The following is a 144,179-nucleotide window of genomic DNA, read 5'->3' as shown; positions in this document are numbered from 1 at the left end:
GTGAATATTCTGATGAAGATCAGGAGTAGAGGGTCCCTGCCTTCAGCCAGGAGAGTCATTTGGATGGCTTTCACTTCTGCATATTGATTCAATTCACCTTCTACTTCAGTGGTCTCAACAACTTGTCATGTAGGACTCTATACAGCAGCTTTCCATTTCTGAGGTTTTCCTACTACATGACAGGATCCATCAGTAAATAAAGCGTAATGTCTTTCATCTTCAGATAACTCATTTTATGGTCTGCCTCATGGGCACAAACCACTTCCTCAGGTGACACTCCAAAATCTCTGCTTTCTGGCCAGTCCATAATCTCTTCCAGAATTCCTGGGTAATTTGGCTTCCCCAGTCGAGCTTGCTGCGTAATCAGTGCTGCCCACTTACTCCATGTAGCACTAGTTGCATGACGTGGAGAGAGGATGTTGCCTCTGAACATCCAGTGCAGCACAGGCAGTCTGGGTGCCAAGAAGAGAGTGGTTCTGTACCAAAGATTGCTGAGAGAGAAAGGTGGCTAGTACTTCATACAGATTTCTGGATGGTGGCTAATGCCCTGTGGGGGTGGCTACAGTGGTAGAAGATCGATTGATGATGCAGGGGTAAGCCCATCTGGGCTGATACATTGTGGCAAGACATTGCTGTGTGGATAGAAATCATGACTCTGGAGGTATGTCATGTTGATGCTCATGTACCTGAGAGCTGTGTTAATGAAGAACACCAAAATAATGAACAAGTAAACAAGGCTGGCAGAATTAATGTAGCTCAAGTGAATCTGGGACTGGGAGCATAAATGTGAGCTGTTTGTAGCTTGATGGGCCCATTAAACATCAGGTCATCTAGGGAGAGATGCAATGTACAGGTGGGCTCATGACTGAGGGGTAGACCTGACCATGGAAACCATCACACTGGTCATACCTGACTGTGAAACCTGTGCTGCAATCAAGTGAGCCACCACAGTTAAGTCACCCTGCAACAGAGGGTGATGGCTGAGTGTGGCTGTACGGCTAAACGGGCCAAACACAAACCCAGAACAAGTCCTGGCACATCCAAGTGTGGTCCCCCTTTACCCCTCCGTCCTGTAGGGACCTGGGGAACCAGGGAAAAAGACAAACAACCCAGGCACCAGAAAGTCTGGTAAATAAGGGATATATCCTCCCTTTGTCATAAATAGGCAAGTGCACTGCCCATGCTTCACCTAGACTAGGTTGATGTATTTGCCTTATATGGTCACAGCCTGGTGAAATCCCTTTCTGTTGGTTGCCATTGGTCAAATTGATCCTAAGGCTAATGACAAAAGCAAAGCCAAATTGTAAACAAGCTTCCTTGCATTGTCTTGTTTTTCCTTGCCTAAGATCCAGAAAAAGAAGCCATGAGCCTTGCAACTCAGAATCTTTGCCATGCCTCAGTTTACCCTGAAAGATACAAGCCCTTCTTTGTAAGCTGCTCTGACACCATAGTCATCCTCTTCACATGGTAAAAGCCCAGGAGCAGATAGAAGTGTCTTGCTGGGAGGAAGAGGCCAAGAGCCTCTTGCAGCAATAAGTCGCTTCCAGCTCAAGTGCCTGCTTCTCAAACCCAGACCTCGCAGGAAAGTACCAAGAGAAACAGGTTATTGTTGAGAGCCTGAAACATTGGAACAGCCTGAGAATTGTGGGGAGCTTTGAGAGCTGCCTGCCATTATCCTGCAGCCAGCCCAGCCATTGGGACAGTGCGACAGCCCTGCTGGCAACTAGCACCTGAAGATACCCCAAAAGCTGTTCCTGCCTAATATACAGAAACAGCACCCCTCCATTTTGGGTGGAACTCACATTGCTTTGCGTAACCTGGACTATACTGCAGCCCCAGAGAGAATTCCGTAGACATAGTATTGTAAGTATTCTGGCCTGCATTAGGAATAGTGTGGCCAGCAGGAGCAGGGAGGTCATTGTGCCCCTGTACTCTGCATTGGTTAGGCCACACCTTGAGTCCTGTGTCCAGTTCTGGGCCCCTCAGTTTAGGAAGGACATCGAGACACTTGAACGTGTCCAGAGAAGGGCAACGAAGTTGGTGAGGGGTTTGGAACACAGCCCTATGAGGAGAGGCTGAGGGAGTTGGGGTTGCTTAGCCTGGAGAAGAGGAGGCTCAGGGGTGACCTTATTGCTCTCTACAACTGCCTGAAGGGAGGTTGTAGACAGGTGGAGATTGGTCTCTTTTCCCAGGCAGCCAGTACCAGAACAAGAGGACACAGTCTCAGGCTGCACCAGGGGAGGTTTAGGCTGGATGTGAGGAGGAAGTTCTATACAGAGAGAGTGATTGCCCATTGGAATGGGCTGCCAGGGGAGGTGGTGGAGTTGCTGTCATTGGAGGTGTTCAGGAGGAGACTTGATGGGGTTCTTGGTGCCATGGTTTAGTTGTTTAGGTGGGTTGGATTGGTTGATGGATTGGACACAATGATCTTGATGGTCTCTTCCAACCTGGTTTATTCTATTCTATTCTTGCCAGGCTGCACAGATGGGCAAAGTCCAAGGGCATGACATTGAACACATCCAAGTGCCAGGTTCTAGACACTGGCCACAACAACCCCTTGCAGTGCTACAGGCTGGGTGAGAGGCCTTGAGCACAGCCCTATGAGGAGAGGCTGAGGGAGCTGGGATTGTTTAGCCTGGAGAAGAGGAGGCTCAGGGGTGACCTTATTGCTCTCTACAACTACCTGAAAGGTGGTTGTAGCCAGGAAGGGGTTGGTCTCTTCTCCCAGGCAACCAGCACCAGAACAAGGGGACACAGTCTCAAGCTGTACCAGGGGAGGTTTAGACTCGAGGTGAGGAGAAAGTTCTTCACGGAGTGAGTCGTTCGTCATTGGAATGTGCTGCCCAGGGAGGTGGTAGAGTCACTGTCCCTGGAGGTGTTCAAGAGAGGATTGGACGTGGCACTTGGTGCCATGGTCTAGTCATGAGGTCTGTGGTGACAGGTTGGACTCGATGATCCTCGAGGTCTCTTCCAACCTTAGTTATGCTGTGATACTGTGATACTGTGAAGTAGTTGGTTATGTCCTATAAAGCTTCTGTAAAAGGTTCCATTCATTAGGTTTTTAATTGCTGCTGTTTGGCAAGATTCTTGTCGAGTCTCCCCCTGGTGGACAGGCGTCATAACAAGCCATAGACTGTCCCAGTGTTATTTTCCTGGCTTTAGCAGAAGACACTTGGCTGGTAAATTTCAGAGGATCTGCTAACTGCCCTGGTTCTGCCCAAACAGGACCTCTACACACTATGGGAGGAGTTAAGGTCCCTGTAGTGCACATGGGAAAGTGGCTGGGAAAGGCAGTATGGGTTGCTCCTCCCATGGAGATGCAACTTTGTCCCAAGACAAACCCACTTGTGCAATTGTCTTTGCTCAAAGACATGGATGCACTTAGTGGGTAACAAGAAAGGATGGGGAGACTCAGCGTGTGCCTCAAGGAGATTTAACACTGGGGAAAAACAACCTGGGATGTAAATTGCATTTTGCATAAAGTAATATGTTAAGAAACACCCAAACTGATGAGTTTTGTAAGAAACAGTGTTTCACAAGTTCAACAGTGGCCGAAACCAGCTGGTGATAGTACCCTACAGTAGGGTATCATAGAATTATAGAATTGTCAGGGTTGGAAGTGACCTCAAGAATCATATAGTTCCAACTCCTCTGCCATGGGCAGGGACACCTCACACTAGATCAGGTTGTATGAGAATCAAATGAGATTGCAAAATGTATTGAACTATGTGGAATCTGAGCATGACACAAATGGTATGGAATAAGGGACAGAGCTTGTATTGGGTTTGGCTGAGCTGGAGTCAGTTCTCCCCAAAGCATCTTTCTAGTGCAGTAGTTTGCAGTGCTGTAGCTGGGTGTCGATAACACACCAGTGTTTTGGGTACTGCTGAACAAACACCCAGGCTGTGCTTTCCAACATTTCCCCACCCCCAAGAGTATGCTAAGGGGTGGGCAAGATCTAGGGAGGGGACACAGCCAGGCTAGCTCACCCAAACTGGCCAAAAGGGTATTCCATGCCATATGATATCAGCTCAGATGTATACACTAAGTGAATGAAGAAAGTGTGGGGATATTCGTCCATGGCATATGTCCTTCAGAACAACCATTACGCACACAGAGCCCTGCTGCCCAGTACTGAAGATTTTCTGCTGATTGTCTACTGATTGTCTGCAGAGAATAACATCTCTCTTTGGTTTTGATTTCACAAAGGGACTTTGATCTTTGTTTGCACTTAACCTTATTAAAGTGTTTCTACCTTATTGCAGGTCTTCTGTTATATTTTCCCCCCTCCTCTGTCCACCTAAGAAGGGAAGTGATAGAGCAGCTTTGGCAGGCATTTGTCCCCAACCAGGCCAAACCACCACAAGTAGTAAACCACATGAAGTTCAATAAGGGAAAGTGTAGAGTCTTGTACCTGCAGAGGAATAACCCCATGTATCAGTACTGGTTAAGACCTTTCCCGCAGGTCTGTAGAGATGGACCTGGGAGACCTGGTGGATTACAAGTTTACCATGAGCCAACAGCATGCCTTCATGGCCAAAAAGGCTGAGGTACATTAAGAAGAGTGTGGCCAGCAGGACAGAAGAGGTTATCCTCTCCTTTTACTCTGCCCTGGTGAGTCTGCACCTGTAATAGTGTGTCCAGTTCTGAGTTCCCCAGTTCAGAAAGGAGAGAGAATTATCAGAGAGAATGTAATAGAGCGCCATGAGGATAATTAGGGAACTGGAGCATTTCTCTGAGATGGAAAGGTTGGAAGATCTGGGACACTTCAGTCTGCAGGAGACTTTATGTTGAGGGTGACAGAGCACTGGAAGAGGCTGCCCAGAGATATTGTGAAGCATTCACTGGAGACTTTCAAAACCCTCCTGGACACATTACTGTGCAACCCAACCTAGTCAGATCTGGATTAGCAGGGGGGTTAGACCAGGGGTCTCTTCCAACCCATACCATTGTATGATTCCGTTGTATGATTCCGTTGTATGATTCTGTAACTCTATGATTATATGATTCTATAACTGTTATTATTCTATGATTCTATGCAGTACTTTACAACATATAAAAGGTCAACAATGCAGTTAGTATGTAAGAGAAACTTTATCAGAGTGTAGCACTCTTGGGTGAAACTTTGTAATACTGTTCACTTGCTTATTTAGATTGTTGAATCAGTTCTATAGGTTTTCAGGAATATCAGGACAAAATAAAAGGCATACTATAGCAGTTTGGGCTGGGTGCCCTCTGCTGTGTTTGTATGAAGTGTACTTCCTGTGTCCAAAAGTCCAGCCCAGTGGGTGGACACAGGAAACTAGGTATTTCATACCGTAATTTCCTGCACCACTATAAGATCCAGCATGGGGTCTGTCACTCTCTCTTTCTTCCTTCGCCCCTACCCGGTAACTTGAGGGAGATGTCTCCCGGCTTGGGCCTGTCTAGGCCCAAGGCCGGAGGGATGGGCAGTCTCAGATCTGGCCAGCTGAGGCTAGCCTAGCAGCGGAGTGGGAGCGGGGGCAGAAGGAGCCCTGGAGGTCTTGGGTGTACCCTCAGGTAGGGATGGGATATTTCTGGGTCTGCTTTGGGATTTCTTTCGTCACTGCACTTCTGGCTCTCTGTAAACATTCACCGCTTTCCATTTAAACTTTCTATCACTTTTGCAATCCGTTTGTCTGAGTCGTTATTTTTGCCCGTGATGGGTAGGAGTCAGCCTCAACCTGTCACACATACCTACAACAAGCATAACACAGATAGCCAAAGATCAGAAGTCATAATAGGTTACTGATTGCAAGTTACCTACTATTCTCTTAACTAGCATCTCTATGAAAACAATATAGATAGTTCAAGAGCCTATAACCTTCCAGTGTTTGAATCTTGCTGTCTCTATTACACTGCTGACTAATCTTCCCATACCGCCCTCACAACACTGGTTTCAGAAGCCGGATAGCTGGAGGAGCTTTTGGATCCCTGACATCAGTGACTAAGTGCCAAATTTGTCTCATCTCACTTCTCTAAGATCCCAGATAGCCATTATTAAATTAAAATCCTACTTTTACTTGGTCACTTCCAGAGTCACTGAACAGTGGCATAAGCCTACAGAGAACAAATTGTATTGTAGGTTGATTAAGAACAGACCAAATTCTGCATTCTGTAGGGGTTTGATCAGAGACGTCTGGAGGGAATATCAAACTAAGGAGTTACAGCTGCTCCCTTCTGCCTTTGACTGCTTGTTCCTACACTCACACTGCAGGAAGAATCTGGTCTTTTTTTTTTTTTTTTAAGTTTAAAAAGTTCAGTACTACAAACAAACATGACACACCAGCAAGAAATGTGCCTTCAGAACCAGAAGGTTAAAGTTTAGTTTCCTGATCCATCTCACACACAGATGGTGCCAATAATTGATTTATATCAAGGGAGGAAGAAATAATGGGGAAAGGGCATGATTATTTCCATCCCTAATTTGGCCCCTAGAATACTACGTTATGAAATTGCACCTTAAAACTAGCAGAAAATTCAAGAATATATACTATGATAATGTACATTAACAACAGAGATGGTAACAAAATCATTCATTCAGTTTTGAATGCCTTTCTTCCTAGTGTAAGCTCTGCTGATTACAACTCCATGTATTTTTTACAGCAGTAACTATTTGACATCCTTTATAGCAATGGATTCATGTGGGCACTCAGCATTCTAGATCTCATTGATTATTATATCTCTGAGTTTCTATTCTAACGAGATGCTACTCATATAATCTGCTGGGTTGATAGATGAGGAGATGACATTATTGCAACAGGCTGTCCACAGCCCCTTTTCATCATAGTTATAGCTAGAGACTAGCAGGAACCCCTCTGGAAATGAATGTTGGAAATCATAATGGCACTTTGCATGGTGCGATTTTATTTAGGAAAACACGGTTCAAGACATGAAGTAAGGACCTCCTATAAAAAGAAATAAACAACTTAATATGATAGTTTCAATAAGGTTCCTTATAGTATTTAATAAGAAGTCTGATGGCACTTTTACATTCCAGATTTTACCTTCATTTGTTTCAATTTTGTCCAAACATTAATATGAGATGTTAATTTCAAGGAGAAGGATTGCTGCAGTAATTAAATTACCTTTTATTATGTGTAAGCAGAGTAAGTAGCTATTAATACTCAGAAGTATATTGCATGTCTCCCCTCTGCTCTCATTTCCTGTGGAAGTTAATCCTATTAATAAAAAGGGAAAGAAAGAAAGAAAGAAAGAAAGAAAGAAAGAAAGAAAGAAAGAAAGAAAGAAAGAAAGAAAGAAAGAGAGAAAGAGAGAAAGAAAGAAAGAAAGGAAGGAAAGAAAGAAAGGAAGGAAAGAAAGAAAGAAAGAAAATTAAGATCAATTTGGGATGAAGGCTTAGACCTCATAACTAAGGATAAAGTTTTATCCTACCTAAAATCATACAATCATAGAATCAATAAGGCTGGAAAAGACCTCAAAGATCATCAAGTCCAACCTGTCACCACAGACCTCATAATTAGACCATGGCACCAAGTGCCACGTCCAATCCCCTCTTGAACACCTCCAGGGACAGTGACTCCACCACCTCCCTGGGCAGCACATTCCAATGAGAAATGACTCTCTCTGTGAAGAGAGAGAGCCTAAACTTCCCCTGGTGCAGCTTGAGATTGTGTCCCCTTGTTCTGGTGCTGGTTGCTAGAGAGAAGAGACCAACCCCTTCTTGGCCAAAACCACCTTTCAGGTAGTTGTAGAGGGCAATGGGGTCTCCCCTGAGCCTCTTCCTCTCCAGGCTAAGTAACCCCAGCTCCCTCAGCCTCTCCTCACAGGGCTGTGCTCAAGGCCTCTCCTCAGCCTTGTTGCCCTTCTCTGGACATGTTCAAGCATCTTGATGTCCTTCCTAAACTGAGGGGCCCAGAGCTGGACACAGGACTCAAGGTGTGGCCTAACCAATGCAGAGTACAGGGGTACAATGACTTCCCTGCTCCTGCTGGCCACACTATTCCTAATGCAGGCCAGGATGCCATTGGCCTTCTTGGCCACCTGGGCACACTGCTGGCTCATGTTTAGGCAGCTGTCAATCAGCACCCCCAGGTCCTTCTCTGTTTGGGAGCTCTCCAGCCACTCTGACCCCAGCCTGTAGCTCTGCATGGGGTTGCTGTGGCCAAAGTGCAGCACCTGGCACTTGGACTTGTTGAATGCCATCCTGTTGGACTCCGCCCATCTGTCCAGTCGGTCGAGGTCCCTCTGCAGTGCCCTTCTTCCCTCTAACTGACCAACATCTACTCCTAACTTGGTGTCATCTGCAAACTTGTTGATGACTGACTCAATCCCCTCATCCAGATCTTCAATGAAGATATTAAAGAGGATGGGGCCCAGCACTGATCCCTGGGGCACACCACTAATGCCTGGCTGCCAGCTGGCTGTGGCACCATTCACCACCACTCTCTGGGCTCGGCCCTTCAGCCAGTCCCTAACCCAAGCACGGAGTGTTGCTGTCCAAGCCACAAGCTGACAGCTTAGACAGCAGTTTGCTGTGGGGGATGGTGTCAAAGGCCTTGCTGAAGTACAGGTAGACCACTACTTTCATGAGTTGACAAGGGGGAACATGATTGTTCAAGGAAGACAGGGTGTTGTTATAGTTATGATTATGAAAAATAATAAGGAAAGTATTATATTAACAAAATTATTAACTATTTTTTATTAATATGAAAAATTGGCAAAAACACGCAAATAGGTTTGGTGTACTGCTGGATATATGCTTACAATGGGAAAGGGGGGTCATGTCTGGACATACCAGGACTTCCTCTAGGTTTGTATAGTTTCCCTTTGGCCCTACCACCACAGTACTCTATGATATTAGACTAAAATTTCTCTTTCTCTGCTGCTCATTTAATACCCTCTGTCTGATTTTCAAGTGAACTTATGCTCTGAGGAATTCTAAAACTTTTGCCACCATTTTAGCCAATAAACAGTATATTAATTTTATCCCCAAAATACATTGCTCACATCTATTAGAATTTGGTGTTCATTCATGTCAGAGATTTGTCAGTTAGCCCCTTAAATTACACCTGCTAACTATTCAGTTGGTGTTGTAGATTTAACTGCACTTTGACCATATTGAAAATAAGCATTTTATGCATGTAATACAAGTTATCTTAAATGAGGGTACACTGGAGCTGCCAAAATTCATATTCTGGGACAATTTTTGATTATTTGGATTTTGAGCATGACCAAACTGAGCTTTAGATAGTGAAATGTCTCTAGAACTGTCCAGAACTTGGTGCCAAAGGAGTTTTACCTGTTTGTTGACTCGACCTCACAATCAGAAACTTAGAAGTGAAGACCCTTCAGGTTCACAGTGCATTGCTGCATATTCTTCTCATCTTGAAAAAAAATACTTTCAGAGTATGTCAGCCTTCAGCAGACTTCTCAGAGAGCAGGGAAAGCAGTATTCTTGGTTTTGTGGCTTTCCAGCAGGAGTTTGCACAGTGTCTGGCAGAAACAATACATGGGATACAGCAAAAGTCTGTCAACCACTATATCTTTCAAACAAAGCAGTTTGATGCTCAGTAAATTAATGTTTTTCACACAGCTTTGTTTAGTCAGAAAGTGTTCATTTAGCTTCATTCATTCTGAACATTTAATCAGGGAAAGTGAAGATGCTGACTGTAATGGCAGTTTGCAGTACTTAGCCACATTCATCACCTAAGCAACAACTCAATTGTAAAAATAATACTGTCTTTTATGCTGGAATGGTCATTATGCAGTGGAAAAGCAAATATAAGAAGACAGAGAGTGTGGCTGTGAACAAGGCTAGGATATGAAGTGCAGTGTCCAGGGTCAGGATGCAAGTAAAAAGGAAAAAAACCAACCACAAACCAAAACCAAAAGCAAATTATGGGGATATTCTTTAGGAAGGATGTTAGTCTGGCAGAATGTATGGGGGGAAAGGGAAATAGATTAATTCTGATCATGAGAAAAAGTGAGGAGATCTGGTGATGGAAATGTAGGAAGAGAATTATAGAAGCAGAAGAAAGTATAGGAGAAGAATGGGGAAATGAGAAAAACCAGCAAAAGACAGAAAACTCTGTTCTTATGAGGCATAGGCACACCCCAACAGCTGTCTTTGCCAGTAATCACAAATAGATGTCATCTATGTCACGTGTGAATCAAACTAAGCTACTCCACTGATGTCTTCAGACAGCTTTTCTTGAATGGTGCAAGAGTGATGTGAGTTCAACATGTTACACAAGTCATATCTTTCTATTCTGTTGGGTGAGTTTTGATTGCTCCAGTTGCTGCTTACTGAATTGAATACATCATATTTAGCCAACATTGCTTTATCTCACCAAATTATTAAACAAAGATAGGACTTCGGTAATCAGCGATCAGAGTACATATGATAACATTCACTGAGTTAGTCATCACTACTTTTTAATGTGGGCTCTAGTTATTTCTATGCACATGCATGTATTAAGAATTTAAACAGTAACAACAATAATCAAAATCCTCAATGGTGAAAACTTCTCATTGTGCAAAATAGCCAGGTGTATTTAATTGCTATGTATTTCTCCTCTAGTTTCAATCCTCTTGTGAAGACATTGGGGGAATGTTGCTAATTGATTCATATTTGTTTTGTAAGGTTTTTTCAGTTTAACACACCTGTTTGTACATATTTTTATGCATATGTATAATGCTATTAGGGAAGAATATTCATATCCAGTCAAAAGGTACGAAGTCTTTGCCCTTTAGTTTCTGATATTACAGAACAACAACAACAAAAAAACTTATCTATATGAACTGTAGGTCTCAAGAACAGAATAAACAAAGGGTTCAGAGCATTCTATATAGTTCTAGACAGAAGAAGGAAATGAGCAACAAGGAAGACCTTTTGTAATACAACTTGTGAAATAGGAAAAAACCAAAGCCACGCTAACCTTTAGGAAAAGCCATTACTGTGTGTAGATCTATCAGGGAAAACAGTGTTCATAGTGTAACACCTTCTTTGCCTCAATTTTCAATACCAGGATAGATTGTCTTCCAGACAAGTGGCCTCCTGATCTGGCAGATGGAGGCAGGGAGCAGTATAGTCCCCTTTGATCCAGGAGGAAGCAGTTAGAGACCTCCTTAGCCACTTGGACCTCCACAAGTTCATGGGACTGGATGGGATCCATCCCAGAATAGAACAGAATAAAATAGACTAGACTAGACTAGAAGAATAGAATAGAATAGAATAGAATAGAATAGAATAGAATAGAATAGAATAGAATAGAATAGAATAGAATAGAATAGAATAGAATAGGAATAGACCAGGTTGGAAGAGACCTTCAAGATCATCGCATCCAGCCCATCATCCAACACCATCAAATCAACCAAACCATGGCACCAAGCACCCCATCAAGTCTCCTTCTAAACATCTCCAGTGATGGTGACTCCACCACCTCCCCAGGCAGCACATTCCAATGGGCGATCACTCTCTCTATGAAGAATTTCTTCCTAACCTCCAGCCTGAACGTCCCTTGGCACACCTTAGAATAGAATAGAATAGAATAGAATAGAATAGAATAGAATAGAATAGAATAGAATAGAATAGAATAGAATAGAATAGACTAGAATAGAATAGACCAGATTGGAAGAGACCTTTGAGATCATCGCATCCAACCTATCATCTAACACCACCTAATCAACTACACCGTGCAACCAAGCACCCTATCAAGTCTCCTCCTGAACACCTCCAGTGATGGTGACTCCACCAACTTCCCAGGCACCCATCCCAATGGACAATCTCTCTCTCTGTGTAGAACTTCTTCCTAAGATCCAGCCTAAATCGCCCCTGGCACAGACTGAGTCTGTGTCCTCTTGTTCTGGTGCTGGCTGCCTGGGAGAAGAAACCAATATCTGCCTGTCTACAACCTGTGATGGCTTGGCGGCACCTTGAGTACTGTTTCCAGTTCTTGGCTCCTCAGTTTAGGAAGGAGGTTGACTTGCTGGAGCATGTCCAGAGAAGGGCAACAATGTTGGTGATGGGTTTGGAAGACAATCCTTATGAGGAGAGGCTGAGGGAGCTGGGGTTGCTTAGCCTGGAGAGGAGGAGACTCAGGGGTGACCTTATTGCTCTCTACAACTCCCTGAAGGGAGGTTGTTGACAGGCAGAGGTTGGTCTCTTCTCCCAGGCAACCAGTACCTGAACAAGAGGACACAGTCTCAGGTTGTGCATGGGGAGGTTTAGGCTGGAGGTTAGGAGGAAGTTTTACACAGAGAGAGTGATTGCCCATTGGAATGGGCTGCCCGAGGAGGTGATGGAGTCACCATCACTGGAGGCGTTCAGGAGGAGACTTGACAGGATGCTTGGTTGCATGGTTTAGTTGATTAGGTGGTGTTGGATGATAGGTTGGACTCAATGATATTGAAGGTCTCTTCCAACCTGATTTATTCTATTCTATCCTATTCTATTCTATTCTATCCTATCCTATTCTATTCTATTCTATTCTATTCTATTCTATTCTATTCTATTCTATGAGGACACAGTTTCAAGCTGCATCAGGGGAGGTTTAAGCTGGATGTTAGGAAGAAATTCTTCCCAGCAAGAGAGACTGGTCATTGGAATGTGCTGCCCAGGAAGGTGGTGGAGACACCATCACTGGATGTATCTGGGTGAGGCACTTGGTGCCATGGTTTAGCTGATCCAATGGTGTTGAGTGATAGGTTGGACTTGGTGATCTCAGGACTTTTCCAACCTGGTTAATTCTGTATTCTGTATTTCAACAAAAATAAACAACGCCCCTTATAATCATTTATCTAGATGGTCATCTAGACTTTTAGTTTTGAATTCTCACTAGAGAGATGCCTGTAAATCAGACATTGGTACCAGTCTGTCAGCTACAGTCATCTTCATCTTTCCATGCCTGATATCTGCTCACCACTGTTGCGTTCACGCAGGCTGCATTCAGATGTCTACATCTATACAAGGAAGCCTGGATTTGGAAGGCTAGGTAGGTTCATTCCCATCTGGGGCCAGAACTGAAGAGTTAGAAGAGGAAAGTCTGAGGTGTAGAAATCCAAGTGGGAATTAACCTGGTGCAGATGTACTTTTCCGAAATACTTCATGCTAAGCTTTTAGACTCATAGCTAGGGGACAGATGCAGGTGAGTTCATAGGATCCAAGGGATATATTTAAATCTGAGAGCAAATTACCTTTGAGAATAGAAGGAGCTCAGAGGAACCACTTTCAAACACCAGAAGTTAGAGTGCGTAATAATAAACACCAGTGTATTGCACCGTTCACCAGGAACAAGAAATGGATGATGGAGAGAAGGTTAGATGGCCACTTCCAACAAACAAATAGAGACATAAGAAAAAGAAAAAAAATGTATATACAACACACCAGAAGTCAAATACAAGGTTGGACTCAGGTAGCTAACCACGGGAATAAATTATCAAGAGAGAAGCTGGATGGTTTTGTTTGTTTGCTGTTTTCTTCTTGCTGTTGTTTATTCCCTTTAAATCAAATAAAAATTACTGAGTTCTGCATAGAGTGATAATTTAATGTGTGAGTCATTAGTGTCACACTAAAGGTAGTACTAGTCTTTACTTGACCAAGCCAGTGTGTTAATTATACATTTTGAAGCAGAATGGATTAGACAAATGTGGCAATGGGCTCCAAATAAAGCTTTACAACTGCTGCTCCCTTCCACTACATTCTTATATGGAAGCTGGTTTGAAAAAATGTTTTTGTTTAAAGTTAAATTGAATGTAAAAAAAATTGAAGGAAACTAAATTTACTAATTAATGGGAAAAAAATGTTTTTAATGGGGCTATGATATAATAAAATCAAAACTGCATGTATGGTCAGAAGAACATTCCTGGATCTTTTTTTTTTTTTAAATGTAATCATTCAGTTCCTCATGTAACACTGAGGCTGCCTGTAAACAAATCCACTCCTAGATTGGTGCAATTCAAAAGAAAAATTTGCAACAGCTGTTGTGTGAATAGCATCGTTTTGAGATTTGAGTTCCTAAGCTGATTACAGGCGAACATCTGGAAAACTGAATTGAATCCAAATCTACTAAAAATTACTGTGTCTGTTAGTTTGTTGTATTCACTTCAGGAAATGAGCAATTTTATCATAATTTAAAGAATTTCATTTCATGGTTAGTGGCATATACATTGAAAGAATCTCTATTCCTTTGCTATGGAGAAAACAACCTTTATAAAAGGGGAAGCTGCCCCACTTAACATCTCCAGAAATCATGGCAATATCCTTCTAATGCAATCTAGGCAGCCAAACAAAACACCAAACCTCTGCTTACCAGAACAGGAACTTAGTTATGTACAGAGAAACAGATTTTTTTTTTTGGACCTGTAGCCTGTGAACTAAATCACTAAATCCTTCTTATGTAGTTAGGATGAGCAGAGCCCACCCAATGTACATGGAGTTGCTTGATACAAGCAATGTAAACACGTGTCTTATAGATCATGGATGAAAAGCAGAAGAAACTTTTGAGAAAATGAAGGAATTTGTTTTGTTTAAGGACTTTTATCTTAAAAGATATAGACATGTCAATCAGCCATTATTTTCAGCCATTGTAAACCATGTACAAAACTACCTGTCCAGATGTGTTGAATAGCATTATATTTTACATATAATAAGACAGCCAGGCACTTATTACATTCATCAGTGTCACCTATTTGTCTTTTTTACTTCTTTTGTTTTTCTTTTTTTTCCAAAGAAAACAAAAGATGAGGAAAAGGCTGGGGTTCTAAGTACTTCCTTGCCTCAATTTTCAACAAGAAGGCAGGAGGACTTTATGATAACCCTCAGTGCCAGGGAAAATTATGGAGCAGATCATCTTGGGGGCAATCACTGCACACCTGAAGGATGAAGCACTTCCAGAATGGCCAAGGGATCAGGCCCAGCCAGCATGGATTTAGGAAGGGCAGGTCCTGCCTCACCAACCTGATCTCCTATGATAAGGTGACCCGACTGGTGGATGTGGGGAGGCATGTGGTTGTGGTCTACCTGGACCTCAGCAAGGCTTTTGACACTGTTCCCCATAGCAAACTCCTGGCCAAGCTGTCAGCCCCTGGCTTGGACAGCAGCACTCTGAGCTGGGTTAGGAACTGGCTGGAGGGCTGAGCCCAGAGAGTGGTGGTGAATGGTGCCACATCCAGCTGGCAGCCAGTCCATAGTGGTGTGCCCCAGGGATCAGTGCTGGGCCCTATCCTGTTCAATATCTTTATTGATGATCTGGACGAGGGCATTGAGTCCATCATCAGTAAATTTGCGGATGACACCAAGTTGGGAGCAGATGTTGGTGAGTTAGAGGGAAGAAGGGCACTGCAGAGGGACCTCGACCTTATTATTTTTCATAATCATAACTATAACAACACCCTGTCTTCCTTGAACAATCATGTTCCCCCTTGTCAACTCATGAAAGTAGTGGTCTACCTGTACTTCAGCAAGGCCTTTGACACCATCCCCCACAGCAAACTGCTGTCTAAGCTGTCAGCTTGTGGCTTGGACAGCAACACTCCGTGCTGGGTTAGGGACTGGCTGAAGGGCCGAGCCCAGAGAGTGGTGGTGAATGGTGCCACAGCCAGCTGGCAGCCAGGCATTAGTGGTGTGCCCCAGGGATCAGTGCTGGGCCCCATCCTCTTTAATATCTTCATTGAAGATCTGGATGTGGGGATTGAGTCAGTCATCAGCAAGTTTGCAGATGACACCAAGCTGGGAGCAGATGTTGGTCAGTTAGAGGGAAGAAGGGCACTGCAGAGGGACCTCGACCGACTGGACAGATGGGCGGAGTCCAACAGGATGGCATTCAACAAGTCCAAGTGCCAGGTGCTGCACTTTGGCCACAGCAACCCCATGCAGAGCTACAGGCTGGGGTCAGAGTGGCTGGAGAGCTCCCAAACAGAGAAGGACCTGGGGGTGCTGATTGACAGCTGCCTAAACATGAGCCAGCAGTGTGCCCAGGTGGCCAAGAAGGCCAATGGCATCCTGGCCTGCATTAGGAATAGTGTGGCCAGCAGGAGCAGGGAAGTCATTGTACCCCTGTACTCTGCATTGGTTAGGCCACACCTTGAGTCCTGTGTCCAGTTCTGGGCCCCTCAGTTTATGAAAGACTTGCTGGAAGGTGTCCAGAGAAGGGCAACAAGGCTGGGGAGTGGTCTGGAGCACAACCCTGTGAGGAGAGGCTGAGGGAGCTGGGGTTGTTTAGCCTGGAGCAGAGGATGCTCAGAGGAGACCTTACTGCTATCTAAAACTACCTGAAGGGAGGTTGTAGCCAGGTGGGGGTTGGTCTCTTCTCCCAGGCAATCAGCACCAGACAAAGAGGACACAGTCTCAAGCTGTGCCAGGGGAGGCTTAGGCTCAAGGTGAGAAGAAAGTTCTTCACAGAGAGAGTTGTTAGCCATTGAGATGTGCTGCCCAGGGAGGTGGTGCTGTCACCATCCCTGGAGGTGCTCAAGAGGGGATTGGACATGGCACTTGGTGCCATGGTCTGGTAGTCATGAGGTGTTGGGTGACAAGTTGGACTTGGTGATCTTTGAGGTCTTTTCCAACCTTATTGATTCTATGAAAAAAATTAGAAAGAAAAAACAGTGATGCAGAAAATGCCACTTAAGTTACTATGATGGCTAACAATAATTAGAATCTGGGGCAACAAGTTAACTATTTATTATATCACTTATTAATATTTTCTCAATATCCTTATAAATTATATATGGACACTTCAAAATTAAATCTTATAGAAGGCTTAATATGAAGGGGACCTGCCATGGTTGTTGTTGGTAGTATTAGCAGTAGTAGTATTTAGGAATTGTACTTTATTTTTCAGTGAAAATCTGGAAGTTTAAACTCAGGATATTACATTGGTAAGTAAAAAGTTGCAGTCTTGTTTTCTACTTTTTATTTTGTGTTTGAATCCATCAACCTCATCAAAGATACTCAAACAAGATCTGGGGCTGTTAGTGTTCACCGAATCACAGAATTATTGAGGCTGGAACAGACCTCAGAGATTATCAAGTCCAGCCTATGACCTAACACCACCACATTGACCAGATCATGTCACTAAGTGCCACATCCAATCTTTCCTTAAACACCTCCAGGGACAGAGACTCCTCCACCTCCCTGGTCATTCCATTCCAGTGTCTAATTACCCTTTCCATGAGGAAGTCCTTCCTAACTTCCAGCCTAAGCCTCCCCTGGCACAGCTTCAGGCCATGCCTTCTCATCTTGTTGCAGGTTGCCTGGAAGCTTGACCACCACCTTCCTGCAGCTTTCCTTCTGGTACTTGTAGATTGTGATAAGGTTGCCTCTGAGTCTCCTCTTCTTCAGGCCAAACAACCCCAAATCCCTCAACCTCTCCTCATAAGACTTCCCTTGCAGTCCTTTCACCAGCTTCATCACTCTCCTGTGTTCAAAAAGTTTGGTCTGAAAAAACATTCTTCACCCTTGGGGAAGAAGTTCCATTACAGTGGAGCTGCATCAGTGAACTTGCAGAAATGTCAATCAGATCAACTCAATTTTTACATACTTAATTGGTTTCAATAAAATTTTCCAATCAGTGCAACATAATACCTTCAAAAAGATCGCCAGCACAGGAATATGAGCCAAAAATTATGTAGGAGTGCTATTTGCCCAACTAAGAACACATTCTTGACAGAGGCTTAAGGTTGAATCCTTCTTTAGGAGCCATAACAGGACATTTCAGAACCATCTAAATTGTCTAAAGTTTTACATGGGATTGTACAAAGATGCTCCCTCTGTTACATTGTTGTATTTTTAAAGTAAACACACATCCCAAACAGAGGGAAAAAGGTGGGTTTTAAATGACAGTCAGGATCTCATCAGTGTGATCCTTTGAAGGCATACAAAAAAATGGAAATAGTTTTAATTAGAGTGGTTGGGCGAGTAGCATAACAGCTTTATTGGTTTCAGTGGAGAACATATATGGAAATTATTTCATTTAACAATGGGACATATTGTCTCATCTAACATGAAGGGTGAAGAAAGGAATGGAAGGAAAGGAAGGAAGAAAGAGAAGGAGAGAAAGAAAAAGTGAAGAAGGAAAAGGAAAAAGAGAGAAGGAAGAAAAAAAAATAAAATAAAGAAAATAGAAAGAAAGCAAGAAAGAAAGAAAAGGAAAGAGAAGAAAGAAAGAAAGAACGAAGAAAGAAAGAACGAAAGAAAGAAAGAAAGAAAGAAAGAAAGAAAGAAAGAAAGAAAGAAAGAAAGAAAGAAAGAAAGAAAGAAAGAAAAAGAAAGAAAGAAAAAGAGAAGGAAGGAAAGAAAAAATAAGGACAAAGAAAGACAGAGGGAAAGAAAGAAAGTCAGCCCTTGCTATTACAGCTTTAGCTTAGATGACAGAAATAAGATGCTGGCCCCAAGATCTGCATGGAATCATTCAAACAGCTTAATAGCACAGAGGATAAATCATTATTATTATTATGAAACAGGAGACAGAGTTCTTGGGACCTGAAACTGTGCAGTTCAGCTACAACTGCTGTTCAACATTCAGAACTACCAACTTCATTTCCTCCTAGCACATAATAAATAACACATCAACCCAACATAAAAGCATTTTTATAATAGCAGTAAAGGAACTGCAGAGACTGTGATTATCATGAACTAATAACACCCTGCAGAAGATATAGAGCGCAGATTGGAGATGACCTGAAAACAAGGCTATGATTCACATGGCCAGTACTGTATCTGACCAGACATAGTACCATTTTGACTGTGCTACACCTAACTGCTGCCATATTTTTAATATTCTCTCCCCCTGCCACAGTAATTTACACAGAGGGAGTCCATTTATCATTGTGGGTTTCCTCTTTATTCAATGGCTTCTAGCACAAGAGCCCAAATGAATGCCACGTTTTAATTCATGGCACTGTTAGCTCCGTTCATGAACCAGCTCACATTGCCTGTAGTATTTTCACAGCATCACACATCTTGAGGAAACAGAAGGGAAGCTCAGCTGGTCCCTTTTTAGTGATACTCTAGTTTTACAGAGGTGATGACTGTACCCCGTAATGAGAAAGAATTGGTTGCCTGGTGGTTAAAATATACAGCTGCCTAATAGTCAAATTGCTTCATACATTTGCATGTACTTGTGTGACCAGTGCCCCACTCATGCTGCCTTTAAAGTAGATCCTGCTTCACTCTTTTCTTGCACGTGACCTTGCTCTGTTGTTAGAATGGACCCCAACACTTATCGTAGTACTGTTACTTAACTGCACAGGGCAAACTGTTACAGGTACATTCCCCATGAGGTGCTTATGCATGGAGGAATGTCTCACTGGAGACACTTGCACGTGCTCTGAAACTATAAAAAATTCTCCTAACAGCTCCACATCTAGTATCATTGGGAAGGAATGAATAGGAACACATTAAAAAGTTTAATAGAAGTCCATCTCCTAATTATGGCCTCACATAATATCCCTCTGAGAAATTCAGCACATGAAAGTCACCTGAACTACATAATCCTCTCACATCAGGAAAGAAGACAGAAAATTTGTATTTCTAGAGTTGAAGTGTCCTTTAATTGTACTTATCCTGTAAATTACTTGATCTCCTCTATGATGGGTGTTAGATGACCAGAAGATAGCCACAGTGCTTCAGAGCAGTCTTCTATAACAGAAGCACTTAATCTTCATCCAAGGGCTGGTATCCCTATTCCTGGTGAATGCTTCTTGATAGTGCTGTACGGCATGAAAGGACAGGCATCCCTGATTCCAGAGCTTTTATTCTAATAAATCAACTTTTAATAGTATTTTCTCATATTATTTTAACAGCTACTCTTATCTTGGTATTACAAATCTGAAATAATGCTTGGACAGAAGATGGAAGCAGTCATAGGAGCAGGGAGGTCATTCTGCCCCTGTACACTGCACTGGTTAGGCCACACCTCGAGTACTGTGTTCAGTTCTGGGCCCCTCAGTTTAGGAAGGATGTTGACTTGCTGGAACGAGTCCAGAGAAGAGCAACAAAGTTGGTGAGGGGTTTGGAACACAAGCCCTACGAGGAGAGGCGGATGCAGCTGGGGTTGCTTAGCCTGGAGAAGAGGAGACTCAGGGGTGACCTTATCACTCTCTACAGCTACCTGAAGGGAGGTTGTAGACAGACGGATGTTGGTCTCCTCTCTCAGGCAGCCAGTACCAGAACAAGAGGACACAGTCTCAGGCTGCACCAGGGGAGGTTTAGGTTGGATGTTAGGAAAAAGTTCTATACAGAGAGAGTGATTGCCCATTGGAATGGGCTGCCTGGAGAGGTGGTGGAGTTGCTGTCATTGGAGGTTTTCAGGAGAAGACTTGATGGGGTGCTGGGTGCCATGGGTTAGTTGTTTAGATGGTGTTGGATTGGTTGATGGGTTGGACGTGATGATCTTGAAGGTCTCTTCCAACCTGATTTATTCTATGTATATTCTATGTATAGACTAGTACATCTTGATGGAAAGAGACCTGTGCTCTGATCTGCCTCAGCCATCTACAGACTGAAGAATAGACCAATAATCATGTCTTGGTAAGAGCCTCATTAAAGAATTCTTTGGTTTGCTTTGCTTGGCAGTTGAATCAATGTGTCTAGGTTGATCATGAAGAATTTTTTTGCCCTATTTTCTGTCTAAAAGAAAATTAAATAAAAAATCTGGCTTACACATGTTTTTTCCCATTAATGTTGGAAGCTTTATTTTTGAGGAAGAGAGGTGTCTTAAATGACCTAAAGTGCCTGACAACTTCATTTCATAAGTGTTGTGATTTAGGGCATTTTTATCCAATTAAAAAAGAAAAAAAAAAACAAAAAACACCAACCCTCCCTCCCTCCCCCCCCCCAGCAGATAAACTAAGAGAATACTTCTCTTGTACCCAGCAATTTTATACATTGTCTGAAATATTTTACAGTTATCAGTTAGGGCAAGACTTAATATATATATATATCAGAATGATAAAGAACTCTTAGTCCTTTCTGTTGATACTATTACTCATTGTAGGGGCTATTCAACTACCCATTGAAGAGAAATAGCAAATCTCTTACAAAAAGTCAAGAGACATTAGGCAAGGTAGAGCTACAGTAAGGTTGAGACTTGGCTTATACTCAAAAGAAATATGATATAAAGTAAGAAATAAAGAAAAGGGGAGGGAAGTGAAATTATGTAATTCAAAGAGTGAGGTGTAAACCAATCCCAAATTTACAGCAGTGGGAACAGATTGTCAGTCCCTGAGGTAAGGAAGCAAAGGAAGCAACCGTATGCAAATGATCATGATCATTTATGCATATTATCTTTACAATTGGTCATGGGATTTTTGTGGGCCCAGATGCTTTCTGTGAGAAGCAAAACAGCAGGATCTGGGCTAAATTAATATACTAATTTAGTCAGATTTTTTTTTTCCCCATAACATAGATATGTAAGGATCAAGACAAAATAGATCATCGAAAAAATTTATCATGACATTGTTTCCAATAGCAGCTACAGTGGATGCCCAGAAGAGAGTAAGCACAGCCAAGAAGTGTGAAAAAAGGGCATACAAGTTTCCAGCAATGAATGGAATGGAATGGAATGGAATGGAATGGAATAGAATAGAATAGAATAGAATAGAATAGAATAGAATAGAATAGAATAGAATAGAATAGGAATAGAATTAACCAGGTTGGAAAAGACCTTTGAGATCATCAAGTCCAACCTATCACCCAACACCATCTCATCAACTAAACCATGGCACCAAGCACCCCATCCAGTCTTTTCCTAAACACCTCCAGTGATGGTGACTCCGCCACCTCCCTGGGCAGCACATTCCAATGGCCAATCTCTGTTTCTGTGAAGAACTTCTTCCTAACATCCAGCCTAAACCTCCCCTGGTGCAGCTTGAGACTGTGTCTTCAAGCTGGCAACTTCAGACTGGCTGAGGTCTTAAAGTGCAGAATAAAAATATAAAACCAAACCCCATAAAACAATAAGAAATGAGAAAGCCCCAAACCAAAGAACTCAGCAAAACCCAAACATAACCCCTGCAAATAACCTTTTAAATTTCCTATTGGTCTTTTCCTGAATATATTGTACTATGAAAAAATGAATTATTTCCTTCTCTTACTTTCATTACAAATCTCCTGATCCCATAGATCTCTGTTTCATCCACCATAACCATTTATTTTCATTTTCTAGAGGGTGTTTAATGCATTTGGTCATCTCACTATTTCCAGTTCCACTATATCCTTTCTAAGACAGTGTGATCAGAACTGAACAGGTCAATTCATGGCTCCAGGGCTGGTGCCATCAACAGGGCTTTGGATTCTACAATCATGGCTCGGTTTACAAGGCACCAGAGCTGAAAACAACTTATAGGATGCACTTGTCCCAGAGGCAGAAAAGGATCCTGGGGCAGGAATTGGCAGGGCTTATTGATAGGGCTTTAAACTAGATTTGAAGGAGTAAGGGGTTAATAGTCTGTTGGCCTGCGACAAACAGAGGGGCAGCTCACCAGAGGCAGAGTGATGGAGAGCTGGTAAGGGCCCTCAGCGTGCTGCCCTGAGGCAAGCCAGGAATGATGCACCAGGACTCTCTGTGGAAACCGAGGGGAACAGGGCCAGCCCAGTTGAAGTGCTTCTATGTGAATGCACACAGCTTGGGTGACAAACAGGATGAATTAAGGGCACTGTGCTGCTGGGATGCCATGACATAATGGCTGTTACTGACACTTGGTGGGATGATTCCCATGGCTGGAATGTAGGGATAGATGGGTATAAGCTCTTTAGGAAGGATAGGCAGGGAAGGAGAGGAGGAGGTGTTGCCCTCTATGTCAATAACCAGCTGGAATCAGTGGAGATCCACCCGGGGAGGGATAATGAGCTGGTTGAGAGTGTATGGGTTAAAATTAAAGGCAAGACAAGGGAAGGAGATATTACTGTGGGGGTCTCCTACAGGCCACCTGACCAGCAGAACCAAGCAGATGAGGCCCTCCACAGGCAAATAGAAGCGGCTTGCAGGTCACAGGCCCTGGTCCTCATGGGTGATTTCAACCACCCTGACATCTGCTGGAGGGACAACACAGCAAGGCACCAGCAATCCAGGATGTTCCTGGACTGCATAGAAGACAACTTCCTCCTCCAAATGGTAGAGGAACCAACAAGAAAATGTTCTGTGCTGGACCTTGTTCTCACTAACAGGGACTGGCTGGTAACCAATGTGAGGCTCAGAGACAGCCTTGGCTGCAGTGATCATGAAGCAGTTGAATTTAATCTCCTCAGGGCAATCAGAAGGAAGTATTCTAAGCTTACGACCCTAGACTTCAGGTGTGCAGACTTTGATCACTTCAGGGATCTGATAGCCAAAGTGTCGTGGGACAAAGCCCTGGAGGCAAGAGGGACCCAGGACAGCTGGTCAGTATTCAAGGACCACTTCCTCTGTGTCCAGGAGCTATGTATACCAACAAAGAGAAAAGCAGGTTAGAGTGCTAGGAGGCCTGTCTGGATGAGCAAGGAGATTGCTTGGACATGATGATCTTGAAGGTCTCTTCCAACCTGGTTTATTATTATTATTATTATTATTATTATTATTATTATTATTATTATTATTACTTAAAAGAAAACTCTACAGGAAGTGGAGGGAAGGACAGTTAGAACAGGGGGTATATAAGGAAGCTGCCCAAGCAGCAAGAGATGTGGTTAGTAAAGCCAAAGCAGAGTTTGAATTTAATCTAGCCAGGGAGGTTAAAGGGAACACTAAGAACTTCTGTAGGTATATGAATGGGAAGAAGAAGACTAGGGAAGGTGTGGGCCCCCGCAGAAAGGAAACTGGTGAAATGGTCACAAGTTATGAGGAAAAGGCTGAGGTACTCAATAACTTATTTACCTCAGTCTTCACTGCAAGGGCCTCCAGCCACACTCCTGGAGTCATGGAAGACAATGGCAGGGTCTAGGAGGAAGAACTGCCAATCGTAAGTGAAGATCAGGTTCGTGATCACCTGAGAAACCTGAAAGTGTTCAAGTCCATGGGACCCGACAGGTTACACCCGCAGGTACTGAGAGAACTGGCAGATGAGGTTGCTAAACCCCTCTCTATTCTATTCCAAAAGTCCTGGCAGTCTGGGGAAGTCCCCACAGACTGGAGAAGGGAAAACATTACCCCCATTTGCTAAAAGGGTAAGAAGGAGGAACCAGGGAACTCCAGGCCGGTCAGTCTCACCTCTGTGCCCAGAAAGATCATGGAGCAGATCCTCCTGGAGGCACTGCTGACTCAGAAGAATAGTGAAGAGGTGATTTGGAACAGTCAGCATGGCTTCACCAAGGGCACTGTCCCACACCACATCCTGGTCTCCAAACCAGTGACACATGGGTTTGATGGGTGGACCACTAGATAGATAAAGAACTGGCTTGATGGCTGCACTCAAAGAGTGGCTGTCAATGGGTCCATGTCCTAGTGGAGGCCAGGGACAAGCGGAGTCCCTCAGGGATCAGTCCTGGGACCACGCTTGGTCAGCATCTTTGTAGGTGCCATGGACAGTGGCATTGGGCTGTCTGGGGAGGTGGTGGAGTCACCATCGTTGGAGGTGTTCAGGAGGAGACTTGATGGGGTGCTTGGTGCCATGGTTTAGTTGTTTAGGTGGGTTGGATTGGTTGATGGGTTGGACATGATGATCTTGAAGGTCTCTTCCAACCTGGTCTATTCTATTCTATTCTATTCTATTCTATTCTATTCTATTCTATTCTATTCTATTCTACTCTATTCTATTGTGCGCACCCTCAGCAAGTTTGCTGATGACACCAAGCTGTGTGGTGCAGCAGACACACTGGAGGGAAGGGAGGCCATCCAGAGGGACCTGGACTGGCTGGAGAGGTGGGCACAAGCCAACCTCATGAGGTTCAACAAGACCAAGTACTGCATCCAGTTCTGGAGCCCCTCTTACAAGAGGGATATGGAAGTGCTGGAAGGAGTCCAGAGAAGGGTCCACAAGGATGAGCAGAGGGCTGGAGCACCTCTTCTGTGGGGACAGACTGAAGGAGTTGGGGCTGTTCAGTCTGGAGAAGAGAAGGCTCCCAGGTGACCTAATTGTGGCCTTCCAGTATCTGAAGGGGGCTACAAGAAGGCTGGGGAGGGTCTTCTCAGGATCTCAGGTAGTGATAGGACTAGGGGGAATGAAGCTGGGGAGATTCATACTGGACGTGAGAAGGAAATTCTTCACCATAAGAGTGGTGAAGCCCTGGAATGGGTTGTCCAGGGAGGTGGTTGAGGCCCTGTCATTGGAGGTGTTTAAGCCCAGGCTGGACGAGGCTCTGGCCAGCCTGATCTAGTGTGGGGTGTCCCCGCCCATGGCAGGGGGGTTGCAACTAGATGATCCTTGTGGTCCCTTCCAACCCTGACTGATACTATGATACTATGATAAAAACACTGTGTTTGGAAAAGACCATTAAAATCATCAACTTCAGCGTGTTACAAGGAGAACAGACTGACTCCTAACAACCTCCTTTCAGGTAGTTTTATAGAACAATAATATTTCTCCTGAGCCTCCTTGTCTCCAGGCTAAAACCTCCAGTTCCTTCAGCTGCTTCTCATGAGACTTGTACTCTAGACTCCTCACCACCTTTGCAGCCTGTATTGGACATGCTTCAGCACCTCAATGTCATGAAAATCACAAAAACCTAAACAAATCATGTCTGTAACCACTAAGTGCTGTAGTATTTCACTGGATATATCCTCTTGGATTATGTGGCTTTATTCTGCTCTCCATGTCTATCTTTTAGCTCAGGGGGCTGGGTACTCAGAGAACAAGTGGTCTCATTGTTGTAGAGGTCTTCTCCAGTCTTCTGTTGAAGACTGAGGCAGAGAAGACATTCTTTACCTCGTCATGTGTTGCAGTTTGAGCTGGGTGCCCCCTTGGTGTGTTCACTTCCTGTGTCCAGAAGTCCAGCCCGGAGGGATGGACACAGGAAATTGTGTATTTCCTACCATAATTCTTTGCACCACTATAAGATCCAGTGCGGGGTCTAGCACTTTCTCTTTTCTTCCTCCTCCGCCAGCCGGTAACTGGGGGAGATGTCTCCTGGCTTTGGGCCTGGCTAGGCCCAAGGCCATGGGGGGATGGGCAGTCTCAGGCCTGGCCAGCTGAGACTAGCCCAGCAGAGGGAGGGGGAAGAAGGAGCCCTGAGGGTCTCGGGTGTACCCTCAGGTGGGAATGGGATGCCTCTGGGTTTGCTTTGGGTATCTTTCTTTGTCACTGCGCTTTGGGTTTTCTGTAACATTCACTGCTTTCTATTTAAACTTTCATCACTTTTGCAATCCGTTTGTCTGAGTGTCTTATTCCTGCCCGTGGTGGGGAGAGAGGGGGCTGCTTCAACCCAGCACATTCTTGGTAGCAGAGGATGGTTGTTGTGGGGAGGGGGTCTCCCTCTAAACCCACCACATTCTTGGCGAGCCAGCCAGGAGAGGAGTTTGCTATTGTGTGCATTCTGCAGATCGGATTGCAAAAGATAAGAGAGTTTAAATTTAGTTCTGGGCGTCGTTCTGGTTTTCTGGCAGTTGGGGCTCAAAGTGTTGTTGTTGGGGCGATTGTGTGAGTTCTCGTGGATTGCTGGGGGACACTTGGTGCGTGGCCGGTGGCACAGAGCCCCTCCTGCTATTTCAAGCAGGGGTGGCTCTTAACCATCAGAACTGGGGCATCGCTTGAGAATGCGGGACCTGCCCCTCCTCCACCTTTACTCTCTGCAGAGCGGCAGAAGCGGCGGGGGATGAAGTGGGGGAAGGGGCAGCAGCGAGCAGATCAAAGTCAGGTCCGTTCTCGCTGCGGGGTAGGGCCAGCCGCGGTGGAGCGGGCGAGCCCGGCTCCCGATACCCAGGAAGGGCGAACGGGAACTCAGTTCGAAAGCTGTTCTCAAGGGCCCTGGGGACGCGTTTATGGCTTTCTCTGGAGGAACCGTTTGAATGTCCGAGGGGTGGAGGCAATTTTGATTCTGTACCGCGGCGGTAGAGGTGGCTGGAGCCCTGCTGTATGATCGGGTTGCGGCTGAGGGCCGGACCGTGCACTCGGAGCGGCAGCGGGGCCAGCCTTGTTCTCTTCCCCGACGTTTTCGGATGAGTTCCGAAAATGGCGCCTAGCACCTGGCTCCACCTCCCTTCTTCTCAGCAAGTTGTGGAGCAGCCCCTCCCTCTCCCGGGGTGGGGCTGTGTACTTGGAGCTGCCACATCTGCGGTACGCAAACGCCCAGTGGAGGGGCGGTGTACCTGTGGCATGCGTCTGTGGAGCCTCGGGCCGTGGCTGAAAGCGGTCAGCACTGGGCTTGGGATAGGTCCGTGCAGTGGTGAGAGAGGCTCAGCGTGCTGTTTTCCTGGAGGGGTGGAGAAGCAGCAGAGCCTGATTGTTCTGACTGGCTTGCCCCAGGGGTGGAAATATGCCGCTGAGTAGATCGAGATGGGAATAAAGGTTTGGTTGAGAAGTTGTGAGGTTCTTTCCAGGTGACCGGGATGTCCAACGGATCCATGAAGAGCTTGCACCGCAGAAGAGTGAACGCTGCATGGCGGGAGGTTCCATTAGATGAGAGGAGAAGGACTGGAATGGACTGACACTTGAGCCTGAATGAGAGACTGTTTGAGTGGACGCCCAGATGAAGAGATGGACTTCGCTGGACATGTCATCAGGAGATTTCTGATTTGATGATGTGTTTAGGTGCAAGGATTATGGTATGAAATAAGGGGTGGCATGTTGCAGTTTGAGCTGGGTGCCCCCCTGGTGTGTTCACTTCCTGTGTCCAGAAGTCCAGCCCAGAGGGATGGACACAGGAAATTGTGTATTTCCTACCATAATTCTTTGCACCACTATAAGATCCAGTGCGGGGTCTAGCACTTTCTCTTTTCTTCCTCCTCCGCCAGCTGGTAACTGGGGGAGATGTCTCCTGGCTTTGGGCCTGGCTAGGCCCAAGGCCACGGGGGGATGGGCAGTCTCAGGCCTGGCCAGCTGAGACTAGCCCAGCAGAGGGAGGGGGAAGAAGGAGCCCTGAGGGTCTGGGGTGTACCCTCAGGTGGGAATGGGATGCCTCTGGGTTTGCTTTGGGATCTTTCTTTGTCACTGCGCTGCCTCAACCCAGCACATTCTGGAAGAAAAAGAGAAAGTGCTAGACCACGCACTGGATCTTATAGTGATGCAAAGAATTATGGTAGGAAATACACAATTTCCTGTGTCCATCCCTCTGGGCTGGACTTCTGGACACAGGAAGTGAACACACCAGGGGGGGCACCCAGCTCAAACTGCAACACGATGTATGTTAGAAACCTTTTTGATTATCTTTTATAACAACAGGAAGAGCTGCGGTCTCCACCAACACCTGCTGCCACTACTGCCCACTCTTGTGCAGGAGTGCCCATGCCTAGGGAAGCACTGCCCTCTCCTGTCTGCTCTGCAAGACAAGCTGCCAGCAACAGTGTAATGGAGACTGGTGCCCATCCTCCTAGATCTGACTAGCTAAGAGGTGATTGCAAGCATGTAATACTTGTGTCAGAGCAGGAGACAATTAGCATCACCCATAGCTGGGTCTGTTGGAACACACTAGGACTTCTGTTGCCCCAAATTAACAGGGACAATGGAAAGATTAGTCCAGTTGGTCAACAGTGCTTCTTCATCCCAAAATCCCATCAGTTTGTAGAATCATTTTGGTTGGAAGAGACCTTAAAGGTCAGCAAGTCCAACAGTTATCTGACTCTACAAATTCTGCTGCTAACCCATGTCCCTTACAAGACATCTAAGCATCTCTTAAACATTTCCAGGCATGGGGATTCAACCACCCGCCCTGGGCAGTCTGTTCCAGTGGTCCAGTGAAGAGGTTTCTTCCTGGCACAGCTTGAGACTGTGTCCTCTTGTTCTGGTGCTGGTTGCCTGGGAGAAGAGACCAACTCCCACCTGGCTACAACCTCCCTTCAGGAAATTGTAGAAACCAATAAAGTCTCCTCTGAGCCTCCTTTTCTCCAGGCTAAGCAACCCCAGCTCCCTCAGCCTCACTTCACAGGGTGGTGCTCCAAAGCCCTCACCAGATTTCTTGCACTTCTCTGGAAATGTTCCAGTAGCTCAACATCTTTCCTAAACTGAGGGGCCCAGAACTGGACACAGGACTCAAGGTGTGGCATAGCCAGTACTGAGGACAGGGCAGAATGACCTCCCTGCTCCTGCTGGCCACACTGTTCCTGATCCAGGCCAGGATGCCATTGGCCCTCTTGGCTGCCTGGGCACACTGCAGGCTCTGTTCAGCCTACCATCAGCCAGTACCCCCAGGTCCCTCTCTGCCTGGCTGCTCTCCAGCCACTCTTACCCCAGCCTGTAGCTCTGCATGGGGTTGTTGTGGCCAATGTGCAGAACCTGGCACTTGGATTTGTTCAGTCTCATGCCGTTGGACTCTGCCCATCTGTCCAGCCTGTCGAGGTCCCTCTGCAGAGCCTCTCTGCCCTCCAGCAGATCAACTCCTGCCCCCAGCTTGGTGTCGTCAGCAAATTTACTGATGATGGACTCGATGCCCTCATCCAGATCATCAATAAAGATGTTAAAGAGCACAGGGCTCAGTACTGATCCTTGGGGCACACCACTAGTGACTGGCCTCCAGCTGGATGTGGCACCATTCACCACCACACTCTGGGCTCGGCCCTCCAGCCACTTCCTAACCCATGGCAGTGTGCTCCTGTACAAGCCATGGGCTGACAGCTTGGCCAGGAGTTTGTTGTGGGGGCCAGTATCAAAGGCCTTGCTGAGGTCCAGGTAGACTACATCCACAGCCTGCCCTGCATCCACCAGGCGGGTCACCTGATCATAGAAGGAGATCAGGTTGATCAGGCAGGACCTGCCCTTCCTAAATCCATGCTGGCTGGGCCTGATCCCTTGGCCATCCTGGAAGTGCTGTGTGATTGCACTCAAGATGACCTGTTCCCTAATCTTGCCTGGCACTGAGGTCAGGCTGACAGCTCTCTGAAGACATTCTGTCCTGCTAGTAAAAATTGAGGCAAAGAAGGTGTTAAGTACCTCTGCCTTATCCTCATCCTTTGATACAATGTTTCCTGCCGTGTCAACCAAGGAGTGGCGGCTGTCCCTGCCCTCCTCTTGCCATTAATATATTTATTGAAGGAGTTTTTGTTGTCCTTCACAGCAGAGGCCAGTCTAAGCTCTAAATGGGCTTTTGCCTCTCTAATTTTCTTCCTGCATGACCTAACAACATCCTTAAACATTCCATGGGTCACCTCTCCTTCCTTCCAAAGATGATATCTCCTCCTTTTTTTTCCTTAATTCACTCAGAAGGTCATTGCCCTTCCAGGCTGTCTGCCCCAGGGCTCATCTTCTGGCACACTGGCACAGCCTGTTCTGAGCCTTCAAGAGTTCTTTCTTGAAGTAGGTGCATGTCGGTGACAGAGAATGGAGTCAATACGAACGACCAATATGATCTAGTATTGTTCTAGTATTGTTCCTTTATTAAGGGTACTTCTACAGCTTATATAGTCTCGGAGAGCATCGTTGGCATAGTTTCATTGGTTCCCCACCAGTGACCACACATCATACTATTATGGATTATTGGTTAAACTACTAATAGCACGCAAGGTTGTTGATGCAGGTGTGTGTCCTGTTATTCCCAGATAACTATCTGTCTTTATAGCTACCAGTGCCCTGCTTTAGTTACACGCTGCAGGCACAGCACTGTTTTGCTGAACTGCTAGCTACTTCTGCACTTACACTGAGCACGGCCTACCACCATCTCAGGCTCTAAGCTTATACTGCCAGATTGCTCACACCACTTATTGCTACCATTACCACAGGTGCAGACCTCCTGGACCCCTTTGTTTCTAAGGGTACCTTCTGAGTTAGTTCCTTGAGTAACCTGAAGTCTGCCCTCCAGAAGTCCAGAGTAGAGGTTTTGTTGCTGCCCCTCTTAGCTTGATTGCATATTGAACACTCAATTATCTTACTGCCACTGGAGTCCAGACAGCCTCCAACCACCACATCTCCCACCAGCCCTTCTCTGCTTGTAAAAAGATGGTACTTGGAGGTGTTTAAGAAAAGACTGGATGAGGGACTTAGTGCCATGGTCTGTTTGATTAAATAGGATTGGGTGATTGGTTGGACTTGATGCTTTTGGGAACTTAATTAGCAGTGAGGAGGCAGTCCTGAAGTTTCCTAGAGTGTATGTGTGGTGATGAGAGAAAGTTCAGTTCTCCCACACACACAAAGAAACCACAGCTAACTCAGCTGGAGAAGCAGAAATGAATAAGACCTATATTTACAAGCAGGATGAAGTGCAGATGATTATATATACAATATACAATATTTACAATACATACAGAAATATACAGCAAAGAAAGTAATAAAGAACACCTTTCCCTCTTCCAAGCAGAGGGGCTCCCCCCCAACAACTGTACTCCCCCCTTCTCCCCCTTCATCCCTTTTTTCCCAAAAAGAATTAGAGAGAGAAAAGGTAATAGAATAGAATAGAATAGAATAGAATAGAATAGAATAGAATAGAATAGAATAGAATTAACCAGGTTGGACGAGACCTTCAAGATCATCGTGTCCAACATATCATCCAACACCACCTAATCAACTAAACCATGCAACCAAGCATCCTGTCAAGTCGCCTCCAGTGATGGTGACTCCATCACCTCCTCGGGCAGCCCATTCCAATGGGCAATCACTCTCTCTGTGTAAAACTTCCTCCTAATATCCAGCCTAAACCTCCCCATGCGCAGCCTGAGACTGTGTCCTCTTGTTCTGGTACTGGTTGCCTGGGAGAAGAGACCAACCTCTGCCTGTCTAAAACCCCCCTTCAGGTAGTTGTAGAGAGCAATAAGGTCACCCCTGAGTCTCCTCCTCTCCAGGCTAAGCAACCCCAGCTCCCTCAGCATCTCCTCATAGGGTTTGCATTCCAAACCGATCACCATCTTTATTGCCCTTCTCTGGACACGTTCCAGCAAGCTCAACATCTTTCCTAAACTGAGGAGCTCAGAACTGGACACAGTACTCGAGGTGTGGCCTAACCAGTGCAGTGTACAGGGGCAGAATGACCTCCCTGCTCCTGCTGGCCACACTGTTCTTGATGCAGGCCAGGATGCCATTGGGCCTCTTGGCCCCCTGGGCACACTGCAGGCTCATGTTCAGCCTACCATCAACCAGTACTCCCAGGTCCCTCTCCACCTGGCTGCTCTCAGCCACTCTGACCCCAGCCTGTAGATCTGCCTGGGGTTGTTGTGGCCAATGTGCAGAACCTGGCACTTGGATGTGTTCAATCTCATGCCCTTGGACTCTGCCCATCTCTCCAGCCTGTCAAGGTCCCTCTGCAGAGCCTCTCTACCCTCCAGCAGGTCAACTCCTGCCCCCAGCTTGGTGTCATCAGCAAATTTACTGATGGACTGATTTACTGATGCCCTCCTCCAGATCATCATGTTAAAGAGCATGGGGCCCAGTACTGATCCCTGGGGCACACCACTAGTGACTGGCTGCCAGCTGGATGTGGCACCATTCACCACCACTCTCTGGGCTCGGCCCTCCAGCCACTTCCTAACCCATCACAGTGTGCTCCCACCCAAGCTATGGGCTGACAGCTTGGCCAGGAGTATGCTGTGGGGGACAGTGTCAAAGGCCTTGCTGAGGTCCAGGTAGACTACATCCACAGCCTGCCCCACATCCACCAGGCAGTCACGTGATCATAGAAGGAGATCAGGTTGGTCAGACAGGACCTGCCCTTCCTGAATCCATGCTGGCTGGGCAGCCAAGAGCGCCAGTGGCATCCTGGCCTGCACCAGGAACAGTGTGGCCAGCAGGAGCAGGGAGGTCATTCTGCTCCTGTACACTGCACTGGTTAGGCCGCACCTCGAGTACTGTGTCCAGTTCTGGGCCCCTCAGTTTAGGAAGGAGGTTGACTTGCTGGAATGAGTCCAGAGAAGAGCAACGAAGTTGGTGAGGGGTTTGGAACACAAGCCTTACGAGGAGAGGCTGAGGGAGCTGGGGTTGCTTAGCCTGGAGAAGAGGAGACTCAGGGGTGACCTTATTACTCTCTACAACTACCTGAAGGGAGGTTGTAGACAGACGGATGTTGGTCTCTTCTCCCAGGCAGCCAGTACCAGAACAAGAGGACACAGTCTCAGGCTGCGCCAGGGAGGTTTAGGCTTGATGTTAGGGAAAAGTTCTATACAGAGAGAGTGATTGCCCATTGGAATGGGCTGCCTGGGGAGGTGGTGGAGTCTCTGTCATTGGAGGTTTTCAGGAGGAGACTTGATGGGGTGCTTGGTGCCATGGGTTAGTTGTTTAGGTGGTGTTGGATTGGTCGATGAGTTGGACGCAATGATCTTGAAGGTCTCTTCCAACCTGGTTTATTCTATGTATGTATATGTATGTATGATCCCTTGGCCATCCTGTAAGTGCTGTGTGATTGCACTCAAGATGACCTGTTCCATTATCTTGCCTGGCACTGAGGTCAGGCTGACAGGCCTGGAATTCCCTGGCTCATCCAACCAGCCCTTCTTGTGAATGGGTACCACGCTGGCCAGCTTCCAGTCATCTGGGACCTCTCCAGTGAGCCAGGACTGCTGAAAAATGATGGAGAGAGGCTTGGCCAGCTCATCTGCCAGCAATCTCAGCACCCTAGGATGGATCCCATCTGGTCCCATGGACTTGTGGGGATCCAAGCAGCTGAGCAGATCACCAACTACCCCATTCTGGAACAGAGGAAAACTATGCAGCTCCCTAGCTCCTTCTGCCAGCTCTGCAGGCCAGCTGTCTGGAAGTACCTCTGCCTTTTCCTTATCTTTTGCCACTACATTCCCCTCCATGTCCACCAAGGAGTGGAGGTTGTCCTTGCCCTTCCTCTTACTATTAATGTATTTATAGAAGGACTTTTTGTTGCTCTTCACGGCCAGTCTAAGCTCTAAATGTGCTTTTGCCTCCCTAAGTTTCTTCCTACAAGACCTGGCAACATCCTTAAACCTTTCATGGGTTGCCTCACCTTTCTTGCAAAGATGATACACTCTCTTTTTTTTTGCTTAGTTCTTTTAGAAGTTCATTATTAAGGAGGAAATTCTGTCAGGCCAAGGTATATGCAAGAATTAGTTTCTTATCTGTTAGTTGAATGTCAGCATCTGCTTCACAGACAGGATACAGCTGTTGCTCAGAAAGGCTGAAACAGACAGACCAAACTGACTGAGATTCAAACTGAACTAAACATAAAATTTGGAGTTGCATTCTAACAATCTACCAATGAAATTTGTTTAGGCTTATCATTGTTTACATTATATACCAAAAAATTCAGCCAGTATGTTCCAGTAACTGTCCCTTTCATGAAGGCACAGACTAAAACAGTCACAGTATGGACTGTTTGGAGACTGTATGGAGGACAGCTTCCTGATGCAGCTGTTAAGTGAACCTACCAGGGGTCAGGCCCTGCTTGACCTGCTGTTCTCACATAGAGAAGGGCTGGTGGGAGGTGTGATGGTAGGAGGCTGTCTAGGGTGCAGTGACCACAAGATAGTGAAGTTTTCAATATGCAGGGAGATAGGGAGGAGCACCAACAGAACCCTCACTTTGGACTTCCAGAGGGCAAACTTCAACTTCTTCAAGCAACTTATTTGGAAAGTACCCTGGCAGCAGCCCTGAAGAACCAAGGGGTCCAGGATGTTTGGACCTACTTCAAACAGGAGCTCTTGAAGGCACAGGAACTGGCAGTTCCCATGTGCTGAAAGATGTGCTGAGGGGAAGGCTCTGGGCCTGGATGAGCAAGCAGCTCCTGAAGGAAGTAAGGGCAAAAAAGAGGCTGTATCACCTTTGGAATGGGGGGAGGCAACTCCAGTTGTTAGATCATGTAGGAGAAACATTAGAGAGGCAAAAGCCCAGTTAGAACTAAAGCTGAACACTGCTGTGAAAGATAATAAAAGCATTTTTATAAATACATTAATGCTAAAAAGAGGACAAGAACCTCCACTCCTTATTGGACCTGCAGGGGAACACTGTAACTGAAGATGAGGAAAAGGCTGAGGTTACCTTCTTTGCGTCTGTTTTCAACAGTAAGGCAGGAGGACTCCAGGATAACTGGCCTCCTGAGCTGGGTGGTGGCATCAGGGAGCAGTGTAGTAGCACTGAAATCCACGAGGAATTAGTTTGGGACTTGCTGAGCCACTTGGATACTCACAAGTCCACGGGACCGGATAGGATCCATCCTAGGGTGCTGAGAGAGCTGGCAGATGAGTTGGCCAAGCCTCTCTCCATCATTTACCACCAGTCCTGACTCACTGGAGAGGTCCCAGAAGACTGGAAGCTGCCAACATGGTGCCCATCCACTAGCAGGGCCGGCTGGAAGAACTAGGGAATTCCAGGCCTGTCAGCCTGACCTCAGTGCCAGGTAAGATAATGGAAGAGGTCATCTTGAGTGCAATCACACAGCACTTACAGGATGGCCAAGGGATCACACATACATAGAATACAGGATGGCCAAGGGATCAGGCCCAGCCAGCACGGATTTAGGATGGGCAGGTCCTGCCTGACCAACCTGATCTCCTTCTATGATCAGGTGAGTGCCTGGTGGATGTGGGGCAGGCTGTGGATATAGTCTACCTGGACTTCAACAAGGCCTTTGACACTGTCCCCCACAGCAAACTCTCTTGAACATGTCCAGAGAAGGGCAACGAGGATGGTGAGAGGTTTGGAGGACAGCCCTGTGATGAGAGGCTGAGGGAGCTGGGGTTGTTTAGCCTGCAGAAGAGAAGGCTCAGGGAAGACCTTATTGCTGTCTACAACTACCTGAAGGGAGGTTGTAGCCAGGTGTCGGTTGGTCTCTCCTCCCAGGCAACCAGCACCAGACAAAGAGGACACAGTCTCAATCTGTGCCAGGGGAAGTTTAGACTCGAGGTGAGGAGAAAGTTCTTCACAGAGACAGTTGTTATGCATTTGAATGTGCTGCCCAGGGAGGTGGTGGAGTCACTGTCCCTGGAGGTGTTCAAGAGGGGATTAGACGTGGCTCTTGGTGCCATGGTCTAGTAGGCATGAGGTCTTGGGTGACAGGTTGGATTTGATGATCTCTGAGGTCTTTTCCAACCTTGTTGATTCTATGATTCTATGATCTTGAGGTCTCTTTCAACCTGGTTGATTCTTTGATTCTGTTTATTCCTTTATCAGTCTCTGCAACTGGATCCCTTTATCAGTTGTCCCAGGACCCTGAAGTGTCTGTTCATTGCCCTTGGAGTTACTGTCACTACTTCATTACTGCCTATCTGGAAGATTAACAGTGGATAGTGGCCTGAGAGTGTGATGGGTTAACACCCGTCCTGCAAGGTGGGGCTAGGGCTTGCATGTGCTTTGTCATCCCTGCAGGGCTTTTTCCCCCTGGGAAACTGAGTCTGTTCCACTCCCCACTCCCTGCCCAGCTAGGGTATAAAGAGATCCATATTAAGGAAGGAATATTTCTCCTTACATAACTAACCTGGGCTTCAGAAAGGCAGCACATTTAGGTCTGGTCTACATATTGGACCTTCCATCCCTTCAGAACTGAGTCACCTATGACAATGATTTGTCTTTAATTCTTTACTGAAGCAGTTTTAATGCAGGGTGTAGATTGACTAAACCTCAGCAACACTTCCAGTGGTTCACTGGGTGATCCATTATCCTTGTCATCTTTCACTTCCCTTTGCAGACCACTGTTTTGCTAGGGCACCTGGGAAAGTGGGGTATCTACCACCGAGACATACCAGTGTTGCCTATTGCACTGAGTAGGAACTTGTAGCTCTTGCTTGCTATTCGCTAAATTAGGTGAGGAGAGGGCAAGCAGTTCTTCATACCATGACCTCTATCTGCCTGTTAAAATTGCTTCAGGGAGGGCAAGGTGTGACTCCAAGAATTTATCTCTCTCTCACATTCTTTAATGGCCTTCAACCTACTTACTTCTTCCTGGAGCTCCATTGTTAAGTGGAGGAGCTCATCTACCTGAGCACAATTCTCACAGTTGTGCTCACTGTGGCCATCTGACCGACAGGAGTGGGGTGCAGCCCATATCCCAACATCTGTTCGGCAGCCTGTTTGCATTAGAACTCCATCTGGGAAGCTACATTATTAGACCTGGCTGGTGCAGTGCTCAGGGATGCCATGGGATTCTGCCAGGTAGATTGCTCCCTGGTTGAGCTGGCCAAGCTTCAGGACCTTCCCTTGCAAGCCCTTCTTCATGAACTGCTGCACCACACCTTGACTGGCCTCCCATGCCCTGTTTGCTCTCTGCAGAGCATCCAGGTCTTAGCCTGAGAACTACTTTTAAAGGTGTGGATGTGATCAGTGCTGCCTTGTCACAGCCCACACCTTGTCATCCTATCCCATGAGAGCAGCCAGATCCTCTGCTCCCCTGTCATTTTGTTACCAAAGGAAAACTTGAAGAAAACATTCTGTAATCTGAGATCTATCTCTCTGCAGCTGGCCAGGACAGCTCTTAAGCAGCTACTCTCAACAGTGTATATGATTACTAGCTAATGCATGGAAGATGAGGTGACCTCCTTCCCTCACTTGTAAATGCATGTTGAATCCAGACAGACATTGATTGCCTTCGAAAAGCCTCTGAAGCTGTGCTGTTTTCCAACTAGTACAGATCAGGCTGGACTTTACACCTTGATAGGAAATCACTTAAGTAAGGATGAATTTCAAATTTCAGGTTTTTCATGCATTATGGCAGTATGTAGAAGTTCTTATGATGGGGTTAGTTTCATACCAGAGCTGCAGTCTACTGCCAGTTGTCTGAAAGAACTATTCCTGGGCTTCAGGATGCAGATGCTTCATGTGGCTACAAGATCCTACTGATTACATAATTTGCAGGAGGGCCACAGTACTTGGCTTTCAGTGCTGAGGTATCCTCCTCAGTCCCAGTGTAAGCCAAATTTTATAGCTGCAATCAATTTAAAAATTATCATTGATACCCAAGAAGTGTGTTCCTAGATCCTGAATTTCTAAATTTATCTCCACCCACATTATTTCTCACATTACTTTCACATTACTGTGGTTATGTAGAAGATGCACCACATAGGGCTGATTCTTCTTCATTTCCATCTAGATGGGCATTGATAGTCATAAAAAGAACAATTCTCCTATGCTAACAGTCATGTGCTGGTGTGAGAAAAAAGAAGACAAAGCAAACATATACTCTTGGCTGCATCTTGCTCTCCCAGGAGGAAGAATGTATTAGATCTCTACCACATGACGGACAGAGAAATAGCACTGTGTTGACTGAAGCTACTCCTGATTTACACCAGGGAAGAGAGCAAACAGCTGCTTTCAAAGCTGGCAAGGAGGAAAATAAAATATAAACCAGTTGGAGCCGACAACAACAATGCTTTGTTTCTGGTCAGTGTGTAATCAGAGAGAGACTGCTTCAGGGCTGTGTTCTCCCCTTTTGAAGAAAACACACATAGTGTTCATGAGCTGCAACAGATCCCAGCAGGCTAAACAGAGCAGCAGCAGATCCTCTAATTCCCCCCTTTTGTGTTTGCTCATCCATGAGTGTTGATCTTACTCTGGGTTAATTATGTCCATATTTATGCACCCACTGGAAACTCCTTATGTTTAACATGTTCTTTAAATCTGTGAATCTTTTTTTCTGTTCTGTTTGCCCACCTTTGTGTAGTAGACTCTGCTGATTTCTACTTTCTGTCTATGTTACCTCAAGGACTAGTTGAATGACATCTTCTGTGCATTCTTCCAGCACAAAACATTTGCCAAGCACACATAATGTGTATATCAGGCTCATGGCAGCAGGGATATACAGCCCTACAGCTAAGCCAAAAATGATCAGTAAATATATTGAAAACAATTACCAATGAAAAGTGGTTTTGACTAAAATGACAAAAACGAACTGAAGACATTTTCATTTTGGCTAAACATTTCTGTGTTCAGATTAAAAAGTTCTGATTTTGGTAACTTCTGCAAAGTATAGGGTATTTGTAGTGGTGTTTGCTTTTGTGTTTTTTGGTTTTTTTCCCTCCTATTTTTTATTTGTTTAGAAAAAGGGAAAAGTATGCATTTACCTGGGGGTGCTGGTCGACGGTAGACTGAACATGAGCCTGCAGTGTGCCCAGGCAGCTAAGAGGGCCAATGGCATCCTGGCCTGCATCAGGAACAGTGTGGCCAGCAGGAGCAGGGAGGTCATTCTGCCCCTGTACACTGCACTGGTTAGGCCGCACCTCGAGTACTGTGTCCAGTTCTGGGCCCCTCAGTTTAGGAAGGATGTTGACTTGCTGGAACGAGTCCAGAGAAGAGCAACAAAGTTGGTGAGGGGTTTGGAACATAAGCCCTACGAGGAGAGGCTGAGGGAGCTGGGGTTGCTTAGCCTGGAGAAGAGGAGACTCAGGGGTGACCTTATTACTCTCTACAACTACCTGAAGGGAGGTTGTAGACAGACAGATGTTGGTCTCTTCTCCCAGGCAAGCAGTACCAGAACAAGAGGACACAGTCTCAGGCTGCGCCAGGGGAGGTTCAGGCTGGATGTTAGAAAAAAGTTCTATACAGAAAGAGTGATTGCACATTGGAATGGGCTGCCTGGGGAGGTGGTGGAGTCGCCATCACTGGAGGTTTTTAGGAGAAGACTTGACAGGGTGCTTGGTGCTGTGGGTTAGTTGCTTGGGCGGTGTTGGATTGGTGATGGGTTGGACGCGATGATCTTGAAGGTCTCTTCCAACCTGGTTTATTCTATGTATTCTATGTATTCTTATCTCCTGCAGGACCAACAGCCAAAGCATAGACAGAGATATAGGGTCTGAGACAAGATTTCTTAGTCTTATAGGATGTCTTGTGTCATGTGGCTGAGATATAAGTCTATCTTAGTCTCCACTGTGCATTAGCAGTAGAAGAGAAGAAATTGTGTGCTTTTATGTGCTTACCTGCTCTTAAGCCTTGGTAGGTGCTCATCTACTTTCCTTCTTTGAGGTATGAGCAAAGGGATTGTCATTGTCTCCTCTAGCTGGCAAATTACGTAGGAGCATTACTCAGAAGACAAAGGGCAATGTGATACCACAGCTGAGATTAGGAAAATCCTGTGGATGGTTTTATGCCAAGGTGTCAAAAGTATATTGTATTAATTCTCATATTTTGTCAGTTCTAGGTGAATTTACAATGACGTTTTAGAAAGTGGACTCCTAGTTCTTTGTTCCAGAATAAACTGGACAAAAAGTCTCCTGGGCAAGAAAACAAAATTCAGTATTTTGGTCTGTGAGTAGCATCAATTTGACATCATTAAGCTTGGCTTTAGAGCACTGGCTTCAGATAAATTCTTTAATCATGGGCTGGCCCAGGGAAGAACTGAAGCAACTGCTGTCCTCAGCACAGCTTTATCAATGGTCTTTCAGAGTGTTGAAGTTTCTGGTATGAGATGTGCAACCAAAAAGAACCATGGGAAAGGTTGTAACAAATCTAATGGGCAAAAAAAAATCAAATCACAGTAAGCTGCCAGCCATTGTGTGAGGGTAAGGAAAGGAATAATAGAAAGGTTTACATTTCACTGGTGACTGTCAGAAGTGAGAGCTGGCTGAGACACAGAAAGGATTTTACTTAGTTTCTTAATTTACTTGTTAATAATTCATTAGCTATGACAGTGGCAATTAAACCCTTGACTAGTTTTTTATATCCTTTTATCTTTCAGGCTGCAAAGCTGGACTTCAGCTAATCCATTCCTAGAGATCTGTCTAATTTTAATTTCTCTTTACACCTTTCATTCATTGCAGCTCAATTTCCACTTTCAATTACACTCAATTCTTTACAATGTCACTCCCTGGCCACATACTATTATTCCTCTCTTTTCTAATGTGATGCTTTTAGCCCCTTCCTGACATTATCACCCACTTTGGTGCAAGAAACTGGTTCTTGCTCCATCATACTCTTACTTGGGTTTTGACTTTGCCATACAACTTCGACCTGCCTGCTTGTAACTGTGATCTTCTCCACAACATTCTGTACTCTGTGTTTCATATTCTGCACTTCTCACTCTTAGTCTGTCTTTCTTAACACATTGCCTTCCTAGAATCCCTACTTTTCAGCTTAATCAAGTGCTATTTTATTAACCTCTCTTTGGAAGGAAAGACTGATTTTCAATGTCTGCATATGTAGATGGGATTCATATTACCCCTCCTTTACAAAGTTAAAAGAGGGCATTGTAAAATAATGAGATGTATTAGAAATGCAGTGTGCTTGCTGTGCTATAAGAGATGTGTTTTGTAAACCTTATGTGATAATTAGTCCTTAAGTAGTTAGCCCATAACCAATTAACTTAGCAGTATACACAGTATCCTCTCAGAAAAGGATGTCACTGTAATTTGTTAAAAGCACTATTAAAAGAAGTGAAATCACTAAGAATGTGTGTTTCTGAGTGTTATCTGTGAATCTTGGAAATAATATTTGTCTCTCTTTCACACCATTTGTCTATTTGCCTATTTTTCTTTATTTATATGCAGACATGAAAGACAGTTTCAACTCTGTTGTGCACTTTCTGAATCTGTTTATAATCAGAAATACATGAAACTTGTGGCTCTTCTCTTGGCTAGATCACACAGGCAACATCTCGGGTGGTATAGATCAAGCTAACATCAGTGATGCAGACATGTATTTATCTTTACCATTTGAGTGCTGGGCAACAGGCTTTTCTCTGTCACTGAAGAAACAAAATCCACCTTCCCCACTTTCAAGTGAAACCGGACAGTAACAGGTTTAGGAATTGCCTATTCTAATGTTCCAGAACAGGATCTTCCTCTCTGAGTCCCTCTCTGCAGAGGGACCTCGACTGACTGGACAGATGAGTCCAACAGGATGGCATTTAACAAGTCCAAGTGCCAGGTGCTGCATTTTGGCCACGACAACCCCATGCAGAGCTACAGGCTGGGGTCAGAGTGGCTGGAGAGCAGTCAGGCAGAGAGGGACCTGGGGGTGATGATTGACAGCTGCCTAAACATGAGTCAGCAGTGTGCCCAGGTGGCCAAGAAGGCCAATGGCATCCTGGCCTGCATTAGGAGTAGTGTGGCCAGCAGGAGCAGAGAGGTTATTGTGCTCCTGTACTCTGCATTGGTTACTGTGTCTAGTTCTGGGCCCCTCAGTTTAGGAGGGACATTGAGACACTTGAACGCATCCAGAGAAGGGCAACAAGGCTGAGGAGAGGCCTTGAGCACAGCCCTGTGAGGAGAGGCTGAGGGGAGCTGAGAAGCTGAGCCTGGAGAAGAGGAGGCTCAGGGGTGATCTCATTGCTCTCTACAACTACCTGAAACGTGGTTGTAGCCAGGAAGGGGTTGGTCTCTTCTCCCAGGCACCCAGCACCAGAACAAGGGGACACAGTCTCAAGCTGCACCAGGGAAAGTTTAGGCTGGAGGTGAGGAGAAAGTTCTTCACCGGGAGAGTAATTCGTCATTGGAATGTGCTGCCCAGGGAGGTGGTGGATTCACCATCCCTGGAGGTGTTCAAGAGGGGATTGGATGTGGCACTTGGTGCCATGGTCTAGTCATGAGGTCTTGGGTGACAGGTTGGACTCGATGATCCTCGAGGTCTCTTCCAACCTTAGTCATACCGTGATACTGTGTGTATTTATACAGCAGCTACCACTGTGGTATCTAACCCCCCTATTGATTTATTAAAGTGAACTCATAGAGGTCTCTGTGTTTTGTTGTGGTGGGTTTTTTTTCCTTGCTCTGTTATTTTATGTGGTGTTATTGTGGGAAAGCAAGGTCAGTAGAAGAATGTTTTACATTTTGTTCTGAAAGTGCTGAGGTTTACAGTCGCTCTGATATGTTCCAGAAGCAGCTATCACAATGTGGACCAGTAGCCAAGAAATCTCTTGCTTTCATGAGTTTCCTTGTAGCAGATGTTTGTGAGAAGTGGATCTCCCCTGTGTGATTTCACCAATAAGGCAGATAAAATCAAACTGAGATTCTTGGGAACTGAGAAGCAAATCCTTGATTTCATGCAAGTTGTCATCAGTGTCAGTGCAAATGCCAACTTTCAGCAGTCACTTGTTCAGCATATGGGCTGCTGTTCTCTCCATCAGCTGAAGGGTGTGTTTTGGTTGTGTTTTTTAAGCTTGGCAGTCACTTGCCTATCTGCAGTTTGATATAGTCATCAAAGCTAGGAGGCGTGGGGGTTAGTAAGCAGATAGAATAGAACAGAACAGAACAGAACAGAACAGAATAGAATAGAATAGAATAGAATAGAATAGAATAGAAAGAATAGAAAGAATAAACCAGGTTGGAAGAGACCTTCAAAATCATTGTGTCCAACCCCTCAACCAATCCAACCCACCCAAACAACTAACCCATGGCACCAAGCACCCCATCAAGTCTCCTCCTGAACACCTCCACCTCCACCTCCAGTGACTCCACCACCTCCCCAGGCAGCCCATTCCAATGGGCAATCACTCTCTCTGTATAGAACTTCTTCCTCACATCCAACCTAAACCTCCCCTGGCGCAGCCTGAGACTATGGCCTCTTGTTCTGGTACTGGCTGCCTGGGAGATGTATCACCCTCTGTAGATGCAGCCAGAACTGAAGTGCAATACTACGTCTTTTTGAGTCTGAGACGTGCGGGCCACTTTGGGTGCCTAAAGAGAGCACAAGGAAGCACTTTGCCTTTCGAGATACGAGTAATAACACTAATCTTCAACAGAATGGGAACAACACTGTAGAGGAGGCATTGCTTCCACTTTCTCAGAGGAGGCATTGCTTCCACTTTCTCAGCTTTGGCCATTGTAAATTGTTCTTTATTGAACTGCAAATCATTGAGACTAAATAGCTTGAGTGTGCTGTGGGAATGGTAATATTTTAATGAAGTGATCCAAAGAGAAAATTTGCTCAAGTGTTTTTGTTTTTCTTGTCTGTGATAGCTCAAAGTCTTCACAGAGAAGCTGGACAGGATGGAGCTGCAAGCAGCACCCAAGTGGAAGTGTGCTCACACAGGAAAGCATCTGGAAAGAAAGGGACAAATAGTAGTAGCAAAAGGCATGAGATATGGTCAGGTTGTGGTCTTCACAGAATCACAGAGTGTTAGGGACTGGAAAGAGCCTCTGCAGATCATACAGTCCAACCTGCCTGCCAAAGAAGGCTCACCTAGACCAGGATGTATCCAGGCAGGTTTATAGTGTCTAGAGAAGGAGACTCCAAAACCCCCCTTGGCAACCTATTCCAATACTCTGTCACCCTTAAAGGGAAGACTATGTTGTAAAGCCATTGCTGGAGTAGCAAAGGAATGCATTGTTGCTAACCTTAGCTAGTCAAAGTGGCAGCTGGAAATGGGAAAAGCAACTTCACCACAGCAGCCTCAACAGAAGCCAGAGCCAAGACAGCACTCCAGCTCCTACTTTTGCAGTACACTACAATTAGAATATGGTTCTATGGTTTACATGTTTGTATACTGTTCATACAGTGCATATGGTATATAGAATACATAGAATAAACCAGGTTGGAAGAGACTTTCAAGATCATCGTGTCCAACCCATCAACCAATCCAACACCACCCAAACAACTAACCCACAGCACCAAGCACCCCATCAAGTCTCCTCCTGAAAACCTCCAGTGATGGCGACAATATGTAACAATATTTAACAATATGTAACTCACTGTGCAGGACAACCTAATCCACATGGGATAAACCTTACCAAGGGTAATTAGTACTTGAGGCCTATCTTTTCCCATAGGTCAAGGGAGTGGAATTGTACTGAAGGGAGCCCAGAATTATGCCCCAAATATTGCCAAAACTTGTCCCAGCATGTTTTGCTCAACACCCCCTTTCCCCTCCTTTCTGGCATTGGTACTTAGCCCAGAGCTGCATAAACAAAGGGCCAGGTGTCACCAAGCTGGTGTAAACAACACAGTCTGCCTTCTTTGGGCAAAACATCCCTTGTGGGATGCTCATGCTTCTTCCAAGTTTGGGCAAAATTTTAGCCACATGCTTTGCTGTTGACTTGAGGCATTTACCATTTTTGACTATTGTCCAAATCCAAGACTTGAGCATATGAAAAATATTACCCAAAGTAATGAACAAGTTGCTCTTTGCTCTTTTTCTACTAAGCTCCTTGCGCTGTTCTGCTATTGCTCTGTGAATGTGTACCACCTTTGTTTGTAGTCTGGAGAGAAGCCTGCTACCCAGGAAGTGCCAGCGTGCCTCAGTTTACCCAGAAGCCTGCAAAGAGACCTTTGCTTCACTTTGATACAGCTTAGCGTGGTACCACAGTTCTGCCATTAGGAAGAAGCTTCCACTGCACCTTAAAGGGAATGAGGCCCACTGGTAAGCCTACCTAGTCAGGGAGAGAACTTGCCTGAACCCTTCAGCAGTTCTAAGTGTCTGCTTCAGCTACGAGGCAGCAGACCTATAAGCCAAAGTTGTGTGCTGGCCACCACTGTGGGAAGAAACTGCTGCCACTGCTCCATGCCATTCAGAGCACCATCTCTTGTGGTACCACCTGTGAGTACCCTGGATGTTTGGTCATGTTGTAAATGCAATAGTGGTTTGTGATTTGTGTTACAAAATACAATTTCTGGGTGGTAGTGGCAGTTGGCTTGTTTTGAGAACAGGGTAAATGCTCAGACTGTTTTAACTTCAAACAGGAGCCTTATGCCAACTTTCTCAGGACCACAGAATGTTTACCTTATGTGAGTCCTGTGCAGCAGCTGTGTCTGTGTGAGAAGATGCATTCTTCAAAGGGTGCAGGAGAAAGACCTCCCATGCTTCATCTGTGACCCCCTATCACCCAACCTATCACCTCCCTGGACAACCCATTCCAGGGCTTCACCACTCCCATGATGAAGAACTTCCTCCTCACCTTCAGCCTGAATCTCACCACCACCAGCTTCATTCCTTTCCCCCTAGTCCTATCACTACCTGAGATCCTGAAAAGTCCCTCCCCAGTCTTCTTCACAGTATCACAGTTATCACCAAGGTTGGAAGAGACCTGAAAGTTCATCGAGTCCAACCTGTCACCACAGACCCCATGACTAAACCATGGCACCAAGTGCCACATCCAATCCCCTCTTGAACACCTCCAGGGATGGAGACTCCACCACCTCCTTGGGCAGCCCATTCAATGGCAAACAACTCTCTCCGTGAAGAACTTTCTCCTCACCTCGAGCCTAAACTTCCCCTGGTGCAGTTTTAGACTGTGTCCTCTTGTTCTGGTGCTGGTTGTTAGTGAGAAGAGACCAACTCCAGAACTGGACACAGTACTCAAGGTGTGGCCTAACCAATGCAGAGTACAGGGGCACAATGACCTCCCTGCTCCTGCTGGCCACACTATTCCTAATACAAGCCAGGATGCCATTGGCCCTCTTGGCCACCTGGGCACACTGTTGGCTCATGTTTAGGCAGCTGTCAATCAGCACCCCTAGGTCCCTCTCTGTTTGGCAGCTCTCCAGCCACTCTGACCCCAGCCTGTAGCTCTGCATGGAGTTGCTGTGGCCAAAATGCAGCACCCAGCACTTGGATTTGTTGAATGCCATCATGTTGCACTCTGCCCATCGGTCCAGTCAGTCGAGGTCCCTCTGCAGAGCCTTTCTGCCCTCTAACAGATCAACATCTGCTCCCAACTTGCAAATTTGCTGATTACTGACTCAATCCCCTCATCCAGATCCTCGATGAAGATATTAAAGAGCATGGGGCCCAGCACTGATCCCTGGGGGATGCCACTGGTTCCTGGCTGCCAGCTGAATGTGGCACCGTTCACCACCACTTTCTGGGCTCAGCCCTCCAGCCAGTTCCTAACCCAGCTCAGAGTGCTGCTGTCCAAGCCATGGGCTGACAGCTTGGCCAGGAGTTTGCTGTTGTATATTGAACAAAATGCACTAGCTTCCTGAGTGTCAGCTGATACAGCAGTGAATAACATGCTATCTTTTCTCCTTTCATTTCCGTGTTTAATGAACATCTTTCTAGACTTGCTCAGTTTCATTTATTTTGTTTCCCATGGAAATATCTTCAAAAGTATAATTCTTCTTTCTGTTTCCAAGAAGGCATTGTGCCAAATCTACCTCAGTTAATTTAAACAGGGTAACTTATTTAAAGCACTGATCTGTATAAGCAAGTTATTATTGTCTTTGCTGACTATATGAATCCAGAAAAGTGCTTTTGTAATTCACATCTTCATCTGTTGAAAAGTGTGTTCTGTTAGTAGTTTTGCTACTGGATAAACCACTTCAGACTGAAATGTTTTGGTATACTTCATCAAACCTGTACACTAATACGTGTTGGTAATTTTGGAGGAGGTGAGAACTGATGTAAGTGGCAACAAACTGTAATTGTCTGTCTGCACAGAGAAACTTCTTCTTACCTCCAGATTTCAGCATTTGGCTTATATTTCTGGTGAAAATAAATAAGCAATCCTCCTTGCATAAGCATTACTGAGTCTGTACAGTACCATCAGCAGTTTTGTGCCTGAAGAGACCATTTTAGTTTGTGTTTCCTGTAAGTATCTTAAGGGGCTAAAAAAAAGGTAGAAGATTGACCATGAAAACCTTGGACTGGTTGTGCTGCAGGAGCTTCTCCAAAAGTTCAGTGAAGTGAAATATGAAGCCTTAAAATACTCCATCTAGCCTTGGCTTTTCCCACACATTGTTATGTTTGGTTTATGGATAGAAGCGACTCAAACACAGCTGAGGACATAGATGTGTATCTCGTGCTACATTGCATTACACTTTTCCCTCACTTTTGAATGGTATGGAGATTTCAGTTTAAGAGTAAAAATCCTGTTGATATTTCTCATCAGTTATGTTTTCCAGAAATGTTAAAAAGAATATCTATTTTTAACATCACAAATTAGAAGTTGGTTGTGTGTGATTTGGGTGCAGTTGCAAGACAAGTTACTCACTTGGAGGTTGCTTGGAGGTTACTGCTACTTTAACAGTAAATCAATCAATACATCTGTACAAATTCCATTGTAAACTAGGCTAGTCTCCTCCTGGTCACCCAAAAATCTGCATTTGAAGTGATGTTCATCTTACATACTTTCAGGTTTCTACTGTGTCTCTACATCTTAATTAATGGCCATGATTCTCATTCAATCAATGGAAACAGTCAAACAGTACTATGGCTTAGAACTGTATGGTCACTGAACTTTCACCAATGCAGGTGACCTTGTCCTATTTCAGGATGAAACGAGTCATATTCTCTTGACCAGGATGATTAAGGGTTTTGATCAATTGTTTAAATATATATCTATAATGACTGTTGAGACAGCACCACAAGCCGGCAGATACAAAACCTATGGGAGACAGACAACGTACAAGAGAGTCTGATGACCATCTCAGATGTCACTAAACGTCCCCGTTTGTGCTAGGCACCTGTGCGTAGGCCATTGAATCAAGTCATTAGCTAACATGTTGAAAAAGAGTCAAAGCGAATGGGTCTCTTTCTGTTTTGCAATATAATTGAGAAATGAGAGCATTAATTCTTTAATTAAAAAGCAGGTGAACTAGTATACTTGTTTGGAAAGATAAGCATGAAATCCTGATCTCATGGTAGCATAAGGTGAAATTTGGACTGACTTTAGTTCCCAAGAATTCTCAATTCACAGGAAATGTTAATTTCCTGACTGTTCTCACTCATCAGTGCTACACTGACGTTACGAGAACTGTGCAAGTAAGCACTGTGTGAGGATTTGGCCCTGAATTACCCATTTATTGCAAGACAGCAAGTAGAAATAGTACAGACCTCCATTAAAGAGGGACATTTGTTTCATATGAAGTCAGTTAACGGTCATGTCATGAAAACCACTTGAACTTAATAGAAACTAATTGGAAGTAATGGAGAATTACCTGAAAATGTAGCACAAGTAGGTGAAACTAATTGAAGAAAATTGATAGTAACTGGAATTAATAAAAAATGGAAACAAATTTGGCTTAATTGAAATTTATTGAAAATTAATTAAACTCAATAACACAAAACCTATTAAATTTAATAGAATATGATTGATATTAACTTCATGTAATGTTTAATAGTAGCATAGCATTCTGAAAAAGGATTTTTATTAGATATTTTATTCATAGTAACACTATATTTGTAAATAATAATAATAATAATAATAATAATAATAATAATAATAATAATAATAATAATAATAATAAAACAACCAGGTTGGAAGAGACCTTCAAGATCATTGCGTCCAACCCATCAACCAATCCAACCCACCTAAACAACTAACCCATGGCACCAAGCACCCCATCAAGTCTCCTCCTGAACACCTCCAATGATGATGATTCCACCACCTCCCCAGGCAGCACATTCCAATGGGCAATCACTCTCTCTGTATAGAACGTCTTCCTAACATCCAGTCTGAACTTCCCCTGGCACAGCTTGAGACTGTGTCCTCTTGTTCTGGTACTGGATGCCTGGGAGAAGAGACCAACCTTCGCCTGTCTACAACTTCCCTTCAGGGAGTTGTAGAGAGCAATAAGGTCCCCCCTGAGTCTCCTCTTCTCCAGGCTAAGCAACCCCAGCTCCCTCAGCCTCTCCTCATAGGGCTTGTGCTCCAAACCCCTCACCAACTTATTATTAAGAATATATATTAACAAAGCAAAATGATGCAAAGCATAGAAATGTCAGGCTCCATTCAGAAGAGTTATGTGGATGGCACATGATACTGACAACAAAAGTTTCTGACAGGATGTAGCAAGATTAAAAAACCATCATGGATTTTATATCATGGCTGAGATGTTTATTAGAGTTTAATGAGAACTTTCTACCTGTTAAGATGCTGGCTTTGGTTTGACAAATAACTCTTTGACCAGCTATCAAATCTAGCATCTATCTCCTTCATGAGTGTACTGCATGAACATTTATTTGTTGTCCCTAACTCTGAAATATTTTAGGTCTGATGAGCTTCCTTACAGATTTCTTTCTATTACATCTCTAGTGTTTTTATGAACTCATTCATCTCTTGCAAACTTTGTCAGTTGAAATAAATAAATATTTTCCATCATAAGACTAGTAATAACTAGAATTATACTTCCTACAGATATATGTTCTTGCAGTAACTTGCAGAAAGATGATAGATAATGTGGAATACTTCTTACTAAATTGGTGCCGAGATCCCATTATTTCAAGAGTGTAAAGGATGAAGAAACCAGAAAAACTGGCAAGAAATTTTCAAAATAGAACATGTTCTGAAGTATTTATGAAACTAAAAGTCCCTCTTACATTGTATATGCAGACTCAAGCTCTAACTAAGACCAAATATGGAAGCATGCATAGTAGACCAACACCTTTCAGGAAAGCTAATTTGGTTTGGTTTGGTGGGTGGGTTTTTCTGTTTGTTGGTTTGTTGGTTTGTTTGGTTGGGTTTTTTTCCACTTTTAAGTAGGGACTTAGGAAAAATTTTTTCACTGTGAGGGTGACACACCACTGGAATGGGCTTGCCAGAGAGGCCATGGAGTTCACCTTCTCACTCAAGACCAGCTTGGATGCATTCCTGTGTGGCCTACTCTAGGTGATCCTCCTCTGGCAGAGGGGTTGAACTGGATGATCTTTTGAGATCCCTTCCAACTCCAAGTGTTCTGTGATTCTGTGACTTAGTATTCAGTAGAAACCTCAAAGACGATTATATTTTGTAAAGTGGCTCAAAGGTAAATTGTTACAAATGCTCAACACATGCCTGCAAGCGTCAATGTTCTCAAACAAACTTGGTTTTCTTATACACAGGCAGAAATTTGTAACTGTTTGCGTATATCTGCCAATTTGCAGGAAAAAATTAGGTGACAGTAATGGAACTGAACTGTTTTGGCTCATGTGTCATTGTTTGTAGTATCTATGCAACTTGTTAAACCTAGGAGACAAGCAAGATGGGATACAACTTACAAATTAAGACATCAGTGTTTAAGAGACAACAGGTTATTATGAACATGCTTCCAGCATCACTTCCCACTGCAATCATTGGAAATCTAGTCAGTGTATTCAGTGGAACCTAGAGGCATTCCTCTAGACTCTGTTGAATATCTCAGGTATTGATTGGTGATCCTGCTTTAGCACAGGGGTTTGAGTAGATGATTTCTTGAGGTGCCTTCCAGCCCCTAACATTCTATGATCCTGTGATTATGTGCTATGCATAACACCAACTGCAATTGAAATAGACATTACACAGGATCTACACAGGACAGTTGTGGTAACTAGAACATCTTCAAGAGTATTTAGTGCTTATGTTAGAGCTAGTAGATATGCTCATGGCAGTAATGGAAAATTACACACTTAGATAGCATTTAGTCATCTATATGCCAATGTGTTAATGGATGAACTTTAACCAACAAGGTGAACCATACCTAGATTCCAGTTGGATCTGGTACTTAAATCAGAGCAGTGTGGTTTGCACTCACCAGTTATTAAGTGGATTTTTTGACATTTCTTAAAAAGAATTTTGTTTTTGAGAGGATATTTCTTTATGACAAAGTGTAGGCATGCTTTCTGACAAGAAAACCAAATTATAAAATAGGAAGAATTTGGCAAACTGAGGGAGAAATGAAGTATGGTAATGGAAGCAGAGAAAGACTGGAGACATAAGAAGGAAAAATAAATGAAGGAACTAGAAGGAATGAGAACCCGATGAATAAACACCATGCAATCTTTTGTGTATTCTTACACAAAACCCCAGGAATTTTCTGTGGCACCCATATCTGGTCATGTATAACACTGCAGCTCTGATTCGGTGTAAAAATTAGATAAAACTGCCTGCACATTCTGGTTCCTGAAGTGAAAATAGCTTTATTATCACTTATCAAGCAAGATTCCATTGGGGAACAATGAACAAGAGCTACAAAATGCAGATCAGGAACATAACCTGATGCCAAAATCCCATCTATTCTCATGTGTCATTGTGACTATGTTAAGGGCCCAGCTTTGCCTGATTCACAGCAGTAGACAAGCCTCTTTGATTTACTGATTACCTGACTGATGTTTGGAAGACATAAACTGCTAGTTAATACTATGGATTCTGCCTGCCCACTCCAGCCTATTTACCCACTTCTGGCTTCTTGATGAGACACGATTACTTTTGATGAAGCACTTGAGTTTAATTGTAAAATGGAAACATAAACATAAAAACACATAATCATTTTTGGATTACAGAAAACAGCAAGAGACTATTGAGTGGGAAAGGGCATAAAAATTTATTTCCATGTCCTGTGCTTTTGATTTCACCCAGGAACATCTTGGATGGCAGAGGATTGAGGACAATAAAGTGAATCCTCAGAGAATTTAAATTGTTCTATATAACCTGTTCCAGTACTTCACTCCCTGCCTGCCCCACAACCTCTGGCTACCTTAAGATCTGTTGCTTCTTGAAAGTATCAAAACATCATCTTTCTAAGACCAATGAAACAGGTTGGTGTTAGAATAGAATAGAATTAAACAAATTGGAAAAGACCTTCGAGATCATTAAGTCCAACCCACCACCAAACACCATTTAATCAACTAAACCATGGCACCAAGTGCCTCACCCAGGCTCTTCTTAAACACTTCCAGTGATGGTGACTCCACCACCTCCCTGGGCAGACCATTCCAAAGGCCAATCTCTCTTTCTATGAAGAAATTTTTCCTAACATCCAGCTTGAACATCCCCTGGCACATCTTGAGATTGTGTCCTCTTGTTCTGGTGCTGCTTGCCTGGGAGAAGGGACCAACTCCCACCTGGCTACAACCTCCCTTCAGGGAGTTGTAGAAGACAGAATTCTATTCTTGATCCAGACGAGGATGCCATTGGCCTTCTTGGCCACCTGGCTAATGTTCAGCCTACTACCAACCAGTACCCCTAGGTCCCATTCTGTCTGACCACTCTGCAGCCACTCCGACCCCAGCCTGTAGCACTGCATGGGGTTGTTGTGACAATGTGTAGAACCTGGCACTTGAATGTGTTCAATCTCATGCCCTTGGACTCGGCCCATCTGTCCAGCCTGTTGAGGTCCCTCTGCAGAGCTCTTCTAAACCTCCAGCAGATCAACTCCTGCCCCCAGCTTGGTGTCATCTGCAAATTTACTGATGATGGACTCAATACCCTCATCCAGATCATCAATAAAGATATTAAAGAGCATGGGGCCCAGCACTGATCCTTGGGGCACACCTCTAGTGCCTGGCTGCCAGCTGGATGTGGCACCATTCACCACCACTCTCTGGGCTCAGCCCTCCAGCCAGTTCCTAACCCAGCTCAGGGTGCTGCTGTCCAAGCCAGGGGCTGACAGCCTGGTCAGGAGTTTGATGTGGGGGACGGTGTCAAAGGCCTTGCTAATGTCCAGGTAGACTACACCCACAGGCCTCCCACATCCACCAGATGGGTCACCTGATCATAGGAGATCAGGTTGGTCAGGCAGGACCTGCCCTTCCTAAATCCATGCTGGCTGGGCCTGATCCCTTGGCCATCCTGGAAGTGCTGTGTGATTGCACTCAAGATGACCTCTTCCATAATCTTGCCTGGCACTGAGGTCAGGCTGACAGGCCTGGAATTCCCTGGCTCATCCAACTGGCCCTTCTTGTGGATGGGCACCACAGTGGCCAGCTTCCAGTCATCTGGGACCTCTCCAGTGAGCCAGGACTGATGAAAAATGATGGAGAGCAGCCTGGCAGCTCATCTGCCAGCTCTCCCAGCACCATAAGATAAGGAAGTCTCTAACTGCTTCCTCCTGGATCACAGGGGAACTATCCTGCTCCCTGCCTCCATCAGTCAGCTCAGGAGGCCACTTGTCCTGCAGACAACCTATCCTGCTATTGAAAATTGAGTCAAAGAAGGTGTTAAGTACCTCTGCCTTTTCCTCACCTTTAGTTACTATATTTCCCTCCATGTCCACCTTTTTCAGCGGGAAGCCCTCTTGGGAACACGCCAAGACCAGCAGCCTTTGAAGGCACTCGCTGGTCTCCTTTTCAGGCGACGGGAACTGCCAGGACCCCGGCATTCCCAAGGCACGCTGTGAGGATTGTCATCAACGTCTTTTGATGTGCCTGCTGCTCGTGATCCCTGCGTCACCAGCCAAAAATTTTAAAAGGCAGCATCGGCTTCCAATTCATCAACCTCTTCATCTTGGTTGGGTGGTCTATAACAGACTCTAACCTGGGTGTCTGCCTTGTTGGTCTTCCCTCTAATCTTCACCCACAGGCAGTCAGCGTGATCATCTTTAATCTCTAGTTCCATGGTGTCTAGAGCCTCCCTGATGTACAGGGGAACCCCTCCACCCCTTCTCCCTGTCCTGTCTCTCCTGAAGAGCCTGCATCCATCAATTACAGTGCTCCAGTCATGTGAGTCATGCCACCATGTTTCTGTGATGGCAACTACATCATAACTTTCCTGCTGCAACAAGGCTTCCAGCTCCTCTTGTATGTTACCCATGTTTCATGCATTAGTGTACATGCACTGCAGCTGGGCTGCTGGTTTCACCCCTGGCTCCAGCCTACCACCCCCAGACTCCTGCCTGAGGGGACTGGTTTCAGCCCCTGCCCCCTTTGAATCTAGTTTAAAGCCCTGTCAATGAGACCTGCCAACTCATTTCTTAGAATTCTTTTCCCTCTGTGGGATAGGCTGCTTTCATGTGCTCGTCCCTCTCAGACACCTGTTCCCCAAAATGAACAAGCCCTGCTACTGAAGTTGCTTTAGGTCGTGTAATCCAGAACCCTGATCATCTTGTTAACTTCCTGGTAGACTTTTCTCTTGTTTTTCAGCATCCTTGTTTAGCTGAAGAACTCAAATCTGTATGTAATGTTTGTCTATCTAGCTGCCCATCTGATTAGTAACTGACTTAATATGTTGAGGCCATGCATGAAATGAAAGATATCTTTAAAAGTGAGGAACAGAAGATAATTGAAGGGAGCCCTGTGTATAAAGAAACCAGAGACCTGTCTAAATAGACTATGCACAAAACCATATCAACCAGTCACAGAAAAATGACGTACTAGGTGATGCTGGAAGAAAAGTTTTTTTCTTCCCTTGCTTTCTAGGGGTTAAAAGAGCCCAACACAACAGTAGCAGTTTCATCAGATGCTCAGTATTCTAATAACAGGCCTTTAAGAATGTTTTGGAGGAAGGAGAAACCTTGAAGCAAGAGTTATGAATGTGCTGAATTGCCTAGAAATAAATACCGCAACAGTTTTGTGAGCAACAAGAGCATGTTCCAAACTTCTATGCATTTCTGGTTTTGACAAAACAGCTTTGATTGACCAAGGAGATTTCTGAGGAGATGGGTTAACTTCTGTGATTAGCTCTGCTCATTCAAAATTGCTGTTTAGATATTCTAAACTGTCACATCATATCCTACCTTGAAAGTACACTTTTGGCCTTTTTATAAATCTTGAATTGCATTAGAATGCAGCTCAAAATTATTCACTATCAGATTTTTCCTTATTTTTCTTTTCACTGTATTTATTTATTTATATCCTGATAATAACATCCTTGGGGGCATTGTATAAGCAAGACATGTATCTTGGCCTCCTTCTTTCCCCAGGAGTGCAATTTCTTTGCTGTAATTATAAGATGTCATGTGTTATTATGGTGGTGCCTTATTGCTCAAACACATGGGGGATATCTGATAATGTAATTACTTCACTTTATAAAGCTATTATAAATCATGCATGGGGAACATTTTTTTCCCATAGCAAAACTGTCTGCAGAACTGTCACATTGCATGGAAGGGGAATATCATAGTATGGTTAGCCTTATGTTCCCTAATCCCACAGTAGGCTATGGCAGCATTAAAATTAAATATTTAACATGAATGCATAAGGAAAGCACTTTCAGAAAGCATGGCTCCTTTCTAAAAGACTGGGACAACAGTGTGAATCTCATCTAAGTGAGAATATTCTGTGCTTGTGTCTTCTGAGACATGAAAAAGAACTGCAGATTTGCTGTTCTGCCTTTTCTTTTTTCCTTAACTTTCCTCCTTCCTCCACCTCCTTCTCAGCTTTCCTGAGTGCAGTATAATTGTTATAAAAGCAAATCAATAAGCACTTGAAACATTGGCCATTGTACAAAGAACCGTGCTTCTATTTGCCATCACTGTAATAACATCAAATGATTATTTCTCCTTCTTTCAGCCTTTAAGTTTTCCCAGCACTTTATTGATTAGAGCTTGTGACAGTTTTGATTATAATTAAACATCATCAATGGACAAACAGAAACCACTTCTACTTAGCAATAAATTGAATGGTTAATCACTAGGTTAGGTGATGTGATCATGAAATATTTCCAGTAGTACCAGAGAATAATTTAAAGTCACTTGATGAGTCACAACTCAGCAGGATGCCACAGATTCTTAGATAAAGTCTTTTGTATCCTAAGTAAACAGATAGTGTTATTGCTCTAAATCAAACCCTTTCACACCCAGGGTCCTTGATCACCAGTAGACCACTTTTTGAGATTTCTGACCTCAAGGTGGCAATAGGATTCACTCAGAAAATGTAAGACTAGATATAGTGTGACAAGGAAGTGCACTGAAGAGGAGAAAGAGGGGGACCTCCTTTGACAGTGTGTATATGCTTTAGGAGGCATGATTGTGTGGTCAGTTCAGTACTCACCTATTAGCTGCACCCAGCAGGAGCTGATTTCTGGAGGAGACATCATGAAATGGCTGCTATGAAACTCTTCAGTGGATCTAGGATCAAGTAAGATTAGAAGCAGAAAGAAAAATTAAAAAGCTGTTGTTAGATACAGAGGACAAGAATAGACATCTGTCCAAGTACTTGGATTTGGAATGTATGTATCTCTAGATGGGATCTGACCAAACTCAGCTACAAATGTAGCTGATAAACTGATACCTGCACCTAGTAAATGGAAGCAATATAGTTTAATGGTGTGGTGGTGGGAGAAGGTTCAGTTCTCCCTCCCCCACAAAGAAAGAAACCACGGCTGACTCAGTTGGAGAAGCAAAGGGTAAGAGCTATATTTACAAGCAAGATGAAATGCAGGTTATATACACAATATACAGTATTTACAATATATACAGAAATACACAGCAAAGAAAGTAATACAGAACAAATCTCTGGACAGAGGAAGGTTCCCCCCCTGTACCTGCTCTCTCCCCCTACCTCCCTTTTTTCCAAAAAGGTTTAGAGAGAGAGAGAAAGGTAATTATTAAGGAGGAAATTCTTGTTAAGCTTCAAAGCGCATGCAAGGATTAGTTTTCTCATCTCAAGGTTAACAGGTCCCGCCGCTGTTGCTCAGAAGCAGACAGGCTGAAGAGACAGAACAGACTGGAACTGAGAAAAATTCCAACTGAACTAAAACTTAAAGTTGCATTCTACCAATCTACCAATGAAATTTGTTTAAACCTATCTTTGTTTTCAAAATATTCAGCCACAGTGCTCCAACACTGTCCCTTTCTTAAAGGCACGGCCTAAAATGGTCACAATCCACCCCTTCTAAACCATTTCATTGGCTGTTCATACTGTCCATCCAATCTAAAATGATATCTACAGTTTGTAAGTAAAGCTCATAGTCCATTCCGGCTATCCTCAGATGTAGACAATTCAGAAGTCCAAGAAAATCAGGAAACAAGAAAATGTAAAACAGTTCCTCTTTTAAGTCACATCATACAGAGATTTCACAATCTGACTGTATCCAGGGATGTGCAGTCTCCAAAATCCCACTATCCCCAAGAAACATAGAGTTTCTTGCTTGTTCGTGGGATTTGCCATGGTAGAGATTCTATTTACCACATCCACTGGAATGTGGTGGCGTCCATCCTGCCACCACACTCCCAGAAACTGGATCTCTGTGGTAGGTCCTTTCACCTTGTCTTGCTTGATGGCAAAACCTGCATTCAGAAGAATGTCAATGACTTTGTTACCTTTCTCAAAGCCTTCTTCAGCAGTTTTACCCCAGACGATGATATCATTGATGAACTGGATGTGTTCTGGAGCACCACCTTCCTCCAGAGCATCATGGATTACTGCATGACAGATGCTGGAGCTGTGGATCCAGCCCACTGGCGATCTGTTGAAAGTGTACTGGATTCCTCTCCAGGTGAAAGCAAACTGAGGCCTGCATTCCTCTGCTATGGGAATAGAGAAGAAGGCATTAGCAATGTCTATGGTAGCATACCATTTGGCCTCTTTGGATTCCAGCTCATACTGGAGTTCCATCATGTCTGGTACTGCTGCACTCATAGGCAGTGTTACTTCATTCAGGGCTCGGTAGTCCACTGTCAGATGCCAGTCTCCATTCTGCTTTCGCAGAGGCCACACTGGACTGTTGAAAGGTGAATGAGTTTTGCTGATGACTTTCTGACTCTCCAACTGACGAATCAGATTCTGAATGGGCAACAAAGAGTCACGGTTGGTTCTGTATTGTCTGTGATGCACAGTCTGAGAAGCAACCGGCAACTTAATGTCCTGTATCTTGTGCTGTCCCACAACTGCAGATTCATCAGAAAGCTGAGGTCTTACAGAAAGAGAGGATAAAGAGTCTAGAGAGACTCCAATCACCAAAACTTTTCCTCATGTCTGCTACTTTATGATCTGAAAGCCTTTTTTTCTCTACCCATTACGATCTGAGAGCTTTTTTTTCTCTACACATAAACTTTGTCTGTAATAAGTATCCACATTTGAGAAGACAAATCTTTAGTACCACAATGGGATGCTACCATCTTTTATAGAAATAGTAATTTTTCTTCCATATATTTTGAAGGTTGCATTTTACAAACTGGAAGCCCTAAATATTCCTCACCCTTTCATTCAGAGCTACACAAACTGATACATAAAATGCTGTAGGAATTGCCAAATGTATCATAGAATCAGTCAGGGTTGGAAGGCACCGCAAGGATCATCTAGTTCCAACCCCTCTGCCATGGGCAGGGACACCTCACACTAGATCAGCATGGCCAGAGCCTTGTCCAGCCTGGACTTAAACACCTCCCGGGATTAGGCCTCAGCCACCTCCCTGGACAACCCATTCCAGGACTTCACCACTCTCCTGGGGAAGAACTTCCTCCTCACCTCCAGCCTCAATCTCCCCACCTTCAGCTTCATTCCATTCCCCCTAGTCCTAGCACTACCTGAGATCCTGAGAAGTCCCTCCCCAGCCTTCTTGTAGCCCCCTTCAGATCCTGAAAGGCCATAATTAGGTCACCTCGGAGCCTTCTCTTCTCCAGACTGAACAGCCCCAACTCCTTCAGTCTGTCCTCATAGGAGAGGTGCTCCAGCCCTCTGCTCATCCTCGTGTCCCTTCTCTGGACACCTTCCAGCACCTTCAGATCCCTCTGGTAATAGGGGCTCCAGAACTGGAGGCAGTACTCCAGCTGGGGTCTCCCCAGAGCCAAGTAGAGGGGGAGAATCACCTCCCTTGAGCTGCTGGCCACACTTCTCTTGCTGCAGCCCAGGATCTGATTGGCTTTCCGTCCTGCAAGTGCACATTGAGAGCTCATGTTGAGCTTCTCCTTCACAGCACCCCCAAGTCTCTCTTCTCCAGGCGCTTTCCAGCCAGTCACTGCCCAGCCTGGATTTGTGCCTGGGATTGCCACAACCCAGATGCAGGACCCTGCACTTAGTCTTGTTGAACTTCCTGAGGTTGGCTTGTGCCCACCTCTCCAGCCTGTCAAGATCCCTCTGGGTGGATCCCTTCCCTCCAGCCTGTCTGCTGCACCACACAGCTTGGTGTCATCAGCAAACTTGCTGAGGGTGCACTCAATGCCACTGTCCATGGCACCCACAAAGATGTTGAACAAGCCTGGTCCCAGGACTGATCCCTGAGGGACTCTGCTTGTCCCTGGCCTCCATGGGACATGGACCCATTGACAGCCGCTCTTTGGGTGCAGCCATCAAGCCAGTTCTGTATCCATCTAGTGGTCACCCATCACACCCATGTGTCACCGGTGTGGAGACCTGGATGTGGTGCAGGACAGTGTCAAAGGCTTTGCTCAGGTCCTGGTAAATGACATCAGTTGCTTGCCCCTCATCTATTAATTTTGTTACCTGTTCATAGAAGGCCACCAGGCTGGTCAGGCAGGATTTGCCCTTGTCTTCAGCTTTGCCATAATATGCTGAAAAGCTCATATATTTTCCTTTGGTTTGTTGAACTTGCATCAAACTCAGTTGTTAAACAAACATGAATGAAGATAATGCTGTTAATTTTGGCCTGCCTACAATATTGTATACCCTCTCCATTTTGGAAGATATTCTAGGCAAGTGTGTGAAACTGGGCTGAGGTAATCCCATTTTTCTCATAGCACATGCAGCCTCTCTGGGAAATCATGTCAGGTATAATCATCTGAAGCACTCTTGCAACCAGTCACCATTACATAGCTCAGATTTGTGCTTCAGCTTTAAAATTACACAAGTTCATTCCTTAAAATGCAGGATGGTTGTCTTTTGTTGTAAGTTAGATATATGGGATCTGTCATCAGTCTTCATACAGCCTTTGTGAGCTTGCATTATTTACAGAATCATTTTCAGGCCCGTAAAAAAAGTCAGTAACTTAATTTTAAGTTACTTCACCCTTGCTTTAACCGTGCATTATGTATCACTCTGTTATCCCTTATGCTTTCAACATGCTTCTTTCCTTAAACCCTTGGTGTCCAGCTCACTTGGAATGCAACAACTGTAAGCCAGGAACCATCATCCTGTGCCATCAGCCCACAACAGAGCATCTCTGATCTTGTAGGGGTCTCTACCTGTTTAAACTGTAAGACATTACTCAGCATCATTATCATCCTGCTCATCAACATCATGAACAAAAGTCCATGTAATACAGAGCTGCACAGTGGGACACTTAAAACTTTTCATCTTTATTTATATATGCATCAGTGCAATCATTGCCTGTTTTCTCAGGTTCTGTATAATCAGCTGATCATCTTTTTTCTGTTTCAGACTGCTTAACACGAAATTAGGTATGAAGAGCACTGAATTTATTTGCCATTGCAGTGATTTGGAAGTGATTCAGTAAAGAATTTCTACTCCTGGTATACACATACATATGGGCTTGAAATCTGCTTCCAGGGCCCTCCTTATCACCCAGGCAAGGAGTACGATTAATACACATGTGCTTCTTAAATGGTTGCTGCACTCTGCTGGTCAGTCTTGATAGAAACTTTGCATTTATTTGGAGCATAATGCAGTAAAGAATAGAGTATGCAACACCAGTTCTTCCCCATATATATTACTCGGAGCCATTTAATTTTCTGTAGAATGAAAATTTACTGTGAGGTTGTGAGGCTAAGTCTGTGGATCCAGCTGAGAAGGTAGATTTTCCATGTTTGATGGCAACATAAAAAGTGCCACAATAAGCAATATTTCAGATAGAGCACTGTACTTTCATCTATCCAGGAAGAAGTCACCAGGTTCACAGATAAGTGAATGGCAGGAGAGCCACACATTTGATAGACGACTGTTTGGCATAACAAATAGCAGCCAGCAGCATGGACATGCAGGAGAGAACTGTCCCCTGTTTATACGTTTTGAAGAGATGGAAGCTTTGTAAGAGGAATAAAAAGTGAAAAAAACCCAAACACTTCGTTTCCCCAAATAAATGCTATCTTAAAATCTCCCACATTAGGCTTTCCCACAATTCTTTAAGTAATATTTGGATGTTTGGAAATTACTCCTCCTAGTTGATTCTATTCCTACTTCTTCCTTTCTGTTACAGTTCAAACTAGGGAATGCCACACTGGACATCTGTCTCTCTGTTTTTCATAGAAAAAGCTACATATGGCTGATGCCGAGTTTTATCAATAGCTGACACAACATAATCAATTAATACCTCATGGGTCTAGAGGCTCCTGCAGAGTTGAAAATGTTTGCTGCTACACATGCTGTGGAGCTCCTTGCCTCCAATTAGAATTCATGCTGAAGAAAAGTTTGAGTATGATAGGTCAGCAGTGGCTTTTCCTCAAGACACTTCAAAATGCTGAGAAGATGCAAGACTATATAAGTAAACTAATTTATCAATACTGTGTGGCCTTACACAGCAGTACTACACATCTGTGGTCCACTATCTACACTACTGGGTAGAATAGAATAGAATAGAATAGAATAGAGTAGAGTAGAGTAAGAATAGAATAGAATAGAATAGAGTAGAGTAGAGTAAGAATAGAATAGAGTAGAGTAGAGTAAGAATAGAATAGAATAGAATAGAATAGAATAGAATAGAATAGAATAGAATAGAATAGAATAGAATAGAATAGAATAGAATAGAATAGAATAGAATAGAATAGAATTAACCAGGTTGGAAAAGACCTTTGAGACCATCAAGTCCAACCTATCACCCAACATCATCTAATCAACTGAACCATGGCATGAAGCACCTCATCCAGTCTCCTCTTAAACACCTCCAGTGATGGTGAGATTGGCCAGGCAGAAAGGGTCCTGGGGGTGCTGGTTTATAGTAGGCTGAACATGAGCCAGCAGTGTGCCCAAGTGGCCAAGAAGGACAATGGCATCCTGGCCTGCATCAGGAATAGTGTGGCCAGCAGGAGCAAGGAGGTCTTTCTGCCCTGTGCTCAGCACTGGTTAGGCCACAGCCTGAGTCCTGTGTCCAGTTCTGGGCCGCTCAGTTTAGGAAAGATGTTGAGATGCTGGAAGCTGTCCAGAGAAGGGCAACAAAGCTGGGGAAGGGTCGAGAGCGCAGCCCTGTGAGGAGAGGCTGAGGGAGCTGGGGTTGCTTAGCCTGGAGAAGAGGAGGCTCTTCTTGCTCTCTACAACTCCCTGAAGGGAGGTTGTAGCCAGGAGGGGGTTGGTCTCTTCTCCCAGGCACCCAGCACCAGAACAAGAGGACACAGTCTCAAGCTGTGACAGGGGAGGTTTTGGCTGGGTGTTAGGAAGAAGTTCTTCAAAGAAAGAGAATTGGCCATTGGAATGTGCTGCCCCAGTGATGGAGTCACCATCACTGGAGGTGTTTAGGAAGAGCCTGAATGAGGCACTTGGTGCCATGGTTTAGTTGATTAGGTGGTGTTGGGTGATAGGTTGAACTTGATGATCTCAAAGGTTTTTTCCAACATGGTCTATCCTATCCTATCCTATCCTATCCTATCCTATCCTATCCTATCCTATTCCAAAATGGCCTCACAGTGTTCCAGGGGAAGAGTAGATTGGGCCTTAGAAAAAAATTCTTCATGGAAAGAATGGTCAGGTGTGGCAATAAGTTGTTCAGGGAGGTTGTAGACTCACTGTCCTTGGAAGTGTTCAAGAATTCTGTGGATGTGGCAGTTTAGAACATAGATTAGTGGCCACAATGGTGTAAGGTTGACAGTTCGACTCCATGATTTTACAGGTCTTTCCTGACTGAAAGAATTCTATGATTCTATAAAATGTAGATTTTCAAACAATAAAGGTGCTTCTTATTTCTGTTGGACTTTACAACATCTCATTTACTTCCCAGATATGACAATTCAGAATCATACTTGTTTACAATGACAGATTAATGTCAGCCTTGAAAGTATTTCCTAACAGATAGTTTTATAGGCAAGGAAAATATTTTTGATGGATAAACAGGATCATAGGAGGCAAAGTTCTATAGTTAGAAATTGGTTTTTCACTGGGGTATTGTTTTGATCCATAACCTTGGGATGCCCCGTTTTCTGATTCACATTATCTAAGAGCTGTGATCAGTATTTCACAACTCCTTCCTTTGGGTGCCAGTTTAGATAAAAGTCTCAGAAAGACCAGCATTCACCTTATCTCTTTTTACCTGAAGTGCACAGAATGGTTTTTGGATCTTAAATTTCTCCTGCTCTGAAAAGTTGTTTGGAAATAGGCATATTATTACAAAACAGAAATTTACAAGTTGCTGGAAGTTTTTTGCCTTTTATGGTGAGGAAACAACTTGGATAAATATACAGTTTTCTGACTCAGGCACTACATGATGAATAAGAAGAGGATAAGACAGGACAGGAGATAACAGGAATCATATGGATGTCAAGAAGTTTGCTGGCTTCCCAGTGGCATAGCCACTTTCATCTCACACCTATTAATCCTTCATAAGCCTCAAAAAACCTGAGTTTATTAAACATGTTGAAGTGAAACCGCTCATGGATTTTAAGTAAGATTGTGATTCAGTTCAGCCTTTTCATGAAGCAATGAAAAATGTAAACACCTTGCCATGTCTGTGCAGAAAATTTGCGAAGAAATAGCGTTTGCTACTCCCTGGAAAAACAGAAATCAAAGATTAGCGTTTCATTCTGCTCACAATTACATAAATGATGGACTTCTATAATTTAGAAAACTTTTGAAGTAAGCTGTCTGATCGGCTTACAAGGCCAAAGGTGAAATTTGTCATTGTTTTAATACTAAATATTCATTTAAACTAAAATTCCCATTGGATTTGTACTTCATTATTGATACAATCCTTATCAATGCTAGGACACTGCAGGAGTTAGCTTTTCTTGACTTATTTATGTACTCTAAATATAGCAGTCATGCATCAAATTAGAAGTACATTTATAAATAATTTATAGGGGATGAATAATGGATTCTTAGATGTCTTAATAAATGACTAATCAATCGTTATAGAATCCACAGGTCAGAGGTTACTTCTAAACATGGCAAATAAACCACATGAATAATAGGCTGTCCAGAAACCATCATCCTAGAAGGTGCTTATAACTATATAGATAACCATTTATATCCATAATATGCACTTAACTAGACTTGATGAATAATACAAGAAGAAACAAAATGTAAGCCAGAGACATCTATTGTGTATGCTCCTGCAAACAATTAATCCTATTTTTCAAGCAGTTCTGAAGCTGGGAAAAAACAAAGAGAGCTTGAATATTGTCAATGAACATAGCGATAGTGTCCCCTCAAAATTATGTTCTTGTTTTTCAGCTTATTTGTGGAAGGCACTGTCAATTTACAAATCTTTTTATAAGCAGTTCTTAGTATAAAATTAACATGACAGGTGACAGCTTATTTTTGCATGGTTACTACTCAGGATTCTTTGGAGATCCACCTATATCTGTAAATAAGGAAGGTAGATTTCCTCATCAATATTTTCTTATGCTATATGAAATACTGTTTTGCATATATAGCTTGCAAATGCACAGACATGGTAATTATGGTCAACATGAAAGACTGCAGAGAATCAAAAACTTCTAACAGGATGCTGTAGGGTTACAGCCAGGCCAAATACTTTGATGGTACCTAAATATCTAACCATCATCTTACATGATGATCATATAGAATACTATGATTATCAGTATTTTCTGTCCAACAGAGAAAAGAACAATATTATAGTCTCCAATGAGCTTCCAAATCATGTCCCTGAATGGCAAGTCATGTATATTGCATAATGTTGATTAACTCTTCTTAAAGGGCTTGTATGGAAAAATGGACATAGGAAGCAAAGTACACTGCTTTTAACAAAAGGCAAACTTTACAATTATAGTTCATTGATAACTTTTTCTTCCTAAAATAATAAAATTTCTATTTAAGTAAAATACTTTGATCATATTTTTAACAAGATGACGTAATTAATTAATTGCCTAGTCTTCTTTTAGTTTTTCTTAACCCCCAAGCTCTTTCTGAGAGCCTTTAAAAGTTAAGAAGTCTTTTAAGACTGCTTCAGCAAATTAAATAATCCAAAGGAAAAACTTGAAAGTCAACTGAATGTGTCAGCTAAACAGTTTAAGCTCTCCAGCTTCAGTCTCCATAGGCAGCAATTACATTTTGAAGGAAAATGTTTTACAATTGTAATTACACATAATAGGAAGAATATATTTTTCCCTTTATCCTACTCCCATGGTGAGTCAATTTAATTTTTAAATACAAGGGACATAATTGATTTTAGCCCTAGATTAGTACTGAAAATGATCTATATGTGCTTTCACTAATGGAACATGAGAATTGGCATTCCTCAGGGACCATAACCCAACACCATTCATGGCAACAATTATTAGACTCTGACAGGTTAGCTACTAGGAACAGGGGGGCATAGAATACCCTGCTGATTAACAATCTAGTGAAATAATTAATGTTATGCTCTTCTCATTTAATTATGGATTATTCACAAATATATTATTATTAGAGACCGCAAAAGGAAGTGGCTGTGCAGAGTTTTGACTTCATCTGTGGTGCTCAGAAGGCCTTTTGCAAAGCTTTAAGGATCAAATTATTTTGCTTGGAAAAGACTTTCTGATTTGTTTCTGACATTTAACAAATGGGCAACTTTTACAATTTCACTATGGCCTGATCCAACATGTTCGGAAATAGGAAGTTATACACTGATTTCAGTGGTATCATACCAGGATTAAATGTATAAGTCTGTACTACGATTTTAAAGCTACTTGTTCTTTATATATATTGTAGTAATGGGTGAACAATCAGCAACAATGCACCTTGTACAGTTTCATCCTGTGTGCCATAATAGTTTATAGCAATCAAGATATGTCCTTTTGCAGGCTGATATAAGAAACAAGAATAAGGAAAAGCCTATAGACTCCAAGTGCATTTTTTTTTTCAAGCCACAATAACTCGAATCATTTTGGATTGCAAATAGTTCACTTCTAATAAAATGAACATGAATGGGGAAACACTCATAACACTAGGGAAATGCCAGCCACTGTAGTTGCTGACCAGCCAGATCATTGATGGGTAATTTGACCCACCTTTAATTTCAAGTGACTTACACACACATGGACATATGGACTTAATTACCTTGCTTTAATAATGAAAATATGATTATTTCTCCGAATATTTGTTTGTTTGTTGAAAAACAGGATCTCACAAATCTTATATGAGTTGCTGTTTTGCTAGTTTCCAGTTGAACAATTCCTGGGCTTCAGGTTTATTTTATGCTCTTCACCCAGTTTGCACTAAGATTTAGATATGACAGGGTTAGTGAGTTAAAACTAGCCCACTTTCAAGCACAGGAGTTGAGATTCACACTTACTGTTAAAACTTGGTATTTGCAGTGACATGCAATTATGCAGATCTTCGATTCTCTCTGCCATCCAAGAAATAAGACATAAAACTCTGAAGAATATCCACTGAAACATTTCTAAGTAAGTTGTATGTTCAGAATATTCTTGTAATTCTTGTGACATGTCCTTGATGCAATACAGATTTTGGTGTAGACAAATTCAAGTAGAGTCCTGCTGACTTCAGGCTAGACAGGAACTTAACATTTTGTTACACATGAAACTTGTATTCTATATCCCAAATCCTTTTCCTGTGTATTCTCTTTTTTTTGGGGTGGTGGTGGTGGTAGTGTTTGTTTGGTTTTGTTTTTTTGGTTTTTGTGGGTTTTTTGTTTGTTTGTTTGTTTGGGGTTTTTGTTTAGTTTTATTTTGTTTTGGTTTGGTTTCTTGTGCTTGCTGTTACTGCTTCACTCCTTAACAGAGTTTTAACATCACAAAACCATAGAATGATTTGGATTGGAAGCAACCTCCAAAGATCGTCTAGTCCACCCCACTCTTCAGTGAGTAAGGACATCTGCCATTAGATCAGGTTGCCCAGAGCCCTGTTGAACCTGGCCTTGAATATCTCCAAGGATGGAGTGAAAGGATTACAGCAGAGGAACCTCCTATCTACAAAGCTTTCAGCTACAAATCCTTTGGGAGCAAATCCTGCCTCAGCAATGAGCTGCAGACACCAACAGAAAGTGAAACAGTGCTCCTGCAGCTTCCATGTGGTCAATGCCATTTTGGTTTGTCTTGGTCTTAACGTGTGCCACGAGGTATCAGGATCAGTGAGTAATTACAATATCTGATTTTTATAAGCATCTATTGCAGGTCTGTTGCCTTAGGGAATTCTGGAGTTCCCCCCCTTCGTGGGCAATTGTCGGCTTCATTGCCAATGTTCCCTCTCTTTGCAGTTTAAAGTGCTGTTTGTTGTTTCTAGATTTTTGTACATATTGCTTAAATTGTTACTTGTTCCTGCTGGTGAGGGATCAGTTCTATGACCCAACATCTTGAACCTGTAAATAGGTTTTATTTAATATTTTTCATGGGATTTTTTATGATTAATAAAATTATTAATTTTTATTAATCGTTTTGCTTATTGAATATTAAAATAATGTTTTTATTGACTATATCAACATGACATATGAGAACCAGTGTCAAAGATGTCCCTGCTCATCTCAAGGTAGTTGGACTAGAAGGCCTTTAATGGTCCCTTCCCACCCAATCCATTCTATGGTTTATGAACAATACAGCAAGTACCGTCCTTCAGAAGCTTTCTACATTATTAACAAGAACATAGATGTGAAGTGTAATGTGTTGGTGAAAAGACAAATAAAACTGCATCACACCAAAGATGGTGTCTAGGAACCATCAAGTCCTCAAGTGAAAAGCCCGTAAGCACAGGCAGATACGTTGTAAGCATGTCTTGTGGTGTTTGGCAATCCCAAAAGGGTTTAGACAGCATTTGCATCCAGCAATGCTTTGTAATATCTTTGATGACTTTACACCTTTACATGTGTAATTTTTGGTGTCATTTCTAATTAAGATCACTCTCCACCATAGAGTTAATAAAAGAAAGATGAAAAATATAATCCAGTCTGGTTGGGAATACCAAAAAAAAAAAAGAAAAAGTTACTGAAGGAACTAACTCTGAAGGTACCTTGGGAAACAGCCCTTAAAAACAAAGGGGTCCATCAGGGCTGCACCTACTTCAAGAAAGAACTCTTGAAAGCTCAGAACAGGCTGTGCCAATGTGCTGGAAGATGAGCCCCGGGGCAGACAGTCTGGAAGGGCAATGAGCTCCAGGGTGAATTAAGGGGAAAAAAGGGAAGGTGTCATCTTTGGAAGGAAGGAGAGGTTTGGAATGTTTAAGGATGTTGCTAGGTCATTCAGGAAGAAAATGAGACAGGCAAATGTCCATTTAGAGCTTAGACTGGCCTCTACTGTGAAGGACAAAAAAAATCCTCATACAAATATATTAATGGCAAGAGGAGGGAAAGGACAACCTCCACTCCTTGACAGGGAGGGGAGTATAGTAACTAAGGATGAGGATGAGGAAAAGGCAGAGGTACTTAACACCTTCTTTGACTCAATTTTCAATAGCAGGATAGGTTGCCTGCAGGACAAGAGGCCTCCTGAGCTGACAAATGGAGGCAGGGAGCAGGATAGTTCCTCAGTGATCCAGGAGGAAGGAGTTAGTGACCTCCTCAGCCACTTGGATCCCCACAAGTTCATGGGACTGGAGAGGATCCATCCTAGGGTGCTGAAAGAGCTGGCAGATGAGCTGCCAAGCTGCTCTCCATCATTTTCCACCAGTCCTGGCTCACTGGAGAGGTCCCAGATGATAGGAACCTGGCCAGCATGGTGCCCATACACAAGAAGGGCTGGTTGGATGAGCCAGGGAATTCCAGGCCTGTCAGCCTGACCTCAGTGCCAGGCAAGATTATGGAACAGGTCATCTTGAGTGCAATCACACAGCACTTCCAGGATGGCCAAGGGATCAGGCCCAGCCAGCATGGATTTAGGAAGGGCAGGTCCTGCCTGACCAACCTGATCTCCTTCTATGATCAGGTGACCCGCCTGGTGGATGCAGGGCAGGCTGTGGGTGTAGTCTACCTGGATATCAGCAAGGCCTTTGACACTGTCCCCCACAGCAAACTCCTGGCCAAGCTGTCAGCCCATGGCTTGGATGGGAGCACACTGCATTGGGTTAGGAACTGGCTGGAGGGCTGATCCCAGAGAGTGGTGGTGAAAGGTGCCACATCCAGCTGGTGGCCAGTCACTAGTGGTGTGCCCCAAGGATCAGTGCTGGGCCCCATGCTCTTTAACATCTTTATTGATGATCTGGTTGAGGGCATTGAGTCCATCATCAGCAAATTTGCAGATGACACCAATCTGGGGTCAGGAGTTGATAAGTTAGAGGGTAGGAGAGCTCTGCTGAGGGACCTTGCCAGGCTGGACAGATGGGCAGAGTCCAAGGGCATGAGACTGAACACATCCAAGTGCCACGTTCTATAACTGGCCACATCAACCCCATGCAGTGCTATAGGCTGGGGTCATAGTGGCTGGAGAGCAGCCAGGCAGAAAGGGACCTGGGGGTAATTGGTGATAATAGGCTTAACATGAGCCAGCAGTGTGCCCAGGTGGCCAAGAAGGCCAAAGACATCCTGGCCTGGATCAGGAACAGTGTGGCCAGCAGGAGCAGGGAAGTCATTGTACCCATGTACTCAGTGCTGGTTAGGCCACACCTTGAGTCCTGTGTCCAGTTCTGGGACCCTCAGTTTAGGAAAGATGTTGAGCTGCAGGAAGCTTTCCAGAGTAGGGCAACAAAGTTGGTAAGGGGTTTGGAACACAAGCCCTATGAGGAGAGACTGAGGGAGCTGGGGTTGCTTAGCCTGGAGAAAAGGAGACTCAGGGGTGACCTTATTGCTCTCTACAACTACCTGAAGGGAGGTTGTAGACAGGTGGGGGTTGGTCTCTTCTCTCTAGCAACCAGCACCAGAACAAGAGGACACAGTCTCAAGCTGTGCCAGGTGAAGTTTAGGCTTGAGGTGAGGAGAAAGTTCTTCCCAGAATGAGCAATTTGCCATTGGAATGTGCTGCCCTGGGAGGTGGTGGAGTTACCATCCCTGGAGATGTTTAGGAAGAGCCTGGACGAGGGACTTGGTGCCATGGTTTAATTGATTAGGTGGTGTTGGATGATAGGTTAGACTCGATGATCTCAAAGGTCTTTTCCAACCTGGTTAATTCTATTCTATTCTATTCTATTCTATTCTATTCTATTCTATTCTATTCTAACAGATCAACTCCTGCCCCCAGCTTGGTGTCATCTGCATATTTACTGATGATGGACTCAATCCCCTTGTCCAAATTTTCAATAAAGGTATTGAACATGAGTGGGCTCAACACTGATTCCTCCGGTGAGTGGTGCTGTCGATCTGCCAAGGGGACATGATGTCATTGAGAGGTACCTGGACAATCTGGAGAGTTGGACACTGGTTAACCTCATGAGGTTCAACAAGAGCAAGTGCAGGGTTCTGTATCTGGGCTTGAACAATTCCCACTATCAATACAGACTGGGGGATGAGGTGTTAGACTGCATCCCTGTGGAAAAGGAGTTGGGGGTGCTGATGGATGAGAAGCTGGGCATTGTGTGTGCTTGCAGCCTAGAAGGCAAATCACATCCTGGGCTGTACCAAAAGATGTGTTGCCAGCAGATCTAGAGAGGTGTTTCTGCCACTTTGCTTTGGTGAGACCTCACCCAGAATACTGAGTCCAGCACTGGATCCCTCAATACAGGAGGGACATGGACCTGATGGAGCAGGTCCAGAGGAGGGCCACAAACATGATCAGAGGGTTGAAGCAGCTCTGCTATGAGGACAGGCTGAGGGAGCTGGGGTTGTTCAGCCTGGGGAAGAGGAGGCTCCAGGGAGACTTAATAGTGGCCTTCCAGTACCTGAAGAGGGCCTACGAGAAAAATGGAGAGAGTCTGTTTACAAAGGCCTGCAGTGATAGGACGAAGGGCAATAGCTTCAAACAAAAATCCTGATGGATGGGTGCTTGATAGTGCTGGGTCAGCATGGTGTTACAATTCCCTCCACTTATAAGCCAGTCGGTTCGAGGTGCTAGATATTAGAAAGCACTTCCTCATAGAAAGAGTGGTTAGGCACTGGAATGGACTGTCCAGGGAGGTGGTGGAGTCGCTGTGACTGGAAGTCTTTAAGGAAAGTTTGGATGTGGCACTTGGTGGCATGGTTTAGCTGATATCATGGTGTTAGGTCATAGATTGGACTTGATGATCTCAGAGGTCTTTTCCAGCCTCAATAATACTGCGATTCTGTTATTCTGTTACTCCCCTCCCTAAGCCATACAGCAATCTGTTGGAAAAGTACAGATTGAAAAGGCAGCATACCAGAGCATTAAGGTGCCTCCTTTAGGGCACCTGGCTCCTGCCCCACTCCATTCTCTGGGGGCAATAAAGGCAATTTCCTTCTGCAGTAGGCTAGAGTGTTGAGGTGCACCCTTGTGACACCTGGCTACTTCTCCCCTGTTATTGCTTCAGATGGTCCTTCTATGGCCTGGCACGCCTTTACTTAGATCATGGCCTGTAGCTAAGATATCAGGACCTCAATACCCAGTAACTTTTGAGCATGTGCTCAAAACAGAAAAATATCAGAACTCCAAACATTTATCAAGTCCTGGAAATGCTCAGAGCAGAGTGTTGCAAAAATCCATTTAGGTGAAATGGAAAACTATCCGACAAAAGTCAGTTATCTTGGACCATACAAATCAAACACGAGACTTTCAGCTCTCTTGGATCACAGCAGGAGCTGCCCTTCAGGACTATCTGCTAGCAAAGTCAACACAATCCTCGGTGAGACCACCTCCACAAGCGTCAAGTGTCACCTACTGAGAAATGCTGCTGCATTTTAGTTACTTTAAACTCAAGTTGTCCCTTTCATCCCTGCCAAAGTAAAAATATTCATGTAGCCTGTGGTCTGAGTAACTCAGTCTTACAGATTTTTAGCTTGAGAAACTTCAGAATTTCCAAGACAGTCTCTTCCACTGTTTTGTTATCTTAATCGAAAAAAAAAAAAATTCTTAACTCCCACTTTAACATTTTCTTGATGAATTTTTCTTTTCCATTACCTGTCAAAAACATCAAGAACAGGTTGTTTTCTCTTCCTTGGCAGCACCCTGTTACAGATGCAGAGACTTTTATCAGCATCACTCCCAGGCTATCTTCTCTAGACTAAACAAACTCAATTCACTCAATCTTTCAGCTTAGGTCATTTTGCTAGACCTCTTTTGATCTCTCTTCTCATTTATCTTTTCTGAATTCACTATACCTAGACCATACTTTTCTTGAAATTCTGTTTTCAAAACCATTTCAAATATTGGAGTGATGTCATAAGAGTTTGGAGGCAACAGAAAACACTCTATCACTAAGCACTAATAATGTGGGGTTTGATCACTACAAACAATGGTTATAACATGCAAAATGTTTAATCTAACCCAGGAAAAACAAGTTATATCTTGCCAAAAAAGCAAGGCCAATCAGTTCTTTTAAAGGTATAAATTAGTTTAACTCTACTAACTAGAAATAAAAATCAAGTCCATCTACTAAATGAATCTATTTTGTTTGGTTTTTTTAATTCAACAACCACACAACAATGTGCACAATTGCACTGTGGCAGTAAGGAGACAGCTATTTAAATAGCCATCCTTCAAATGCTCAAAAGCAAGATCAGTGAGACTTACTTCTTGTCATTGCTTTTGTGTTTTCTCTAAAGGTGTTGTAGAGTAGGAGAAAATATTTTCACACAGTTGCTTGTCACTTTCATGTTCTGTAACAAATCTGCCTGCTTAATGACTGGTAAGTCATTTGTTTTTCTCTGTTACTTGTCCTAGCATTTTGGGAGGCAAGAACTCCAAGAGATAAGACATGTGGTTAAATTACTATATCTTAACTATTACCTCACATAAACTGAGCCAATACCAATATCCATACTCTTATGCTGCAAGAGAGAAGTTTTACCATGTAAGGGAATGGGTTAAACCCAGCTGAAGAATGTTAAACTTACTGATGTAAAGCCTGCATGGGAGATGATACTGCTGCTTGGGTGACAAATTTAAATTATAGAGTGCAGAGCTCTTAAACTGAAACAACTTTATCAAAAGTCTGAGACAAAATTATTTCTTGAAGTTATTCTTCCTCAGTGTTTTTGATGGTTCACAGGAAATAGCAAATCATGATTGTAGACCAATTAGCCCAGGATGTGTTTGCCTTCTGGGCTGCAAGTACAAGTGTCCAGATTCTCATCCATCAACACCCTTAAGTACTTTTCTACAGGGCTGCCTTCTGTCACCTCATCCCCCAGACTGTATAGATAGTGAGGATTACTCTGGCCCAGGTACAGAACCCTGCACTTGCTCTTATTGAACCTCATGAGGTTCACCTGGGCCCAACTCTCCAGCTTGTCCAGGTCCCTCTCAATGACATCTTGTCCCTCTGGCAGATTGACAGCACCACTATGCTTGGTGTTATCTGCAAACTTGCTGATGGTGAACTTGATCTCACTGCCTATGTCACTGCCTATTAAACAGTACAGGTCCCAGTACAGACCCCTGAGGGATACCACTTGTCACTACTCTCCATCTGGACTTCAAGCCATTGAGCAGCACCCTCTGGATGCAATCATCCAGCCAATTCCTTATTCATTGAACAGTCCACCCATCAAATCCATACCTCTCCAACTTTGTGAGCAGGATGTTTTTGGCTCCATGTCAAAGTCCTTGCAGAAGTCCAACTAGATATTGTCCATAGGTTATCCCTTATCCACTGACAAAGCCACTTTAAAATAGAAACCTGCTATGTTGGTCAGGCAGGATTTCACAGTATCACAGTACATTAGAGGTTGGAAGGAAGCTCAAGAGATCATTGAGTCATGCACAGCAATGCATCCATGTGGGTTTTGAAAGTCTCCAGAGAAGGAGACTCCAGTGCCTCCCTGGGCATCCTGTTCCAGTGCTCCATCACCCTCACTGCAAAGAACTTTCTCCTCATGTTGAGGTGAAATCTTCTATGTCCAAGCTTGAACCCATTGTTTCTTGTCTTATTATTGCCCATCACCAAAAAGAGCTTGGCCCCCTCCACTTGACATCCACCCCTCAGATATTTACAGACATTGATCAGATCTCCTCTCAGTCTTCTCTTCTCAAGACTAAACAGTCCCAGGGACCTCTGTCTCTCTTCGTAAGGGAGACAATCAAATCCACTCATCATCCTCATGGCTTTATTTTGGATTCTCTCTAGTAGGTCTCTCGTCTTTCTTTAGCTGGGGATCCCAAAACTGGATGCAGTATTCTGGGTATGGTCTCACCAGTGCAGAGTAGAGAGGTAGAAGAACTTTTCTGGACCTGCTGGACACACTTTTCTTGATGCATTCCAGGATAGCATTGGCTCTCTTGGCCACAAGGGCACATTGCTGTTTCATGGAGAACTTGCTGTCTACCAGCACTCCAAGGTCTTTCTCCATGGAGCTGCTTTCCAGCAGGGCAGCCCCTAACCTGTACTGGGGCCTGCTGTTATTCCTTGACAGTTGTAGGACCCTGCACTTGTCCTAGCTGAACTTCACGACACTTGCCTGCACCCAGCTCTCAGCCTATCCAGATCTCATTGAATGGCTACACAGCCTGACAGGTGTCAGCAACCCCCCCAGTTTTGTATCACCAGTGAACTTAGTGAAGATACTCTCCATCCCCTCATCCAGGTCATTGATAAAGATATTGAACAAAACTGGACCTAGTACTGATCCCTGGGGAACACCACTGGCCACAGGCCTCCAAGTTGACTCTGTGCCACTGAGGATGACCCTCTGAACTCCGTTGTCAAGCCATTTGCAGTCCACCTCACAGACCAGCCATCTAGGTCACATTTCCTAATCTTTTCTATGAGAATGTTATGGGAGAAAGTATCAAAATCTTTACTGAAGTCAAGGCTTATGATATCCACTACACTTCTCTCATCTCTCCATTGATCATAATTTCATAGAAGGCTGTCAGATTAGTCAGGCAGGATCTGCCCTTGGTAAATCCATGTTGGTTACTCCCGATAAGCCTCTTGTCTTCCAATAACATATGATTAATGACTTACAAGATGGAATTTTTGTGATGAATTTTTAGGATTTAAAAAATTATAGAAAGAAAGGAAAAATCACCATGCCTACATTGTCCTGCTCTAGCCTAACAAAGTGAGAGACCAGAAAGGAGTTGTATTTGGAGAATATTCTTTTTCCAAGAGCTTTTTATAGTGAATTCTAGTTTAACATAATATTATCTTGCTCATGGACTAGTGTGATCACTATTTCAGCACTGTATGTGACTTACAAGAAAGCCAACCTGCATTTATTAAAAAAAAAAAAAAAAGAAATCCCTTTTCAACTGGATGTTACTATGGCAGCACTGACAGCAAACCAGTGGAGCGGAGATTAGTGATAATCCTCGAGCAGACCATTGCAGTTGCAGTTACATGTAAGCAGTAGGAATCAAACTTTCTGCTATAAGCCTATGATCTTTTGAAGATACAGCTGCGCTGTAAAGGGTACACTTTGCCTCAGGAACTCTGAGACAGCTTCCAGGCAAGGTCTGCTGAGATTTATCTGTGCAAATTACAGCAGAAATAGCGAAGGTATACAAAGGGATTTGGAGAGTCTAGAAATATCATAGAATCATAGAATCAATAAGGTTGGAAGAGACCTCAAGTCCAACCTGTCACCCAACACCTCATGACTACTAAACCATGGCACCAAGTGCCACATCCAATCCCCTCCTGAGCACCTCCAGGGATGGTGACTCCACCACCTTCCTGGGTAGTCCATTCCAACACCTAACTCTCTCTGTGAAGAACTTTCTCCTCACCTCGAGCCTAAACTTCCCCTGGCACAGCTTGAGACTGTGTCCTCTTATTCTGGTACTGGTTGCCTAGGAGAAGAGACCAATCCCCTCCTGGCTGCAACCTCCTTTCATGCAGTTGTAGACAGCAATAAGGTCTCCCCTGAGCCTCTTCTTCTCCAGGCAGGAAACAGTGAAATGAGATTCAGTCTGGAACACTTGAAAAAAACCAAACATCATCATTTAATGCCTCTAGAGAGGTAATCTGAAACAAACATTCAGTAAATGGAAGATGCGATATTTAGGTGGCAATAACAGCGAAGGAAACCTGTGGGGTGACAATGAGCCATGTCTCTGTTGCCAAAATGTAGGCAAAGGGAGCAACAGAAACTGTACACGAGCTTTCGGGGAATCCTGCAAGGAAACAACACATCATGGTCCAGGGAGGATGTACATCTTTTGTGTCAGCCACACAGGAAATATAAAGATCCAAAGACGCTGTTATAATAAAAAGAATGAAGAGAAATTGTTGTTTTCAACAAAAGTGATTGAAAAGCAGAAAGTGACAGGGAGAGAACAGCCTGATAAGACAATCAAGAAGCACAAAGGGGACTAACAATTTCTTGCACAATGTGGAAAGTTATTGATACTGTGAAAGGATAATTATTAAAGATAATCCATGGGGGCTAGGCAAGAGAAACAGAGGAAATTAAGCAGGAGAAAAAAATAGACTGAATTAAGTAATTAGAAGTTCTTAATAGAGAAGTCTATTAGACAAAGAAATATTCTCCTAAGAGACATGGCTGTAAGCTTTTTAGTGCAGGCCCCATGACTGCTTATATATTTTCACTGCACCTACCACAGCTGGGATCCCAATCCTTATTTGATGCTGTGGGTTCTACTGCAATAGAAATAACAAACAGCAATAATTATATGCTGTGGTACATCCGCAGGGGACTGAGGTGAAGGCACCATATGCTCAGATTATATTCCAGATACAGGAAAACTTGTCCCAACATGTTTGGGCACAGCCACCCTTCCACTCTCCTTTCCAGAGTGGGTATTCATCTTACCACAGTATCACAGTACCACCAAGGTTGGAAGAGACCCCAAAGATCATCGAGTCCAACCTGTCTCCACAGACCTCATGACTAGACCATGTCTCAAGTGCCACATCCAATCTCCTCTTGAACACCTCCAGGGATGGTGACTCCACCACCTCCTTGGGCAGACATTCCAATGACGAACGACTCGCTCAGTGAAGAACTTTCTCCTCACTTCGAGTATAAACCTCCCTTGGTGCAGCTTGAGACTGTGTCCCCTTGTTCTGGTGCTGGTTGCCTGGGAGAAGAGACCAACCCCTTCCTGGCTACAACCACCTTTCAGGTAGTTGTAGAGGGCAATGAGGTCACCCTTGATCCTTCTCTTCTCCAGGCTAAATCATCCCAGCTCCCTCAGCCTCTCCTCATAGGGCTTGTGCTCAAGGCCTCCCACCAGCCTTGTTGCCCTTCTCTGGACATGTTCAAGTGTCTCAATGTCCTTCTTAAATTGAGGGGCCCAGAACTGGGCACAGTTCTCAAGGTGCAGCCTAACCAATGCAGAGTACAGGGGCACAATGACCTCCCTACTCCTGCTGGCCACACTATTCCTAATACAGGCCAGGATGCCATTGGCCCTCTTGGCCACCTGGGCACACTGCTGGCTCATGTTTAGGCGGGTGTCAATCAGCACCCCCAGGTCCCTCTCTCTTTGGCAGCTCTCCAGCCACTCTAACCCCAGCCTGTAGCTCTGCATGGGGTTGCCGTGGCCAAAGTGCAGCACCCGGCACTTGGACTTGTTGAATGCTGTCCTATTGGACTCCACCCATCTGTCCAGTCAGTCAAGGTCCCTCTGCAGAGCCTTTCTACCCTCCAGCTCAACCCAGAGCTGAGGGAACAAAGGCCCAGGGCACCAGCCAGGTGGAATAAGCAACCCCAACTTGCATTCTAAGGAGTAAACAAATAACATATAATAACAATAATTCCTTCAAAAAATCACTGTTGACTCAGTCTGGGGTGGAACATAAGCAGGTAGGTGTCCAGGTATGTGGCTGCAGAGAGAGCTGGAGCCTGGCCCTTGAGATGCAGGGGAGTGGGGACAACTCCTGCATTAGATGTGAGCAGATTGACTGTCTGCTTAACCTGGTGGCCAAACTGAAGGACAAGGTTTCTAAACTTAGTGCTGTAAGGGAATATAGAAGGGAGATGAACCAGAGTAAGCAGGCTCTGCAGGCGCCCCAAGCAGAGGCTGGTTATCCAAAAAGCAGTGGGGAATGGACGCAGATTCCTCTCGAAAGATGCAAAGTAAAACCTCCTTGTGTCCCCTCACATTCCCCACTGCCCTTGGAAAACAGGTATGGGGCACTGGAGGTCAAGGGCGAGGTGATTCTGATGCCAGAGCACACACCATCTGGGGTTTTCCCTGAGGCTAAACAGCCTAAGGTTAAACAGCCCAAGGCAAAGCAGCCTAAGGTTAAACAGCCTTCCCCTGGCATCAGGACCTGCTCCCTCAAAAAAACCTAGGAGGGTAATTGTTATTGGTAATTCCCTCCTGAGGGGAAGAAAGGGCCCCATGTGTCAGCCAGACCCTTCTCATAGGGAAGTTTGTTGCCTCCCGGGACCTCAATTTAGAGATGTTACCAGAAGGCTGCCTAGCTTGGTGCAGCCCCCTGACTACTATCCCTTACTAGTTATGCAGTTAGGGAATGATGATGTTGTAACCAGAACTCCCAGGGCTATAAAAAATGACTTCAGGGTCCTGGGAGATCTGGTTGAGGGGTCAGGTGCTCAAATAATTTTTTCCTCAATACCCTTAGTTGCAGGAGGGAATACCATAGGGAGCAGGTCAGCAGCTATAGTTAACAAGTGGCTTAGAGGCTGGTGCAGTCAAAAAAATTTTGGTTTTTTTGATCTTGGAGAACTTTCTACTGCACCAGGTCATCTGGCAACAGATGGAGTACATCTGTCCCAGAGGAGGGGAAAAGTCACAATATACGAGAATGGCCTATCCCCCAAAGGTAAAAAGATTCCTGGAAGGGAATTGGCAGGTCCAGGTGTCATTGACAGGGCTTTAAACTAGATTCAAAGGGGGAAGGGGCTGAAACCAGTCCCCCCAGGCAGGAGTCTGAGGGTGAGAAGCTAGAGCCAGGGGTGAAACCAGCAGCCCAACTGCAGTGCATGTACACTAATGCACGAAGTATGGGCAACAAACAAGAGGAGCTGGAAGCCTTGTTGCAGCAGGAAAGTTATGAGGTAGTTGCCATCACAGAGACGTGGTGGGATGACTCACATGACTGGAGCACTGCAATTGATGGCTACAGGCTTTTCAGGAGAGACAGGCAAGGAAGAAGGGGTGGAGGGGTAGCCCTGTACATCAGGGAGGCACTAGATGCCATTGAGATGGAGATCAGGGACGATCGAGTCGAGTGCTTATGGGTGAGAATTAGAGGAAAGGTGAACAGGGCTGACATCCTGGTTGGAGTTTGTTATAGACCACCCTACCAGGAGGAAGGTGTTGATGAAGCATTCTATAGGCAGCTTAAGGCTGTCTCAAGATCGCCTGGCCTTGTTCTCATGGGTGACTTCAACCTGCCTGACATCTGCTGGGATCTCAACACAGCGGAGAGGAGACAGTCTAGGAGGTTCTTAGAGTGCATGGAGGACAGCTTCTTATCCCAGGTGCTGAGTGAGCCTACCAGGGGTAAGGCTATGCTTGACCTCCTCTTCACCAACAGGGAAGGGCTGGTGGGTGATGTGGTGGTCGGAGGCTGTTTAGGGGCCAGCGACCACGAGATAATTGAATTTTCAGTACTCAGTCAAGCTAAGAGTGGCAGCAAGAAGACCTCCACTCTGAACTTCTGGAAGGCAGACTTCAGGTTACTCAAGGATTGAACTCAGAAGGTTCCTTGTGATAAAGCCGTTAGAAACAGAGGGGTCCAGGACGGTTGGACCTGCTTCAAGGAAGAACTCTTGAAGGAGCAGGAATAGGCTGAGCCAATGTGCCGGAAGATGAGCCGCCGGGGCAGACGGCCAGCCAGGATGGGTAAAGAACTAAGGGAAAAAAAAAGAGGGTGTATCATCTTTGGAAGAAAGGTGAGGCAACCCATGAAAAGTTTAAGGATGTTGCTAGGTCTTGTAGGAAGAAACTTAGGGAGGCGAAAGCACATTTGGAGCTTAGACTGGCCTCTGCTGTGAAGGGCAACAAAAAGTCCTTCTATAAATATATTAATAGCAAGGGGAGGGCAAGGACAACCTCCACTCCTTGGTGGACATGGAGGGGAATGTAATGAAAAGGATGAAGAAAAGGCAGAGTTACTTAACACCATCTTTGCCTCAATTTTTACCAGCAGGACAGAGTGTCTTCCAGACAGCTGGCCTGCAGAGCTGGCAGAAGGAGTCAGGGAGCTGCATAGTTTTCCTCTGCTCCAGAATGGGGTAGTTGGTGATCTGCTCAGCTGCTTGGATCCCCACAAGTTCATGGGAACAGATGGGATCCATCCTAGGGTGCTGAGATTGCTGGCAGATGAGCTGGCCAAGCCTCTCTCCATCATTTTTTGGCAGTCCTGGCTCACTAGAGAGGTCCCAGAAGACTGGAAGCTGGCCAACGTTGTGCCCATCCAGAGGAAGGGCCGGTTGGATGAGTCAGGGAATTCCACACCTGTCAGCCTGACCTCAGTGCCAGGCAAGATAATGGAACAGGTCTTCTTGAGTGCAATCACACAGAACTTAGAGGCTGGCCAAGGGATCCAGCCCAGCCAGCATGGATTTAGGAAGGGATGTGGGGCAGGCTGTGGATGTAATCTGCCTGGACTTCAGCAAGGCCTTTGACACTGTCCCCCACAGCAAACTCCTGGCCAAGCTGTCAGCCCATGGCTTGGATGGGAGCACACTGCATTGGGTTAGGAACTGGCTGGAGGGCCGAGCCCAGAGAGTGGTGGTGAATGGTGCCACATCCAGCTGGCAGCCAGTCACTAGTGGTGTGCCCCAGGGATCAGTGCTGGGCCCCATGCTCTTTAATATCTTTATTGATGATCTGGTTGAGGGTATTGAGTCCATCATCAGTAAATTTGCAGATGACACCAAGCTGGGGTCAGGAGTTGATAAGTTAGAGGGTAGGAGAGCTCTGCAGTGGGACCTCAACAGGCTGGACAGATGGGCAGAGTCCAAGGGCAGGAGTTTAAACACATCTAAGTGCCATTTTCTGCAACTGGCCACAACAACCCCAGGCAGTGTTACAGGCTGGGGTTGGAGTGGCTGGAGAGTGGCCAGGCAGAAAGGGACCTAGATGTACTTGAGGATAGTAGGCTGAACATGAGCCTGCAGTGTGCCCAGGTGGCCAAGAAGGCCAATGGCATCCTGGCCTGGATCAGGAACAGTGTGGCCAGCAGGAGCAGGGAAGTCATTGTACCCATGTACTCAGTGCTGGTTAGGCCACATCCTGAGTCCTGTGTCTAATTCTGGGCCCCTCAGTTTAGGAAGGATGTTGACTTGCTGGAGCATGTCCAGAGAAGGGCAACAAAGTTGGTAAGGGGTTTAGAACACAAGCCCTATGAGGAGAGACTGAGGGAGCTGGGGTTGCTTAGCCTGGAGAAAAGGAGACTCAGGGGTGACCTTATTGCTCTCTACAACTACCTGAAGGGAGGTTGTAGACAGGTGGGGGTTGGTCTCTTCTCCCAGGCAACCAGCACCAGAAGAAGAGGGCACAGTCTCAAGCTGCACCAGGAGAGGTTTAGGCTGGTTTAGGAGGAGACTTGATAGGGTACTTGATTATATGGTGTAGTTGATTGGTTGTTGCTGGATGATAGGTTGGACACGATGATCTTGAAGATCTCTTCTAACCTGGTTTATTCTATTCTACACGCAACCATTGAATGGGATGCTCATGCTACTGCCAAGTAAGGGCATAATTCTAGCTTCACACTTTCTGTAGGCTATAGCTGGTTGTTTACAAGATTGCCCGTTAGTTAAAGCCTGCCTTGAGAAACTTTTAATTATTATCCCAACTTGCAGATGAGTCACTCCTCTTTGCCTGAGCTTGTAAGCTCGCTGCTTTTATGCTTAAGCCTTTGGTGCTAAGCTCCACAGCCATTGCTAGTAAGTGTTCTCAGCCCATATGCAAGCAAACTAGTAGCCTCTGCAATATGGGTAGAAGCCAGCAAGCAGGAAGGGCCTTTTGAGCCTCAGTTTACCAAAGTAATCTGCAAAGGAGCATCCACTGTTGAAGCTGAAGGTACAGAAGCCAGAGCTGTACAGCCAGCCCCACCAGTTGGAAGAAGAGCCTGAAGTGTCTTAGAGAGGACTGCCTAACCCTGCCATTCACGGGAGAGTGGGGAGCCACCATTTGTGCCTACTCTGCATCCCTGTAAACCCTAGTGTAGTTTAAAGTCAGGATCCGTGAGAGAGAGCCCTGCCAGCTCCTTTGAGCTAAGCAATGGGAAGCCACTGCTCCACACAGCCACACTCCTTCCTTGGAGCTGCTACCGTGAGCCCTGAAGCCCATCACTGTGTGAGGGCCAACTCCAGGCCCACCTGCCATGACATGGGATTGGTGACATCCAAGCTGCCCACCAGACACTGTTGCTCTGTTCTGCAGGGCAGGCCCTCTCTTCAAGGGCTGACCTGGTCCCACAGGACCAATCCCATGCAGGGATCAGTCTCCCCCAGAAGCTCAGCTGCAGCTACACTGAAGGAACTGTCCAAGCCCTGCTAAGGGAGCCTGCCAACTGGCAAAGGTCTACGTGCATCCCCCCTGCTGCTGTGGGGGGACAAGACTGCCCCCACTGTCACCGTCTGACGGGAAGCCCCACTGCAGGCCCACCAGCAGCTTCCAATCACAGCCTCAGCACCAGGAGCCCCCTGCCACCATGGCCAGAATTGACCATCCCAGGAGCCAGCCCCAGCATAAGCCAGGCAGGTAGCAGCCTGCCGTGGCCTAGCAACTAACCTCACTACAAACAAGACACAGTGTTTCTTTCACATGTGCAGCTCCCACTAACATTAAGTTCAAAGCCTCCCACATCTAGATCATGTTACATTCCTAGCTTAAGCCTCTTACATACATTGTGAACTTTCCCTGTATATAGTTAAGGTTAGCTGCAAGCATCTTGTCAAGTTGCCATCTGGTGGACAAGTGGCAGAATTGCACCCTTTGTTCTTTAATAAAAGATCAATTCTGTAAATATTCTAATTGGGGTCAAGCTGTACATATGAAACCACCCATGGGCTATATCTCACAATTGTGCACTAGAATCTGTGTATAAAATAGTGCTTAATTGGATATTAATGTTTTTAATAAAAAATAAATCTCATCATTCAATTTTAATAATTCTTAATTAATAACTTCATCCCAGGAACATGTACCGAGGATGAATCCTAATCTTAGTTATATTCTTTTGAGGTCAGTGAGATTATTTGCATTCAAGCTAGAGGTGTTAAGAGGATTATTTAGCCTTCTTCATCTGCAAAAGTACAATGGGTGTGGTTTCTCCTCCTAAATCCACCTAGCTATTATTTGTTGTAGTCATGCAGGCTAGAAATTGTCAAGCTATCCAGGGGGAATGTTTCATGTCCAAGGAACTCAAATATATTAGGGTAGACTAGCAGATGTGCATAGCCAGGGACAGGAATGCCAGTGGGTGTTTCTTCAGAGCAACAAAATTAGCTAGATGCTGCAAAGCAAATTCCATTCTTTTAGGACTAGTGTTTGGGAACTGAGAATGTCATAATTTCTCCCCTGTCACTTGCATTCCAAGTAAGTTTTTTATCAGTGTCTGATTCTGATTCTCCAATAGACAGTAGTGAATTTAAAGGGCAGATCCTAAGATAAATTATGCCAATCTTACATAAACAGGGACACTGGAAAACATGCAGACAATACCCCCTGGCAGTGCTGCAGCTTGGGGGTGATGGCTTGGGAGTGGTCCTGTAGGTTACAGGGAGATGATGGTTTTCACTTACAATGACATCATACTTTTCTGTCTAAAGTGCTGAGTGGTTGCCTTGTTTTTCTCTCTGAGCACCATATTTTTGTTCTGATTATTTACTACTACTACTATTACTACTACTACTACTACTCTTTTAATGGCTGAAATCTAAGAAGATCTGGGGCTTGTCAGAAAATTGAGGAATTGAGGAGAAAGCAATTGATGACAGCAGTTCAATGATAATAATTTCATGCCTTGCTTTTCTGGTACTGGGGTGTATTTAGCAAAATGACTGAAGTGATGCCTTTTCAGTCAGATTTATCTCTGACTCTCGTGCATCTGAAAAAGACCCAGCAGTGAGTTTGGCAGGTAAAGCAGAAAACAAGACAGGAACTACCATTATAGAATGCAAAAAGTCAATATGGATGTCAACAGCAAAGGCAGGGGATGCAAGTGTTAAAGAGCTCCAGTTTGAGAAAATGAGGGCACCACATTGTGTATCCCTGGCTAACTGCTAAAGATTCAAGCTCCAGGAGAATGTTGCTTTTCATTATACACTGATTTTTCATCACTGATTTTTCATTATTTTAGACCACAGGACTCTCCAAATTTCTTGTGGATGCTACATAGACCAGAAGCAAATGCTGCCCAATCTTGTGAGGCTTGTGAACATCTAAACTTAATGGTGCTTGTTTTCTCATTTGACAGAACAAAACTACACTTTGTCACTATTTGTGGGGGAAGTCTATTGTCTTCTGAAATCTGGTTTGGTGAAAAAAACGATGTACAAAAAGGAAAGAAGAGTTGTTATGTTGCTTTTCAAGGCTGCAAAATCAGTGGAGTACTGTTACCACTAGTCTTCACTGGTTTTGATAAATCACGAGAAAGTAAGTAAAAAAAAAAGGAACAAGAAACAGGCTATTGTTAATCACTAAAGTCTACAGAGTAGTTACCTGCATCTCATTTAGCTCAATTAATGTTGTAGTACTGAACAGATGTAACTCAGTGACCCGCCTCAGAAGGAGGCAAATTCACAGAGTTCTTTGATTAAACATGATGGGTTTACCATTAATTGCAAACAAGGGCAAAATGTCCCTCTTTGTTCCTGATCAAGAGATAATAGTCTGGCTCCTCGGTTTTCAAATCGGTTGTCACACAACCATAAACAAGTAGTTTATATGGGGGTTTCATCTCTGTACCTGTATGTCACATGGAGACCTTTCCCATGAGGTGTTTCCACTCAGAAACTTTCAAGCTCTAATCTCTGTGCTGAAACCAGCCCTGTTTCAATCATTTCCTCTCTCTGGCTGAGCAAAATAGACACTGTAAAGGTACAATTCATCCACATTTGAGATGTCATTTAGGATGAGGTGAATCATGCTTTTTTGTTTCCATTTACTATAAAGGGAGGCAAGGGTGACTAATTGAAACATAGATGTCTGTAGCACAAACATTTAAAGTTAAGTGAGATGAATCTCACTCTCAGAGCCAGCTCAGGTCTGACAGAAATGGTGACAGCACACTGGCTCCAGCAAAGCTTTGGCTCTTCTGGATCACTACATGAAAGCATATTACTTCAAAAGCTATTTCAGGTGCAGATAGCCACCCCCTTATGATGCTCAGAGTCCAAGCCAATTAGCATGGAGGATACAAGCAGGCCCAGTGATCATCTCTGCATCTTTCTCTTTAGTAAGTAGTTCTGGTGATTTTTTTTATTTTTTTTTTTTTTACAGAAGCAAAACACAGCAGTTTAGGTTTAACAGGACCTTCGTGCTCAAGCATAGTGTAGACCTTGTCGTACCTGCACTGCCTCCATGCTGGTTTCTTCTGGATGTCCTCTTTCCATATTTCTAAAGTAGTGGTGATGCTCTATGTATTTCTGTCAGTCACATTTGCTTATTGAATCTGTGGAGAGCTGATGAAACTGTGCATGTCACAAACAGCTTAGGTTTGGAGATATTAATGTTTTTAATGCCTGTTTTCTGTGTCCGTATTATGTGAAACTGTTACTTAAAGTACTTGCCTCATTAAGCTGAATGGTTTTCTTTTAGGACAACCTGCCTGCTTATGAAGAATTGTCATGGGTAATTCAGTTACAACAGTATATTCCTGTCTGCAGGGAACCCAAGAAAATTTAAAGTAGGTCCCTTGGGTCTGGAGTAAAATTACCGAGATTATGTTGATTAATAGTCATATCCTGTCATATCCATAGACTGGCTAGTAGAACTAAAGACTTGCAAAACATGCTGGAAGTGATCCAATTTGTTTTCCCAATTCTGTGGTTAAGGACCTAATGATTTTCCCATCTTACCTGTACATCATTTAGCTCTGAAAGTGGGTAGGATGATCCCTTAGTGATGCCAGAATGTTACTAAATTTTTTAACAGCAAAACTGACCTCCATTTCCAGAGAACTTCATCTGGTTCCTCAAATTCTCTGTGCCATGATGCCCCATCTCAATCAAGCTTTTGAGGGAACTATGAATTCCACAGCTAAAACTTACAAGAAAAAAATAGAAGAAAAATGAATTAATATGAAATACAGACACCTATCCTCAGCAGCACTAAAGAACACTTTTCAGCACTCACTCTGCAGAGGATTTTTTTCTTCATACTTCCCAAAAAGGTTGCTGCTCCAACAAATAATTCACCCAAAACTTAACACTGAATTTTATATAGGTTTTGGCCTGACAGTACTAAAATCTCACCTGTGTACTTGGTTCTGAAAAATATGGATCATTAACTGTACCATAAACATGTATCCTGGTTTTAATTCAGTCGGCAGCTCAGCTCTAGAAATCCACGCACAACTTTCCAACCTCTACTGCAGCTTTTTCTCCTCCTCCCACCCCTTCAGCTCTGGGTGGGTGTATTGGGTTTGACTGAGCTGGAGTCAATTCTCTCCAGAGCATCTTTCTGTGCTTTGCTTTGCAGTGATGTAGCTGGGTGTTGATATGACATTAGTGTTTTGACTACTGCTGAGTCAAGCACCAAGGCTGTGCTTTTCCAGCATTTTCTCCCCCACAAGCAGGCTGAATGATGGATAAAATCTTGGGACAGGACACCACTGGGACAGCTGACCCAACTGACCAAAGGAGTATTCCATACCATATGACTTCAGCTCAGGTATAAAAGCAAAGTGAAAGAAGGAAATGTGGGGCTATTTGTTGATGGCATCAGTCATTCAGAGCAACTGCTATGTGTGTTGGAGTTCTGCTTCCTGGGAAGGGACTGAACATCATCTGCTGATGGGATGTAGAGGATATCCTTTTTGCTCTTGCTTCTGCTCATGGCCTTTATTTTTGATTTTCATCCTATTAAATTACTTCTATCTTGACTCAGGAGCCTTTTGTCACATTCTCTCCTCTCCCCTGTTCACCTAAGAGGAGGAGTGATAGAGTGGCTGTGGTGGGCATCTGTCCTTAGCCAGGACCAAACCGCCACAGTGGGCAACAAGCAAAAGAACCCAGGAGACAGGGTTGTGGTAAGGAAGATTTACCAATGCAGGGATATCAGGTAACACAGATACTGGCATATCACACAGTATCACAGTATAACCAAGGTTGGAAGAGACCCTGAGGATCAAGTCCAACCTGTCCCAACAGACCTCACAACTAGACCATGGCACCAAGTGCCATGCCCAATCTCCTCTTGAACACCTCCAGGGACGGTGACTCCGCCACCTCCCTGGGTAGCCCATTCCAATGACGAATGACTCGCTCAGTAAAGAACTTTTTCCTCACCTCGAGTCTAAACCTAAGTCTAAACAGCTTGAGACTGTGTCCCCTTGTTCTGGTGCTGGTTGCCTGGGAGAAGAGACCAACCCCTTCCTGTCTACAACCACCTTTCAGGTAGTTGTAGAGGGCAATGAGGTCACCCCTGATCCTTCTCTTCTCCAGGCTAAACAATCCCAGCTCCCTCAGCCTCTCTTCATAGGGCTTGTGCTCAAGGCCTCTCACCAGCCTTGTTGCCCTTCTCTGGACACGTTCAAGTGTCTCAATGTCCTTCTTAAACTGAGGGGCCCAGAACTGGACGCAGGACTCAAGGTGTGGCCTAACCAGTGCAGAGCACAGGGGCAAAATGACCTTCCTGCTATGTGGCAGCAGGGTAACAGACAAAAAGCGAACCACATACACCTGTGAATCAAAGCATAAAAAAGGCTGTTCCTCACCTGGAAGTGGGGAAAATTAGCAAAAACCAGAAACAGGAAACTGTACAAGCTATAGAATTCCAAATCTCCAGACAACCTTTTTTGTTTTGTAGCAAGCATGACGTCACCATGATGTTGCATGATGTTTGCCTTCCCAGCTTTCACTGCACTGCTGCAGGGGTTGGGGTATGGGAGAGTAGCCCTCCCAATTCCTTCTAGTGCGGCTAGCCAGCTAAAACAAATACATTAAAAAATACAGAATTGCTAAAAGCTAACACAAACAATGTCTCACTTTTTCTGAGAGTTTTGTATGAATTTGTTGCTGAAAAGCCCAAACCTACAATCTCTCCAATCTGGAAAACACATCATCCACTGACAGATTGACTATGGACAAGGAAAGAACTAAAACATATGCTTAACTTCATCCATCCATCACAGAAACAAAGCTAAATAATCCGGTGATAGTAACTCAGTAGCTACCAAGTTTTGATGTATTTATTCTCACCATCACAAAGTTGAAAATGCTATTTATTATCCCTGTTTTACAGGAGGGAGCTTGAACACATTTAGAATAAGTTTTGAATTCCTACAGTGTTCAGTTCTTTTGTGGATCTGATGCTACAGATTTGCCTGGTACAATGAAGCACAATACAGAGTGAACCAAATTGCTCTCTGCTGAGCCTCCTTGTAAGCAGAGTTTATTAGTGTGGGTATAGCACCATCCTGATGTTGTGAAGCTGCTTCTAGCCCTAAGCTTCTCCATCACACAGTATTGTGTTCTTTCATGGGCTTGGAGAGTGCTGTGCTCTGTTAAGCAGTGTAAATTTAAATATATTTGCACTGGTCACCCATCAGTTCCCTCACATACAGCAAGACTGAATCCAGTTTTAGCAAGACTGATACTACTATCCTAATGGATGACTACTTGTTTCTAAGGAGCTGGATAAATAGTTCTTTAGGCTTTTCAGGCTTACTTATGCATTTGCTTAGAGACAAGCATGTTTTTAGATGCTTCCCTAGAATAGGGCCTGAGACTTTACTACATATAGGGATTCCTGAGAAACAGAAAAATATACTTGCTGAATTTCAGGACCAATGACATTCTGAATGTCTCTTTGAAAAACAATAACAAGCACACAAATAAACAACCTCCCCCAAACCAAACCAACAAACAAAAGAAACCCCACAACAAAACAAAATCCAAAAAACTACAGGGGAAAAAAATTCCATTTTTTTTGTCTTTCTTTAAAAATTGTGAATAACTCTAGACAGGGATTCTAGAAAACCATTTCAAATGAGAACAAAACATTAGACTGGAGTCAAACTTCACATTGCAGTCCTTCCTAATCAACAATGGACTAGAGCATCAGTGAACTAACTTTTCCATTAGGTAACAGCCAAAAGAATGCCGCAGTCTTATATTGTCTCTGTGTTCCAATGTCCTCATTTTCTCCAACTGCTAATTTAAAATGCTTTTCACTGTTGCAAGGAGCATAGTTAACTGCTAAAGAATGATTTTATTGCCCTAAAACAGTAATACATTTGCATTCATTACTATGAGTCTTAAAACCTATTACAGTTATAAAAGAGAGGGTAACAACATGAAGGGTTTGAAGGGCAGTAGATAATAGCCTGAAAAAGGCTCTGAAATGCCTGAAGATTCAGACATAAAATAGGAATGATAAACAAGTTCATCATTTGTTAGTGATGGTTATGCTAGAGGGAACATTTTTTATATATTTTTTTTCTTTTTAAAGTTTTATGGAGAATGTATTTCAGTCCTAAGATGGACATAAATTAAACATGTTTCATCTGGTTGTTCAGTTAAGAAATAGCAAGAAATAATGAGCTGTATAGTGGTAAAGCTGTTAAGCCAGTGTGAAAGGACTCTATAGAGCAATCTATGAGGTAAAAAAAAGAGAAAGGTCCAGTTTGCATAGCCATTTACTCCTCACACCTTTGTGCTTAGCTCAGCTCCATATAACCTTAAAGTAGAGACAATCCTATCTTAATAGTTCAGCAATTATAAAGGAAAAATTTAAGTGTAATATGAAAAGACAAAGAGATTCTGTGAATTAAAATTAGACTTCCAAATCCTTTCTGACAGGCTTTAGTTCAGTTTTTCAGTGCCTAATTTTTAAGGTCTGCTCAACTCTTACTCTTAAATGATCTGTTTTAAGTTAGAGCTGCTCATCTCCAGAAATCAAGTCAGTGAGAGTATATGGCCTATTGATGAGCTTGTTTTTAAAGACAGTGTTTCCTTTGCAGCACCTTGGCATGGATTGGGGATTTTCAGATCATGTTTGATGCTGAATATAGTCAGACACAGATAACTCTTCCCTGCTCAGAATTTTTAAAATTTATTTTTCCCCCTCAAATATTGTCTGGTTCTTTTGTTTTAGCAATAACCTCTTGCCAAAGCTTGGGATTTCCACACAAACTATTTAAAACATTAAAAAAGCTACAAAGAGCAGTTCGCAGATACTTGCAGTGCAAATTAGACATCTTTATTGCCCTCTTTACTAACTCCAGTGTGAGTGGTTGGATTCTGCTCATTTCACACTCTCTACCACTTGAGATTTTGTCATACATTGAGTTTTAACCTGCTGCTGTTCATACCATCCTGTCTCATGCAGCTTCAAAATGGAAATGTTGGCTGGAGCGAAGTATTATTGGGCTTGAAGTTCAGATTGCAACATGAGAGGCTTCCTGTTCCACTTGCTGCTTTTTGGGTTCTGTGTTTTTGGGTGCTGGATCTCTTCCACTGGGATTGGTGAGGGATGGGAGAGTAGCTCCTTTGCTTGGGTTTGTAGCTTGCTGGCTTTCTGCTGTGCTCTTTGTGCAAATTGGCTAAGGTAATTGTGTGTTATCTCACGTATATTAAACTCTTGGCTTATTTCAACTCTCTATCTCAACTCAGACATCTGGTGTTGTTTTTCTCTTGTTTCTGTTTTGGTTTTGTTTGGTTTGGTTTGGGCTTTTTTGTGTGTGTTACTTCCACTTCCATGTTGTAGGGAAAAGACTGTGCAAAACTAGTACACATTTTAAACTATTTAAGCTATTTCCCTAAACAATAATTTTAGGACAGCATAATATTGCTTCTCAGATGGTTACAGCTCTGAAATCTATCATCAACTCCTTACATATTCCAAGGTTTTGAAACTGTAGACACTCAGCAAACTCCAGCCTTTCTGATCCACTTTGGAAAAAAATGAAAAGCTTACAGAGCAACTCTTCCTGAAGGTTCTCTGTAAAGATTGGTATAGGTCTTTTGACTGATCCATCTTGAATGATACATTATTCCATCATTAGATACCTAAATAGAACTACATGATCCCCAGGGATCAGTGCTGGGCCCCATCCTCTTTAATATCTTCATTGATGATCTGGATGAGGGGATTGAGACAGTCATCAGCAAATTTGCAGATGACACCAAGTTAGGAGCAGATGTTGGTCAGTGAGAGGATAGAAGGGCTCTGCAGAGGGACCTCGACTGCCTGGATAGATGGGTGGAGTCCAGTGGGATGGCATTCAACAAGTCCAAGTGCTGGGTGCTGCAATGGCAACCCTATGCAGAGCTACAGGCTGGGGTTAGAGTGGCTGGAGAGCTCCCAAACAGAGAGGGACCTGGGGGTAGATTGACAGCTGCCTAAACATGAGCCAGCAGTGTGTCCAGGTGGCCAAGAAGACCAATGGCATCCTGGCCTGCATTAGGAATAGTGTGGCCAACAGGAGCAGGGAAGTCATTGTGCCCTTGTACTCTGCATTGGTTAGGCCACACCTTGAGTCCTGTGTCCAGTTCTGGGCCCCTCAGTTTAAGAAGGACATTGAGACACTTGAATGTGTCCAGAGAAGGGCAACAAGGCTAGGGAGTGGCCTTGAGCACAAGCCCTATGAGGAGAGGCTGAGGGAGCTGTGGTTGCTTAGCCTGGAGAAGAGGAGGCTCAGGGGAGACCTTAGTGCTGTCTGCAACTCCCTGAAATGAGTTTGTAGCCAGGTGTGGGTTGGTCTCTTCTCCCTAGCTACCATCACCAGAACAAGAGGACACAGTCTCAAGTTGTGCCAGGGGAGGTTTAGGCTCAAGGTGAGGAAAGCATAATTGGGCCTTGGAATGTTCTGCCCAGGGAGGTGGTGCAGTCACCATCACTGGAGGTGTTCAAAAAATGATTGGATGTGGCACTTGGAGCCATGGTTTAAGTGTCATGAGGTGTTAGGTATTAGATAATAGGTTGGACTTTATCTCTGAGGTCTTTTCCAACCTGGTTGATTCTATGATTCTGATTCATATCCAGCTTTTCATCCACCTATCCTGCCATGTCCTTCTCTACAGGACTCTCCTGTAGGACTCTCCTACTCTACAGGACTCACAATCTCTTCATCCTAAACCTGGATTGATAATAAAGGTTTCCCCAACACATGTGAAGGATCTTGCACTTGGTCTTGTTGAACTCGGCTTGCTTTCATCTGCACACCTGCTGGGGGTTCATGCGATACCAGTTGTCATTAAACAGCACTGGTCCCAGTATGCACCACTGAAATACACCACTTGGCACCAATCTCCATCTGCATACTGAGCCATTGACCTTCCGGATACAACCATCCAACCAATTCATTATCCACTGTACAGTCCATCCACCAAATCCATAACTTTCTAATTTAGACAGAAGGATGTTGTGGGGAACCATGTCAAAGGCATTACAGAAGTCCATATAGATGACATCCATAGCTCTTCTCTTGTCTACTGATGCAGTCACTCCATCACAGAAGACCAATATGTTGGCTAGGTGACTTGCCTTTGGTGAAGTCATGCTGGCTGTCTCAAATCAAGTCCCTGTTCTCCATGTGCTTTTGCATACGTTCTAGGAGGATCTGTTCCACAAGCTTCCCAAGCAGAGATGAGGCTGACAGGCCAGTAGTTCCTGGGAGTCCTCCTTCCTAGTTTATTTATGGATTTACTGTTTCCCTAAATTGAGGACTTGACCCAACTGCCATGATTTTTCAAGTGTCATGGAGAGGGATTTGGCAGCTACATCAGGTAATTTCCTCTGATCTCTGGGATGCATCTCATCAGGTCCTATAAACTTACATATGTTTAGGTTCCTCAGATGGTCATGAATCTGATAATCACTTACAGCAATGTTTTTTTCTCTCCCAGGTTCCTGCCTTGTGGTTCATTACTCAGAAAGTGTAAGGGGAGAGTTTGACAGTGAGGACTGAGGCAAAAATGCTGCTGAGAGCCTCAGCCATTTCCTTGTCTGTTTTTACCAGATTGCTGGTCTTACTCAGTGGCAATGCACATTTTCTTTGACCTCCCTTTTGGCTCCAATATACCTGTAAAAGCTTATTTTATTATTCCTTGCATCCCTTGTCAAGTTCAGCTTCAGCCATACTTTGGCCTTCCTGATCCTGGCAATCTTGAGGACACAGGTTTCCATTGTGGATGTTTCTGCTACTGTTTCCAAAGCAAACTCAGGCACATTTTTCTAAAACACTCAGTAGAATACACTCAAGAAGTTCTTTAAAATGTTATCAGGATGCAGAAACCTGCTATATTGTGATTCTGGTTTCATAAACTTCACCACTCACATTATTAGGTCATCAGAGACCCGCTCTGTGAATTTGCAGTTCTGTGATCGGGAATGAGAAAAGGAGGTTATGGAGAACCATCCTCTTCATTTAATGTAACTACCCGTACAGTGAAGGCAGTACTGAATTGTGTTGAAAGAAAAAGGTAGATAAGAGGAAAAACAGAAGAATCAAAAGGGAAAAAAGAAAGAAGGAAAATTAAAAGGAAAGGGGAAAGGAAAGAGAGAAAGAGAAAGCAAAAGAGAAAGAGAGAAAAAGAAATTAATTTGAGTTTCCCAGGTGATTTTTCACTCAGCTGAACTAAAGCCTATGTACCCACCAATCTCCACAATATTTTTGAAGGCCTGGTGGGTTGTTTTACCTGTATAAAAATGTCAAGACTATTTTCAAAACTCATTGACAAGACCACAGTAAGGTAATAAAATAAAGATTAGAAACAAACCAACCCTCATTTTCCATAAAGATAAAGCACAGTTTGTGTAATGATTGTTTTACTGTACAACCACAGATGCTACTGCAGCTCTGTTTTTTTAAAAACCTATGACTGATTTCTTTCTTTTTTTTTTTTTTTATTTTTAACTGAAAATTAGTTTTGTCATTACATAAAATGAAAGAATGAACATCTGCAAATCATGTGCACAGCACTACAGTTGTGTCAGAAGCAGAGATGACCTCAGGTAAGTCTGTGGCTGAACTGTTTGTGTTAGTCTCACTGCAATAATTGTCAGGTTCGAATCACTACATAACTCCTTTAAAAAGACAAAACATAAGATTCAAACATCAGTCAGTTTCTCAAGACAGGGTATCAGAAGCTAAAACATGTGGGAAGTGGTCATGTTATATAATATGGTTGTACCGAGGTTAGTACTGACTCTGCCAGTTCATAAATTCAAGGCAAGTGTCTATTTCCATAAGGCCCAAGCAGACAGACAGTGCTAAGGATGCAAACATTCCACCACCACATGCAGTAGTGACTGTGTTAGCATTTTAACAAATTGAGCTACTTCACTGGCCTATTTATCAGCTCAAGCTATTTAGAAATGTTGCTACCATATGTTGTCCATTGAAATTAATGCTAAACACTGCATTTATAAATGGTAATTTATGACTCATAAAACTCTCTGCTATTAGAGTCATTCTGCCACTGTGAATAGAATTGATAGCAGTTTCTGCACTTCATATTTTGTTTTTTTCACTCCATTTCAGGGATATTGTTGATATTAAAGCTTTAGTGCCTCATAGAGGACGTTATTTAAAAGACTGCATGTATCAGAGAAAGGTTATTTTTGTATGTTATACACCCATTAAATTGCTTCAGCTTCTGAGTAAATTTGTAGGGCTAAATATTCAAAGAAGGCCTCTAGAGTATGCAAAATGATCAAACATTTCAGATATTAAAAAGTATTTTGAGACACAAATAAGTAAACAAAAGACTTCTCTGTTTCTGTCCTCCTCTATGTTCTGGCAAAACCTTTTGCCAGTCTGTATGTATCTCAGTGTCACACTCAAACTTACATCCTCTTAAATCCCTCTCACGACTAAATGCAAATGTTCAGGCAAATTTGCCTAAAGAGTTTCACTGCTTCTTAGTCTTGGAATTACTTTTTGATCAAAATTCCTGATTGGATCTTTTAAATATACTTTACCAAAATGTTAGTTATGCACTCCAATGTAAAATCTACTTTCTAATGAGAAATATCCCCATAGCGAGTCTTCTCAAAAACTCTGAATTGAACAGAAAGGTCATTTTTATCCAGTAGGCTGACTGCTAGTTCCAAAGTGACTTTTAGGAATAAAGTTTCCGAGCGGCACTCAAAAATGGAAATAATGGTGTGCTGTTTTTTAACCCAAAAGTGTGGTGAACAATTTTCCACCATCCAAAATACCTTATAAGTCAGTTCACTTTGTGTATCTAGTGACCACGAGATAATTGAATTTTCAGTGTTCGGTCAAGCTAAGAGGGGCAGCAAGAAGACCTCCACTCTGGACTTCTGGAGGGCAGAATTCAGGCTACTCAAGGAATTAACTCAGAAGGTTCCTTGGGAAACAGCCCTTAAAAACAAAGGAGTCCAGGAGAGCTGGGCCTGCTTTAAGGAAGAACTCTTGAAGGTGCAGGAACAGGCTGTGCCAGGGGAGGTTTAGACTTGAAGTGAGGAGAAAGTTCTTCAAGGAGCGAGTCATTTGTCATTGGAATGTACTGCCCAGGGTGGTGGTGTAGTCACTGTCCCTGGAGGTGTTCAAGAGGAGACTGGACGTGGCACTTGGTGCCATGGTCTAGTCATGAGGTCTGTGGAGACAGGTTGGACTCGATGATCCTTGGGGACTCTTCCAACCTTAGTTATACTGTGATACTGTGATACTGTAATGTGCTGGAAAATGAGCCGCCGGTGCAGACAGCCAGCCTGGATGGGCAATGAACTTCTAAAAGGACTAAGGGAAAAAAAGAGGGTGTATCATCTTTGGAAGAAAGGTGAGGCAACCCATGAAAAGTTTAAGGATGTTGCTAGGTCTTGTAGGAAGAAACTTAGGGAGGCAAAAGAGCATTTGGAGCTTAGACTGGCCTCTGATGTGAAGGACAACAAAAAGTCCTTCTACAAATACATTAATAGCAAGAGGAAGGGCAAGGACAACCTCCACTCCTTGGTGGACACAGAGAGGAACGTTGTAACAAAGGATGAGGAGAAGGCAGAGGTACTTAACACCTTCTTTGCCTCAATTTTTACTAGCAGGACAGAATGTCTTCCAGACAGCTGGCCTGCAGAGCTGGCAGAAGGAGTCAGGGAGCTGCATAGTTTTCCTCTGCTCCAGAATGGGGTAGTTGGTGATCTGGTCAGCTGCTTGGATCCCCACAAGTCCATGGGACCAGATGGGATCCATCCTAGGGAGCTGAGATCGCTGGCAGATGAGCTGGCCAAGCCGCTCTCCATCATTTTTCGGCAGTCCTGGCTCACTAGAGAGATCCCAGAAGACTGGAAGCTGGCCAACCTGGTACCCATCCAGAGGAAGGGCTGGCTGGATGAGCCAGAGAATTCCAGGCGTGTCAGCCTGACCTCAGTGCCAGGCAAGATTATGGAAGAGGTCATCTTGAGTGCAATCACACAGCACTTAGAGGATGGCCAAGGGATCAGGCCCAGCCAGCATGGATTTAGGAAGGGCAGGTCCTGCCTGACCTACCTGATCTCCTTCTATGATCAGGTGACTGCCTGATGCATGTAAGGACGCCTGTGGATGTAGTCTGCCTGGACCTCAGCAAGGCCTTTGACACCGTTCCCCACAGCAAACTCCTGGCCAAGCTGTCAGCCCATGGCTTGGATGGGAGCACACTGCATTGGGTTAGGAACTGGCTGGAGGGCCGAGCCCAGAGAGTGGTGGTGAATGGTGCCACATCCAGCTGGCAGCCAGTCACTAGTGGTGTGCCCCAGGGATTGGTGCTGGACTTCATGCTCTTTAACATCTTTATTGATGATCTGGATTAGGGCATTGAGTCCATCATCAGTAAATTTGCAGATGACACCAAGCTGGGGGCAGGAGTTGATCTGCTGGAGGATAGAGAGGCTCTGCAGAGGGACCTCGACAGGCTGGACAGATGGGCAGAGTCCAATGGCATGAGATTGAACACATCCAAGTGCCAGGTTCTGCACATTGGCCACAACAACCCCAGGCAGGGCTACAGGCTGAGGTCAGAGTGGCTGGACATCAGCCAGGTAGAGAGGGACCTGGGGGTGCTGGTCAACGGTAGGCTGAACATGAGCCTGCAGTGTGCCCAGGCAGCCAAGAGGGCCAATGGCATCCTGGCCTACATCAGGAACTGTGTGGCCAGCAGGAGCAGGAAGGTCATTGTGCCCCTGCAAACTGCACTGGTTAGGCCACACCTCGAGTACTGTGTCCAGTTCTGGGCTCCTCAGTTTAGGAAGGAGGTTGACTTGCTGGAGCGTGTCCAGAGAAGGGCAAAAGGTTGGTGAGGGGTTTGGAACACAAGTCCTATGAGGAGAGACTGAGGAAGCTAGGGTTGCTTAGCCTGGAGTAGAGGAGACTCAGGGGTGACCTTCTTGCTCTCTACAACTACCTGAAGGGGAGTTGTAGACAGGCAGAGGTTGGTCTCGCCTCCCAGGCAGCCAGTACCAGAACAAGAGGACACAGTCTCAGTCTGCACCAGGGAAGGTTTAGGCTGGGTTTAGGAGGAAGTTTTACATAGTGAGAGTGATTGCCCATTGGAATTGCTGCTCGAGGATGTGGTGGGATTGCCATCGCTGGGGGTGTTCAGGAGAAGACTTGACAGGATGCTTGGTTGCATGGTTTAGTTGATTAGGTGATGTTGGTTGATAGGTTGGACAAGATGATCTTGAAGGTCTCTTCCAACCTGGTTTATTCTATTCTATTCTATTCTATTCTATTCTATTCTATTCTATTCTATTCTATTCTATTCTATTCTATTCTATCTTGGACATGTTGTGTATCTCCGCATGGAACCCAGTTTGGTGTGATATGCAAATTTACTTAGGAAGTATTTGATTCCCCTGCTCAGATCATTGATAAAGATATTAAAGAGAAACAACCCCAAAACTGAGTCCTGAGAAACACTACAAGTGACCAAATGCCAACTCTACTTATATCCATTCATTACCAGTCTGTAGCTTCATCCATCCTGCCAGTTTTTAACCTGTCAGATTTTATCTAGATTGTGAATCTGCCAAGATAGCTTAGACCAAATAATCTTTGATGTCTCTTCCAACCTGGTAGTATAATAGAACAGAACAGAACAGAACAGAACAGAACAGAACAGAATAGAATAGAATAGAATTAACCAGGTTGGAAAAGACCTTCAAGATCACCGTATCGCAGTATCACAGTATAACTAAGGTTGGAAGAGACCTCAAGGATCATCGAGTCCAACCTGTCACCACAGACCTCATGACTAGACCATGGCACCAAGTGCCACGTCCAGTCTCCTCTTGAACACCTCCAGGGACAGTGACTACACCACCACCCTGGGCAGTACATTCCAATGACAAATGACTCGCTCCTTGAAGAACTTTCTCCTCACATCAAGTCTAAACTTCCCCTGTGCAGCTTGAGACTTTGTCCCCTTGTTCTGATACTGGTTGCCTGGGAGAAGAGAACCAACCCCTTCCTGGCTGCAACCACCTTTCAGGTAGTTGTAGAGGGCAATGTGGTCACCCCTGAGTCTCCTCTTCTCCAGGCTAAACAATCCCAGCTCCCTCAGCCTCTCACCAGCCTTGTTGCCTTTCTCTGGACATGTTCAAGTGTCTCAATGTCCTTCTTAAACTGAGGGGCCCAGAACTGGACACAGTACTCAAGGTGCAGCCTAACCAATGCAGAGTACAGGGGCACAATGACCTTCTTACTCCTGCTGGCCACACTCTTCCTAATGCAGGCCAGGATGCCATTGGCCTTCTTGGCCACCTGGGCACACTGCTGGCTCATGTTTAGGTGGCACCCCCAGGTCTCTCTCTGTGTGGGAGCTCTCCAGCCACTCTGACCCCAGCCTGTAGCACTGCATGGGATTGTTGTGACCAAAGTGCAGCACCTGGCACTTGGACTTGTTGAATGCTATCATATTGGACTCTGCCCATCTCTCCAGCAGGTCAAGGTCCCTCTGTAGAGCCCTTCTACCATCTAACTGATCAGCTCTCGATTGCAGCCAGTGGCACTTCTGCTGCACTGATTGTATTTTTTATTCTTCCAGTCAGTCTGTGGCCAGGAACAGGGATGGTTGCAACTTGCAGCAAAGCTGTCTTCAAAAGATCAGTATTGACCCAGACTGAGGTTGAACATAAGCAGGCAGGTGTGCAGGCAACTGGCTGCAGAGAGTGCTGGAGCCTGGCACTTGAAATGCAGGGCAGTGTAGACAACACCTGCATTAGATGTGAGCAGATCAACTATCTGCTTAACCTAGTGGCTAAACTGAAGGATGAAGTTACTAGACTTAGGACTGTTAGGGAATGTAAAAGGGAATTGAACTTGAGTAACCAGGCTCTGCAGGCTGCCCTAGCAGAGGGAGGTGACACAAAAAGCAGCAGGGAATGGATACAGGTCCCTCTTAGGAGATATAAACTAAAACCCTCATGGCTCCCCTCACTGTCCCTGCTGCCCTCATAAAACAAATATGGGGCACTGGAAGTTGAGGGTGAGCTGATTCTGATGGCAGAGGACACACTATCTGAGGTGTTGCCTAAGGCAAAACAGCCTAAGGCAAAACAGCCTGCCTCCAGCATCAAGACTTATTCCCTGAAAAAAAGAGTAAGGTAAGTGTTATTGGTGATTCCCTCCTGAGGGGAATAGAGGGCCACATATGTCAGCTGGATCCTTCCCACAGGGAAATCTGCTGCCTCCCTGGAGCCTGGGTCAGGGATTTTACCAGAAGGCTGTGTAGACTGGTACAGTCCTCTGCTTACTATGCCTTAAGAGTTATGCAGTTAGGGAATGATGATGCTGCAACCAGAGGTCCCAAGGCAATCAAAAAGGTCTTCAAGACCTTCGATGAGCCTGGGACCAGACCTCTCAGCCTGACCTCAGTGCCAGGCAAGGTTATGGAACAGGTCATCTTGAGTGCAATCACACAACACTTACAGGATGGCCAAGGGATCAGGCCCAGCCACCATGGATTTAGGAAGGGCAGATCCTACCTCACCAACTTGATCTCCTTCAATGCTCAGGTGTCTGCTTGGTGGATGTGGGGCAGGCTGTGGATGTAGTCTGCCTGGACCTCAGCAAGGCCTTTGACACTGTCCCCAACAGCAAATTCCTGGCCAAACTGTCAGCCCCTGGCTTGGACAGCAGCACTCTGAGCTGGGTTAGGAACTGGCTGGAGGACTGAGCCCAGAGAGTGGTGGTGAATGGTGCCACACCCAGCTGGCGGACAGTCACTAGTGGTGTGCCCCAGGGATCAGTGCTGGGCCCCATGCTCTTTAACATCTTTATTGATGATCTGGATGAGGACATTGAGTCCATCATCAGTAAATTTGCAGATGACACCAAGCTGGGGGCAAGAATTGATGTGCTGGGTTCTGCCCATTGGCCACAACAGCCCCATGCAGCACTACAGGCTGGGGTCAGAGTGACTGGAGAGCAGCCAGGCAGAAAGGTACCTGGGGTGCTGGTCAATAGTAAGCTGAACATGAGCCAGCAGTGTGTCCAGGTGGCCAATGGCATCCTGACCTGGATCAGGAACAGTGTGGCCCTTTGAAATGGGCTGCCCAGGGAAGTGGTGTCATCACCATCACCGGAGGTTTTTAGGAAGAGACTGGATGGAGTGCTTGGTGCTATGATTTAATTGATTAGAGAGTGTTCAACGTGTTGATCTCAAAGGTCTCTGCCAACCTGGTTAATTCTATTCTATTCTATCCTATCCTATCCTATCCTATCCTATCCTATCCTATCCTAAGTTAGTTCCTTGAGTAATCTGAAGTACATCCTTCGGAAGTCCAGAGTGGAAGTTTTGTGGCTGCCCCTCTTAGCTTGACTGCATATTGAACACTCAATTATCTCATGGTCAGTGGAGTCAAGATAGCCTCCAACCACCACATCTCTCACCAGCTCTTCTCTGCTTGTAATAGGAAGGTCAAGCAAAGCCTTTCCCCTGGTAGGCTCACACAGCACCTGGGATAAGAAGCTGTCCTCCATGTGCTCTAAGAACATTCTAGACTGCCTTCTCTCTGCTGTGTTAAGTTCCCAGCAGATGTCAGGCAGGTTAAATAATTCCAAACAGCTTCTTATATAAATCTTTGTTTCGTATTTGGCTGGTTACTAGGCAGGCTGAGTTATGATGGATAACTACAGACTTTATCTTTTGTAGCCTTTTAAAAACTATGGCCTGTGTTACTACAGGCAAATAATTTGGCCCACTGTATTTTATTCAGCTGTGGAATATTGTGACCTATACAATATTTGTAGACCAGAACCCCAAAAACTGAGAAGAACAGATGCTCTAAAAGCCAAAACACCTTCATGTTTGCTTCTCCAACTCAGACAATCAATAAATCAAGTTAATTACTGGGCCCCACGTTGTGGTGCCAAAAAAGGAATGTAGTGGGTTGAGAGAGAAGGCCCAGCTTTCCCTCCCCCACTAAGAAGAAGTTAAAAAAAACCCACAGCTAACTCAGCCGGAAAAGCAAAAGTGTGGTAGGTTGAGAGAGGGCCTAGCTCTCCCTCCCCCACAGAGCAAGAAACCACAGCTAAACTCAGTCGGAGAAGCAAAGCTATATATACAAGCATATATATAATACAGGTTATATATAACACAATTTATACAGTATTTACAAAATATATGCAGAAATACACAGCAAAGAAAAGTAACACAACAAAATTCCCTCCTCGAGGAGGGTTTCTCTCCCTGTAACCCCCTCTCTCCCTCCCTACATCCCTTTTTTCCCAAAAAGGGGTTAGAGAGAGAAAGAAAGGCAGTTATTAAGGAAAAGAGATGTTATTAGGCTTCAAAAGCACATGCAGGCATTAGTTTTGCTTATCTCAAGGTCAGCTCTGGCTAGTTTGCTGAGAAGCAGACAGGCTGAGAAGCAGAACAGGCTGAAACTCAGAAAAATTCCAACTGCCCTAGAACTTAAAGTTGCATTCTGCCCATCTACCAATGAAATTCATTTAGAATATTAATATATTTACAAAACATTCAGTCAGAGTGTCCCAGCAGCTGTCCCTTTCTTTCCCTTTCACAGCCTCAAACAGTCACAAAAAGGAATTCTGTATTTCACAAGCAATATGGAAATGCTGGAGTATGTACACAAAATACACAGATTTACAATATATATACAGAAATATACAGCAAAAAAGGATACAGGAACAGGCCACCCCCAACCTCTGGACAGAGGGGAGTTCCCCCTGGACCCTCTTCTCTCCCCCTACCTCCCTTTTTTTCCCAAAGAGGGGTTAGAGAGAGAAAAAAGGCAGTTATAAGGAAGAAAACTCTTGTTAGTCCTAGGATTAGTGCAGCAGGATTAGTGCTTATCTGTTATCAGTCTGGCTGAATGCCCAGAAGAAGACAGGCTGGAAAGGGTGAGCAACGAGGAACTGAACTGAGGAAAGTTCCAGCTGCACTAAAACTTAAAGCTACATTCTACCAATCTACCAATGAAATTAGTTTGGAATACCATGTTTACAAAATATTCAGCCATAGTGTCCCAGCACTGTCTCTTTCTTAAAGGCACAGCCTCAAACGGTCACAGTCCACCCCTTCTAAACAATTTCATTGGCCGTTCGTACTGTCCATCCACTCCAAAACAAGTTCATAAGTAAAGTTCATAGTCTGTTCCGGCTATACTCAGATGTAGATGATTCAGAAGTCCAAGAAAATTAAAAAAATAAGAATAATGGAAAACAGTTTGTTTCTCCGCAGACGAAGCAAAGAAAAGGGAAACAGGGATACAGGGACTCTCAGTTGACTCAGGGCTCTCAGGGTTCTCAGGGTTTGTGCACTGTAGATTCCTCAGAGATTCTTCCTTTGGGCATGATGTAGCTGCACAACAATCTGAAATTAAACTCTCTCAGCTAAAGTTAAATTTCTTTGTGGAATACACTGAATTTCACCATTCTCTTGCATTACCCAATATGTGTGACCTGGACCTTCAGCTGAAACCACCCCTCGGACGGGTTTAGCCTCTCCTGAGGGAGAAAATACCCAAACAGTTTTACCTAACAGATTCTTTTCTCTAATAACAGGAACTCTATCACCTTCTACTTTCTGTAGCAGATCTGAATGTGCTGGTCCACCTTGATTCACTGAACCTCTACTATTCACCAGCCAGGTTACTTGTGCTAAATGTTTCTCCCAGTTTTTCAAAGATCCACCTCCCATGGCTTTAAGAGTGGTCTTCAACAAACCGTTGTAGCGTTCAATCTTCCCTGCAACTGGTGCATAGTGAGGAATATGGAAAATCCACTCAATACTGTGCTCTTTTGCTCAGTTCTTTACAAGGTTGTTTTTTAAATGAGTTCCGTTGTCTGACTCAATCCTCTCTGGAGTTCCGTGTCTCCACAGGATCTGTCTCTCCAGACCAAGAATGGTGTTGCGTGCAGTTGCATGTGGAACTGCATAAGTTTCCAGCCATCCGGTGTTTGCCTCTACCATAGCAAGCACATATTGCTTACCAGAACGAGAACATGGTAGAGTGATGTAGTCAATCTGCCAAGCTTCACCATACCTGTACTTGGACCATCTGTCACCATACCACAAGGGCTTAATTCGCTTTGCCTGCTTAATAGCAGCACAAACGTCACAGTCATGGATGACTTGTGTGATAGCATCTATGGAAATGTCTATGGATCTGTCACGAGCCCATTGGTATGTTGCATCTCTGCCTTGATGTCCTGAGGAATCGTGAGCCCACCGAGCTAAGAATATGTCACCTCGGTGTTTCCAGTTGAGATCAAGATCAGAATCCATGTCTACTTGAGAAACTCTTGCAGCTAAATCTGCTTGATGGTTGTGTTGCTGTTCCTCAGTAGCTTTGCTCTTAGGAATGTGAGCATCAATGTGTCTCACCTTCACTGGAATTCTCTCGACTCGATCAGCAATGTCTTGCCACAGATCAGCTGCCCAAATAGGTTTTCCTCTCCTTTGCCAACCATTCTTTTTCCAGTTCTTTAGCCAACCCCACAGAGCATTGGCTACCGTCCATGAGTCGGTGTAGAGATAAAGCTTTGGCCACCTCTCATGTTCAGCTACGTCGAGAGCTAGCTGGACAGCTTTTACCTCTGCAAATTGACTGAATTCTCCTTCTCCATCCTTCGCCTCTGCAACTCGGCGTGTTGGACTCAACACTGCAGACTTTCACCTTTCTTTGTTTCCAACGAGACGACAGGAACCGTCTGTGAACAAAGCATATTTCTTTTCATCATCAGAAAGGTCATTGTAAGGAGGAGCTTCCTCAGCACGAGTTACTCTCTCCTCTGGAGGTTTAGTACTTGAGATCACCTCCACCAGACCAGGTCTTCCAAGATTCCCCATTTGAGCTCTCTGTGTTATCAGAGCCATCCACTTAGACCAGGTGGAATCTGTGGCATGATGTGGTGTGGAACCCCTGCCTTTGAACATCCAATTCAAAACTGGTAATCTGGGAGCTAAGAGAAGTTGTGATTCAGTTCCAATTACTTCAGAAGCTGCTTTCACTCCTTCATGGGCAGCTAGAATCTCTTTCTTTGTTGGGGTATAATTTGCCTCTGAACCTCTTTAACCTCGACTCCAGAAACCAAGAGGTCGTCCACGTGTCTCACCTGGAGCTTTGTGCCACAAGCACCAGGTTGGACTATTGTCACTTGCAGCCATGTACAAAATGTTCTTAATGTCTGGACCATCTCGGACAGGTCCCAGACCCACTGCTTGAACTACTTCCTGCTTTATCTGGTCAAAGGCTGCTTGTTGCTCAGGTCCCCAGTGGAAACTGTTCCTCTTTTAAGTCACATCATACAGAGGTTTCACAATCTGACTGTATCCAGGAATGTGTAGTCTCCAAAATCCCACTATCCCCAAGAAACGTAGAGTTTCTTGCTTGTTCGTGGGATTTGCCATGGTAGAGACTCTATTTACCACATCCACTGGAATGTGTCGGCATCCATCCTGCCACTGCACTCCCAGAAACTGGATCTCTGTGGTAGGTCCTTTCACCTTGTCTCGCTTGATGGCAAAACCTGCATTCAGAAGAATGTCAATGACTTTGTTACCTTTCTCAAAGCCTTCTTCAGCAGTTTTACCCCAGACGATGATATCATCGATGAACTGGATGTGTTCTGGAGCACCACCTTCCTCCAGAGCATCGTGAATTACTGCATGACAGATGCTGGAGCTGTAGATCCAGCCCATTGGCAATCTGTTGAAAGTGTACTGGATTCCTCTCCAGGTGAAAGCAAACTGAGGCCTGCATTCTTCTGCTATGGGAATAGAGAAGAATGCATTAGCAATGTCTATGGTAGCATACCATTTGGCCTCTTTGGATTCCAGCTCATACTGGAGTTCCATCATGTCTGGTACTGCTGCACTCATAGGTGGGGTTACTTCATTCAGGGCTCGGTAGTCCACTGTCAGATGTCAGATGCCAGTCTCCATTCTGCTTTCGCAGAGGCCACACTGGGCTGTTGAAAGGTGAATGAGTTTTGCTGATGACTTTCTGACTCTCCAACTGACGAATTAGATTCTGAATGGGCAACAAAGAGTCACGGTTGGTTCTGTATCGTCTGTGATGCACAGTCTGAGAAGCAACCGGCAACCTAATGTCCTGAATCTGCAGCTGTGGGAAAAATTTGCACATAAGTTTGACATGCCCACATACCATAGTTGTGATGGTCAAGGAAAAGGATAGACACTAAATCACTGAAATTAAAATGATCAGAACTTTATGTCAGATATTAATCCCAGTGAGAACCTAGTTCTCAGATTAAGGATTTTGGTAATGTCTCAGTATTACTTGAGGAAGGATCTTGAAACTTCTTTACACATCTGGAATAATCTTTTCAAGCAACCTCTCTTATTAAAAAGAAATTCTGAAAAGATCAGACCTGTTGCAAGTGCATAGGATGTAGAAAACCGACTTTATTAAAAACAGGTAAAACAAAAAGCAGGTATTCAAGGGGCACTAATACTACGAAATCATACTGCAACTTTTAGAAGTAAATGTCTGCTATGAACATTAACTAGACCTAAGGATTAGACCTCCCCTGCAAACCACATGTTGTTCTATCAGTGCAACATAAAGAAATAAAATTACTTGCTTAATATGTTGACTTTTGCATGGCACAATCCAGAGCAGAAAGCAAGGCTCCTTGCCCAATTTTGACAAGCATTTGGGGACATTATTTTTCCATGCTTCTGGGTTGCGCTGTCAGTGTTAGGCTTTTATAGCTGACATGGAATGCTGTGTGGTCAGCAGACAAGCAAGAGTGTTGAAGGAAATTGAATGGGTATCACACAGTTTTGTTTCCTTTCTTTAAGTGTTCTGTGGAATGACAGTGTGAGGGTGCTTAGTTTTTCAAGAAACCTTTCCCACTTTTCACATATTTGAAAAGTAAAATTTCTTTGAGTTCTTGACAGAAAAAAAGATAAAAAGTTGAGATTTTCATTGAAATATTTCTTTTAGAGTCTAGAGTGTATTCGTTTACTTATTTGTTCAAAACAACATCTGCTTGTTTGTTTTCTTATGAAATGTCAAACAATTCACCTATTTATTTTGCAAAGGCTAAATCAACAACAGCCTTAACAGACTGACTTTCAGAAATGCAGGTCATTTACTGCTCCTGCTAAAGTGAAAATCATGTTCATGAACTCAACACTTCTAACTCATGAGTATGCTTCTTAGAAATGCTTGACTTTGTTTTCAGTAGCTGATTAAAAAAAAATACTTGCAGTGGTTGAAATAAAAATAAAACTAACAAAACATCACCTTGCTTTTTAAAGAACCATTTAGAATTCTGATCTGTTATGTATTGCTAAATTCTAACATCAAACTTTTACAGTCAGTGTGATTTTCAGCAAGACTCAGGTGGGAGAGTTGGGCAAGGATAAATTTAATGAAATGCAATAAGGGCAGGTGTAGAGTCTTTCACCCAGGAAAGAACAACTCCATGTACCAGTATAGGCTGGAAAGTCACCTGCTGGAGAGCAGTGAAGGGGGAAAGGACCTGGAGGACCTGGTGGATGAAAGATTGACCATTAGCCAGCAATATGCTCTTGTGGCCAAAAAGCTCAATGTCATTCTGGGGTGTATTAGAAGGGGTGTGGTTAGCAGGTCAAGAGAGGTTCTTCTCTCCCTCTACTCTTCCTCATGAGTAGTTTCCAACTCTGGGCCTCTCAGTTCAAGGACAGGGAACTTCTGGAAAGAGTCCAGAGCAGAGCCACAAAAATGATTAAGGGAATGGAACATCTTCCTTATGAGGAGAGACTGAGGGAGCTGGAGCTTGTCAGCCTGGAGAAGAGGAGACTGAGAGGTGACCTCATTACTCCTTATAATATGTAAAGGATGAGTGCCAAGAGGTTGGAGCCAGGCTCTTCTCAGTGACACCTGATGACAGGTCTTGGGGCAATGGGTAGAAGTTGAGGCATAGGAAGTTCCATGTAAACTGAGCAAAGACTTCGACACTGTCCCGCACCACATCCTGGTCTCCAAACTGGTGACACATGGGTTTGATGGGTGACCACTAGATGGATACAGAACTGGCTTGATGGCTGCACCCTGTGGTGGGTTAATGCCCTTTTCTGAAAACAAAAAAAACCCAAAGCAGGGTGGAGGGCTTGCGGGTACTTTACCCTCCCTGCAGGGTGTTTTCCCCTAGGAAGCTGAGTCTGTTCCACTCACCCCTCCCTGCCCAGCTAGGGTATAAAAAGCAGGACATCATAGCTGTTGGCCCTCTTTTTGGCTCCTGCCTCTGCTGGATGAGAGCTACTGCAGCTGCCCTCTTGCTCCTCAGCCACGTGGCCAGACCTGATCCTTCTCCCTGCTGCCTCCACACCTCCTGAAAGACTGGTTTTGTATTATTCTTTCTTGTCCCACTCCCATCGATCCTTGTTCCTCGCCCTTGTGAACCTTTCCTGTTATTGTAATATATATATATATATATATATATATATATAAAAGAAAATTCTTCACCTCTCTACTTCCAAGCCAACTCCAGATTATTGTTTAGTGGATTTGCTCCTTACCCCCCTTTTTTTTCCCTCTCTGTTTGGGGTAGGAGGGGGGAGTGGGGGAGAGATTCTCAGCCTTTCCCCCATCTGGGCTTTTAACTCCCAGTTAAGGATCAAACCACTATAACCCAAAGAGTGGCTGTCAATGGGTCCATGTCTCAGTGGAGGCCAGGGACAAGCGCAGTCCCTCAGGGATCAGTCCTGGGACCAGGCTTCTTCAACATCTTTGTGGGTGTCATGGACAGTGGCAGTGAGTGCATCCTCAGCAAGTTTGCTGATGACACCAAGCTGTGTGGTGCAGTAGACACACTGGAGGGAAGGGATCCATCCAGAGGGACCTCAACAGGCTGGAGAGGTGGGCACAAGCCAACCTCAGGAGATTCAACAAGACCAAGTGCAGGGTCCTGCATCTGGGTCGAGGCAATCCTAGGCACAAATCCAGGCTGGGCAGTGACTGGCTGGAAAACAGCCCTGAGCAGAGAGACTTGATAGTAGCTCAACATGAGCTCTCAATGTGCACTCGCAGGACGGAAAGCCAATGACATCCTGGGCTGCAGCAAGAGAAGTGTGGCCAGCAGGTCAAGGGAGGTGATTCTCCCCCTCTACTCAGCTCTGCTGAGACCCCAACTGGAGTACTGCTTCCAGTTCTGGAGCCCCTATTACCAGAGGGATCTGGAGGTGCTGGAAGGTGTCCAGACAAGGGCCACGAGGATGAGCAGAGGGCTGGAGCTGCTCTCCTGTGAGGACAGAATGAAGGAGTTGGGGCTGTTCAGTCTGCAGAAGTCTCTGAGGTGACCTAACTGTGGCCTTCCAGTATCTGAAGGGGGTTCACAAGAAGGCTGGGGAGGGACTTCTCAGGATCTCAGGTAGTGCTAGGACTAGGGGGAATGAAATGAAGCTGGAGATGGGGAGATTCAGGCTGGAGGTGAGGAGGAAGCACTTCACCATGGAGTGGTGAAGCCCTGGAATAGGTTGTCCAGGGAAGTGGTTGAGGCCACGTCCCTGGAGGTGTTTAAGCCCAGGCTGGATTAGGCTCTGGTCAGCCTGATCTAGTGATGGGGTGTCCCTGCCCATGGCAGGGGGGTTGGAACTAGATGATCCTTGTGGTCCCTTCCAACCCTGACTGATACTATGAGGAAAACTTTTTTCATTGTGAGGGTGACAGAACACTGGAACAAGCTGCCCAGGGGGATTGTGAAGGTTCCCTCTCTAGAAATATTCAAGACCTGCCTGGATGCATTTCTGTGTGATCTGGTATAGGTGATCCTGCTCTGCAGGGGGGATTGGATTAGATGATCATTCAAGGTCCTTTCCAACCTGTGAAAGCCTGGTTCTTGATCTTTTGTCTTGAGTTGCTGTACAGACCAATGCCTGACACCATCAGCATGACCACAGAGTTAATTTCAACTAGTCTGTAAGACAGGAGGTTTCCTGTTCTCCAACCACAAGACTAGACACTTCCTCTTTTCTGATCATGGAGCTAATTACAAGAAATAAGATCTAACCCCTGGGGGACAGGGGCTTGGAGACTTGTGACAGTTTTAGGCTGTGCCTTTAGCTAGCTGCACAGTTGGTTGTAAAAAGGAAAACAAAAGATTGTTCTAAACGAATTTCAATTGTCAGATATGAGACCTACCCTAGCAATACCTCACATTCTTCTCTCATTCCGTCTCTCTCTGCTGGCATTGCACATCTGCTCCTGGAAAGAGACCTCTTATCAGCTAAACTTGAGATAAGCGTTACTAACTTCTTAATGACATCTTTTGAACTAACTGAAATTTCCCTAACATTTCTCCTTTTCTCTTCTAATTAACCAGAGGAAAAAAAGGAGGGAGAGTTTAAGGCTGAGTGGGGCACTGTCCTCCTGCCCAAGGAGGATTTCTGTGCTGTTTTCTCTTTGTAAATACCTTTATAATATTGTAAATACTGTAGATTTTAGAATAGAGTAGAATAGAATAGAATAGAATAGAATAGAATAGAATAGAATAGAATAGAATAGAATTAACCAGGTTGGAAGAGACCTTCGAGATCATCATGTCCAACCTATCATCCGACACCACCAAATCAACTAAACCATGCAACCAAGCATCCTGTCAAGCCTTGCCCTGAACACCCCCAGCGACGGCGACCCCACCACCTCCTCAGGCAGCCCATTCCAGTGAGCAATCACTCTCTCTGTGTAAAACTTCCTCCTAACCTCCAGCCTAAACCTCCCCTGGTGCAGCCTGAGACTGTGTCCTCTTGTTCTGGTACTGGTTGCCTGGGAGAAGAGACCAACCTCCGCCTCACTACAACCCCCCTTCAGGTAGTTGTAGAGAGCAATAAGGTCACCCCTGAGTCTCCTCTTCTCCAGACTAAGCAACCCCAGCTCCCTCAATCTCTCCTCATAGGGCTTGTGCTCCAAGCCCCTCACCAACCTTGTTGCCCTTTTCTGGACACGCTCCAGCAAGTCAACATCCTTCCTAAACTGAGGGGCCCAGAACTGGACACAGGACTCAAGGTGCGGCCTAACCAGTGTAGTGTACAGGGGCACAATGACCTCCCTGCTCCTGCTGGCCACACTGTTCCTGATGCAGGCCAGGATGCCATTGGCCCTCCTGGCTGCCTGGGCGCACTGCAGGCTCATGTTCAGTCTACCATCAATCAGCACCCCCAGGTCCCTCTCAGCCTGACTGCTCTCCAGCCACTCTGACCCCAGCCTGTAGCTCTGCATGGGGTTGTTGTGGCCAATGTGCAGAACCCAGCACTTGGATGTGTTAAATCTCATGCCGTTGGACTCTGCCCATCTGCCCAGCCTGTCAAGGTCCCTCTGCAGAGCCTCTCTACCCTCCAGCAGATCAACTCCTGCCCCCAGCTTGGTATCATCAGCAAATTTACTGATGATGGACTCGATGCCCTCATCCAGATCATCAATAAAGATGTTAAAGAGCATGGGGCCCAGCACTGATCCTTGGGGCACACCACTAGTGACTGGCTGCCAGCTGGATGTGGCACCATTCACCACCACTCTCTGGGCTCGGCCCTCCAGCCAGTTCCTAAACCATCTCAGTGTGCTCCCATCCAAGCCATGGGCTGACAGTTTGGCCAGGAGTTTGCTGTGGGGGACGGTGTCAAAGGCCTTGCTGAGGTCCAGGTAGACTACATCCACAGCCTGCCCTGCATCCACCAGGCGAGTCACCTGATCATAGAGGGAGATCAGGTTGGTCAGGCAGGACCTGCCCTTCCTAAATCCATGCTGGCTGGGTCTGATCCCTTGGCCATCCTCCAAGTTCTGTGCGACTGCACTCAAGATGACCTGTTCCATAATCTTACTTGGCACTGAGGTCAGGCTGACAGGTCTATAATTCCCTGGCTCATCCAACCAGCCCTTCTTGTGGATGGGCACCACGTTGGCTAGCTTCCAGTCATCTGGGATGTCTCCAGTGAGCCAGGACTGCTGAAAAATGATGGAGAACGGCTTGGCCAGCACATCTGCCAGCTCTTTCAGCACCCTGGGATGGATCCCATCTGGTCCCATGGACTTGTGGGGATCCAAGTGGCTAAGCAGATCACCAACTACCCCATTCTGGAGCAGAGGAAGACTATGCTGCTCCCTAACTCCTTCTGCCAGCTCTGCAGGCCAGCTGTCTGGAAGACATTCTGTCCTGCTAGAAAAAATTGAGGCAAAGAAGTTATTAAGTAACTCTGCCTTCTCCTCATCCTTTGTTACAACATTCCCCTCCATGTCCACCAAGGATTGGAGGTTGTCCCTGCCTTTCCTCTTGCTATTAATATATTTATAGAAGGTCTTTTTGTTGCCCTTCACAGCAGAGGCCAGTCTAAGCTCCAAATGTGCTTTTGCCTCCCTAATTTTCTTCCTACAAGACCTAGCAACATCCTTAAACTTTTCATGGGTTGCCTCACCTTTCTTCCAAAGATGATACACTCTCTTTTTTTCCCTTAGTTCCTTTAGAAGCTCATCACCCATCCAGGCTGGCTGTCTGCCCCGGCGGCTCCTCTTCCGGCGCATTGGCACAGCCTGATCCTGTGCCTTCAAGAGTTCCTCCTTGAAGTAGTCCCAGCTCTCCTGGACCCCTTTGTTTCTACGGGCTGCCTCCCAAGGAACCTTCTGAGTTAGTTCCTTGAGCAACCTGAAGTCCGCCCTCCTGAAGTCCAGAGTGGAGGTCTTCTTGCTGCCCCTCTTAGCTTGACCAAATACCGAAAATTCAATTATGTCGTGGTCGCTGGCCCCTAAACAGCCTCCGGCCACCACATCACCCACCAGCCCTTCCCTGTTGGTGAAGAGGAGGTCTAGCATAGCCTTACCCCTGGTAGGCTCACTCAGCACCTGGGATAAGAAGCTGGACATATTCATTGCATTCCACTATTGCTTGTAAATACAGCTTTTTTTCATTTGCTTCCCTGACTGAGTTCAGCCAAGCTTTTGTTAATGAAGGTGGGTTAAACCATCACAAGACCACTGAAGACCCCCCAGTGATAGTACTGAGTATGTGCACCACCACTGGTTCTTTGGTGTGGCTAAGCAAAACTGTTATTTTAATATGCTAAGTGGTTACATGAATATACAACAAGATGGACAGGTAAAAGGGGAGAGACCACCAACTTTGGACAGAATGTTCTCCCCACTGAGCTGCAAGAGAATGCTGCAGGTCTGGGGGTGGCAGTAGCTACTGCATGTGAACTTTTCTTCCTTTTTCTCTTTTCCCTCTCTCTCTCCTTTATATTTGGATACTTGATGGCGAGCAAATAAAGTGACTTGGTGCTTGACTCTGTGTTGAATCTTCATTCTGTTCCCAAGAACACCATACAACCATTACCCTAGCCTGAGTGTGACATTTTAATTGGTACCAGGAGTGGGGTGTTCTGAGAACAGGAAGTGCCCAGTCACTTTACAAGAGACTCCTGTGCGTGTGGTCAAAACATACTAAGCACAAAGAGAAAGAACTGAGCGAAAGACATGTCTTTAGGGAAACTTTGCAAGGTGTGGCCTCCTGACTGGGAGAAACTGGGAGAAACTGGTGAATTTAAGGTATGGCCATCTCTGGAAGAATAATCCCCATGGTGAAATGAGTGCTCATGTGTCTGTAGGTATTAATGATAATTCTCCCACTAAAATGTTGACTGGGGACTTGCACAAGCTGAATGACTTTTTGGGAACTTACCACAATCTCAAAGGGTCTCTCAAAGGGAGAGAACAGGCAAAGAATCATTGGTTTGAAACAGGGAGTATAGTGGATAGAATTGAGATTAGAATAGAATAGAATAGAATAGAATAGAATAGAATAGAATAGAATAGAATAGAATAGAATAAACCAGGTTGGAAGAGACTACAAGATCATCAAGTTCAACCTATCATCCAACACCACCCAACCAACTAAACCATGCAACCACACACCCTATTAAGTCTACCCCTGAACACCTCCAGTGATGGTGACTCCACCACCTCCTCAGGCAGCCCATTCCAATGGGCAGTCACTCTCTCTCTGTAGAACTTCCTCCTAACCTCCAACCTAAACCTCCCCTGGGGTGCTTGATTAGGTGGGTTGGATTGGTTGATAGGTTGGATGTGATGATCTTGAGGGTCTCTTCCAACCTGGTCTATTCTATTCTATTCTATTCTATTCTATTCTATTCTATTCTATTCTATTCTATTCTATTCTATTCTATTCTATTTCTAAGGCTATTTAACCTTAGGCTGTTTTGCCTTAGGCTGTTTTTCCTCAGGCTGTTTTGCCTCAGGGAAAACCCCAGATGGTGTGTCCTCCAGCATCAGAATCACCTCACCCTCGACCTCCAGGGCCCCATACCTGTTTTCCAAGGGCAGTGGGGAAGGTGATGGGAGGCAAGGAGGTTTTACTTTGTGTCTTTTGAGAGGAACCTGCATCCATTCCCTCTGCATTTTGGATAACCAGCCTCTGCTGGGGGAGCCTGCTGAGCCTGCTTACTCAAGTTTGTCTTCCTTCTACAATCCCTTACATCTTATTGGAATGGGCTGCCTGGGGAGGTGGTGGAGTCGCCATCATTGAAAGTGTTCAGAAGGAGACTTGATGGGGTGCTTGGTGCCATAGATTAGTGGATTAGGTGGGTTGGATTGGTTGATGGGTTGGACGTGATGATCTTGAAGGTCTCTTCCAACCTGGTTTATTCTATATATTCTATGTATTCTATGTAAGTCTAGCAACCTCGTCCTTCAGTCTGGCCACCAGGTTAAGCAGAGAGTTGATCTGCTCACACCTAATGCAGGAATTGTCCCCACTCACCTGCATCTCAAGTGCCAGGCTCCAGCACTCTCTGCAGCCAGATGCCTGGACACCTACCTCTTGATTATGACACATACCTACTTGCTTATATTCCCCCTCAGTCTGAGTTGAGACTGATTTTTTGAATGAGTTATTGTGACAAGTTACAACCATGCCTCATCTTGCCCACGGGACCTGATGGACAAAGATTTAGAAAAAGTGCGGCGCGTGCACCTGGCAGCAGCTGAGCGAGAAGCTGGGCTGAAATGGAAGCTGCTGTGAGGTGCTGCTGGCTTTTAAAAGAGACACCGGTGATGCGGTGAGCCCGAGCGATCTCGAGCACAAACACGTGGAGAAACAGCAGCGCTGATTCAAGTTGAGTGGCAAGAGACCGCAGGTGTCCTGCCATTCCCGTAGGAAAGCAGTTAATACTTCTCTGAGGCTCCTGGTCACGGTGTGCTGCTGAGAGAAAGCTGCCACGAGGTGCTGCTGGCTTTTAAAAGAGTGGAAATAGTGAGAAAGAGGCAAAGACTTCAGTGTATATTTACACTGACTCATTTGCCGTTTTCAAAGGATGCACAGATTGGGTACCCTTTTGGGAGCAAAACAATTGGGAGGTAAACCAGGAGCTGGTGTGGCAAAAGGAGAAGTTGCAAGAAATCCTAGATATTGCCAAAGGTGGAGATTTTGCTGTGGCATGGGTGCCTTCCAACCAGGAAGCAGGTACTGTGGTGGGTGAATGGAATAATAGGGCAAACTACCCAGAATTGCCCCTTTGCAGAAGGAAGACCAAACAGGAAAGTTGGGATACACTATTGGAATGGCTGCACATTAAACTTGGCCATACAGTGTCTAATGATTCACACAAGGAGGCACGTGCCAGAGGTTGGCCTGTCACACAGAAAACTTGCAAGATTTGCATTTCAGCTTGTGAACAATGAAGACTTTGACTGGAGCAACACCCCATGGAGGAATCTCCCCTTAATTTAAGAGATAAGAAAGCCCTCTGGGAAACTTGGCAGATTGATTACATTGGGCCTGTTTGGAAATCAGAAAGACAACAGTATGTATTGGTGGGTGTGGAAGTGATCTCAGGCCTAGTCCAAGGCAGAGCACTTCCATGAGCAACTGGGGAAAACACAATGCAAGCGCTAAAAATCATGTTTAGCCCTCTTCTGAAACATAACTCCGTTAAGTAAGGTAATTGCAGCCATTTCACTGCCGCCAAAGTGCAGGAATGGGCAAGAGAGGAGGGAATTAAGTGGGTATTCCACACCCTGTATTTTCCCCAAGCTAATGGGGGAAATGATTTCTGAAACCTCGCAAATGACACGGGGCAGAACATCTCTGGGATGCAGTTACCCAAGTCAGCGATTGCTGGGGAATAACTGGATAGAATAGAATAGAACAGAATAGAATAGAATAGAATAGAATAGAATAGAATAGAATAAACCAGGTTGGAAGAGACCTTCAAGATCATCGTGTCCAACCAGGCTGATGATGGACTCAATGCCCTCATCCAGATCATCAATAAAGATGTTAAAGAGCATGGGGCCCAGCACTGATCCCTGGGGCACACCACTGGTGACTGGCCGCCAGCTGGATGTGGCACCATTCACCACCACTCTCTGGGCTTGGCCCTTCACCCAGTTCCTAACCCATCGCAGTATGCTGCCATCCAAGCCATGGGCTGACAGCTTGGCCAGGAGTTTGCTATGGGGAATGGTGTCAAAGGCCTTGCTGAAGTCCAGGTAGACTACTTCCACAGGCCTCCCCACATCCACCAGGTGGGTCACCTGATCATAGAAGGAGATCAGGTTGGTCAGGCAGGACCTGCCCTTCCTGAATCCATGCTGGCTGGGCCTGATCCCTTGGCCATCCTGGAAGTGCAGTGTGATTGCACTCAGGATGACCTGTTCCATAATGATCTAGTGTGGGGTGTCCCTGCCCATGGCAGGGGGGTTGGAACTAGATGATCCTTGTGGTCCCTTCCAACCCTGACTGATACTATGATACTATGATATTAGCTAACAGCCAATGTATAGTGTTATTATTTATGTATCTTTGCTTGTATTTGGAGTAGAAGCTTCTAGACCCAGATGACACATGCTCACCATGCTAAAAGGGGCATCGAAATCAATATTCCTGCTGTGTATGCTGATCCCAACTCCAGCATCCATGCCAGCAGACTGCGTAGAGCATGAGGGCTATAATTGTTCATTTTTTTCATAATTGTTCGGTTTGGTGTCATCATAACGGTATATAAGGATGTGCTTGTTGCTGTATTTTATGTATCTACTGCTTTGTTATTTGTTCCTATGAGGTTTTGGGGAGTTATTATTTTCCGTCCTGATCTATGTCCCAGTTTATGTTCCTGTCTACGTACAATACATAATTGATCATCCCCTTCTTCCTCTGATCCTCCTGTTTCCTATCCTGATCCTGCTGCTCAACCTCAAAATGAAAATGCTGTTTAACAAAGTTAGATACTAGCTGGTGTTTGACAAATATTATTAACTATTATGTTGTTAACATACAAATTTTTAGATTGTTAATGAATGTTAACATAGAATAGTTATTGTAATGTTGTTTGCAAAGTTAGTTTGTGCTGGGGCCATTTGGCCTTACCATGACACGTGCCACCCCCACCACTGTGCCCCCCCATACATGCTATCTTTCTCCTTTCTCTCCTCTTCCACTTTTCTATCTTTATTACTCCTGCCACTACAGACAACCTCCTATGATGCAGCAACATCAGTCTACTGGGTGGATGTGAGAACCTGGTTCCTCATTTTTTGTCCCAAGTTGCGGCACAGACCAATGGCTGACATCATTACCACAACCATGGAGCTAATTTCAACTAGGCCGTGAGATGGGAGGCTTCCTTCTCTCCAACCACAGGACTAATTCCAGGGAGACAGAGGAGCCTGAAGACTCTTGGAGACCCCTGAAGACCCCCCAAGTGATGGTACTGAGCATGTACACCACCACTGGGTGGTGGGTATGGCTAAGCAAATGTGCTAAGTGGTTACATTAATATACAACAAGGAGGGCAGATGAAAGGGAAGAGACCACATAGTTTGGAGAGAGCATTCCCTGTACTGAGCTGCAAGAGGAATTGGCCTTCAGGATACTGAAGGTCTGTGGTGGTGGTAGCTATTGCACCTGAATTTTTCTTCATGTCTCTCTTTTCCGTCTCTCTCTCCTTTGCATTTGCATATTTGTTGGTAGGCAAATAAAGTTACTTGGCACTTAACTCCATTTGAGTCTTAATTCTGTTCCTGAGAACACCATAGAATCATTGCCCCAGCTGGCCAGAGTGTGACACAGCCCCTAACATTCTGTGATTTCATGATTTTCATTAAAACCCAATAAAAAATAAACCCAAGAGAGGCAGGTGTTGAAGAATATTTTCTGTCAAAAGAATTGTTTTTCAGCTAAATAGAAAAAATAAAGATCTTATTTACATTACTTTTCATTTGGATATGCTTCTGGAGAGTTTCTGTGATGCAAGTGCCACCTTCTGTGGTCCCTACCAACTTGGAACTATTCATATGCATAAGGAGAAAAGGACAATATTACAGTCTTAAAACTGGGCAAACTACTGAAGTAGAATGGCTATCTAGTAGGACCATACATCACCATACTCTTCATAACTGTTATTCATTCTCCAGAAGGAAAAGAAAAATAAAAACCAAACCAACAACAAACCAGCAACAAAAAACAACAGCAAAAACCAACAAAACCCAGAATCACAGAGTCAGCCAGCTCAGAATAGACCTCCAAGATCAAGTCCAACTGATCACCCAACCCTATCTAATCAACTAGACCATGGCATGAAGTGCTTAATCTAGTCTCTTCTTAAACACTTCAAGGGATGTTGACCTTACCATCTCCCTGGGCAGCCCATGTCAATGGGCAATCACACTTTCTGTGAAGAACTTCTAAGATCAAGCCTAAACTTCTCCTTGCACAGCTTGAGACTGTGTCCTCTAATTTTGTTGTTTGTTGCCTGGGAGAAGAGACCAACCCCCACCTGGCTACAACCTCCCTTCAGATAGCTGTAGACAGCAATAAGATCTCCCCTGGGCTTCCTCTTCTCCAGGCTAAACAACCCCAGCTCCCTCAGCTGCTTCTCATAGGGCTTATGCTTCAGACCCCTCACCAGCTTTGTTGCCCTTCTCTGGACACTTTCCAACAACTCAACACCTTTCTTGAATTGAGGGACCCAGAACTGGACACAGGACTCAAGGTGTGGCCTAAGCAGTGCTGAGCACAGGGGCAGAATGACTTCCTTGGTCCTGCTGGCACAACAAGAACCACAAACACAAACCCAAAACAAACCAAAACACCACCAAAAAACAACAAACAAAACACCCACTAAAAACGCACTAAAAAACAAACTTCTGGTGTCCTTAGTATTATACAGATACTTTGCCACCCCAAAAAAACCCCCAAAACCAACAAAAAGACATTAAAAATTAAAAAATGCTTCTGCTGTTGTTTACCATTCAGTACTGTCAAAATGTGAAAGGCAAATAAGTGCCCAAAAACAGGTGTCAATTGCAATGTTGTCATTAATCACACATATTTGCTTACAATCTGTGTACTACCTACTAAGCGATTTTGTAAAACATGGTTAGATCACAGATGTGATTCAGCTGGTGCTTTGTGCTCTTTCCTAGATTTCACTGGTGAATGGATTGTCAGTTAAGTCAGTGACAATCCACCACCAGTATATCATATGATCCATATCAAAGCATTATTTAGCCCGTGGGTAGCACAGTATCATCACTGTTGCAAAGCACTGAATAATAAGGCAGAGACATATACCAACAGTTTGGGATAACCAGATTCATCTGATTCATTTTAATGAACAGCTAGGCCAGAAACACAAACCCAACCATCTGTGCTGCAAAGACTCAGAATGCTGGAATTTTTCCCCCTTCATCATCATATTGCTATATCAGCACATGTGCTGACTTCAAACCTTTCCCATAACACATGTGCTCCAGTGCAATCATTTGGATGCGGTTTGGTTTACACTTCCATTTCCCCCATTGATATGAGTGGGGCAGTTGTTGTTGCCATTGGAAATGCGTTGACATCTCAGTCTGAATTTCTTAAAGTTCTTCTGTATGACCTTGTCCAATCAAATCTAACAGATTTGGCACAAACTTTTCTGCCTTGATCTGAAAATGCATACAATTGCATGCTAGTCATATGTGATTTGTAATTGACAGTGCTTAAAAAAATGTGCAGAGAGCTTTCTAATCAGGTAAAGAAGCAGTAAAGCCATGCTGCAGAATGTGAGGGTGGAGGAGAAGGCATCTTACATGTTTTTGAAGGTTCTTTGAATGTTAAACTACTAAACTTGCATTAAAGCCAGCTGACTCACAAGGTAATAAAAACAAATATAAGAGGTTTCTGATTGTATAAAAAAAACAACAGCAGTCTGACAGCCAGCTCCTTCAGTCATTACAGTCTGTACTCATTTAGTCCCTCAACCTGTGTTCCTATTCATACAAGTCTTTGCAGCCATTAAAAAGAGAGAGATGGTCACTTCAGCATTGCCAGGATGATGGGCTCCATCTAACATGTGATTCAGCATCTGCAAACATTGCTTTCTTTTTCTCTTTCTCCACTACCCATAGAAAGCAAAATGGGGTGACCACATTCCCTACCTAGTACCCCACCTACAAACTTTGTGAGATTGGTTTAGAATTAATATCCAAGTATAAACGTAACAAGCTACAAAGCATAAAGTTACTCTGCTTGGCAATATGGTTAGAGCAGCCTTTGGAGACACACTGTGGCCCTATTCTCCATGATGTAAATCTTTACTAATGAAGCTTCCCTGCTTTAAGGGCATAAGTGAATACTTGTGCACCATTTTTCCCTTGTCTGAGTGGATGCATCAACTCAATTGGCACTGACAGGGATCTTTTCAATTACTATAGGCAGACATAACCCTGTTAATAAAATTACTGTTGGGTTAAAATAAGGCACATGGAATAGTGCTGGATGCAGTGGTTCATGCCAGTTGCAAAGCTCCATTTCTCTTTACCAAGCTAGAGGCATCTGGAAGCTGATACGTGTTCTAAGAACAAACAAGCATGTTTTGGTGCCACAGGGTGAAAGCATGTTGCGGTGTTAAATGAATGAGCTGAGTGAATGCAAAAGAGTGTTCATAGTTGAATGGTTTTGGTTATTAGCTTGGAGGTGGCAGGATGCAAATCCTGCATGTGGGAATTACATATGGGTTGGGAAAGAGAAAGGAAACCTAGTTAATGGACAAAATGTGATAATGGTTAAAAACAATGGTAAAATTATGTCTTTGTGCTCCTTTTGTGGTAAAAGGATTAGTCTATAACATAATTACATATATATGTTAATGCTATGTGAGAAATTTTAAGGAATATCCATCATGTAATATATGTTTCCAGAAGTCTCTCCACAGTTGTTCTGACATGAATATTTGTTTTTACTCACTAACTTACTGGCTCAGCATTTGTCATATAATGTAGAGCTATCTTCTCTATTTGTTGAGCACCAGTTTTGGTCTTGCATGCTTTATTAAACAGAATCTTTTCCTTCATGTTTGTATGATGCTTTATGCTGATCGGTTTGTGATTTCAACTGATGAGCAATTGTTGCTGGGTCTTGGTTTCACAGAATAACATTTTTAAAATGATTGTGGTTAACAGATATCAAAGTTTAAAGAGACCAGAGATTTTCTAGTCTGTTCTCCTGTGGTCATCTGCCCGGTAAATTTTGCATCTATCCTGTCACTTTTGGATAGGGGTAAAACTTTTAGACAGAAATACTTGAAATGAGGCATCCCAGGAGAAACATGTTCTCACAGATGGAGTTAGGTAAAAGGTCAGGCATAAACTCCCTACTTTCCAAAAAATGCATATTTGTATAAAATTAAAATGGAAGTCTGAGTAGAAAATTGCATTTCTCAAAGAAATCCACAAAACATCATTTTATTGAGAGAGTTGAAATATTTAATTTCATCTCAACAGTTCAGATACTTGCACACAAACATCTAAACCATTTAAATACTTTGGAGTGTCTGACACATCTACATAGCCCTGAGAGATGGAGCCCATGAGCCACTATAGAATTGTACCTTTTCAAAGTGATAGCTTGAAGATCGGTGGGGAGGTATTCTAAAAGGAGAGGAGACACCCAAGATACCCCACCTGGGGTATCTAATTTCTTGGTTTCAGAATGTCCTTTTGTTTGCTGTGGGGTGTTTGAGTTTTGGGGGTTTTTGGTGGGTGGTTTGTTGTTGCTTGTTTTCTGTATCAGGAAACAAATATAAAAACAAAAATACTGAAAGTAAACCAGCTTGCTGTCACCAAAAGATTCTGTTGTACCTAAATGTATTTTTGGGGTTCAGCAGATAAAACATCACTGTCTCTTCTTGCCTTTCAAAATGAAAAAAAACTTGAACCTTTTCATTACTGTCCTCCCCACAAATATTTCCAGTTTACCCAAACATGAATCACCCAGTTCCAAAACAGGTGTTAACAAAGAATACCATCTAAAGCTGCTCTTTTTTACATTGACATAAAGAGAGTCTAAATGAGAAAATGTGGTTAGATGCTTACCATTAAGCCAGCTAAATTGAGGAGAGATGAAAAACATCCTTACAGGTGGGGTTGCCTTCTATTTCTTGATTCTTTAAGGATTTTCTGAAGGCCATGTACAGGTCAGGGTCTGAGAAAGGTCTGAGACTGTTATTAATTCTGTGGTTGGAAGAAAATTTTCTAGGACCCTAAACACTGTTGAATGACCTTGTAATCAGAGTGACAAATTCACAACAGAAGAATCCAGTTATTTAGCTGATAGTAAGTTATGAAAATACTCCATGAGGATTTATATAGTTACAATATTTTTTTTAAGTTTATATCCCCTTGCTAATTGACTTTATTAGTGAAAATAAATGTGCCTATTTGCACTTAACTATTTCACCCTGTAATAAGGAAATGAACAATAACATGAAATACTACTAATAACTAATACTGCAGTTATTTTCTAAGATAAACAATATGTTGAAGCCTTTGCCAATAGAAGGAAATACAATTATCCAGAGTGCTTCTACACTTATATAGTGGTAATGAGATAGCATTCTAACTAGGGACGCTGAGAATAATAATAATATAGCCACATCATTAAGAGATCCCATATCATAAAAAGACAGGATCACAGGATGTTAGGGTTTGGAAGGGACCTCTGGAGATCTTTGAGTCCAACCCCCAAATGATGATGAATCAGAAGCAGAACTTTGTATTTCCTTTTGTCATCTTAGGCAAGTTAGTTGCTATCTCTGTACTTCACATTCACATTTGCAAATACAGATCATATTGTTTCCCTCTCAGTGCGTGGTAAAATAAATGCATACACAGAAATAAGAGAGACACTTTTGGCAGCAGGAACACATAATTGCAAAGGCAAGATGCATCAAAAGAAGTGCAGATCTTGCAGGTACACTCTAAAACAGCAGTAAAAACTAGAATCAGTGCCAAATACCTGAGCTTCTGGCACAGTGCATTGGATTAGCACCATATCAAAAGCATCCAATGTGCTTGACTCAAAACTACCTTGTCAGAAGCATGAAAGATGGGAATATATATTCCAGCTCTTTTTATTTTCCAAGTATTAGGCATTTTGCTCAAATTCCAGGGTGCAACTTAACACATCACAGTTACAGTCCCTAGTCTTTCCGGAACAAAAACAGACTGTCTTTCCGGAACAAAAACAGACTGAACCACCCCAGCTCACTCAAATGTTCCTTGTAAGTAATGTGTTCCAGGCCCTTCACGTTCCAGTTCCCTTCTTGCCCTTCTCTGGAGATGCTCTAGCACCTCAATGTCCTTCTTGTAATGAGGGGCCCAGAACTGAACACACAGTGTTACTCCTTTTTCTTGGGTTCAATTAATTAAATTTTAAGCCCTTTCTATAAGATTTAAATTATGGCAGAGTAGACAATTTATATTTAGAATAGAATAGAATAAACCAGGTTGGATGAGACCTTCAAGATCATCACGTCCAACCCATTATCCAACCCACCTAATCAACTAAACCATGCAACCAAGCCCCCTCTCAAGTCTCCTCTTGAACACCTCCAATGATGGTGACTCTGTTCAAGTGAATGTGTGTTTGAAAAGGAGAAAAGGGAAACATAGAAAAGCATTCCTTTGGCAACAATTCTGATATTCCCAGACTGTTATTTCAACTGATAGCATGGTTTTCCAAATATTGCTATCAGCAAGAAGCTGTATCTATAGCAAAATAAATAGCAATCCTGTCTTTACAAAAGATGCACTGAAGTAGCTGCAGTAATAGCCTTTAGATATCGTCCAGTTGTTCTCAGACAAGAGAAATGTGAGAATGTAGTCAGTGGGCTAAGTTTCTCTTACAAGGTTATAACAAGGCAGGACCTTATTTTAAATAAAGCTGTTACATATTAAGCCTAAAAGCTGTTACATATTAAGCCTAAAAGCTGTTAAATTGGATTCTTTGGATTATTTTCCTTTCCCCTTTGTTTGAAGCTTTTGAATCCTATAATGTGGGTGCATACATAGAATCATAAAGTGGTCAACCCCTCCTTCCGTGGGAAGAGACATCTTTAGCACAATAATTCAGAGAGATGACCATTAGAACCTTTGCCTTTCATTTTTCAGTTTTGCTTCAGCTCTTGCAACTTGCACACAAACACTATTCTTACCATATGTCTTTTAAGAAGGTGTAACTTTCCACACTCTGTCAGGATCTACTTTGATTTGGAGGACACACAATTTTGTGATTGTTTGGTTGCTTTGGTTTGGTTTTTACCTTCATGTAAAAAGGTCAAAGCCACAGCAGAACTGACTTAAGGAAAAATTACATACATAGAATACCTACATAGAATAAACCAGGTAGGAAGAGACCTTCAAAATCATCGCGTCCAACCCATCAACCAATCCAACCCACCTAAACAACTAACCCATGGCACCCAGCACCCCATCAAGTCTTCTCCTGAAAACCTCCAATGACAGCGACTCCACCACCTCCCCAGGCAGCCCATTCCAATGGGCAATCACTCTCTCTGTATAGAACTTTTTCCTAACATCCAACCTAAACCTCCCCTGGTGCAGCCTGAGACTGTGTCCTCTTGTTCTGGTACTGGCTGCCTGGGAGAAGAGACCAACATCTATCTGTCCACAACCTCCCTTCAGGTACTTGTAGAGAGTAGTAAGGTCACCCCTGAGTCTCCTCTTCTCCAGGGTAAGCAACCCCAGCTCCCTCAGCCTCTCCTCATAGGGCTTGTGTTCCAAACCCCTCACCAACTTCATTGCTCTTCTCTGGACTTGTTCCAGTAAGTCAACATACTTCCTAAAGTGAGGGGCCCAGAACTGGACACAGTACTAAGTATCACAGTATAAATAAGGTTGGAAGAGACCCCAAGGACCATCGAGTCCAACCTGTCTCGAAAGACCTCCTGACTAGACCATGGCACCAAGTGCCACATCCAATCCCCTCATGAACACCTCCAGGGACGGTGACTCCACCACCTCCCTGGGCAGCCCATTCCAATGACGAATGACTCGCTCAGTAAAGAACTTTCTCCTCACTTCAAGCCTAAACCTCCCCTAGTGCAGCTTGAGACTGTGTCTCCTTGTTCTGGTGCTGGTTGCCTGGGAGAAGAGACCAACCCCTTCCTATCTACAACCACCTTTCAGGTAGTTGTAGAGGGCAATGAGGTCACCCCTGAGCCTCCTCTTCTCCAGGCTAAACAATCCCAGCTCCCTCAGCCTCTCCTCATAGGGCTTATGCTCAAGGCCTCTCCCCAGCCTTGTTGCCCTTCTCTGGACACGTTCAAGTGTCTTGATGTCCTTCTTAATCTGAGGGGCCCAGAACTGGACACAGGACTCAAGGTGCAGCCTAACCAATGCAGAGTACAGGGGCACAATGACCTCTCTGCTCCTGCTGGCCACACTATTCCTAATGCAGGCCAGGATGCCATTGGCCCTCTTGGCCACCTGGGCACACTGCTGGCTCATGTTTAGGCAGCTGTCAATCAGCACCCCCACGTCCCTCTCTGTTTGGCAGCTCTCCAGCCACTCTGACCCCAGCCTGTAGCTCTGCATGGAGTTGCCGTGGCCAAAGTGCAGCACCTGGCACTTGGACTTGTTAAATGCCATGCCATTAGACTCTGCCCATCTATCCAGTCAGTCGAGGTCCCTCTGCAGAGCCTTTCCACCCTCTAACTGACCAACATCTGTTCCCAACTTGGTGTCATCTGCAAACTTGTTGATGACTGACTCAACCCCCTCATCCAGATCATCAATGAAGATGTTAAAGAGGATGGGGCCCAGCACTGATCCCTGGGGCACACCACTGGTGCCTGGCTGCCAGCTGGCTGTGGCACCATTCACCACCACTCTCTGGGCTTGGCCCTCCAGCCACTTCCTAATCCAGAACAGAGTGTTGCTGTCCAATCCACGAGCTGACAGCTTAGCCAGCAGTTTACTGTGGGGGATGGTGTCAAAGGCCTTGCTGAAGTCCAGGTAGACCACATCCACAGGGCTCCCCACATCCACCAGATGGGTCACCTGATCATAGAAGGAGATCAGGTTGGAGAGGTAGGACCTGCCCTTCCTAAATCCATGTTGGCTGGACCCGAGCCCTTGGCCATCCTTCAGGTGCGCAGTTATTGCCGCCAGGATAATCTGCTCCATCACTTTCCCTGGCACTGAGGTCAGGCTGACTGGCCTGGAGTTTCCAGGTTCCTCCATCCCTCTCTTCTTGTGGATGGGGACCACACTGGCCAGTTTCCAGTCATCTGGGACCTCTCCAGTGAGCCAGGACTGGAGGAAAATGATGGAGAGCGGCTTGGCCAGCTCATCTGCCAGATCTCTCAGCACCCTAGGATGGATCCCATCCTGTCCCATGGACTTGTGAGTGTCCAAGAGGCTCAGCAGATCCCCAACTAATTCCTCATGGATTTCCAGGGCATCACACAGCTCCCCGACCCTATTACCCAGCTCAGGAGGCCACTCATCCTGGACTCCTTCCTTGCTGTTAAACATTGAGGCAAATAAGGTGCTCAGGACCTCAGCCTTTTCCTCATCTTCGGTCACCATGTTCCCCTCCAGGTCCAGTAAGGAGTGGAGGTTCTTCTTGCCCTTCTTTTTAGTGTTGATATATTTGTAAAATGCTTTTTATTATCTTTCACAGAGGTGTTCAGCTTCAGTTCCAACTGGGCCTTTGCCTGTCTAATTTTATCCCTACATAATCTAACCACTTCCTTGAACATACCTCGAGAAGCCTTCCCCTCCTTCCAAAGGTGATACAGCCTCTTGTTTCCCCTTAAATCCTCCAGGAGCTTCTTGCCCATCCAGGCCGGTCGCTTTCCCTGCCAGCTCATCTTTCGGCGCATGGGAACTGCCAGTTCCTGTGCCTTCAAGAGCTCCTGTTTGAAGTAGGTCCAACCCTCCTGGACCCCTCGGTTCTTGAGGGTTGGTACCCAGGGAACTTTGCAAATAAGTTTCTTAAAGAGGCTGAAGTTTGCCCTCCTGCAGTCCAAGGTGAAGGTTCTGTTGGTGCTCCTCCCTATCTCCCTGCATATTGAAAACTTCACTATCTCGTGGTCACTGCACCCTAGGCAGCCTCCCACGGTCACATCTCCCACCAGCCCTTCCCTATTGGAGAACAGCAGGTCAAGCAGAGCCTGTCCCCTGGTAGGCTCACTTAACAGCTGCGTCAGGAAGCAGTCCTCCATGCACTCCAGGAATCTTCTGGACTGCCTCCTCTCTGGTGAATTAATTTCCAGCAGATATCTGGCAGGTTGAAGTCACCCACAAGGACAAGATCTGATGATCTTGAGACAGCCTTCAGTTGTTTGTAGAATAATTCATCAACCTCCTCATCCTGGTTGGGTGGTCTATAACATACTCCAACCAGGATGTCAGATTTTTTCGGCTGCCCTCTGATTTTAACCCACAGGCTCTCAATTCCCTCATCTTCCACCTCAATTTCTGTGGCAGAAAATGTCTCCCTAATATACAAAGCCACCCCTCCTCCTCTTCTCCCTTGCCTATGCCTCCTAAAGAGCCTGTAACCCCCCAGTGTAGCACTCCAATTGTGCGTGTTGTCCCACCAAGTTTCTGAGATGGTGACTACATCATAGTCGCCTTGCTGGATCAGGACCTCCAGCTCCTCTTGGTTATTGCCCAGCTGCGTGCATTGGTGTACCTGCACTGCAGCTGGGCTCCTGACCTCTCAATTGACCCTACCTTGTGCCCTATTCTTTCCTCTGCAGAGGGACCGATATCCTCACCCACCCCCTTCAGACCTAGTTTAAAGCCCTCCTAATGAGCCCTGCCAACTCTAGTGCTAGGACTCTCTTGCCCCTTCTAGATAAATGCACCCCATCAGGACCCAGTACTCAAGGTGCGGCCTAACCAGTGTAGTGTACAGGGGCACAATGACCTCCCTGCTCCTGCTGGCCACACTGTTCCTGATGCAGGCCAGGATGCCATTGGGCCTCTTAGCTGCCTGGGCACACTGCAGGCTCATGTTCAGCCTACCATCGACCAGCACCCCCAGGTCCCTCTCTACCTGGCTGCTCTCCAGCCACTCTGACCCCAGCCTGTAGCTCTGCATGGGGCTGCTGTGGCCAATGTGCAGAACCTGGCACTTGGATGTGTTCGATCTCATGCCGTTGGATTCTGCCCATCTGTCCAGCCTGGCAATGTCCCTCTGCAGAGCCTCTCTATCCTCCAGCAGATCAACTCCTGCCCCCAGCTTGGTGTCATCTGCAAATTTACTGATGATGGACTCAATGCCCTCATCCAGATCATCAATAAAGATGTTAAAGAGCATGGGGCCCAGCACTGATCCCTGGGGCACACCACTAGTGCCTGTCCACCAGCTGGATGTGGCACCATTCACCATCACTCTCTGGGCTCGGCCCTCCAGCCAGTTCCTAACCCAATGCAGTGTGCTCCCATCCAAGCCATGGGCTGACAGCTTGGCCAGGAGTTTGCTATGGGGAATGGTGTCAAAGGCCTTGCTGAGGTCCAGGTAGACTACATCCACAGCCTGCCCACATCCACCAGGTGGGTCACCTGATCATAGAAGGAGATCAGGCTGGTCAGGCAGGACCTGCCCTTCCTAAATCTATGCTGGCTGGGCCTGATCCCTTGGCCATCCTCTAAGTGCTGTGTGATTGCACTCAAGATGACCTGTTCCATAATCTGCCTGGCACAGATGTCAGGCTGACAGGCCTGGAATTCCCTGGTTCATCCAACCAGCCCTTCTTGTGGATGGGTACCACACTGGCCAGCTTCCAGTCTTCTGGGACCTCTCCAGTGAGCCAGAACTGCTGAAAAATGATGGAGAGAGCCTTGGCACCTCATCTGCCAGCTCTCTCAGCACCCTAGGATGTATCCCGTCTGGTCCCATGGACCAGTGGGGATCAAAGCGGCTGAGGAGAGCTCCGATCTCCTGCTCATGGAACATACGGAAACTATGCATCTCCCTGGCTCCTTCTGCCGGGCAGCTCTGCAGGCCAGCTGTCTGGAAGACGTTCTGTCCTGCTAGTTAAAAATGCTTCCATCTTAATCTCATTTGTGACATAACAGATAGAATACTTTTCTATTATGAACTGTGAAGGGACGGAACAATTTCCTGGTTCTTTGTTGAAGCTTTGTCATTTAGTACAAATTTTTTTCAAGATTCTTCAGCTGTATGGAGGGAAAAGAGACTAAATTCCTGCAGGGAGGGTTTTGGAATAGCTCTTCCAGTCCTGAAGTGTTGCTCTAACCACAGAGTTACTGTTACAAAGACAGATTCTACCATTATTATTCTCTGGAGGGAAGCTAGATGAAAGAGTTAGAGAATGTTACTTGAATTCACAGTATGGGCTCCTATGAAATGCAGCCATGTAAGCCAAGGACAGTATTTTGTTCTTATTTTGTTCTGGGCTGTATTTCCATGCACAGATTAAATAGCTTTTATAATGTTTTTCTCAGGATGATGCAATAAGAATTAATCACAATTACTGTATGACCTTTGATATAAATTCTACTGAATATGGGAGACCTTTCATTCATGTTAACTGTTTGACCATTTTCAGGCATTTCATTGAATAAACTGGAAGTTGGATCCCATGGGAGTTTGGCTTTTAATGGTCAGAAAAAAATATCTAACTAGGCACCATATTTTTATATGCTTTCTAGTCTTAAAATTGATTGTGAATTTATGCACAGAATTGCTCAAGTTTGCTTACAAGCTAAAGAAAAGCCTTACAATAAAGATTATAATGAAACCCTGCAATTTTTATTGATTCTTCCGTGTTTCTCCTTTTTCACTCCATCTTTATTTAACAAATAAATTTGAAATATGATTGCACTTTTTGCCTTGCTCTCATTATGTATGAGTAAATTAATGCAGTGAAAGGAATTAATTTATTCTGACTGTTACATGCTGTCAAAGGGCTAGTTATGTCTTTGTGTCCTCTGATTTTGTGTTCGAAGTTTTGACCTTCATGATGACTCGCCCTGGTGGAGGGTTTTCCCAAAGGATCTTTGTCTGGTAGGTAAGTGATATTATTTCAGTGATAGGTAATTATTATAGGTAATTATTTCAGGTAGGTAAGTGATATTATTTCACCTTATTGCCTGTTTGCTCTGTGATGAAGAGGTATATTGATACCTGTGTTCAAAAGTCTTTCCAGTATTCTTTCCATAATCTGGATTACCAAAATAGGCTGACATGAAATGTAATATTAATTACACCTAATTTTGAGCATTTAACTTGTAGATGTTTCCATCTCAGTTGTTATTATATGTTCTTTTTTTAAGGACTATAGAAAGAAACAGGCAGGTCTAAAGTGAAATTGATCTCAAATTTAAAATTTTGAAGTAAAGCAGTCCTGCTTTAAAACGCCCATTTCTTCTCACAGACCATAAAGAAAGCCAGTGATGCATGTCTCAGATGGTCACCTGTGTATTGTAATTGCCTAAAGCTGAGAAAGATTAACACCATTCAGAAATGAGAAGTAATGCTAGAATATATAAGACCGTAAGAATACATTCCCTCACCCTGCTCTTTCAGTTGGAGCAGAATACAGTAGAGCTGGCCACACAACACAAACAAGATAAAATGAGCACCCAAAGTGAATAGATATCAAAAAAACATAGGTAGAACTGCTCAAAACTGCTGACAAATAATTTTGAACTTCTAACAAATTGCTAAAAATCAAAGCATATTCAAAAAAGCATCTCAAGAATGGGGTTGGAGAGATAGAGGAGACCAGAGTAGAGGAAGACAAGTGACATTAATTTAGTAAGTATTTTTCAGTGGGAGGTCTAGTATAATCTCAGGTCTATAGCCTTGAAGTCATTAAGGGTTCTCCCATACTCACCAGAATGGGAAAGGTTTACATCACACTTCCCAATAAAGCAATATTTGGCCTTCTCTCCATTTTATTTAATATCCTCATTTATATTCTACCTTTCTGACTTCTATTAAAATAAGTTTCTGTTTCACAGTCCTGCTAAACACAACCATTCTACTGTCCATCACTAATTTACAGGCTTCTCTTCCTACTTTTCTTTTTTTTTTTTTTTTTCTGTTCCACCCATATCTGCCAGAAGTATTTGCACTTCTGTACAAATACACTTATATGCTTTCTTTTGTTTGCTCCAGCATGACACAAACTATTTAACTGTAAATCATTAAAGTCATCTGTACTTTACTGAAATGATTTACAGTAGAATGACAGGAAATTATTCCTACCGGAACGACAGGATATGCTATGATGAAATCATGATTCACACGTAAATTTTGAGTCTGACGATAGAGATCTGAAGTCCACTGGGAAGATGATTGTTATAAAATAGTCCAGGTAAATGAGCCACCCAGATGCTAATGAAAAATTTTAATCATTTTTTTATGTACAAAGTATGCCACAAATTAGTTACTGTCGATATTTAAGGCACCAGTATTCATCTGGAAGAACTATCTCTACAGAACGTATGTGTGTGTGCATGTGTGTATATATACCTATGAATTAAGATAATTTAGATCTTTAGAAAAGAAACTTAATTAAAAAAGGAAGGGGAGGAGGGACTTGCCGATGACCAGCGAACCTACGAAACAGAACAGTTTCCCTTAACCACAAACTATCCAAAATCTTCAAATTTGTATGTAAAACTGTCAGTAGTTGATCTGTGTTCTTAAAGAGAAAAATCCAAACCCACAGTTAAACTGACCCACATAGATATATTTTTTTCCTTTTAATAACAGATACTTTTAGATACCTCCTAAGGTCTACTCCTCCTGTCATTTTTAAAGGGTTTATTGTTTCCAGAAAAGCTTTTGCTACTCCCTCTGGAGACTGAGATGATCTAAGGTAATATTAATTCTGTGCCTCTCTCTTGTCGGAACTCAACTTCAAACGAAATAAATGAGATGAGAGCTGAAAGAGAGGTTATGCAAGCTGTCATCCTCCATTGTGTTGGAGGCATCAATGACTCTCAGAACAAATTAAGTGTCACTCTACTAAATCGCAGTCAGAAAGGCAAATCAGTTTATAGAAGACTTATTTGCTCTCCCAGAAAGCTCTTGCATTCAGAACACAGTTAATCTTCCTTTTCTTTTGGTAATTTAAAAAATCCTCATTTTTTATTTCTTTTTAAACAAAGGTGAAGAAGAATTTCCTCCTGATTGACTCATAATGTTCCCCATACAATTCATGCAGATTATTTCAGTCTAATTTCTCTCTAAAAAAAACCCAAAAAAGTCCCACAGAGATTTATTTCATTCCTAAAACAGAAAGAAGAAATTACTACATATATTTTCTTAGACATCTTAATTTTAGGATAGCTTGGGAAAGAGGTTTGTGATAAAAAGAATATCTGCAGAAAGAAGAATATTTATGAAGCTTGTAAGATATGAATTTTGACAATTCTGCAAATCTTACTGATTCTATTAATTGTTTATAAAGTGGCTCTTAGTCTACAGAAAATGAGTTAGCATTACAGAATCAGAGAATCCATCCAGCCCAACCTTTGATCCAGTTTAGCACCATTCCTAAACTGTATCCCTAAGCACCAGGTTCACATGTGGCTTAAACAGCTCCAGGGACGATGAATCTAGCACTGACCTGGGCAGATCATTTCAATGTTTGACAACCCTCTTTGTCAGGAAGTGCTTCCTAGCATCCAGCCTGAACTTCCCCGGCACAGCTTGAAACCATTTACTCTAGTCCTGTCACTTGACACCAAGGGGGAGACACTGGCCCCCTCCTTCCACCAGCCTCTCTTCAGGTACTTGAAGAGAGCAATGATGTCTCTCTTCAGCTTCCTCTTCTCCAGACTGAACAACCCTAGCTCCCTCAGACACTTGTTGCTGGCCATGTGCACCAGGCCCTTCACCAGCCTTTGCTGGACACGCTCCAGAACCTCATTGTCCTTGTTGTGAGCAGCTCAGCACTGAACACAGTACTCGAGTACACAGCCTCACCAGTGATGAGTATATGGGGATGATCACCTCCCTGTTCCTGCTGGCCACAGTGTTTCTAATATAAGCTGAGATTGCCCTTGGCTTTCTTGGCCACCTGGGCACACACTGCTGACTCATTTTAATTGGCTGTCAGGTCGATGGACCCCCAGATACAGCTCCAAGTTGCAGCTTTCCAACTATACATCCCCAAGTCTGTAGCTTATCATGGGGTTGTTGCAACCCAGGTGGAGGACCTGGCACTTGGCCTTGTTAAATTTCAGACAGTCTTGGCCCATCAGTCTAACCTTTCCAGATTGATCTGCAAAGCCTCCCTACCCTCTAGCAGCCACCCAGCTTGGTGTCATTAGCAAATTTACTGAGGGTGCACTCAATCTGCTCATCCAGATCATTGATAAAGATACGAAAGAGAACAGCCCCAGTACTAAACCCTGGGGGTACACCACTAGTAACTGGGTGCTAGCTGGACTTAATTCACCCCACTCTTTGGACCCAGCCAGCCAGTTTTAAGTCCAATGCAGAGTGCAGCTATCCAAGCCTTGAGCCCTGAGTTTATGAAGGAGAATGATGTGGGAGACAGTGTCAAATGTTTTATTACTTATCTGGTTAATAGTTCACCTATAGCACTTAATATTTTTTTTCCCCACATGGTAAAAAGGCTAAATGGATTTTTACATTTTGGCTGCACAAAGAACTTTATTATTCTTTTACAATCAAGTGATGTGCAATGAGGTTTTCACTAAGACAGGCTTATCTACTTGAAGATGAAAAATGCCACACCTTAAGAAAGATCAGGACAAAGAATACATCTCACATGAATGTGTCCAGAGAAGGGCAACAGAGATGGGGAGGGCTTTGGAGCACAAGCCCTATGAGGAGAGGCTGAGGGAGCTGGGGTTGCTTAGCCTGGAGGAGGCTCAGAGGAGACCTCATTTCTCTCTACAACTACCTGAAGGGAGGTTGTAGCGAGGTGGGGGTTGATCTCTTCTCCCAGGCAACCAGCACTAGAACAAGAGCACACTGTCTCAAGCTGCACCAGGGGAGGTTTAGGCTGGAGGTTAGGAAGAAGTTCTTCACAGAAAGAGATTGGCCATTGGAATCTGCTGCCCAGGGAGGTGGTGGAGTCACCATCACTGGAGGTGTTTAGGAGGAGACTGGATGGTGCCATGGTTTAGTTGATTAGATGGCATTGGGTGATAGGTTGGACTCGATGATCTTGAAGGTCTTTTCCAACCTGGTTAATTCTAGTCTAGTCTAGTCTAGTCTAGTCTAAACTGAGGTGCATATTCTAATTTAAGATTATGTCTATACAAACAAAGAATATCATACATCAGGTGTAGATCTGCAGAGTAAAACAGTTGCTGTTGAGGGCCATTTTAAATTTAAAAGGGATTTTCTTCAGATTGTCTACACTTATGAAGAACTCAATAGGTGCTGCAGAGCTGTCACGGTCCAAAAGGATGCCTCATTGGTCCTTTACTATGCCTACACTCTCGGGAACAGAATTAAGACTGAAACAGAGTCAAGGGTTTATCCAATTTGTTTGGCAGACTGCAAATCTAAATACCACGGTGGTTGAGCAGGGATGACGCAAATGGAGGGCGGGAGCGGGGCCAGGCGGGTCGGCGGCTCTTCTCTCCTTGCCGCAGCTTCCCTCTCTTTCCATCAGGCAGGGCAGAACACGGCAGGGCAGCGAGGCAGGTCTCGCTCTCTCTCCGTCCAGAGCACGCCAGGGCAAGGAGGCAGGCGGGTCCAGAAGTCAGGCGGGTCCAGCAGCGGCTCCTCATGGCCGGCAGCGACACTGCACCACCCCACCCCGCGGACAGTTGCCAAACAGTCCCCTAAGCAGTCTCCTAAGCAGTTTTCCACGCAGTTCTCCCAGCAGTCTTTATAGTTCCACACCTTGCCGCCAAGCCGCAGTTACCTGCCCTCGCTGGTCAGTGGAGCGCGTGCCGAAGGCAGCCTCCAGGTTTCCAAAACCTTTCCTGTCTTTAGGGTTCTCTGCCGACTTTGCCGCCAGGGAGTCCCCAGGGTCCTAAAGTCCCACTAGGGGGTCTCCCGAATTCAGAGTCTCTTATTTGACCCCAGGGGTGCAAGTTCCAAGCTCCGGTATACCAAATGATTTTTCTAAATGATTATACTAACCATGCTGAGCCAGATGTACATTTCTGGTCCCTTACAAGCGCATCAAGAGTACTTTTGAAGAGCATCTCTTACTTTTGCTTCATTTGAAAGGTTTTGAGACTCCTCTATGATGAGACCAACATGTTGTAACGGGGATCAGTCAAGAGATTTCTTTCAAAAGCACAATCTTAACCTAAACTGAATGGAGATATACTATTAGTTTCTATTAAAACCAAACCAGTAAACAGACATGCCTAAAACTGAAGTGGGTCTCAGAAGTCATATTATTTTACAACTGAATCTGTGATATGAAAACCCAGTGCAAAGTGTCCAAATTTGAATTGTATTTAATTTCTTGAATTTCAGGTAAATCTTTGTACTCCACCAGAGCTGAAGTGCTTAGGTTCCTCACAGAAAACATAGAGAGGGTTAAATGACTAAAGTTCAGTTTAGGGAAGTCACCAGGAGAACCCTAAAATCTTCAGTGAGAAATACCAAGGAAGAATCAGAAATCAAACCCCATTATCAATACTTCTCTGAATAGTATCTTCTGCTGAATAGCACCTTCTGCTTCAACTGAACACCTAAAAGAAGCCACTCTAAGTAGAAAGGAAGTAGAGATACTCCTTCCCCCATTGTAAATGACCGAAAACTTGTCCATGCATTTAGACAAGCAAGATATATTTCTGAAAGCTCACTCTGCCTACTTTGAAACAGGGATTTTTAATCAATTCTCCTTTTCTTTTAGCAGAGTCACAGCACCACAGTGATATTGGGTATTTCAAAAGCAGACTGTATGAATCACTGCTCTTGATATTTTTCTGCTTCCAAAGATAAACAGTGTACTTTTGAAACTTCTCAGGCACAGGGGAAAGCTGAACTCAGATTTCCCAATTGCTGAAAAGTAGACCTAAGGCCTGATTAGTCAAAGAAACAGTCAGCAGTCCTGGCTCACTGGAGACGTTCCAGAGGACAGGAAGCTGGCCAGTGTGGTGCCCATCTACAAGAAGGGCCGGTTGGATGAGCCAGGGAATTATAGGCCTGTCAGCCTGACCTCAGTACCAGGCAAGATTATGGAACAGGTCATGTTAAGTGCAATCACACAGCACTTAGAGGATGGCCAAGAGATCAGGCCCAGCCAGCATAGATTTAGGAAGGGCAGGTCCTGCCTAACCAACCTGATCTCCTTCTATGATCAGGTGACCCACCTGGTGGATGTGGGGCAGGCTGTGGATGTAGTCTACCTGGACCTCAGCAGGGCTTTTGACACCGTTCCCCACAGCAAACTCCTGGCCAAGCTGTCAGCCCATGGCTTGGATGGGAGCACACTGCATTGGGTTAGGAACTGGCTGGAGGGCCGAGCCCAGAGAGTGGTGGTGAATGGTGCCACATCCAGCTGGCAGCCAGGCACTAGTGGTGTACCCCAGGGATCAGTGCTGGGCCCCATGCTCTTTAACATCTTTATTGATGATCTGGATGAGGGCATTGAGTCCATCATCAGTAAATTTGCAGATGACACCAAGCTGGGGGCAGAAGTTGATCTGCTGGAGGGTAGAGAGGCTCTGCAGAGGGACCTCCACAGGTTGGACAGATGGGCAGAGTCCATGGGCATGAGATTGAACACATCCAAGTGCCAGCATCCTGGTCTGCATCAGGAACAGTGTGGCCAGTAGGAGCAGGGAGGTCTTTCTGCCCCTGTACACTGCACTGGTTAGGCTGCACCTCGAGTACTGTGTCCAGTTCTGGGCCCCTCAGTTTAGGAAGGAGGTTGACTTGCTGGAACAAGTCCAGAGAAGGGCAACAAAGTTGATGAGGGGTTTGGAACACAAGCCCTATGAGGAAAGACTGAGGGAGCTGGGATTGCTTAGTGTGGAGAAGAGGAGACTCAGGGGTGACCTTATCACTCTCTACAACTACCTGAAAGAAGGTTGTAGACAGATGGATGTTGGTCTCTTCTCCCAGGCAGCCAGTACCAGAACAAGAGGACAAAGTCTCAGGCTGTACCAGGGGAGGTTTAGGTTGGATGTTAGGAAAAAGTTCTTCTTAGAGAGAGTGATTGCCCATTGGAATGGGCTGCCTGGGGAGGTGGCAGAGTCGCCGTCATTGGAGGTTTTCAGGAGGAGACTTGATGGGGTGCTTGGTGCCATGGGTTAGTTGTTTAGGTGGTGTTGGATTGGTTGATGGGTTGGACGTGAAGATCTTGAAGGTCTCTTCCAACCTGGTTTATTCTATTGTATTCTATTCTATTCTGCCCCTGTACACTGCACTGGTTAAGCCGTAGCTTGAGTACTGTGTCCAGTTCTGGGCTCCTCAGTTTAGGAAGGATTTTGACTTGCTGGAGCGTGCCCAGAGAAGGGCAACAAAGTTGGTGAGGGGCTTGGAACACAAGCCCTATCAGGAGAGATTGAGGGAGCTGGGGTTGCTTAGCCTGGAGAAGAGGAGACTCAGGGGTGACCTTATTGCTGTCTACAACTACCTGAAGGGAGGTTGTAGTCAGGCAGAGGTTGGTCTCTTCTCCCAGGCAACCAGTACCAGAACAAGAGGACACAGTCTCAGGCTGCACCAGGGGAGGTTTAGGCTGGAGGTTAGGAGGAAGTTTTACACAGAGAGAGTGATTGCCCATTGGAATGGGCTGCCTGAGGAGGTGGTGGGGTCGCTGTCACTGAAGGTGTTCAGGACGAGGCTTGACAGGATGCTTGGTTTCATGGTTTAGTTGATTAGGTGGTGTTGGATGATAGGTTGGACACGATGATCTTGAAGGTCTCTTCCAACCTGGTTTACTCTATTCTATTCTAACACTTAATTCCTTTCATTCCATCTTAGGAAAAAAAAAAAAAAAAAAGTCTGGCTGTGGTCTGGGCTTGCTAGTTTGTTTTCATAAAGAAGAGACAGAGGCAGTATGACTCAATCTCCCAATTCCTCTTCACGAGCTAAGATGGTAACATTCTTAAACAATAAACAACAGTGATGTGGAATATCTGCAGTATGTGAGACTTGCTTTTATGAGCTTGACTTGTACTGTAAGTTGGTAGAAGGAGATTTCAGACAGTGCAACAGTACAGAGATAAACAACCATAAGATAACGATAGGACTTAAGTAGTGGGACATAGGCCTCATCTCAGTTTTTTACGTCAGGTTCCACAATTCAGTTGCTCTGTGTCACCAAAGTCAGGACATTCCCTTTGACTGCTGAGCTTGCAAGGAGCAAGCACAGAAAGTCCTCTTGCTAAGCAGGTGCATGATGTGAAACCTCAGATTTTCATATAAAGGTTTCTCCTTTATAGTGGTCATCACATTAGTATCAGCACTCGTAGCATGAACATTCAGCAGTGACTGTGCTACACATAAGGGCAGAGCACCCTTTCTTGCTGAAAGTAATTTGGAAAACCACAAAGTTTTTCCATATCCTTCTTCTAGAACAAGGTACAAAATCAAAGTTACTTTTTTGGAAACATGAGGTGTTTTCTCATGTGCTGCTCTCATTTCTGGAGAGAGTAGTTGTCTTAAAAAGAGAAATAGAGTAAAATGTTTATGGCTAGTCCCTTCACCGTCCTTCCACAAGCAGAAATATGAAAATTTCTGACATGCTGAACTAGAACTGTAAACTTAATTATTTTCTAGACATTTCCAAAGTCTGACCCACCAACAGGATTCTGAAGCTCTTGAAAAATAATAAATACAAAAGGGGATATCTTGGAGAAAGAGATGGAAAAACACTGTATTTGCCACACAAATTGTATTCAAAGCAGTGAGAAAAACTGAGCACACTGGTGCCTAACCACACTTATGGTTTCATTTATTTGATGTTTTTATGGAGCACATCAAACAAGGGCTGAAAATCTGAGAAAGACAGAAAACAAAGGGAAGGAATAAACAGTCAGTGGCACAAGCTGAACAGTGGGATGCCTCCCCTCATTGTTCTGCATTAGATCTCGTGTTTGAAATCTGTATTAATGATCTTAAAAGAGGATAACACTGAGGCTAGCAAAACTTGCAGATGACATGAAGTTGTTTAGCTAGCATGGAGTAGAGATATCTGTGAGGAACTTCAAAGACAGCTAAACCATGTGAGGACTAAAGAGGGGGCAAATGAAGTTCAATGCCAATAAATGCAAAGTAAGGCAAACTGAAGGGAAAAAATAAATTAAACTACTTGTACATCTGACAGAGTTCTACGTTTGCTATCTCAATCCAGGAAAGGGATCTGGATATCAGTGAAGACAGATTTCTACACCATATGCAGCTGTAGTTTTAAGAAAAAAAATAATCAAACAAGATGTGAGAGTTCATAAGGACTGAGATGGGGGATGATGCAGGAAATACTACAGTCAATCTATAAATCAAAATCTGGCTTCATCTGGAAAACTTTGTGAAGTGTTAACTGTACCAACTGCACCACCAGAAAAACAAAATAACAAAAATATAAGAAAAATCTATGAAAATTAGAAAGGGCTACCCTGTGATAAATGGAAGTGCTTTAATTAAAAAAAAAAAATCTGTAATGTAGAGTGATTGAAAAGAATGAGAAGAGTTACCTTAGAAAGGAGAAACACACAAGAGCATAGTGAAAGAATAAAAATAAATTACTTAGAAAAGAGAGATTAGGTGTTTCTCTTCTCAGCTTGTGATGGGACAGGAGAAAGTGCAATAAAATTAGGGAGGGTGGCAAGTTCAACATAGATTAAAAGCAGAAATGCTTTTTTTTTCTACAGTGAGTGATTAAGCTGGGGTACCTCCTGACACACTGAAAGTGAAAACTAAAGGACATTTCAAATAAACTTTTACACAGATAATAAGAATTGCTGAAGTTGGAATAAAAAGCCAGAAGTATTTGAAAGCTCATTTTTTAAACAACAGATTTCTTGAACTTTCCTTTGCAGAGCTCTCTTAGACCTGTGCCCAAGTCCCACAGCCTTGGAGAAAAAAAACTCTGAGAACCTAGCTACTCATGTTTTGGTTAGTTCATGTAATGTGGTATTTGTACTAGCCTTCCTCATGCTGAGCACCACTCTTCATGTTCTGCACATAAAAAATAAAAAAGTAATAATAATAATAATAATAATAATAATAATAAATAATAATAATAATAAACCAGGTTGGAAGAAACCTTCAAGATCATCATATCCAACCCCTCAACCAATCCAACCCACCTAAACAACTAACCCATGCCACCAAGCACCCCATCAAGTGTTCTCCTGAACACCTCCAATATGGTGACTCCACCACCTCCCCCGCCAGCCCATTCCAACGGGCAATCACTCTCTCTGTATAGAACTTTTTCCTAACATCCAACCTAAACCCCCCCTGGCACAGCCTGAGACTGTGTCCTCTTGTTCTGATACTGGTTGCCTGGGAAAAGAGACCATCATCCGTCTGTCTACAAATTCCCTTCTGGTAGTTGTAGAGAGCAATAAGGTCCCCCCTGAGTCTCCTCTTCTCCAGGCTAAGCAACCCCAGCTCCCTCAGTCTCTCCTCACAGGGCTGTGTTCCAAATCCCTCACCAACTTCGTTGCCCTTCTCTGGACTCGTTCCAGCAAGTCAACCTCCTTCCTAAACTGAGGGGCCCAGAACTGGACACAGGACTTGAGGTGTGGCCTAACCAGTGCAGTGTACAGGGGCAGAATGACCTCCCTGCTCCTGCTGGCCACACTGTTCTTGATGCAGACCAGGATGCCATTGGTCCTCTTGGCTGCCTGGGCACACTGCAGGCTCATGTTCAGCCTACCATCGACCAGCACCCCCAGGTCCCTCTCTACCTGGCCGCTCTCCAGCCACTCTGACCCCAGCCTGTAGCTCTGCATGGGGCTGCTGTGGCCAATGTGCAGAACCCGGCACTTGGATGTGTTCGATCTCATGCCGTTGGATTCTGCCCATCTGTCCAGCCTGGCAAGGTCCCTCTGCATAGCCTCTCTATCCTCCAGCAGATCAACTCCTGCCCCCAGCTTGGTGTCATCTGCAAATTTACTGATGATGGACTCAATGCCCTCATCCAGATTTACTTCATCTATGCACAAATATTTGCTTTCAGACAATCAGCAGCCTGGGATACTAGGTACCTGAAGAGTTGTGTATGAACATGTAAGTGTGCTCATGAGATACAGTTCAGACACTGATTCTTCAATGAACTGTATGGAGTTTCTTGGCATAGGCATATTTAGTAGAGAGACTAAGGATCTTTGTGATGTCCTGTAATTACTGTACAAATTCTTAAAGACATGGTGCTGGCAAGTCATGGAGACAACACACTAGGCTAGATTGTTTAGAGATCTGCTCCAGCATGGCAACATGAATATTCTTCTAATCTACATACAAATCCAGGCTGCCTATTGACACAGTCTGTTATTATTTGTCCTCCTCCTCTCTTGGACTTCTTGCTTCACCAAACCATCAATATTTATCTTTCAGACTGCAAGGTTTATGGAGTAGAGGTATAATGAATGCTTTTGGTTTGTAGGCTATAAAACACATCACAGTTTCCACCTCATTGAAGCCTTAGGTTGTGGTAGTCAGAAAATTATGAAACATCAAAAACTTGGATCAGTCTTAGCCCAAGGAGCAAAGGAGATGTATTACTTCCTTCAAATCATGAATGCCAATCCAGAGTACTACAACATCTGACACTGTGAGTGGTCACTCAAACCTCTGCTGTCTGGCTGTTCTCTGAGTCTCCTCTTTACAGTCATTAAAATGGAAATGGTGTCTGAATGTCATTTCACTTCTGGTTTCCTCAATTATCTCCACCTTTGACTGCCCTCCTGCTCTCTGTGTGGTGAGAGAAATATGTTTTCAGATCTGTCATGTTAAGGAATAAATACTTGAACCATCAATAACTGTGTGCACTTTGCCCCAACTGAATGAAAACCTTCTTTGTGAGCACAGAAACAAACAATACAGAGTTAAATAGAAAGAAGATACCTGAATGTGCTTATTTCAGCTACTTTTGCATTATGATAGCCTGTTTCCAGTAGATCAGAGAAACCTGACAGTGTTGTTTTTTTCACACTGTGAGAAGCACAAACATCATTTAAATGCCCCCTCAAAATATTCATGCATCAAAAATCTGTTGAAAGCTCAGTCTATTCTGAAGCTGGCTTTCAGCCAACATTGTTGCTGCATCATGATGGAAATAGCAGACACTGAAAAACAAGGAATGGCAAAGAGAGCAAGCATTTGGAAACAAATCTAAGCAGCACCCAGCCACATACACTTTAATACTATTTTAAAAATTTCAATAATAATAAAACTCATTAATAATTATTCATTTATTAATTTAGTTCTACAAAATAACATTTTAAATATCAGCTTCTAGGATCATGTTTGAGGAGTTTTCTAGTCTTCACCCTTATGGTTGTTATTATGTTCTTTAAAGATAGGGATGGATTTTTCAGTTGATGAAAGCAGTGTAGCTTCACTGAAGCTGACCATTAGCTCTTCCATAGTTAAGGTCAGGTACGTGAGCACATAGCATAGCTAAAATGCTAACACTGCCTTTGGTCTTCTTGATGTCTGATCTCAGATGGCTGTGATCCAGTCTATCTACCTAATATGATTGCCTCTACCTCCTCCACAGTCAATATGAAGACTGATATGTATGAATATAAGCAAAGTGCAAACCCATACATCTTTTCCATTCCATGCACAGACATAGAATCCCTCAAAAACAGTCATGTCATCATATCAGGAAGAAGCCAATACAACTTCTAGGCTCCAATGAGCTTATGTTGCCTCAATAAAGATCCCTGCCCACCATACTGGTTCTGAGCCACTGTGGATCCAGAAATTCACAGTATTGAGACCCTCATAAGGACAGCAAAGAAAAGGCCTTATTGCAAGATATAGCATTCATCTGGGAAGAGCTTTATTTGTGGTTTAGATTTAACTCTATGTAAGTAATGCCTGTATTTGATTTTGTAGCTCTGTCTCTACAGTGTATGTATTTACATGAGAATAAACAAAACTGGAGAAAGTAATAGCATTCAGGATTCATTCAAAGACCAACCATCAATCTAGGATCAAGCTCAAAATTAATTGCAGAATCACAGAACATTAGAGGTTGGAAATGACCTCAAGAGATCATTGAGTCCAATCCTGCCAAAGCAGGATCACTTAGGGTAATCTGCACCAGGCAGGTTTCGAATGTCTCCAGAGAAGGAGACTCCACAACCTCTGGGCAGCCTGTTCCAGTGCTTCCTCGCCTTCACTGTAAAGAACTTTCTCCTCATGCTGAGGTGAAATCTTCTATGTCCAAGCTAGAACCCATTGTTGCTTGTCTTATTATTGCACACCACCAAAAAAGACATTGCCCCCCTCCACTTGACACCCACCCCTTAGATATTTATAGACATTGATCAGATCTCCTCTCAGTCTTCTCTTCTCAAGACTAAACAAACAGTCCCAGGGACCTCAGTCTCTCTTCATAGGGGAGGTGTTCATGCCTGTCTGTTGGATGCTCTCCAGCAGGTCCCTCTCTCACTTGAGCTGGGGATCTCAAAACTGAATGCAGTATTCCAGGTATGGTCTCACCAGGGCAGAGTAAAGCAGTAGAAGAACTTTCCTGGACTTGCTGGACACACTTTTCTTCATGCATCCCAGGATACTATTGGCTCTCTTGGCCACAAGGGCACATTGCTGTTTCATGGAGAACTTGCTGTCTACCAGCACTCCAAGGTCTTTCTCCATGGAGCTGCTTTCCGGCAGGGCAGCCCCTAACCTGTACTGGGGCCTGCTGTTATTCCTTGCCAGTGGTAGGACCCTGCACTTGTCCTTGTTGAACGTCATGAGGCTTGCCTGCACCCAGCTC

This window comes from Dryobates pubescens, chromosome Z (assembly GCF_014839835.1).
Source record: "Dryobates pubescens isolate bDryPub1 chromosome Z, bDryPub1.pri, whole genome shotgun sequence".
Lineage (NCBI taxonomy): Eukaryota > Metazoa > Chordata > Aves > Piciformes > Picidae > Dryobates > Dryobates pubescens.
The sequence above is the reverse complement of the archived record's forward strand: the minus strand, read 5'-3'. Positions refer to the sequence as shown.